Below are 144,179 nucleotides of genomic sequence, written 5' to 3'. Positions count from 1 at the left end.
TTGTATAGTACACAAATAAAGGTTATCTGTGTATGCATACCTGTGTGTCGTGTCATGTCCTTTGAATTGTGGGTGGGTATATGTTTAATGTCAGTATTCTCATTTGTGGGAATGGTTGCTATACTACACACTTCACAGGTGCCAGTTGAAGGGATTGTGGCTGAGGGATATACTTTGCACCCAGTACTTCCACACTACTTCTACATATGTATGGCTACTGATACCTTTTGTGTGTGTGTCTATGTGTGTGTAGCTATATAAATCTCATATGGCTATATCTATATATATATATATATCTATAGATATATACATCTGTATACATATATATATATATATATATATATATATATATATATATATACACATATATACAGCCTCATCCTAACTAGTGTGAATGGTGCCCCATCTCTGATGGTTTATATACGTGCCCTAGCAGCCTAACTGAACCCACCCCACAAGCGGCTTGGGAATAAAGGGTATCCTGTGTACTGCCACCTACCTCCCTGCAGTCAACACCATATAATAAGATAGACTGTTAATACCAAATACAGCAGCAGGGTTTATATACCTGCCCTAGCCACCTAACTGAACCCACCCCACAAGTGGCTTGGGAATAAAGGGTATCCTGTGTACTGCCACTTACCTCCCTGCAGTCAACACCATATAATAAGACAGCAGCAAGGTTAATATTTCTTCTACATTGTTGCAATTTAAGAATATCTAGTAGCAAAGTGGTCTATCCAGATGCTTGCAGCACTAGTAGTAGTGGAGTACCCCCCCCCCATTGGCAACATTTTGTTTTGAATTAGCTAAAGGGAAGCAGTCAGTAAGAGCTTACCCCACTCCTGGCTGGTTTTTACCTGCTCTCCCTAGTTTAGAACTCACTGATTGACTCTGGAGGATATCTCTCTAAGTCTCGTGGTGGCTGGTAATGCCATGTGGAGACACCATCCAGCAATCAGATTACAGTATCTATAGTATCTCCTGGTAAACAGAAGCAAGGTTTCTTAAACCCCCACCTCGCACCATTTCTCATTCTGCCTCATCCTAACTACTAGTGCGAGCGGTGCCCCATCTGTGGCGGTAAGCTGCTAAACATGCAATACTTATATTTCATGTATAAACTGAACTAGAGAAATGTTAGTTTATATACTTAATGTCATTTGATGCCTGCTACGGAATACCTGCATATTAATTGTGACAGTATATGTGGTTAGAATAACTATTTTGCCTGCAAGTAGCGGGTTGTATTGGAGAACCTATGCACAAGGTAGGGACTCTTTAGCTCATGATTGTATTGTGTACAGATGTAAATGGTTTAGCTGAACTGCATGGTGATCTGCTACGTGTTGTTACTTAATCAGATTGTACTAGGACTATGCTGACCAGCTAGTCTTTTAAATTAATTCTGTTGTTGTCCTATTGTATGTTTCTGTGCTCTTCACATCATGGTGAATGCCAATGGATGTTATTCTTATGTTTCGCTTTAAATGTTAATGCTTTTTATGAAACAAAATTCATTTGTACTAAAGGGAAACAAGTGTCTCCTCACTCTGAACACTACTGTTAGTGTATATAGTCAATGAGTACTACAGAGATATAGATACTCAACTGTGTGCTGATAATAATTAATGCTACTCCAGATCTGTTTTGTGGAGCAATACATGCCTTGTTAAAGTTAGACCCCCCTCTACCCACCCAAACTCGGGAATAATTATTGCTTCTCCAGCTCTATTTTGTGGAGCATTACATGTCTGGTTAAGCTAGACTTCCTCTACCCACCCAAACGTGGGAAGGTGACATTCTACTGACTATATAATAAGGTGTTGTTCCCATCTACATGCCCTGTAGCCTGAGTGAGGCACAGGGTAGGATTCAAGCAATGGCATGCTTTCTAAGTAATCTAACGTGCCTCCACTAATATACATGGTTGCAACGGACGTTGTTAGCCCACATCTCTAAGCACAACAAGCAGTATAGCGTCTCATCCGGGATTAGCTACATAGGTCAGAAGTTATCTGCTCTAAAGAGCAACATAAGACTAAGGCTGTGTAAGTCTCACACATATTTTCAGTGGCATAGCACTACTGGAGCCTTTGAAAGCACATGCCTACACCATCTTAGAATGCCAGAACGTATTGTAGGCTTTAGAAGAAATTAAGGCGACATGCTAAACAGTTCCCTTAATGCTGGGCCTGTTGTCAGTAAATTTGGCAAATATAGAATCCAACATTTAAAGGTGGAGTCTACCTTCCCAGGGAATATTTACTGGTGCTTGTCTCTTTGTAATAGGCATATAAGCTGTCGCTCTAACACCTATAGAGTGTGCAGCCTACACAGGGGAGAGACGTTGTCACCTTACTTTGTGTACCTATATCTCAGTACATTGGTTTGTTTGTTTTTAAAAACTGGTAGGCGACTGCTTGCAGAACTTTACTGCATGTTACAGGAACTTTTCAGAAACTTTTGTACTGATCTTTATCCCTGTTGCATATGCCTGTATATAAAATGTTACTTCACTAGACTCATTTTTAAAGTGGATATTTTTACTTTTTATCTTACCCTAGGTTTATACACCTGCCCTAGCCACATAACTGAACCCACCCCACAAGCAGCTTGGGAATAAAGGGTATCCTGTGTACTGCACCTACCTCCCTGCAGTCAACACTATATAACAAGATATATTGTTAATACTAAAGACAGCAGCAAGGTTAATATTTCTTCTACATTCTTGCAATTTAAGAATATCTAGTAGCAACCCAGGTGCTTACAGTACTAGTAGTAATGGAATGATCCCCCCCCCATTGGCAACATTTTGTTTGTAAGCTCTTTTTGGAATTAGCTAAAGGGAAGCAGTCAGTGAGAACTTACCCCACTTCTGGTTGGTTTTTACCTGCTCTCCCCAGTTTAGAACTCACTGAATGACTCTGTAGAATATCTCTCTAAGTCTCGTGGCTGCTGAGCCCCGCACTGTTCGCCTCGCTATACTCTGCTCACTCCGCTCCCCTACCCTGTCCCCATTCTCCACCCACCCCACTACATATATATTTATTCTAACCCTAAGTCACCTGACCACTCCCCACAACCATTCAACATCATCATCCCATAACACACCCCTAGAATTTCTTTACTACATAATAACACCACTTGCATCCACTTACAAACAAAAACAAACCATGCTAACCTTATTTTCATCTCTACTACTGGCCCTCTCAACCCTAACCTATATTACATCCTTGCACACATGCACACCCCTACCACATAGCACTTATCATACTACACTTACCTTCACACCTGCCCCTGCACACATAACCTTCCTTATCACCCCATTATTATTTAGTAACAACACTATACTATTTTTACAAACCAACTATCTAACAATAGAAAAACATCATGTAAACTCCATATAGACATTCAACTAACTATCAAGCTTCAACTTTTTCTTAAGAAATACCTCCTTACCTCTGGTGACATTCATCCACACCCAGGCCCAAACAACATTATACCCCCAAACAAACACCCTGCTGATCTCATCATAAACCTTAACTCTTGTAGTATATCTAACAAACTTTCTCACTTACATGCACTCATAACCCACTACTCCCCTGATATTCTCACTATAACAGAAACCTGGCTAAAACCTAATACACAAAATGAAGAGATCCTCCCTCCAGGTTATAATATCCCATGTCTAGATAGAACAGGAAAAAAGGCAGGGGCATTGCAATTGTTTACAAAAATCTATCTCTCTCCAACCTCTTTTAACCCCACAACCAATATTTAATAATGCTGAGACCATTGGTTCTGTGTTACTCATAAATAACAAGAAGAGTATCATTATTTTATGTGCATATATCCCTCCAGGCAAAAACTCTCAAACAATTGAAGATATTCTACAATGGTCTAAAGATAATATCCCACAGGAGACTATTATACTAGGAGATCTAAACATGGACTGGCAATCCTGTAACTCAAAAAACCCCACTAACCACATAAACTTGTATGGCTTCACCCAACTCATTGAAGAACCTACTAGGGTTGGCAAACAATCCCATAAAGAATCAATAGTGGATTGGACATTAGTTAGCTACCCTGCAAATAATTATCAAGTAGGTAATCTACCAGACGGATTTAGCGATCATCTTCCTACCTTTCTCCTAAGGAAATGGACTAATACTCCAAAACCTACAGTCTACATACAAGTGCAAAATGATCATAATGTCAATCCACTAGAACTTAACACTTTGTTAAAAAATGTAATTAGGAACCACTTTGTAGCCTTGATCTTGACCATGCAGTTGAGTATTTTAACAATACTCTGATTAACATCCTCAGTTCTATTGCTCCAGTAAGGAAAATAGGAACCAAGCAAAGCCATGCCCCATGGCTCACCAAGTCCACTAGAGATCTAATGAAAACCAGAGACAAGGCATGGAAAACTTAGAAAAAAGATAACACTACTCTAGCTAAACAAAACTATCAATACCTTAGAGACCAATTAAAAATACAAACAAAGCATGATAAAAAAATACTTCTTAGATATGCAGAATAAACACTCCAATAACCCCCCAAAATGTTGTCATACTATAAGCTCCCTATTAAAATCAGGCAAAACCTCCACACCAGCACCCTCCTCCACCACTACAAAATCAAATAGTGAAATAGCCTCCCATTTTAATCACCACTTTACTGAATCGATTATATCACTATCAACCCAACTTTCAAAAAGTACCTTCCCATGTATACCAAAACCTACTAACAACATAACTTTCTTTTCCTTCTTGCCTGTCTCAACCTCCACAACAAAAAAATACCTCTTAAAACTGAAACCCACTTCTCTTGCAGCCGATGGCATACCTGCTCATTTCCTAAAAATGGCTGCCGACTCTCTGTCCAACCCTGTTTCTATCTTAATCAACCGCTCCATTCAAGAATCCCATATACCTCAACTCTGGAAAGTCTCTTACATTATTCCACTCCACAAAGGTGGAAATTCCTATGAGTTCTCTAACTACTGCCCCATAGCGATTCTGTCTCCCTTATCAAAAATACTTGAAAAATGAATACATTCACAGGTGATGCATTTCCTCAACTCAAACAAGATCTTCTCCTCTACACAACATGGTTTTCGTCCACACCACAGCACAACCTCTGCTATCCTATCTTTCATGAATCTAGTTAACCAACACAGAAATAATAACATGTTTGTATCCGCCATATTTCTGGACCTCTCTAAGGCATTCAATATGGTTTCCCACTCCACTCTAATAGATACTCTTATTTATTTTGATTAAACATCTTATGTATTTTTTGCTGTGTGTACATTCTATTGTAAATTTGCATTTGCAGTGATCTTACTATGTATTCTTGCTGTGTGGACATTCTTTTGTATTCTTCTCATGCATTATATTCCTTTGTACTGCCTTTGGAGCTTTTCTCCCCGGGCCTCCACTGAAAATGGGTTATTCTTGGCCCAGTGGACTTCCCCGGTAATCAAACTGAAATAAATAAATAAATAAATACTCTTACCTCTCTATCCTTTGCTCCTAACACTGTTGCATGGTTTAAAAACTATCTAACAGACTGTCAACAGGCTATCCAGTGGCAAGGAGTCTTATCATCCTTATTCCCAACATCAATTGGTGTACCTCAAGGCTCCATACTTGGCCCTCTCCTCTTTTCTATCTTTACTAATAACCTACATACCTCTACTCTACAGGCCTCACTCATACAATATGCAGATAACTCCACATTGATCTGCTCTGCCCCAACCCTTTCTGCCCTTCAACATATTGCCCAAAAATCTTTTAGCGCAGTAGAGAAGTGGATCACAAATATTCTACTTATACTAAATCCTAACAAAACAAAACTACTTCTATTCACCCCAAACAAATCCAAAGCCACCCCACTCTCCTTCTCTATCCTTGCTAATAATGGGACTGTCATCTCTCCTTCTCTTCACACCAAGCTGCTGGGCATTGAAATTGATAACAACTTACACTTTGAAGTCCACATCTCTCAAACTATCAAAAAAGTACATAATAAATGGGGTCCCTTTACAGACAAAAATACTTTCTGTCAGATCAATCTAGGGTCACCTTAGCTCAAACCCATCTTCTCTCCACACTTATGTATGCATTACCAATTCTCACCTATGTCAGAAAATCTTATTTCAGCAAACTAGAATCATGTTATAACAACATTGCTAAATTTGCTAAAGATTCCCCTTTAGAAATCACCATTGTATACCTCTCAGGCAACTTCAGTGGCTTGAACTTCCACAGCTACTAACCTACCACCAACTAGTTATAGCCTATAATATCCAACAATATCCTGGCAGAACTCCAGCCCTTAAAGAACTAGTAAGTAACTACATACCAAATTGGTCACTCTGCTCTGCCAATAAATCACTCCTCTCCATCACTTCAGCTAATAGCACAGCAGGTAAAGCTCTGTTTTCTCATTGTGTAGCAAAGTATTGGGATAACCTCCCTCACTCAGTTATTTCAGCACCAAACACAAAACAATTCAAACACTCCCTTAAGTCTCATCTTATCAGTTCCTGGTTATGTCCATGTGTTACATAATGACAAATAAACTGCCTTTCTTTCTCATCCTAAAACCATGAAACATGGACATAGAAAATAATGGTCGTATGTTAATGTAAGAAACAGTAAATTAATCTCTTGTCTTAAATTTTTTAACTATTAATCTATTGTCTACTTGTAAAGTTTGTTTTGAAAATATTTTAAAAGAATGTCCTTGTACTCTGATCTATTATGTCACTGTTTCACAGTCTCACTAACTGGTTTATAACTGATGTATAAATACCTGTTGTCTCTGTAATTAATTAAGTGGAGCTTTTCTCCCCGGGCCTCCGCTGAAAATGGACCTCGTCCAGTCGGACCATCCCTGTTAACAAATGTAAAATAAAATAAAATAAAATAAATAAATAAATATATACATACATATGAATGTATGTATGTATCTACTATATACAATTGATGTGATATGATTATTTGTGTCATACATTAATATATATATATATATATATATATATATATATATATATATATATATATATGTATACATATAGCTGTCTATCTGTCTACACTTACAGATATATATCTGTCTATATGTCCATGCATGTTTGACTCATATTTTGGCCTGTTCCTCATTCACTTGGCAATTGTCATGGATGATCGCAACATTGAAGTCAGTAACCAGTGGCAACACTTTTGTGTTTCAGACTGCATCTCCTTCTACATATGTGTTCTAATACATATAACTGTGTAACTAGCAACATTTTAAGTGTATCAGAGCATTAGTTGACATATATCCCTATTTGTACCCACAGTGTGGCAGACTTTGTCCAGACTTCTTGCATTAACAGGTTATGTGGTGTGATAATAGTACATTTCCTGTACTGTTGACAGATTGTGCTGCATGATATGTTTGTGAAAACTTCAGGTTATGTATATCTGCCATGGGTAAGTGGTAAATAACTTTGTGTATGGAGTGCAGGGTCCTGGATTCAGACCTTGGAGAGGCAGTTTATTTTGTTGCTGGGCAGAACAAGGGACGTTGGCTACAGAGTGATTAAGGCACTTTTAAGCATTTATAAGTGGGTTTGCGTGAGTTTGCGTGACGGTAAGCACTGCCAACTTCCACTTATGTTTTCTTGTAGTCAGTTAGCTTAGAATTTCTCAACCTGTGTAGGCATAGCTTACCCCCATGCAAACCCAAGCAAACCCGCTTACCACTGCTTAACAGTGCTTACTGCCACTTACACCCGAGCTAATTCCTTTAAAAGAAAAGAAAAAGGGGTTGCTAGGACAGTGGTGAAAAATGGGGCACAAAGAGGGAATGACAGTAGGGGAAAATAGCTAGGCATGTGCAGGAAGAGTATAGGAAAGGTCCATAGCTGTCCATTTCTTCTACAGCAATAGCTGTGCATATACACCATATTTGCAGGTACATTTGGACCCTCAAACCTCTGCAAGAGGGGTGAGGACAACATATATTCATTGTGATGCCAATTAGACCAGATTACATGTGTCCAGTGGACACATGTGCGAAATGGACAGCTATATATGGGGCAAGATTTTTTGGGGGGGAACAGATTGCCCTTTTTTTTTTCAGGTGAGAGTGGAATGTTGGGGAGGGGTAGTAGGCATATTTGGAGAGGTAGGTTGGGTAGGTTAACAGACAAGACACACAAGATGCATACAGGGCCGGCATATGACACATGTGGGGGTTAAACACTTTGGACGGGGAGGGGTGTTTGGAAGCCGCAAGCCCATGAGCTCCCAATTAGAAACAGTGGGACTGAGGTCCCCACCCATGGTCAGTCACCACTGCACCTTCATGGCCCTGAAGGTGGCTGTGCTGGGGGCTGTGTAGGAGGGGCAGGCTCACCCTCTAATAGCACCATTCGGCCCTCAAGCTGGCGTAGCCACACTTGATACTCCAGATCGAGCTCCTTACCACAGCCCATACCTGTTGATGGGTGACAGGTTCCCCTCCACACCTGTTCTAAGGGGAGGGTGAGCCCCATCCCCTGCAGTGGTTCCACCCAAAGGTGGTGCAGGGCCCATGGAGGAGGAGGTCCCAGGTTGGGCCCCAGATGTGCTGGTGCCTTGTGCCATGGCCAACTGAAGTGGGACAGGTGGGTCCGCTGGGACCGGCCTTCCCATACGAGCTGTGTTGTCACAGGTTTATGACAGATATGGGTTAGTAACAGTCAACAGCATTCAGGATTAGTTATAACAGCATGCATAGGTATTCCCATTAACCCAACACACCAGATTTAACACAGTTGCAGAGCAAGCAGAACACATGCATATATGGAACAACAGTGGCCATTACAGGAGCATGCAGGTTTCATTGATGGCAACAGGCCAACAATATGGGTGTATTTTCACATGGCACATGCATAGAAACACATGTGAATATTTATAAACCATTAGGACATATGCCCCAACAAAAGTTTGGAGTGAACACATACCAGTTGAGGAGTGTCATTGGGTTATTATGCACATATGGTAGGGGTGAGAGAGTTCAATTAACAACTAATATAGCCTTGTAGTTTTCACAACAGTCTTAGTCACTGCAGTGGTCTTTCCCTTTCATGTATTATTACACTACACAATGGCATTATATTGTACACTGGTATGTTTATAAATTATTATATATGTGACCTGTGTCTTACATACAAGCGTGACAGGCTGCAGGTGTTAATGCAGCATATGTTGAGAATTGCTGTCATACACTTTGGGTGCGGTCCTAGAATGACAGGTTTGTTTCCATATACATTCTTTGACTATGTACACATTTGAATATCAGTTATATGTCATTAACAGCTGCCTACAATTCTTGGAATATCACACTGGATTTTCAGGAGAACAGGGTACCAAGCTGGTGATATGGGCCATTTATCTGGACATGCTGGACAGATTGGAACAGTTGTGGGATATGAATATGCATTCAACTTACAATTTGAAATTTCTAGCAAATTCTGTACTGTTGTTGGGTGAAAGTATGCATACAGCTTTCTATCTGAACATTGTATCAAAATCTGTACAGTTGTGGGGTATGATTAAGCATACAACTTAGTAGCACTCCCAGGATTCAAATCCCTGCTGTATGTGACAAAATATTATAGCTAATATCACAGTACACTGTGCTATCAGGAAATTGATGTAAAGCTTTCAACTGCTTTCTAAGTCTCCCTAACATGTACAATATAACTGACCTCTTGGCACTTTCAACATTGTTATGCAGGACTTCATGCTAATTTTATCTGCATACCACGGTGTGGGTGACACTGCTTAAGATACAACAGTACTATTTATAGTATGGAACAGATCACCAACATATGAGAGAAGAGTAAACAGAAGCACTCCAGAGAATATACCTTTATTCACAGACCATTACACATTTATTTCTACTGGTACAGCACTTTCTAAGGCTCTTATATTTATTTGTTATGACAGTACATGCAGACTGATTACTAACCTGCCTCGCAATGCAGCCTTTGCAGCCTAGCATCATGGGCTTGCTGGTTCACAGCCCGCTCATCTGCAGCTATCAGAGAAATGCAGTGATATTTAGCCATACCTATCCATAGTATACACAAGCTAGGCAATTATTTACTACTTGGTAGAATGAGTACTTAGTCCTGGGGCATTGGGCATCTGCCAAGACTCTTGGATCCACTGTTCCAGTACATCCCTCCTCCACTGCTTCAGGTCAGCATGGTGGTGCCTGACCTGCTCAGCATTCCGGGGGATACCTGTAGCACTGGTGAGGTCATGGGCGAGACTGTCCCAGGCCTCCGTTTTATTCTGCGAGCCCTGGTACTGGACCTGCAGTAGTCTCTGATCATGGTGTTTTACCAGGAGCCATACCATGATTTTTGACTCCTGGATGCCCCAGCGCTGCGCTCTAAATCAAGTGCCTTCACCCACACCAGCCATTTTGCCTGCAGTAGGAAGCTGCAACCAGTTATGGGTAGTATTCCCACCTGTGGGGTTTAAATACGGCCATTTTCTTGCACTTCCCTGTGATTGGCCAGTTTTGAAAAGGCTAAGCTATGGGCAGACCTGCTTACATGAGGTTGGCACTGCTTAAAGAGGTATACCACTAGGCAGATTGAATTGGCTCCCCTACACATTACTTACACTTACTAACTTGAGCTGTGCTGTAGTTAGCATTGCTTAATAGTTAATTAGCACTATATTTGCCATTTGGCAATGATTTATTCTTCATTACAGGTTATATATGTGTCTGGTATCCGTGATTCATGTGTACATACACTGTATGGGGACCTGGGGGCTTCTATACTTTATTACAATAACACCTCAAATCTATGCTTACTGCAGTACTCCAGTTCACATATTTATGTTCTGTGGCAGGTTCTCCAACATCACACTGTACATAGATTCAGTCCACATGTTTGGTTTGATTTTCTTGTGGTGAGGATTAGTTTGCTGATACCTCATGCACATCTATTGCTATGATGGCTTAGTTGTTAACTACTGTGACTATAGTGTACAGTGTCCTGAGTTTGCGCCTTGCAGAAGCAGTGTATTTTGTTGCTGGGCAGAACATGGGCTGTTGGATCCAAAGTGATTAAAGCACCTTAAAGCAGGTGTAAGCGAGTTTGCATGGATTTGCACAATGGTAAGCACTGCTAACCTCCAGTTAGAGTTTCTTACTCTCAGTTAGCTTTTACTTTGTTTAATCTGTGTAATGCTTACCCCCGTGCAAATGCACTTAGACACGCTTACTACTGCTTATCTGTGCTTAAACCTGCTTACTAGTGCCTTATTCATTATGACACTGGCACTTCACATGTGCATTTCATGCAGTACTCCAGTTCACATTTAAATGTTATTATGTAGGTTATACGGCAAAACCATGTAAATATATGTTCATATACAGTTTTCACATGGAAAATGATATGTACTGCAGTGGGACTCGAACCGGGAATGCCTGTTCATTAGGCAGATGCTCTAACTGCTACACTAGTGCTGTGCTGCTTCATTTGCATATATATTCCTTGCTATCCTCTTCAGCCTTTTCAGCTGCTTTAACCGTAGCTAAGCGATGGGCAAACCTGTGCACTTACGGTTAGCTGTACTCGGGGTTTTAAAAAAAATAAATACAAGGATTTCTTTGTTTTATTTCAATTTACTGTTGCTGTTGAACATGTGGGGATTGTTGGCGGGGATATGCAGACACCTATGAGCGGTCTCACTCATTTATTTACACTTTCTTCTGTTTTACTTTGCAGGGGATGTGTTTATTCTGAGAGCTCTGCTCTCAGACATGCCCCCTGCACTCATCCACGCTCAGTGTAGGATTTGGAGCTCAGGCAGCGCACCTTCATTAATATGCATGGCGTGCTGCCGTCCTCCTCTTAAACTGCTGCTTACGTGTAGGACTAGTTTAGTCCTGCATGGCAGATTAGTAAATCCGGGGGATTGTCTTTTTACCTATGTTCTATATCTTCTTTTACCTGGAGTGTTTTATTAATTTCTTGTTATATTACTATGCTCAGCATACATAATGAAATCTATTTTGTTTAGTATGCTGGATGTACTGTAACTGACATTGTCTTTTACCTATGTTCTATATCTTCTTTTACCTGGAGTGCTTTATTAATTTTTTGTTATATTACTATGCTCAGCATAGATGACGTAACCTGTTTTGTGTATTATGCTGGATGTACTGTATTTGTATAACTTGCTGCAGTTGCTTTTCTCCCCGGGCCTCCGCTGAAAATGGACCTGGTCCAGTCGGAATTTCTCAGTTAACAAATGTAAAATAAAATAAATAAATAAAATAAATGTTATATGATTAGCCTTACTACCTTTAGCATTCACACAGCAGGTATCATTTCCTAAAATAGACGATAAGCTGGAAAAATAGTTTTAATGTCTGAGGGTTTAATGATATCTGCAGTGCAAGTTGATGCACCATTAGGCATTCAGTTATTAGCTCTTGGATTTGCACTGAGTATGACAGTGGAAAGGACACTAGTGAAAGGCACATCTGTAAAGCTGATAATGCAGCTATTAATGAAAGGTTGCTAAACTTGGCCTGGAGAAAAGAATCTGATGGTATAACGGCAAAGGACATGTAGACCATTGTTTACAAGAAAATGTGAAGGTTACTAGATAAGTACACTCTGTGTATAAAGGAAAAAAAAGAAAAGGTGCTAAAATAGGAAACCACCATGGTTAACTATAGAAGCTAAAAAAGTGTTAGAATGAAAAAAATAAAAACTGGAAAATGATGAAGCAAAACCCATTGGTGTTTAGCATCATTAGGTATAGGAATAGTGCTAAAAGGATGAGGTCTTTTATTAGGAGAGAAAAAATAAAATTTGAATATAGGATGTTTAGCTATGTCCACGATAATAAAAAATCTAGTGCTGGAGTAGCGGGAACATATGCTACTGTTGCTAAGCACAGCCCAGGCACAATTTACAGATACTAGCTGCACTTAAGTGCAGCAATTTGAATCTGGGAAAAACTTATGCACTTTAGGCACTAGTGATATGTAAATGATGAATGCCTGCAGTTCTGTGAATATCTTTTGTAAATGAGGCACCTTCCCTGCCTTTGTGTGACTCAGAGTTGCTTTTTATGTGCAGAGATTCTGTATGCACAAGTCTTGTAAAAAGAAGAGTTGAAAAATTTCTATTTACTTTGCTGTCCATGAAGATGCTTGCTGTTGCTGCTAGCCAGGCTGTCTGTCATTGTGAGCTGTTTGTCTCACCAGCAGGCACTGCTGGGCACCTGTGGCTTTGACAAAAATATAGATAAAGACTGACTCATTTTATCTTTGTTGACAAAGAAATGATGTATATTATTTAGGGTGGAAAAGAATATAATATGGGCTTTAGTGAGTTTGAATGGGCTACAGACAAGCAGTGAGGAGATGCATGGTCTTCCTATACCTGTGGGTACCAGGTTGTGTATAGCCCTTACAATGTTGTGGGAATATTCCAGAGACAAACTGGGGATATGGGTATTTTTCAAGCTTCTGCCTCAAGGATACTTCAGCAGTTGCTTAACATACTCTTGGCATATGTGGATTGGTATATTTTTCTGCGAGAATTGCTTCAGAACTGAACCAAAACCATGCATGCCATCTACTGAATAATGTGCTTTCCTGAGGTGCTTGATGTGATTGATCATACCTATGTTGCCATTAGAGCCCAGTCTGGACAATGAGGGAACAGTGCCAGAACAGGAAGGGCTACCATTACATTTTTTTGGCAGATACTGTATAGCATGGTTGTGCATCATTAACATGTCTGCCAGCATCCTGGCAGTGCCCATGATTCTCATATCTGGAACACAAGCTCAACCTTCTGCCTCTTCCCACATGGTAGGGTACTCCGTGGTCACCTTGTTGGTAACTGCAAACTTTTTCTAACTATATTTCAGTAAATATAGATTGGAAAATGTATTATTGAGTAATAATCCACCATCTTTCGGCATGTCTCCCCTCCCTTTTTTGTTTTGCAGGTGACACGGGCTATACATTTAAACCTCGGCTAATGACACCACTCCATAACCTCAGGGGAGCTACTGAGGAGCACTTCAACACTGCCCTATCCCAGGCACAGATTGCCATTGAGTCATACCTCTCAACCTCTTATAGCAAAAAATCTGGGCAAAGTCACAAATAATGGTGGGACAAAGGCCCCATAATAGGGACACTTTTTAAGTATTGCTCTTACAAACTTAGAACGTTGATAGAATAACAGGATTTTGATTATCACAAATTTTTTGAATGTTGTGAAGTCTGAAACTCAAATTTCTGTCATTATTTTCTGACTTCAGTACTCAGTGATTTGCCAGTGATTATCCAGAAAACCATAATTTTATAAGAAACACACCAAAAATATGAGGCAAAAATCTGGACAGATGAATGGTATAGATTGATGAATATTTGTCCTGCTGAAAGCCTGTTTCTGTTACTTAGACAAGCCTAGGGGTATCCTTCAGTATGGCCCCGTGGCAGCATATGGCTTGTTTACCATGTGTTGCATTCTTCATAATATGATCATGCATCAGTCTGGTGTGCATCTCTCCTATGATGGCAGTGCATCTCCCACTATTGTTCCTCATGCTAGTGACTACCTAATGATGCACCAACCTCCATGTCAGATTCCATTTTTGAAATTTGTAAGAAGGGAGATTTTTTGGTGCAGAGAGATCAAATCTATCAAAGTCCAGACAACAGCAGTAGCACAGGAAACCCTGCGGCAGGCTTGTTCATGGTATATGGCTGGCATCTAGTCTACAATTCTGGGCCATGACATTCACTTAGGGAAAGTGAAAGAACAAAAAATCTCATAGATAGTACTGGATGCATGCAGTGTTACCTGTGGGCTATGCTGTGTGGTGCATGGTCAGTAGGCTATGTATATCACATATTTCTTTTCTTTTCATCCAAAAATATTATTTTCAGAAACTTATTTGAATGTTTTATAATTCAGTGTATTGGAGTAAGTGGCAGAAGTGACAGTTCTATTACCAGGCATACCTCAGAACTGACACCTGCATAGTAAGTTACAAAGGCATAAAGAATAATAGTGAAGATCTCAAGTCAGGAACAGATCATTCTACACTGCTTCTATTAACTATTTCTCAAGTAATTTCTAGGTTTAGGTTGTGTGTGTGATAAGTGATGGTCCCATCAATATGAGATGTGTCTGCACTGGGCCAGTAATCAAGGAGCCTGAATCCTCACCACTGACACTGGAGAGGGATATGCACATAGAATACAAATGGATACACTCAGTATTTCCAGATGCAGACCTCCCTGCATCAAGCACAATTTCCCTTAAGAACACACAGTCCAGGGTCTGGATTCCTCTACATTTGTCTCCCTCAGGTCTCCATTAAGACTCCCCACTGATACAGTGTCCAAGCCAAGACCTGCAGCACCCTCTCTGTAAGCCCAGTGCTTGGTGTCTTGGTGTCCCTGTTCCAAGTAGCTGACGCACACACACACACACACACACACACACACACACACACACACACACACACACACACACACACACACACACACACACACACACACGCACGCACGCACACGCACACACACACACACACACACACACACACACACACACACACACACACACACACACACACACACACACACCCTGGGGAAGGCTGGCACAGACTTACCTGATGTGCCCCCTTTTGCCGAGAGTATAAGGTAGTTATTACTGCCACCAGACATTCCACAATCAGATACTCTAAGGCCCTTAACAAAGGGTTTCCACTTATACTGTGTAATATTAATACTAATACAAATGGTAGTAGTTGACCAAGATGGCTAAGCCTTCTGGAGTGGTCCACACAGATAAGCCCTCTCAAAGGTTAAGTAATTTCTGAAAGGACCAAACACCATAAAGGTTTTAAATATATGTAATAATAAATACTAAAAGAGAATGAAAATACTGAATATATATTCACAGTAAACTACAGTGTTCAATTCACAGGAAATATTGAAAACAACACTGACGGACAGATTCAGACAAATAAAGAAAAACAATATCTAAACTAAGCTTTACTATATTTTCCTGACTGAATCTATAGGTTCATAGGTTCATAGGTGTGTACTAGGCTAATGGCTCTGGGGCCTTTGCAAGCCTAGCCATAGGATCACCCTGGCATAGTGCCAGCCAACCTTAGTTCCCAGTGCCTCTGTCAAGTAGAGCCACTGGTGTTATCCCGGGGGTGAATTTTCTGTTTCCCATCCACTCAAGATTTCTCTTGAAGAGGGTCATCAAGGTGCTCTGCTTGACATGTATGGGAAGTCTGTTTCATAGCATGGGCAGTCTCTGGGTTATGAACCTGTCCCTCCAGCATGTTCTGTTAATTGTGGTAATGAGGTTGAGGTCTCTGGAGCATGTGGTGGGGAGGGATGGAGATTTCTTTAGATGTAGCATTTCTAACAGACCTGGGTCAGACATGGCTTTGTAAGTCAAGCAGAGATCACCTTTAAGTAGGCGATATGAGACAGAGAATAGTTGGAGTTTTTTGAATCTGTCCATATAAGACAAGTGTTTAAGGCCTAGGATCCTCTTTGTGAGGTACTTTTGCAGCCTCTCCAGATGTTGCAGGTGTCTAGTGAGGTACATGCCAAATGGAGCATTGTACTCGATGATTGGCCTAAGGATGGAAGAGTAGAGGGAGACAATGACCTCTTTCTTCCTGGATGCAAAATCCTTAGTAATGAGATGTGCCACATAGAAGGACTTTCTGACCACAGTGGCAATGTGGTGGTCAAAAGAGAGGTTGCTGTCAACCTGTGTTCCCAGATCTTTTATAACGTCTTCTGTGTTCAGTGGATTACCATCAATTTGGTAATTCATGGGAACTGGGTTTTTCCCAAAGGGGATGACAACACATTTTTTTGGGATTGAGCTTAAGGCCATGATACTGACACCAGTCGTTGGTCACAGTGAGGCCATTCTGTAGGATGTCAACATCGCTTGGGGAGGTAATAATAGCTCCCAACTTGCAATCGTCTGTGAACTTTGTCAGCCAGAGTCCCTTTGTGTTGGCCTGGACTTCAGAGAAGTAGATACCAAACAGGAGAGGACCCAGGACTGAACTCTGTGGGACTCCACTCTTGACTAATAGTCAGTCTGACTTGGAATCAGCTACTTTCACACTGTGGGTTCTATGAGCCAGTTTGCAACCCACCAAGTGATATAGGGGTTGATGCCAAGCTTAGTGAGTTTTTCTATGATTCCTGAGTGGAGAATGGTACCAAAAGCCTTGGCCATTTCAAGGTAGGCTGTATGAACCACCTTGCTTTCATCAACAGCTCTGGTGACTGACTCAAAGAAGTCAACTAAGTTGAGCAAGCATGATCTACCCTTCACAAAACCAAATTGTGTGGGATTTAGAGTTTGGGGATTCCTTATATTCTTGTTTATTAGGTCCACGATGATGCATTCCATAGCTTTGCATATCAGACTCATCAAGCTAATGGGTGATAGTTCCCAGGGTCTGTAGTCGCTCACCCTTTGTGGAGAGGAATAATTGTAGCAGTGTGGCATTCGGCAGGGACAAAGCCTGAGGTGAGGCTGTGATTGAACAGAGCACACAGATGAGCTGCCAGTTCACTCTGTAGTTCATGTAGAACACAACCAGGGATATTGTCAGGTCCCATAGAAGCTGTATTCTTGGCCTTGGATAATGCTGTTTTAACCCATGCAGCAGTAATACTGGGTGCCTGGCAATCTACTGGTATTGTGATTAGTCCTTTGGGTGGGAAGAGGGGGGTAAAGTTGGCACTGAATCTGTCAGCCAATATACTGGCAATATCTGTCGGCTCGGTATAGGAGGTACCATTGTGCAGTAGCACAGAGCAAATCTGGGTATTACCATGGAGATCTTTTACTATAGAAGGCCTTGTGGTTGTCTTTACTATCTGCTGCAATTCTGTTTTAATACCTAGCTTTAGAGGATTTGATGAAGGATCTCAACTTTTTGTTGAGGCAGATAAGGGAGTTTTTCCAGTGTTGGGACTTCACCTTATTCCACCTCAGTTTCCTCCTTCTGTTGTAGAGTTTGTTTATGGCAGGGGACCACCAGATTGGCTTTTTTTTTTTTTGGATGAGAGTGTTTTGGTTTTATTGGGTATGGCGAGATCCATGCATTTGTGTACATGTTCATACAGTGCATTGGTGTATGATTCTGCAGTCCCACAACTATTCTCCACTTGCTTGGGTGCTGTGAAGTTAGCCACCTCTGTTTTTAGGATCCCAAAGTTAGCTTTGGAGAAGTTTTTCATGGTGGTTACCTTTGCTGGGGGGAGGGTAGTAGGGATGTGGATTTCCAAGGTGATTAGTTTGTGGTCGGATCTAAGCAGGGAGGAGCTGACTATTGGTGTAGAGCAACAGTTGCCCATGTTAGTAATAACCAGGTCAAGGATGTTGCTACCTCTAGTGTGGGTAAGAATGAGCTGGTCCAGGGCATTGGAATTAATGAACTCTAGGAAATGTTTGTCAAGTGTATTGGTACATGAGTAGTTTACCCAGTTAATGGAGAGGTAGTTGAAGTTGCCAAGTAAGAGAGTGTTAAGTTGGACCCTAATATCCTGCTGGGTGCTTAGGAACGTGGAGTGTGAGTCTTTGGACATGGTTGCAGAGCTATAGCAGACTATGACCTGAATCGCTGTCTTACCCAGTCTTAGCTGTACCTGAAGTATCTCTGATGCGTTATGTTGGGCTACCAGTCTGGAGGTGTGCACTTCCTTCATGAATATGGAGACCACCCACCTTTGAAGCTTTGGTCTAAGTTCTGGGGCCGAAAGGTGTGGAATGAGTTATAGCCTGGTAGTGCAGGGGTGCTTTCTGCTGCCTTGAGCCAGGTGTTTGTTACAGCACAAATGTCGATGTTCTCCATTTTAAGGAGTGCCTTGAGTGAGTGCATTTTGAGATTTAGACTTCTAGTATTGAGCAACATGACCCTCATATTGCATTTGTTTGTAGCTGTTATGGTGGTAATTTGGTCTTTGGAATACCACCTAAAAAAAGCACTATAGGGGTGACAAGAGCCTTGCCCAGTATTTGGGAACCCAGGGGAGACAGATGCAGGCCATCCCTGGCAAAGCACCGAGGTCTGTCAACCATGTCATTACAGGCAGACAGATACTGGATCCCCTTAGAATGACACCAGAAACTTAACCAATTGTTGAAGTCAATCATTTTCTGCTTGTACTGTGGTATCATTCTGGGGGATGGTAGGATGCTTCTCAGGGCTAGGGTCATACCCGCCTGGGCTACATAATCTGAGAGCTTCTCTATGTCTCTTTTCATGTAGTCCAGGGAGGTATGTCTCACGTCATTAACACCCACATGTACAATGACAGAGTCATATTTGTACCTGTTGTTGAGTGACCTGAGTGCATGTGTTATGTGTCAGATCCTGGCACCTGACAGGCAGCTGTTACTTTCTCCTTATTCAACCTAGTGAGTGGGACATCAGTGTGCCTCACTATTGAGTCACCTATGACTAGTGTGTTGAGCATGCTGTTTTGCCTTAGGGGGATTGGCTGAGTGGCACACTGTTTAGGAGAGTTATGTGTCTCATGATTAGTGTTGTGTTGTGGTGGCTGAGTGTGTTTCTGCCTTGGAGGGATTTGCTGCTTGGGTAGATTTTTATTGAGAGCCTCTGTGAAGGTGAGTGTGTGGTTTGTGTTTTTATGTGAAGGCAGTGCTGGTGTGTATTCTGGAGGGCTATGTGTTCCATGTGGTGTGGTGCAAGTATTGACCTTCTTCTCTTGACCAGCTATTCTGGTCTTGGCTGAAGAGTGCGTGGCTTCCAATTTGGATTTATAAGTGCATCTCGCAAGTCTGAGTGTTGGAAGGTAAGAGGAGAGATTTGTCAATGTACATGAAGCAGTTGCTACATTTCCTCAGGATGCTGAAGTTCACCAGGTTAATAGGAAAAAGCACAGGGAACTGACCTTTAGACATGCCTGGCAGGGTGGGCATTCATAATAAGTACTAGATCTGTTTATTTGGAGAACATTTAGTGCTGGTAGCAGTTGTGTGCTACAATAATTGCTACAAGAAGTCTGGTAAAGTGCTAGACTAATAAGCTAGTATAAGTGCAGGAGAGGAGAGAACTAGTAAATCTAAGGAAAAAATTTAAGAGCAGGCTCTGGCACCACTCAGAAGCTTTCAAACAGTCCTGGATACAGCAAGTCTGTATCTGGACTAGACTAGTTACAGGAAAGGTGTGAAACATGAGCAAACACAGGCTTTTAAACTGGAAAGTTAAGAGAGATGTAAAAACTGCCCAAACGGCCAATAAGCTACATTTTCTGGGCCAGGAACCTCTCCTCTTGTGGTAGATAGGCTACCTAGTGCTTACCACTCCCAATGATAAGCTAGAAGGCCTCCCTCAAACACAGAAAGGCTTGGGGGGCTCAGAACCTTGCAGTCTTGGACACAGCAAATCTGTATCTGGACTAGACTAGTTACAAGAAAGGGGTAAACAAGTGCAAACACAGGCTTTTGGGCCAAAAAGTTGAAAGAGATGGAAGAAACTGCTCAAAAGGCCAATAAACCACAAATCTGGTCCAGAAACCACTCCTCTTGTGGTAGAGAGGCTACCTAGTGCTTACCACTCCCAGTGATAAGTTAGAAGACTTCCATCCAGCACAGAAAGGCTTGGGAGGGGCTCAGGAGCTTACAAACAGTTCTGGATACAGCAAATCTGTATATGGACTAGACTAGTTACAGGTAAAGGGGGGGATACAAGTGCAAATGTGAGCTTTTGATTAGAATGTTGAGAGAGATGGAAAAACTGCCCAAACGGTCAGTAACTACAATTTCTGGGCCCAGAAACCACTCCTTATGTGGTAGATAAGTTACCTAGTGCTTATCACTCCCACTGATAAGCTAGAAGGCTTTCCTCTAACACAGAAAGGCTTGGTTAGGGGGGTTCAGGAGCTTACAAACAGTCCTGGATACAGCAAATCTGTAGCTGGACTATAGTTACAGGAAAGGGGGGAAACAAGTGCAAATGAGGGCTTTTATATCATAAAGTTGAGAGAGATGGAAAAACTGCCCAAATGGCCAATAACTACAATTTCTTGGCCAGAAACCACTCCTTATGTGGTTGATAGGTTACCTAGTGCTTACCACTCCCACTGATAAGCTAGAAGGCTTCCCTCCAATACAGAAAGGCTTGGGGGCTCAGGAGCTTACAAACAGTCTGGTTACAGCAAATCTGTATCTAGACTAGACACGTTACAGGAAAGGGGGGAAACAAGCTTAGGATTTTTTTTTTTTTTTTTTAGTAAAGTGGAAAAAGAAAAAGCTGGAACAGAAGTTAATTTAAGGTTAAGAATCTAAGTGGGTTAACCTTCACAGATGTTCTCTCTCTCTCTCTCTCTCTGTTAGGCATAATTAACTAATGACACTAGACTGGGAGGAGTGTCCCAGATCAAATATACAGTATGGGCGGGCAACTGCAAAGCCACCAAGTATTACAGCTACTAGCTGTAGCCATTAAATGAAAGTTTTAAACAGATAAAGGAGAAAGAAGACTCCAGAGAATGTTTTTAACTGCAAACAAATCAGGTATATGATACCTGACTAGAACACCTCTAGAACACCTCTGCTGAAGGTGTTGGTTTTCCCATACCCACCCTCCCTATTCCTGTATTGTTGCTTAAATTTGGAGGCTTTTGCAGTTGCCCGCCCCCGCTATAGATTTGATCTGGGACACTACCCCAGTCCCATCTCTTTACCTCTTTCTACCTAATAGTCTGCACTTGTTTTTAGTCATTTTTAATTTAATTGCATTTTTTAAACTGTTTGGTCTAACATTGCTACATACTCAAGTGTGCTAGCTTGCACTGCACTTGAATTGTTTTGACTGTTGTTTTAGCTACTTTTCTGTATATATATTTAAAAAAAAATACCTTTCCTGTAACTAGTGTAGTCCAGATTCAGATTCTTCTGAGCCCCCCTGCCAAGCTTTCTGTGTTGGAGGGAAGCCTTCTAGCTTATCAGTGGGAGTGGTAAGCACTAAGTAACCTATCTACCACATAAGGAGTGGTTCTGGCCCAGAACTTGTAGTTATTGGCCGTTTGGGCAGTTTTTCCATCTCTCTCTCAACTTTCTGATTTAAAATCCTGCATTTGCACTTGTTTCCCCCTTTCCTGTAGCTAGTTTAGTCCAGATACAGATTGTTAGTTTTAGCACTTGAATTTGCTTATTCATGATCAGCACTTGTTCAGAACTTGTTGTAAGCACTAAATAAGCTACTAATTACTACAAGCACTCAACCTTCCTCATTACCTAGAGGAAAACTGTTTTTGCACTTACTTTCCTCACTTGCTTAGAGAAAACAGCTCTTGTACTTACTTTCCTCACTTATCTAGAGGAAAATAGTTTTTTATTCGGGCATGTCCAAGGGTCGACTCCCAGTGTTCTCTCCTGTCTATCTGATGAATCTGGGCATCTTGGGGCAATGTAGCAATTGCCTCATGTACACAGACAACCCTCTCCTCCTACCACCCAACACTACAACCTGTGAGAGATGCACTTATCTAGCCAAACTGGAGGTAAAGCTCTCTCCAACCAAGACTGAACTTGACATTCAAGAGGAGAAGGTAAACACTTGCACCACACCACACTTATCACATAGTCTCACTAAATCTACACCACCATAGAAACATAAAAGCATTCACTGAGGCTCTCAATAATAATCTGCTTAAGCAACAGAGACCTCCAAAGCAGAAATGCAAGCAACCTCCACCCCCCCCAATACAACCCAAATGACACATAGCCCGCAGACTCAGTGTGCCACTCAACCACAGCCAATAAGGCAAAACAACGTACCCAACACACTAGTCATAGGTGACTCTATAGTCAGGCATACTGATGTCCCACTCACCAGGCTAAACAAGAAGAAGATTACTGTCAGCTGCCTGTTGGGTGCCAGGATCCGCCACATAACCCACTCATTCAGGTCACTCCACAACAAGTACAAATATGACTCTGTCATTGTCCATGTTGGTGTGAACGACCTGAGATGTACCTCGCTGGACTACATGAAAAGAGACATGGAAGAGCTCTCCGATCTTGTAGCCCAGGCGGGTATGACCCTAGCCCTGAGTAGCATTTTATCATCACCCAGAATGATGCCGCAGTGCAAGGACAAAATGATTGATTTCAACAATTGGCTAAGCTTCTGGTGCCATTCTAAAGGGATCCAGTATCTGTTTGCCTGGGATGACATGGTCGACAGACCACGATGCTTTGCCAGAGATGGCCTGCACCTATCACCCCTGGGATAATGGATACTGGCTAAGGTTCTTGCCGCCCCTATAGTGCCTTTTTTAGGCAAGGTTCAAATGACAAATTTACCACTGTAACAGGAACAAGCAAGCAAAAATTGAGGATGATGCTACTCAATGCTAGAAGTATAAATCTCAAAATGCACTCAATTGAGGCACTCCTTAAAATGGAGAACATCAATATCTGTGCAGTGACTGAGACCTGGTTCAAGGCTCCAGAGAGCACCCCTGCACTACCAGGCTACAACTCATACCACACTTTTTGGCCATGTAACCTGGACCGGAACACCAAAGGCGGAGGTGTATCCATATTCATTAAGGATATCCACACCTCCAGGCTAGTTGCTCAGCATAATGCAGCCGAGGTTATCCAAGTGCAACTAACTCTGGGCAAAACTGCAATCCAAATTGTAGCTTGGTACAGATCACCCACCATGCCCCAGGATTCCCACTCCTCTTTCTTGATGTACTGGAAAATGTTAGGGTTCAACCAAACACCCTAATAATGGGCGATTTCAACTACCCCACCATTAACTGGGAAAACTACTCATGTACCAACTCCTTCACTCAACGCTTTCTGGAATTCATAAACTCTAATGCCCTGGATCAACTTATCCACACCCCCACCAGGGGCAATAATATCCTAGATCTAGTCATTACCAACATGAGTGACCGGTGTTCCACACCTGAAGTCAATGCCTCATTGGTCCGATCCAACCATAAACTAATTACCCTAGATATCCACATCCTGCCCCACACCCCATTAAGGAAACCATGGTAAAAAATTTCTCCAAAGCCAACTTCATGCTTCTTAAGACAGAAATGGTGAACTTCATGACACCCATGCAGATGGACAATACAGTTATGACTACTGAATCCTGCACAATTGCACTTTATAAGCACTTACATGAGTGCATGGATCGTGCTATCCCAAACAGAACCAAGATGCTATCCTCCAAAAAAAGGAAGCCAATCTCTGGTGGTCCCCTGCCATAAACAAACTGTACAACAGAAGGAAGAAACTGTTGTAAAAGAGAGTAAAATCCCATGAGTGGAGGAGCTCCCTGGTCAGCCGCAATAAGAAACTGCGATCACTGATAAAATCTTCCAAAGCTAGTTACAAAAACAAAATCGCCACTGATTCTAAAGACAATCACAAAGCATTCTATAGCTATGTCAAGAATCTCAGTGGCAACACTCAGATCTGCTCTGAGTTACAGCACAATGGCACTAAATATACAGACCCAATTTATATTGCCAACATCCTGGCAGATAGGTTCACTGCTAACTTTACCCCCATCTCACCTCCTAAAGAGCCCATCTCTATACCAGAAGAATGCAAAGTTCCTGTAATCACGGCTGCACAGGTAAAAACCACACTCTCCAAAGCCAAGAACACAGCATCCATGGGACCAGACAACATCCCAGGCTGCATTCTACATGAACTACAGAAAGAACTGCCACCCCATCTAAGTACCATGTTCAGTCATAGCCTCACCGCAGGCTTTGTGCTTGCTGAATGGCGTACAGCGATGGTTATCCCACTCCACAAGGGGGGGAGCCACCACGGACCCCAGGAACTACCACCCCATTAGCCTAACGAGCCTGGTCTGCAAGGCCATGGGATATATCATCATGAAACTTATAAACATTGACATTGGTAATCTCCAAACTCTGGACCCCACCCAGTTCAGGTTTGTAAAAGGCAGATCATGTCTCCTAAACCTGATAGACTTCTTTGAAGCAGTCATCAAAGTCGGAGACAAAGGTAAGGTGGTTCACACAGCCTATCTAGATCTTGCCAAGGCTTTTGACACCATCCCCCACTCTGGAATTATATATAAACTCACTAAACTAGGTATAAATCCCTATGCCACAAGATGAGTTGCCAATTGGCTCACTGACAGAACACACACTGTGAAAGTAGCAGACTCCAAATCTGACTTCAGACCAGTGACAAGTGGAGTACCACAGAGTTCAGTCCTGGGTTCTCTCCTGTTTGGTATCTACTTTTCTGAAGTACAGGCTAACACAGAAGGTCTTTGGCTAATGAAGTTCACAGATGACTGCAAAGTAGGAGCCATAACTGAAACTCCTAACGATGTGGACATCCTACAAAAGGGCCTCACTGAGACAGATGCCTGGTGTCAAAGCCATGGCCTCAAGCTCAATGCCAAAAAGTGCATTGTCATCCCCTTTGGTAAAAACTCTGTACCCATGAACTACAACATAGGCGCTAGTATACTTAACACCAAAAGTGTGATAAGAGACTTTGGGACACAGGTAGACAGTAGTCTCTCCTTTGATAATCACATTACCACAATAGTCAGGAAATCCTTCTATGTGGCACACCACATCACAAAAGGTTTCTCATCCAGAAAAAAAGAGTTCATTGTTCCCCTCTACTCATCACTCATTAGACCCATTATAGAGTACAATGCCCCTTTTGATATGTACCTCACAAGACATCTACAACAACTGGAAAGGCCACAGAAATACCTCACAAAGAGGATTACCGACCTCAAACAGATGCCCTATGCAGACCGTCTCAAAAAACTCCAGCTTTACTCCGTCGCATATCACATACTCAGAGGTGATCTCTGCCTAACATACAAAGCTATGTCAAACCCAGAGCTGTTGGACATGTTCCAATTAAAGAAATCCCAATCCCTCCGAGCTACATGCTCTAGGGACCTAAACTTTGTCACCACAATAAACAGAACATTCCGGAGGGATAGATTCTTGTCCCAGAGACTTCCCATACTCTGGAATAAACTACCTATCTATATCAAACAAAGCTCCTCATTAGCACTCTTCAAGAAAAATCTTGATGATTGGATGTGAAATAAGAAATTCACCCCGGGGATCACCTCTGTGGCTCTGCTCGACAGTGGCACAGGAAAATAATTTTCTTGGGTGGCAAAAGCCAGGGTACCTTTTTGACTGGGCTTGTATAGGCCCCAGGGCCAATAGCCTAGTACCTACCTATGGACCTATAAACCTATGAACACAGAAACCTCAAAAAATCAAATATGCACAGAAAAGCACGGATAGAGCACTCACAAATGGAAAATACAACTCTCAGTATGAAAAAGCAGTTTACAGTTAAGTAATTCAGTAAACGTGCAATTAGAGTAATGAAACCATATCTAGCAATGAAAATATAATTAAAACAGTATAAAGCAGTACATAAATGCAGTGAAACAGTAAAAAAAGCTTTATAACAGTGCAAAATGTATTAGATTAACTGTATAGCATACTTCTAAGCATTGCAGAAATGCAATTCAATGAAATGAGTGTAAGAAATAACTTTTCTGCTCTTGGAATTTTAAGGAATTTCTGTTTAGTCTCAGTAATGAATCACAATCCACAGCCTGGTAAATACAAGCACAGCCTTTTACAGACAGAGGGTTTATATACCAGACAGGATGGAAGAATCAAGAAGATTGAATTACTACTCAGTCCTACTAGCCCCTGCTATTATCCAATCACTTGTGCTACTATGAGAGTTACTATTCCCTAATAACTTACTTGATAGAGCAAGGCACAATGAAATACATGAGTAGTCTTTTTAGTTAGTTTTCCCAAAACAGAATACTCCCTCCTCAAAGATTACTCCCTGTAAAAATATAATATCCAAGATGGCTTGTAGAATGACCTCATCTGGTCACCTGACTCTAGGTTCTCACAGAAACTTCCTTTGAAGCTGAGACAAGAATTTAGCATAGCTACAATACACATCTTAAATGTTTATGGCAGTGGCTGGGGCATCCCGTCTTTTTGCTGAGCTAATTAACAAAGGCTTCTTCCAGACCTAATGTCACTGGTCCTATTCAGCACTGTTGGGTGTTGTTTTAATGGTTTAACAGCTCATTTATATTTCCCTTAATTTTCTTAAAATAAGCCAGCTGGTTAACCTCTGCTGTCCCAGTATCCTCTATTAAACATATACATTTAATTCAATTACAATAATAGATGTACATTTTTTTCATTCCAGTAGGGTTCATTGTTGATACATTTAACAGAAGCAAACCTCATAAATACATTTTCAGCACAAGCATCTGTACAAATCAGTTTGATATACAAATGACATATAATTATTTAAAAAATTCCAGCTAGCTGTGCTGGCACAAGGCATACATATACTGCCATACTTCTTCTGGCATGACTGGCAGTACCTCCTATTTTCACACCATAGAGCATGATTGGTTACATCTGAGAGGTATTCTGGCAGTATGTCAGGCAAGATCTTTTAAATATGAAGACTTGCAGCATTCATGTCAGTGTATTACATTTTTCAATGCAATTAGTAGAGTACAATATGATTAGTACACTGTTATCAAAGTACTACTGGTTTAAAGGAAAGTGTTTTTCATTTTTTGGGTGGTGTTGTCTCATTACTGTTTTTCAGATACAACAATGAAGAAAGCCATGGTTCTGGAACGTTACTTCAGAGTGAGTACTCAGATCTTCATACTGAACTTTGTTTTGCAAATTATTTGAAATATCCTCTATGCATACTCTTGGCTATGCTACCTGATATGTAGTCAATTGACACTGTTCATCAGACATTTTTTTCTGGTACTCATACTCTTTGCTTCAAAAAGTTACTTCAGTCATCATTCACACAGTACTTAGTGTTGAATGGCAACAACGCAAAGTTTTCTAGCAGGATTACAAAGAAAACATAGTAAGATACACATAGGGATAGTAGGAATGTTCTCCCTCCAGTGATCACAGTAGTTTGGGTACTGTACACAATTTTATTTTGGTATTGTCTTATCAATGCTTTTCAAATGTAATTAAGAATTATGCACAGATATCCATATTGGGAAACTGACTGCTAGTTGAGTGCTGAATTTTACTTAACAGGGTTTGAAATTTGACTTGTATATCGAAGGTGCCATTCACAATGTCCCCTTTGGAGAATGTGGGTGATGGTCCCATAGATCATACGCAAGTGCTACCATGTTAGCTTGATGCTGAGTTGCTGTGATTGTGGAATTTGTTGGAAGCAGGGGAACCTCTAGGCACTGATCTGACAGGACCTACACCTTAAGTAAAAGGTTCTACCACTTCTTGTGAAAGGCTTACAAGACCTTGCAGCCTTCTTTTGGCTTGCATCCCCCAGAATACCAGTAGCACTTTCTTGAGATACATGTGGGGTCCAGTCTAGCTGTCTTTCACATCTGTAGACATGGACACAGTCTCCCATCCATGTCCAGCTGTGGTTCTAATGTATGTCTTTATGGGTGTATGCATAGAGGTGGACATTAATGTTCTGTGTGTATGTGTATTTATGTAACCATACTGAGCATGAGTATCATCATGGCCTTGCCCCTGACCTCCATCATTCCCATGTACTGGTGAAATTCCTCAAGTAAGCCTTGCAATACTGTGTTTCTCTGCCTGAGTCTCAGATACAGTGGCCTGTGCCTCAATTATGTCACAACACACCTGGTGCTGAGCAGCCAAGGCCATTGTGTTTCTCAGGAGGTAACTGTGAAAAATTTCTTCACCTGGCACCCCTTTGGATAGGCATGACAGTGGGTACTGGTACTTAATAAATGGTAGCTTCTTCATCAAGGTATTACTCATCTGATTATAAAGACTAGAGAGTGGAAGGGCCACCATCTGTGTTGCTTTGGGTAGGTGCATTATGCCTAGCTTATGTCCTTGTGCATCACATTACATCATTTGCTCTCCTACACTGTGCAAAGGCACAATTCCTCGCCCCCTACAGCATATGATAATCTGTTATGTCTTACTAGTAAAATAATGCTACTGTTTAACAGATCTCAATGAATTATACAGACTACAGTGTTCTTCCACTAATTTCTGCTTTTGCCTGCTTTTATAAATGTCTTAGCTTGCACTTTTCAAGGACCGTCAATGAAGTGCATAACTCATCACAATTTAAAATGGCAGACAGTGATTGTGGCCAATTAGTTGGGGCTGATTTAGAATCTTAATATACAAGTGAGACACAGCTGCAATTAACTCTGTGAATTGCACTGCTGCACAGATGTGTTTGTGTTCTTACAGGCATAAATCCATTCAGGTAGTTGGGGGGGGGGGGTGAGCTGCGCTGACAGACATGAGCTATTGAAGACACATTATTGGCAAACTCACCTCAGTCACATTCCAGCATGCTATACCTTTTGCATAGTATGTATGTGCTTATAAGACTAACGATGACCAGTTAAACTGTGTCACTGCTTCTACTATACTCAGTTTTTACTTTCATGTGATAATTTCTACCACTGGGTACAAAACCTACCCAAAATCTACCTCAAGGGGGAAAAAATAAATAATGATACACTGTAATGATGAACTAGCGACCAGCCCACTAAAAAGTACTGCATATGTAAAATTCACAATGGCATTAACAACCCTGACCAAATGTTAACCATGGTCCCCCTCTGCCCTCTTTAGTAATGGGTGCTAACCCTAAACCTAATGCTGCCCCTTCACTCAACCCTAACCCTACATCTTACCTCCTTAAAACCTTTCCGTAACACTGCCACTATTCAGACAAATTTAAGGCTATTGTTATGAAGAGTTTTAGTATTAATATCTGGAGGGGAAATAGTTTTCCTTTCTCGATATTATTTAATTTGATATTTTTTGTTTTTGGTATTGTGTATGCTCAAACTTTTTTTGTTTTCAATTTGACATTAAATATATAAAAAATAGTGGGACTAACATTTATCCTACTATTACAATGCAGGATAGTTTTCATTTATTTACCCAGTGATAGAATGGCACTGGAAAAATAATAAACCTGCATGTCAGTGCTCTATTCCTGTTATCACACAAAGCCTTCACACCGCTGTCTTTTCCACAGTTAATAGCGCTATATGACTGTATGGGCTTAGCATAGTGATGTCACAGTTCAGTGTGATTCCTACCCTCTTATCTCTCTGCATCAGACTTACATGTTTTATTCTAGTACTGGCATTTCACAAGGATGAAATATGTTACAGCCCAGAGTCGAACCCCAAGCTGATAGATCAGGAAGCCAAAATCTTCTTCTACCTGCAGCAGGAGTTATACTTGAAAAGTTGGAGCAGGCAACTACAAGCTAGGTGTGAAAAAAATTAGATCTGGCAGGAGGTGGAGATCACCTGTTATCCATGACAGGGATCCCCTTCACTGGGCAGCAGTGCAGGCACAGATATAAAGACCTACAGAGGTAGAGGAGTGACCAGCTGGCTGACTGTGTTTCAGAGTTCCAGGAAATATATATATATTTATATATATATATATATATATATATATATATATATATATATATATATATATATATATATATATATAGATAGATATATATATAGGTCTACTTCATAACATTGAAATTTCATAATGTTGAATTTCTTAACATTGAGACCATAACATCGAAAATTCAAAACACTGAAAACCCAAAACACTTACAACTCAGAACACTGAAAATGTGCTTCATAACATTGAAAACTACATTGCACAAGTAAATAACATCCCCTCCACCTACAACAACACATAACTAACAAACACTTTCTGCTACGTTTCTCACAGTGAGGTTAGGAAATTAACTTTTTTCCACTGTAGTGCAAACTTGGAGTTGGTATATTTAATTTGGGGTGTAGGGGTGCTTGCCCCACTGCAGAATCTTAGTAGAAAGTGTGTTTGTTAGTTTGGTGTTGTTATAAGTGGAGAGGATGTTGTTTACATAAGCACTGTAGTTTTCAATGTTATGAAGCACACTTTCAATGTTCTGAGTTTTCAATGTTTCAGGTTTTCAGTGTTTTGGGATTTAGATGTTTTGGTCTCAATGTTATGAAGTTCAACATTGTGAAATTTCAATGTTATGATGAAGTAGACCTATATATATATATATATATATATATATATATATATATATATATATATATATATATATTATTATGTGTGTGTGTGTGTGTGTGTGTGTGTGTGTGTGTGTGTGTATATGTGTGTATATATATTGTAGTTCTCAGGAAAATGTCGCAGAAAATAATCATAAAATTACACAGGTTGAAGACTACCTTGAAGAGTAAAACAGTTGCACTTAGAGCTACCTACTAAGTGTTCCTTGACTTTTATCCTAAATTCCATGCATTTAGTGGTATATCTTCTGTCTTGGTGTAATGCATTCTAGCTTGCTGGAATGATTTTACATGACTGGCTAGGTTAAAAGAGGGCCTTATTAGCATCACACCTTCATAGTTCCATGAAGAAAGTGCTGCTTGTCTTACCTTTAGTTTATTGGTCATTGGGGGCAATATTATATTTAAATAGTTTGAAGGTTAAAAAAAAAAATAAGGTAAACGTAGCTGTTGTGACAGTTGGCATCCAGATGGATTTAGTTATTGATTTTATTGGCTGGCTATCTGAAGGTAGGTTCTGTACAGGCACACCAGATGCTTGGATTTATTTCCACGTCTGGTACTGTAGTATAGTATATGGGATGCTGCACACTTGTAGTACTATCCTACAGATAAAACATTAAACTGTGGTCCTCTCTTCCTGAGGTGGTGGTAGTGCAGGCTGACATAAAATATGCAATGGTACTTATCATAAAGATTAGAAATTTTCCTTTATTTCCCTCCAAATCATTACCACTTTTTTACAGTCCCACAGTTTATTATATAGCAATGCTCCATATCTTTCTGTTCATAACCTCCTTTTGCACATATTACTATGTCATCTATTTTTCTGAAAGATTTCCTGTCTGTTTATATGACATCAAATCCATATTTAGGCATTAAGTTATACATACATCTTTCCATCGTTTTGCTTTTTTACTACAAACACATTAGTTGAAGGCTGTGCGTCAGGGCTGGCAACTCAGTATGTAAAAATCTGCTGCCAATCATTAGCGCACCGGAGTTCCGCTGTGGCAACCCCTAACCGGGAAAAGCCGAAAGATACAACAACTACAAACACATTCTATAAACAACAACAGCAAAAAATGCTCCATTGTTGCTTCACTATTATTACATTCTTTTATTTCACATTTCTTATCATCCGGAACTTTATATTTTAGGTTTAACAAGGATTTCTTTGCATATAATTGTCTAAAATCTGCTTTTATAATCGCTTTATATAATATATCCCTTTTCATATGGTTTTCTTTATGGCTTTATCCTCTCTTTTATTTTACACTTTACTTTCTGCTTCTGAATAAAAAGTTTTCACAATGTTATTACGCTATTCTTGTATTATTTCCCCTTCTTATTTTGTTCTTTAAATTTAGTTTTAACTCCCTTTTCATTGTCCTCTCTACAAATTATCTTATTTCGCCTAGTCTACTTTCACCTTATTTCAATTTATCATAACAATTTTCCCAACTTTGAATGGTTTCCTTCATTATTTTCCTGAACAAATTCCACCATAATGAAGCTTAAAATATAGCAGGATAAACACTTTCTACACCTGTATTTTCCTTGCTATATATAATATATCCCTTTTCATATGGTTAAACATAGATGTCCCTATAGCTTTAAAGACATTCTCCAGGATTCATGAAGCTCGGTGCAAGGACGGCGTTAGGCTTGCGCCGACCGTGCGGCATAGAGATGGTGCAGTAGCATCATATGCATATTAATGAAGGCTCGCTGCCGTCACATCCACGTGCATAAGAAACGTGCACGAGTGCAGGGGGCGTGGACATGTGGGCTGCTTACGTGCAACCTAAAATGCTGAATAGTACAGCCTGCCGCTAATAGTAATCACACCTGTCAGTGTCCGTTGATACTGAAACATATGCAAAGCATGCAAGACAGTTTTGTGAACACAAAAATAAGAAGCAAACACAAATGCACATAGCTGAATATTGAGTGCCCATCCCTCGAACAAATGACCTTTAAAACCCTGTGCCCATATTCCATTGTAGTGTCGATAGTTATACCAAGTGGAAGCAAAATGCATCGTGTTAGCATGCCGCCGATAGCTAAGCCTAGCCCAATGGTCAGGGTTACCACCTGTCCCACATTGTGAGGGACAGTCCCTGTCTGGGCAGTTGTGTCCATACCAAAACCATTATAAATGTAAAATGTCCTGCGATCGTAGGACATGATTATGTCCCAAATCTTATGTAATAGTCACATACAATACTTATTTCCATATGTAAACTACCTAAATGTTACAAGAAACAGAATAAGCAAGTAAACGAAACAGAAGAACCAGCTAAACTGCTACAACAATAAGCTTACATTTAGGCATAAAACAAAAGTACTATCCGTTGTACTGACCATGGGTATGTCTTGGCCTGTAAAATCTGATGTGTGTCCTGAATATATCCCATCCTGGCCATATGAAAAGGTGGCAACCCTACCAATGGTCAGAGCATTCACCCAAAATCTGCCCATTCGTGGTCCAAGGCGTCCTTGTCAGGATGGGTCAAAGATGAATGGGTATTACCCGGGTCTACCTACCATGTCATGAAAGATAAGTATTTGCGTGTACCTATGTGTGTGATGTACAGCTTGTGGAAGGTGAAAAATGCTAGGGTAGTCCTCACAACCATACAGGTACCAGAGATATGTAGTGTATGCAATGTGTTCCCTTGACCGTGCTATGGGCCATCAAACAGAGAAGGGATGGATGGAGTGCGTGGAATATGGGGGCGGGGGGGATGGGTAATGTAATAATTCGCCAAGGGGAGACTGTGTTGGATGCACAATAGGTGAACTGGAGGTATATGAGGGGAGCAGTGGGTGAATCAGAAAGAAACACAAAGAACAAACATGCACATCCGCAATACAACCTGACAGGCCATACTGCAGAATACAATCCCACAAACATATGAATATTAAAATGTGCGATACACATGTACAGAAACTTCGCTGGCACATACCCACATAATGGTCTGGCCTGAACTGAGCCATCCAACCACAACACACCTGGATGCATAATTGAATACCCATCATCCCCTCTACAGCACACAACCCCCCCATTCCTGAACATCCACCAAATCCAGCCATACTCGGGCTGCTAGCTTGGCACAGCCATATCTGCACATAGTGACCACTACTCATATCTAGTAGGCAGTCACACCCTAAGCAGTCTCAGGATTGCAAACTATGTGTCCCTTGCATGTATAACCCTATCACATTTTCATAAATCCAAAAATATTGAAGGTTATTGGAGATTATTGGTCTGCTCAATTTTTGGACATCCCTCATGGGATAAGTATCCTGTGTAAACATCAGTCTTGGTGTCACGACACGATGTCCAGTTCTGTAGACATCTGGACACAAGTTGTATGTGCAGTAGTGGTTCACGAGACTGCTCAGCCTCCAGCCGGTCATGCAGAACCTACTACCTGGGATTAAACACCTGACCGTGATGCACGGCTCCCCACATGCATTATCGAGAATATATACTTTACACATTCACATAGTGGCAGTTGGATATAGGGTGATTAAGGCACTGACGTAAGCAGGGTACCTCCTGTCCCACTTTGTGAGGGACAGTCCCTGTTTGGGCAGGTGTGTCCTGACCAAAAATAATACAATGGCAAATGTCCTGTGATTGTAGGAAATAATTATGTACCATATTTCATGTAACCGTTGCATAAAACAGTTATTTCTGAATGTAAAATACGTCAATTTTACAAGAAACAGAATAAACAACTAAACTGCTACAAGAACAAGCTCTCATCTAGGAAAATAAGTAAAGTTCTAAACCCTGTACTGACCGTGGGTATGTGTCGACCTGTAAAATCTGATGTGTGCCCCAAAAATGCCCCACTTTGTCCATTAGAAAAGGTGGCAACCCTAGACGTCAATGGGTATGCAAGTGGGTAGGTGGCGGTGATTAAACAGCATATGGAATGTAAAAACGTATGTTGGTGTATATGCATGTGTATGTACAGACCGATATATATGGAGAGAGATATAAAGATACACACATATATCTATATATATATATATCTATATATATATATATATATATATATATATATATATATATATATAGTTATGAAGAATGAACATGGTCACAATATAGGAGTCTCAACAAATGTGAAGTGAAACAGCAGCAGAACCAGCCATAATATTTAGTGCTGTTATATATCAGGATGGCGAGAGGTGAGCACACCTCTGCATCCCCAACCACAGGTAGGATGCTAAAAGTGGAATGAATGATGTCCTCGTACTAAGTCTGACTTTCAACTAGGTACAGGGCAGTCCCGGTCCCCAGTCGGGCAAGCCTAAACCCGGATGACCACATGAATACCCTGACAATCAAACACACGTATGTGCCAGGACTATAGGCTTTGGAGTTTTGAATATCCTTGGAGTGAGTCAACATGCGGAATGGGTCCAGAGCAGTAGGGAATAGGGAATAGCGCATGTGTAACAGTGCGGTTTTCCAAACAGGTAAATGGATGATTGCTGTGTATGTGAAGTGTTGAGGCGTGTGTTTGGGTAACTATGAACCATGGGTATACATATCAATGAAGTAGAACACCAATAGTGTGGTGGTTAGAGCAACCGCCCAACGAAAAGCCATTAACGGTTCAAGTTCAACTATAGCCCATATCATTTTCCTTGTGGAATGATTGTCGCTCTGCTGTAAAGCCAACATTTAAGTATGTCAAAGTGAACGTATGTATCGCATGGGACTATTAACAAGAACCCATCAATCAAAGTGGTACTGTCATAATGAATAAGGCACAAGTAAACACAAATGAGCTGCAGGAAACATATGTAAAGCACAGTAAACATAGGCAATTGCGCCTGATTGGGTGTAAGCAGCTCCCAGCATAGGAAATGTAAGTTTGTATGTACAGATGTAATATATATATATATATATATATATATATATATATATATATATCTACACATATTTTATATATATATATATATATATATATATATATATATATATATATATATATATATATATATAGGTTTACTATTAAAATTTCGAACGGCACTCCGTCGACTGTACTATAGTCGAACACGGAAGTTCGAAAATGATAATTGTAAACTCAAAAAAGCAATCTAGGAATGGGTTTTAACATGAGTAGAGGTAGGGGAGATGTTTGTAGTTCAGAATAATACTGAACACCTACCTCGACCCATGTTAAAACCGTTCTTAGATTGATTTTTTGACTTCGACATTCGACATTTTCGAACTTCCGTTGCCGACTATAGCACAGTTAACGGAGTGCCGTTCGAAATTTTAATAGTAAACCATATATATATATATATATATATATATATATATATATATATATATATATATACACACACACACACACACACACACACACACACACACACACATATATATATATGTGTGTATAGATACATGTCTACATACATTTTATATATATATATATATATATATATATATATATATATATATATATATGTATAGAATGAGCATTGTAACAATACAGCTTACACAAGGGATATAAAGGAAATCGAGAGCAAGTATGGTATTATACAGTGCTGTTAGCGTATGTCATAAAAAGCTGCACAGGTGTGAGTAGAGCACCACCACTCACAATACAGGCATGGTTTTACCAGTGGGAATATCATCGTTGAACTGCTAAGTCTACTTTACACACAGACGGAATGTAGGCCATGCTGGGCTCACCAAAACTTTTTAAGCGCAAATGGCTGTACCCATAACACAATGAAAGGCACGTATGTGGAAATATACATGGCAGGAGACCCTGTGAATACACGAGGTGGGGCAAAATGTGTGTTGGGCCCCAAACGCTCTGGAAAGGGCAATGTGTAAAGGTGTGTTATGGTTGTGATAACAAATGGCTAATGGATGTTATGCGTGTAAATTCAACATGGGTGGGATGGAGGAACTATGGGTATGCAATTATGGGTCCAGGTGTGCCAGTGTTGGCTGGGCTGGTTCTTATGGACCGCCCCGTGAAGGTCAGCTAGTTCGTAATAGGTATATATGCATACACACATGCAGACAACAATATGTTGCAGTACATTCTCTGTAACACACGTATTCCATTTGTTGATATAAATAATATGAATGTGCACATACAAACATCGACAGTAGATGGACTAATAGGCTGTGCAGAAGAGGCATGGGTGGAATCACACAGTATCACATTCAAATTACCATCGGTAATCCATACATGAACAAATTGCGACATCTGTCCGCTGTATAACGTGCTAAATACAGATTACAAGATTACTGGAGTGAAGTGTCAGTGTCACAATGAATAAGGCGCTAGTATTTTCGTGAAGCATATATAAACACCATTATGCATGTGTAAGTGCATATGAGCGGGGAATGTATTGGTCTACAGACACACAGATGTATATATATTCATATATATAGATATAGATACACACACAAATAGATGTATAGATATATATATCTAGACAGCAGGATATGAATATACATGCATGCATACATATGCAGATATATCTGTATATATCAATGTACACACATATATATATATATATATATATATATATATATATATATATATATATATATATATATATATATATATATATATGTTACATTAAATATACACATGTATATGCCTAGGTTATGTTACAGCAGTTATGGGTAACATATGTTCCGACCGAGCATATGTTGGTGGGAGGTCCAATAAACAAACGTCTACCTCCCACCCACCCCCCAGCTAGGCCAGTGAGACATACAGACACACAATAAAGATAAATACACCACTGTTTCCCAGACCACCGGCAGCAAACTACCAGTGGGATAGATCTACAAGGTCTACACTTTAAACATGGACAGTGATGTCCCTTGTGGGACACCAAAAATTCTGTTCTTCTAGGCAAGCCCAGTAATGATTGATGCGACCAGGATGTATCTGTACACGGAACAGTAGGTTGTGCAAGCCTGGTATCACATGGGTTGATACAACATGCGACATGTGCCCCGACACGGGGAGAGTGGGCAGTGTGTAGGGGTGTGTTCATACCCCACCTGCGCTCACAGTAAGGATGAGTGCTGTAGAGGAGTGGCAGGTAGGGGAACTATGGGTATGCGATTATGGACCTAGGTGTGTAGGTGTTGGCTGGCAGAGACGTATTAGGACCGCCCTGTGGATCTACATAATATTCTGATGTGGGTATAGCAGATGCCCATACCTCCCAAACTTTAAGAGCACATCTACTGGATGGTCCGTAAATCATTGGGGGAACACATAGGGACCATATCATTGACCTGTCCCCGATTACCATGGACATCCGTGATTACGAATCATAATGTAACACGGTCCCAACTAAACCCCCCTAGGACTAGTGATATTAGGACAGGTTGCAAAATACATGTAATGAATAATGACAACATGTAAGAGTCATAAACACCATGTACCTCAGGCAATAATGTGTATGTATACATATTCTCTGGCACTGTCAATGTGTCAGGTTAATAGCACCAAACATCAAAATGTGTCCCTGAGGGTGTTATGCAGTGTCCCTGATTCAGTGATCACTCTTCCCCATTCGTATGAGAGGTCTGCTAGTGAGGGAAAGCCCATATTCCGTCGACTAACTTTAAAGATGATAAAATAATAGGTTGGGGTTAACACTTGTCCACCTTTGCAAGGGACACTACCCTTTGGGCCAGTGTGTCCTGCAAAATAAATGGACTTATGGTAAATGTCCTGTGATTTAGGGCAAAGAATTCCTAAATTGTATGTAGTAGTTGCATAAAACAATTACTTTGTATCTGGAACACATAAATGTTATAAGAAACAGTATAAGCAACTATAATGCTATAAGAATACTCTTTTATTTAGGCAAATCAGTAAAGTACTCTCCTTTCTACTGGCTGGGGGTATGTGTTGTCGTGCAAATTCTGACATCTCTACATACAGGTCCTATAGGGTTGCCAACTTTCTAAATGGCCAAAGTGGGAAATGTTCTGTAGAAATGTCAGACTTTCCAGGACAAAACATACCTACAGCTGCGCACAGTACAGAAGTATACTTATTTACACAAATAAAAGTTAGTCTAGTAACATTTTAATTGCTTATGCTACTTCACATAACATATAGAAGTGTCATATACAAAATAACTGTTTAATGTAACTATTAAAGAAACGTAGAATATAATATTGTCCTGTAATCAGGTCATTTGCTATGTCTTGATTATTTCCGCAGGACACAACTGCCTAAAGAGGGACTGTCCCTCACAAAGTGGGACAGGTGTTAACCCTAAAGCCCCACCTTGGACAATTTACATGGTGGCAAACCTACAATAGGTATGCGCTAGCATGACTTGGCAGATGGATGTGGCTCCCAAGAGCCAATTACTTGTCTGTACTGAAGAGTATCAGTACCCATGTATCAGCCAGATGAGAGCAGATTGTATGAGGAACACACAAATAAAATGATTAATTCACTGGACAGGCCGCCGATACCGTACAGTCGAACGCTATTCTGTCGCCTAATGGACAGCCATTCCCGATACTGTAGTCATGTAGTCAGATGTAATAGGTATCACAAGGTAATATTGTGGTCGTCGCTCCCACCCAAGGGTGTGAGTGGCACATGCAAGCAACAATGTTGGTGCATGTGCAAGTGCATGAGCGAGCGGCTGTAAGCATGATTGGCGACCAGTATGCGAGTATTGCACTGGTAAAGCAATGTAGAGGCTAACCGAGTGTAAGAAGCTGTAACCAGAGGTCAGCAGTGCTTAACACCGTGTAAACCAACGCACAACCGCTCTAAACTGCTTTAATGTGCCTTACTCCATCCATATCCAATGGGCATGTTCTGCCCTGTAAGCAAATGAACGTCCGTTGCAAGGGTTGGAACCAGGACCCTTCGCACACATCTAATGTGAATTACCAATACGCCATGGAAGATATATAGACAATGGACAGTAACACAAACATATCATACAGCGCAGTCATTCAACAGTATAGTATATAATGGTGTTTGCAGACCTGGCCTTCATGTGTTTAAGTGTGTGAGCATGGCCAGTATGACCATTCAGTATGTTGTTGACTGACATTGCCATCATACCGTCAAGTGTGTGAGCATGGCCAGTATGGCCAGCTGTATCGCATGTGTTACATGTCTAGGTAGTCTGTAATGTGGTGCTGATCTTTGTGTTGTACACTGACAGGTTGCATGCTGTGTCCGCAGGGTATCCATCGGTCATGTGGCATTGACTGTTGCTACATTTCTGCATAGCGGGGGGGGATGCCCGACTGTATCTACATTCCTACACGGGGGGGGGGGCACACCTGACTGTTGGTATATGTGTACATTGGATGGGGTGCACACCTGACACATGTACACATTTGCTAGTACTGCACTGGTATGTCAGGCACTCCATTTCAGTGTGTATACCTACCTTTTGTGCTGGCTAGAGGCATACCAGTGTACTACAGATCTTAGCCTTAATTACCAACATATTAGTTTCTGACTTCCTAGCCTTCAAAACCTACATCCAACTGCCTGGCCTGCTGTAGTCTGTCTGTGTGGGGTTGTGGGAGGGGTTACTCATAGGGCACATTCAGAGGCCATAGTTCAGCATTTGTTTGTGTCGGTCTACACCTGTCCAGCTGGTTGAGACTTGTGTGGGCTGTATGGACACACATGATGCTCAGCCCATTACCCGCAGTGGGTTATGACACCCTGTGTACTACTGGCTACTATGGTGACCCACGTATGTGCTACAGATGTCATGGTGCCACTATGGACGTCTACTGTCTGCTGCCTTAACATTTGGCCACCAAATTCCCTTGCATGCTCACATCCATACCATAGCTACAGGTACCAACACATTCTAATACAACTGCCAATTAGTAGGTTGATTGACTTACCTTGAGGGTGTGCCAGACCTGAGGATGATGCTGGAGGGTTGCCTATGTCAGATGCACATAGTGCACTCCCTATACATGGCTGAGCACAGGTAGTGTCATGCTTGGCATCCCTTTCACTGTCTGTGTGAGTCAGAGAGGGTGACATTCTCTGGGTCCCTACTGTGTCAGTGCATATGTTATGAGTTGCCTCTTTGCCAAGGCCAGGTCATACTGGGCATGCATCCTTCCGCCTACTGGGTCCGGCTCAGGTTGTTCCTCCTCTGAGTCACTCTGTGCCTGTACAGGACTTGGCATTGGTGGGGGGTTGTGTGGCCCTGCCCCATGCTGTTCCTGCTGCAGCTGTTTCCGCAGGATCATATTGTGTAGCATAGCACATACCATAACAATTTGGGTGCATGTAGCTGGTGAATAATGCAAGGCTCCACTGGATGTGTCCAGACAATGGAACCGTGACCTGAGCATCCCAAACACATGCTCTATTATATGTCTGGCATGTGCGTGTGCCTCATTATGGCATTGTTGTTTAGGTGTGTGTGCGTTTCTGATGGGTGTCATCAGCCACGGCTCCAGTGAGTACCCAGCATCCCCCACTAGGTGACCGTAGGGGATGTCCATATTGGCAAAGCTGTGGTACAGCTGTGTCAGATGCCATATATCGGAATCGTCATAGCTTCCAGGGCAGCCAGCACACACATTCAGTATAATGCCCTGGGCATTGCATACAACCTGGCAGTTGATGGAGGGAATGCCCCTGCGGTTAATGTAGGTCCTACCCTGCTCACCAGGTGGTGCTTTGATGCATACGTGCGTACAAGCTATAGCACCCAGTACCCCAAGGTAGTCTGCCATTTGGTGGAAGAGACGCATATTGCTGGTCAACACCTCATGTGTGTTGAGGAAATGTACGTGCTCACTGGCATGTGGTGACATGGCATCAAGAAATTGGTGGAATACCCTGGATGCAGATGCCTGTGAGATCCCCATGATATCCCCAGTTGTGCTTTGGGAGATACCTGTGGCTAGTATACCTAGGCCTACACATACCTTGGTATCCACTGGGATGGGTTCCCCTCGGCCTGTTCAATGTGTCAGGTGTGGCCGGTACAGCTCAACAATCTGCTGTAGAAGGTCTCTGTCCACCCTATAGTGCTCCACTATCTCCAGCTCATGTAGCCCCTGGTAGGTTACCCTGGGTCTGTACAGTCTTGTCTGTCTCCTCACTGAGGGTTGTTTGGCAGCATTCACATCCTGACCACCCTCATCCTCTTGCATATGTTGGTCTATGTTGCCTGCTGCAGCCCATCTCATTTTGTAGGTTTGTTTGTTAAAATTTCCCCACATGTATACACCGATGGTGTAGAGTGTGGATAAACCTGTATTCAGTGTCCCTTGTTCTTCCCAGCAACAAAACAACCAGCCTCAAAACCAGGACCCTGCACACAACAGACGATGTGCTTTACCACTAAGCCATGGCAGATATACATACATCTGAGGTTATCACATACAGATCATCCAGCACAGGCATTCAACAGTATTGGATATGTATTCCATCATGTAGATTTCTCTGTGCTAATGTCTATATATATATATATATATATATATATATATATATATATATATATATATGCACACACATACGTAGATATAGAATATATATCTCAACAGCGAACCACGTGACACCAAAGCATTAGACAAGAATGAAAAGGAAACCACATGTGCCTCCTACATTGTGTACTGGTGTTAATATCAAGGCAAGTGTGTTTCTGTGCGTCACATGGCTTCAGACTGTATTCAGGGTAAGATTAGGGCTGCTGACATTACTCACCAGACCTATTGCCAAATGTATGGGTATGTCTTGCCAACCCAGTCTCTTGGCTGATTGTGATATTTATGTCCACTATATAGGAAAACAACAAAACACGCTCCTCAACACATCCAGTACCTAGCCACTCACAGACACCAACATGTAGGATATGACTGCCAAACACACACACCTGCCATGCCTTGGAATAGAACACCTACCTGTCTATTCTATCACACTATAGTATTCCACAGTTACAGAATATGCTACCGAGATTACTGGGTCACAGCACTCCCAGAGGTGTACTTCTAGGTGGGTGACATCATCAGCATTGGCAAAGATGGTGGTAGGGATTGTATGGAGTGTGAGCAGTCTAAAAGCATATGTCTGTCCCCAGATGGAGACACACACACACAGTTGGCATGGCTGGGATTATAACACTGACTTATCTATCTTATTACACTACAGAATTACAAAGTTATAGAACGCGCTACCGACATTACTGGGACACAGCATTCCCAGAGGTGTACTTCTAGGTGGTTGACATCATCAGCATTGGCAAAGATGGTGATAGGGATTGTATGGAGTGTGAGCAGTCTAAAAGCATATTTCTATCCCCAGGCAGACGAAGACACACACACAGTTGGCATGGCTGGGATTAGAACACTGCTCTAACTACCTTATCACACTACAGCATTACGCAGTTACAGAACGCACTACCGAGATTACTGAGACACAGCACTCTCAGAGGTGTACTTCTAGGTGGGTGACATCATCAGCATTGGCAAAGACGGTGGTAGGGATTGTATGGAGTGTGAGCAGTCTAAAAGCATATTTCTGACCCCAGGCAGAGAGAGAGAGAGACACACACACACACACACACACACACACACACACACACACACACACACACACACACACACACAGTTGGCATGGCTGGGATTATAACACTGACCTAACTACCTTATTACACTACAGCATTACGCAGTTACAGAACGTCCTACCAAGATTATTGGGACACATCACTCCCAGAGGTGTACTTCTAGGTGGGTGACATCATCAGCATTGGCAAAGATGGCGATAGGGATTGTATGGAGTGTGAGCAGTCTAAAAGCATATTTCTGTCCCCAGGCAGAGACAAACACACACGCCAGTGGTGGGATCAGGACAACTGTCTATCTACATACCACTATTACAATACTATATAGACAGAAGCCACGCCACAGACACTACACCTTTCAAGACTGTCAATATGACCTTCTAGGAATGCGGACATCGATATGAATGCTGGCAGTTACAATGTACATACCTGCGAACCTTTGTGTTCAATGTAGGAATCCATCCTGAAGTGGAGTATGGCCATCTGTTGACTGGACAACTACTATCACTATAAAGGGTTACAATGGCCATGCTCATACACATAGAGGCACATAACCGACACAAGGTGTCACTGGGCATGCCCACACACTTAGTAGCACACGGCCATTTGGAATGCACTATGTGTTCATCTACACAACGTTATACTGGGCATGCTCACACAGTAGCACAGGGCTGTTTTGTATGCACTCTGATTCTAAACACAGAAGGGCACAGTGGCCATGCTATTACAGTTAGATGTGAACAACACATTGTAATGGACTTTGGTGTCAATAGTTGTCATTGTTAGCAGGAACGCTATACTACATATATCTGACACCAGTTTTCTATACAATGTCTGCTGCTGTCCATCACCTTAGATGTACAAATCTATACCTGGCACACTACTACCACCCGTGGTGATGTCCTGCCAGGAGTGGCTACTTCACCCATATAGTGCCATTCATATTCGAATGTCCTGAGACCAGGTTAACATCCTGACACCTAGAGGACAACTGCATTGTATGTGTATGCTAAACAGTGCTAGATCTGTAGCGTTCATAATCACAGCTGCCCAATGTAGATCCAATAATGGGGAATACTGACATCTGTGCAGTGAGGAACACCTGGCTGAAGGCTCAGTTGTGCACAATAGCACTACCACCATATACTTCAGAACCAGACATGTGGGCCATAACACAGGTACGGACCACTCCAAGTGGTGGTGTCCCCACGTACATGAAGGCCACTCACATGTACTGACCAGTACACCCTCAAAAGGCATCACAGATGTGTCAGGTGCAGATCACAGTGTCAAAAGCCGCATTCTAGGATGTAGCCCTCAGACATCACCATGTCCTTGGACCAGCAACACACATCCAGACATGTGGTAGGACATATAATAGTACAACACCATGTGACCCATGACCAGTGGACTGTACCTAGCTCTGCATCAACTGTGCAGAATACCCATGTACTGACACAGTTGCATCAAGTGTTATGCAATGCAATGATACCACTGTTCGTAACCAGGTCGGCTGTACATATGACAGGGGCCCTGGGTCATATACAGCAGTAACAGATGCCTGTTGCTGTACACCAGTAAACACCCTCATGTTTGGATATGACGTACATATACCTGCCATGGATATGTACATGCCACACGCACACTCACAACACATATGTATATAACATAGCTGTTGCTGTCCTTTGTGCAGACAGGTGGCTACAGCAATTACACACATGCACATGGAAGGTAGGTCCATGGCTCTTGAATGCTAACAGTACATAAGGTGTGATATCAATGTTGACTGAGTTAACATTCCCTCTGTACTGGTTACCCATGACAACTATCATATCATACAACAGTCCATGTGTCATGTATGTCATCACACATATCCACCAATTGCAATGCCTGCAAACATGGCAAAATGACAGGAATGTAGGACCTACACACAAGTACATGTGTGTGCAGTAGCTGATGTTTGCAGGTGACGTGTGTCTTACTACAACACGTAGTTGCAATGCAGCCCCATCATTGCCAACTGTATATGGTGATATGCTGACAGTACGGTAAGATGCATATCAGGTATGGATGGATGTGTAGACATAACTAAGTGGTGGGGCATCTTTGCAGATGGATGCTTGCTGAGGACAGCTCACAGGTGTGTCACAAGCAGTCCTACAATAACACGTGCAAACACTAAGCTATGGTTCTGTTAATTGAATGGAATACATACAACCTACACAGCAATCAGGGTGTCACTGACTGTAAATCACTTGACACCTGTAACACTTAAGACCTCCCGTGTGCATATATCAGCACAATTGCCAAAGGTAGCGTCGGTACACATTGTAATGTGGGCAATACTGCTGCATGTCTGTCATACGTATCATAAGATAGCAGGTGTTTGATTCGCAGTACTGCCATGTGTGTTTGCTTGTGTGTCCATATATGTCACGCATGGTGGGGAATACATCCCAATTGTTACTCACTCTCCTGTACACTGTTGTAGAGATCTGTACATACTGCATTGTAGAAAGCAAGACATAGGCAGGGGTTAGGTGTGTATCACACACATGTGTGCTATCTGTATGTGCATGACATAGGTGAATTCAGTTGTGGACTCCACAGTGTGTGTGTGTGTGTGTGTGTGTGTGTGTGTGTGTGTGTGTGTGTGTGTGTGTGTGTATGTATGTATGGCTGTCTGGTCCATGGATTGAGGATGTATGTTACCATAGTGAACAGATAGGATCCCTAACCCCTCCAAGTGATGCAATCTACTACCCTGTTGATGCTGTTGATCCTAGGCATTACTGACTACCTGTACATGTGTATTCTCTGTGTCACGTCATGTAGGTGCACAGTACTTTAATGGTGATTACCACATAGGCAGGGGTCCTCACCTCAATACTATCAAGTGTGTGTGTGTGTGTGTGTGTGTGTGTGTGTTACAGTGTCGTTGACCTCGTGAGTGTGGGCGTGTTGCTGTGTGTCTGAATGCATGTGTGCAAATACGTGTGTGTGTGTGTGTGTGTGTGTGTGTGTGTGTGTGTGTGTGTAGCTGTGGATTTGCATCCTGTAATGTGAATGTGTATTACTACTACACAGTGAGGCCTCATGCTATCAACTGGCCTCTACCCTTGTCATCAGCTAGACTGATATGTAAACTCCCCGCCCCATGTAACTGTACCTGTGATGTCACCCGGTATGGATGTCATGCCTCTAGTCACTGTAGCTTAGTACACAGCTCCCATGCTCCTGCATCAGTAGATGTGTAGACATCTTTGGAATGTCAGCCTTTCTAACACTGAGGTTGAGGCTATGAATAGCATGCTGGTATTGCCATACATACCTGGGAGTAGTCCACATTTTCACATGGGAAACTAACTGCAAACACTGACACTCAATGGCACATGCAATTAGACCTGAAGGAGGGAAGCAGGACATCATGACCAACATGCTGTTACTGTTGTTACCAAGACACATACTGTGAACAGAAAACAATGCATTCTAAACCTGTACTACATGGTATGTCTGCTGTGTGTCAACAGTACACAACAATTGTAATCTACACTTATCTCCCTATACTGTTCACCCTGTGCATCAGACCATATGAGCATGTCCCTGCACCGATGGTGTGGATGACAGGGATGCGGCACAGGCATCATCATATGCACAGGCTGATAATGTTTGCCAGGGGCCTAGGCTGCACCAGTGGATGACATCATGTTTGTGGGTTAGGGCCTGTGATCTAATTGGCCATGTGTGGTTGTTATGCATGTGTGTGTTGCGGTGCCCTACAGATGTTTTTGGTGTGTGCGTGTATGTGTGCACACAGTTCTGCCATGTGTCTGGCCTACACAGGGGTATTATTGACAGTTTCAGACTGTACAGACCAGGATTTACAGCTCACAGTGTCCGGCCACGGCCACGTGACCTGTGCCTGCCAGGGGTTGCATGGGCACTATCAGGCACAGGTGTAGATTGGGTACTGTCCGATGACACATGTCCACTGGAACCGTGTCCCTGTTGGGACCATCCAGGGCCACGTGCACGTGGCCTGCTGTGTCCTGATGTGATCAGCACAGCACCAGTTGCACTGCTGCTGCTACCACCACTATGGGAGTGGCCATGTGAGGTAGCTCATTCACGTAGGCCTGCACCAGGTGACATAGCTGGCCTATGTCCATGTGCCCTATGCCTCACTCCTACCAGATGTTCCAGCGCAGACAGCTCATGCTCGCGGATTGTCATGCCATGGTCAAGGATTCCAACCATGTCACCCAATCGTCTGTCCAAAACCTCAGCAATCTGCTGTTGAGCATTTGCCATTGCCTGGATGTTATTGTTTAAAGAATGGATAGCAGCCCTCTGAAGCCTCTGCCCTTCTCTTTTCTGCCATTCAGCACGTGCCTGTGCTGCCATTACAGCCTGAAACATGTATCTGGTGACACCAGCTGCTGCGCTCTGTCTTGCAGGGGCATGTCAGCCAGAGGTCCTCCTACGAGCAGCACTGGCCACATGCCTGTGTGGGCCATCTCCAGTCATTTGGCTGACACCATGGTGTGAATACACACCTTTCATAGCCACCACACTTTCCTGTTCCAAGCTACCACATGCCAACTGTCCTTCCTCTATGGCCACTGGTGATGGGGTATGTGTTGGCATGAGATCTCTGTGTGGGGATGAGGGGGGTATAGGTGGAATGGCAACCAATGGCACAGATTCAGCCCCTGACAACCCTGCCTGTGCCTCAAGCATATGTTCATCATCACTGCTAGAGTCTGTGGGGACACTAACATCAGATGGACTGTAGGAGGGTGACACACCTACATCACCTATGAGGCCAGACAAAGACTCTACATTACAATACAGATGCACACAGAGACACACAAACACACACAGACTCACACAGACACACAACATGCATGTGATATGACAGAAGGCATGCAACATGCATGTGATATAGCAGACGGCATGCAGCTCTGACAACAATAGTGGTAGTTATCATAAATCCCTAGGTTGCACACAACAGCATGCATGTGTCATAGCAGAAGCCATGCATTTCACACAATCTTGGTAGCAAGCATGCATCCCTGTGTTACACCATGTGGACCAGCACAGGTTAACAGTACACATGGCTGATGTGTGGCATATAACCTTGACATTAACATGTAGTATGAGGTGTAATTTGCTGATGTGTGCATTGACATGCATACATGTTTAGCACAATGGTGTCCTGTCACATATACAGTGGGGTAATGGTGTCACATTGCAATGTTGTCTGTCCGCCCTACAGATAAAATGCACATTTAGCAGATGTGCATGACCATTGCAGGGTATTATGAGGCGTCTATATTACTATACAGTGTGAAGTACAGACACAGTGCATAGCCATGACTGTGTGCATACACAATACATATAAACTGTGGATTGTGACCCACGTCGCTGAGGTGTATACACACTAAACCATGATGTGGAATGTGTGACACAGGTCACCAAAGGCCATACAGATGACACCCCTGCACATCTGCAAACATATTTTGGCTGCCTGGCAACCATGTCCACACATGGCAGACTTGTCAATACACCATGTTCCATATGACATTTGTGTACCACACACACGAGGTGCATGGCTGACAGTGATGTCCAACAGCAGCAAGGGAAATGTACTGTATCTGTGGCCTAATGTGGTTGTCTATGTATGTAAGTGGATGCTGTACAGGTGACTACTGTCATGCTGTAACACAGTCATGATGTTCAACACATCTTATGTGGTCAAAGGATGTTACTCCTCCACAAGCTGTGCACAGGCCTGTAGGATGTCGAGTGTTCCACATCTGCAATATAACCATTCAACAAAGGCTATAGTTGGACCATGTGAAGCCAATATACAACAAGGTGTACACACAAACACATCACATCTACTGTGTGTTGCTACATGTCTCTGGCCATCCTCCATGGCCATGTGTGAACATGTGTTGGCCAAATGGTTGTGATGGCTGTCTATCTCACATGTCAGTGTTGTCCCATATGACATACACCCATAGATGTCATATACTCCACTGTACACAGGGTTATGCAGACAAAGGGTTGTATGTTTGGTATGTGGGGTATGTTTTACGGGATAGTGAGACAATGTTGCAGCAGGCCCACTACATGTCATGGACATGTCAGATGGCACATCACAATGTGTGCACTCATAGCAGGGGCATAATCCATACCGGTGAATCCTGTGGGCTGCCCATACTCCAGCTCATTGTGTAGTACTGTTTGTGTACCCCACAATCATAGTTCTGATGTGTAGTACATGCTCCTACATTGAACAGCACCTCCACCATTGTATGCACAGCTGTTCACACATCTAGCAATGACAGTTTGTGAGGTTTCATGTCAGTGTTTCACATAGCTTGTAAGTATTGCACATGGGTAGCCATTGTGATGGATTGCAGATGTGACCTGTATATTGTGACAGGACCATACATTATGTGTACATGTGTTAAATGGCCACATGGCAAATAGATCTGTGCATTAACATGCCTGATACTTATAACTGTCTCATCTGCAATGGGCTGCTGTCTTAGCGGAATGCCAGAGGTACATATATAGGGGTGACACAGCAGTATGATCATTATCCACGCCTGTATGACAGCTACAGGGTGCAATGTGCATGTTAACACATTCACCAGTACAATAGGATATACTATGGAGTATGCACATGTGTGCACACACAGAGTAGCATACTATAGTATATGACATGTGTGTATACATGCCTTGCATATGATGTTACATTACATATTGTACAGTGACACATGCAACTATATGGGATATAATAGTTATATGTGCAGTAGTGACTTACCAGGCAACTCTGGGCTCAGTTGTTGAGAGACACCCACCTCCACAATGTTAGCTAAGGCTTGTGGATGCTGTTCTGCCGGTGTCCCCAGGTTGGCTAGTAGCTCCTCGGTACATGTGAGTGGGGGCTGGTTTGGTGCCCCACCACCTGTTGCACCTTGTTCCCTAGCGATTGCATTTGCACGCTGTTTTGCCCATCTGATTAGGTCTGTACACTGTCTGTGCACCTGCTGGTATGTGCGGTTATGGCCACCCACATCATTAACCCTCCTGCGTAGTTCCTGCCACAGGTCATCCCACTGCTGTGCATCCTGTGGCACATGGCTAAACAGGACATCATAGTTGTCTTGGAGGTAAGGTATGAGGGCCTCATCCTCCAAGCGTGCATAGGCTGGTAGCCTTGCTTGTGGCATATCTGGAAGACATAATGATGGAGACAGGTCACAGTATCTCAGAGATGCACAGAGATACAGCTGCACATACATGTGTATCACATTTATTACGTATAAATAGTTGTCTTTGCAAATCTTCATGACACTGACAACACTGACATGTTTGTGTCACACACATGTGACACTCAGTGGAGATCGGATATTATCACCATATATGTGTGTGTCACCTGATTACATTGCTCATACTCCATGTGGATGCTGTCTTGATGTGGGCATGTGTATTTGCCTGTACTGGTGTTCTTACCTATCAGCACATGCCTGGATGTGTCCACATTAATGCTGTTGACCTTGATGTTGTGTATATGTCACATATAAACACTTACACTGCCTTAACAGACATGACCTGTGACACTGCAGACATGCACATGGAAGGTTTTACATGCATGTGTTTTGCCATATACATATACACGGCACTGTACAGCAGTTCAACATCCTGCCATGTATTGCCTGTGTTGTACATGTGATACACATGGGACACTGGCTAGCCTGATGGTATTTGCAGGGATAGTTATCAACTATAGCATGTACGGCCAAGGTCATCTAGTAGTCTGTGTGCCCTGGGCTATGTATGAGCCTAGGATGTAAGGTTACCTAGCTGTAGCTGACAGCCGTGTTTCCAGTGCCAGGTGAAGCAGTGCCACATAACTGATCCACATGGTTAATGATACATCTACCATGTGGTCATCACAACATGTCTGACAGAGGTGAAATGTGCAGCTTTGCTGGACAGGGATGCATAGTATGGCAGGAGTATGTAACGTGTATGGCACAAGGATCTGTCCAGCAAGTGGCAATCCTTGTACTAGGAAGGTGGATGTCCATGACGTATGTATTTGTGATCAGGATATGTACATGTAGCATGAAAAACATCACAGTGTTGGACATGACTTTATGCAGGGTAGGCATCATGCTACATAGAGGAGATGAGGATTGTGAAGGCCGGTGTCGGCCATCCAAACATGGCCAATACCCCTTAAAGGTGATAAGTGATCTGATATAAGTCACTTGAGTGATGAGTATGGCTGAACAATGATCTCTAAATTCATGGATGGCACCCTGTCATGACTAGGGTTGCCACTTATGACTACCTAAAAGGCTTGGTGACATCACTATCTCTGGGAGGAAAACTGCACAGCAGCATCCCTTACACACAGTGTCCATTATGTTGACCACTGCTTAGGTGGCAGTTCATGGGTACAGGGTTATTAACCTAGCAGTGACAGTGCAATATGCAGCTGTCAGATTGTGCACATATGTCACACACCTCACCCACAAAGCCTCTTCTGTATGTTGTCCACAACACTGAGTCAGCTATTGCTCCTAGGTCATAGCCATTCACATACTTACATAGGCAGATGCCTCTCATTTGTTTGTGTGGTATGGTCTACAATGAGGGGGAGTACAATGAATTAACCCTGTCTTACTGTAGCTGGCACTGGTGTGATATGCACATATTAATCAGACACCTTCTGTAGTGTTGGTTCTGTCAACAGTCCACTGGCAGAACACTCCTGTGACATATGAATGTACATCTAGTATACTGAGTGTAGGTGGAACACAGTATGGGTGATGATGTCCTATGACCTGACACAGGTATGATATGCAGTATGAAATCATCCTTACTGTCATCTACATCTGTACTGCTGACAACATATACATTGATTAAGGTTCATGGCCTTTCAGACCAGACTCAGCAGGGTAGTAGTGCAGTGCCTCCCATTATGAGTGGTGTCTCCACTTTGTGGGTTGTGATAACTGTTGGTGTGCACCATTCAGTGTTTTCACAGACTGACATGAATCTATGTTTTACATGATGCGTATGTGTAGAGCAAACAGTTTTGCCATATGAGTATGATACAACCAGGGATGTGGACAGGTCCCATGCAGCCTGAGTGCACCCTCTACCATCATAGTTATGGTTACAGGGGCTCTTTAGTGTACATGGATATATGATTGTGTACCTGTTGGGGGGGCAGTGTGTCTATGTTATCCGACACCCTATCTGTATTGCTTATTCATGCTCAGCACTTGTTCAGAACATGTAAGCACTACATGAGCTACTAATTACTATAGCACTCAATCCTCCTCATTACCTACAGGTAAACACTGTTTGTACTTACATTTCCTGCTTGCTTAGAGTAAAACAGCTCTTGTACACACTTTCCTCACTTATCTAGAGGGAAATAGTTATATATTCAGGTATGTCCAAGTGTCAATTCCCAGTGTTCTCGCCTGTCTATATGATGAATATGGGCATCTTGAGGCAATATAGAAATTGTCTCGTGTATACAGTCAATACTTCCCTCCTAACATCCAACACTACAACCTGTGGGAGATGCACATATCTAGCCATGCTGGAGGTAAAGCTCTCTCCAACCCAGACTGAACTTGACAATCATGTGGGGAAGTTAAACATTTGCACCACACCACACTCATCACATAGTCTCACTAAATCTCCACCACCACAGGCCACATATAGTAAAACAACCACATTTGCGGAGCATCTCAATACTAGTCTGTCTAGGCAACAGACAACTCCAAAGCAGAAACGCAGGCAGCCCCCATCCCCCAACAAAACACCAATGACTTATAGCCCACAGACTCAGTGTGTCCATCAACCACAGCCAATAGGGAAAAATAACGTACCCAACACACTAGTCATAGGTGACTCTATAGGTGGTCACACTGATGTCCCATTCACCAGGCTATACAAGGAGATAGTTACTGTCAGCTGCCTGTCGGGTAACAGGATCCGCAACATAACCTATGCACTCAGGTCACTCCTCAACAGGTACAATATGACTGTGTCATTGTCCATGTTAGTGTGAATGCCCTGAGATGTACCTTCCTGGACTACATGTAAAGAGACATGGAATAGCTCTTCAATCTTGTAGCCCAGGCAGGTATCGCCCTAGCCCTGAGTAGCATTCTGCCATCATCCAGACTGATAACACAGTACAAGGACAAAATGATTTACTTCAACAACTGGCAATGCTTCTGGTGTCATTCCAAGGGTATCCAGTATCTGTCTGCTTTGAATGACATGGTCGACAGAACACGATGCTTTGACACAGATGGCCTGCACCTGTCGGCCCTGGGATTCTGGATAATGGCTAAGGCTCTTGCTGCTCCTATAGTGCCTGTTTTAGGCATGGTTCAAATAACATATTCACCACCATGACAGTAACAGGCAAGCAAAACCTGAGGGTAATGCTACTCAATGCTTGACGTCTTAATCTCAAACGCACTCACCCGAGGCACTCCTTGTAATGTACCACTTCGCTATCTGTGCAGTAACTGGGACCTGCTTCTAGGCTCCTGAGAGCACCCCTGCACTACCAGGCTATTACTCATACCACACCTTTCAGTCATGTAACCAGGACCGGAATACCCACGGTGGAGGTGTGTCCATATTTCCTAAGGATATCCACACCTCCAGGCTAGTTGCTTAGCGCAATGCATCAGAGGTTATCCAAGTGCAACTAACTCTGGCCATAACTGCTTTACAAATTGTAGCTTGCTACAGATCCCCCACCATACCCCATGGTTAATGGTCCTCTCTTCTTGGTGTACTGGAAATTAGGGTTCAACCAGACACACTACTAATGTGCGACTGACACTACCCCACCATTAACTGGGATACCTACTCATGTACCGACACATTAGACCAACGCTTTCTGGGATTTATAAACTCCAATCACCTGGATCAACCTATCCACACCACCACCAGGGGCAACAATATCCTATACCTGGTCATTACCAACATGGGTGTCTGGTGTTCCACACCTGGGGTTATCTCCTCGTTGGTCAGATCCGAACGTACGCTAATCACCCTTGTTATCCACATCCCAGCACCACACCCTTTATGGAAACCACAGTATAATATTTCTACAAAGCCAACTTCAGGCTTCTTATGACAGCAGTAGTAAACATCATGACACCCATGCAGATGGACAATACAGTTACAACCGCTGAATCATACACAACTGCACTTAATTAGCACTTACACGACTGCATGGATCATGCTATCCCAAACAGAACCATAACGCTACCCTCCAGAAAAAGGAAGCCACTCTGGTGGTCCACTGCCATGGACGTAATGTACAACAGAAGGAGGAGACTGTTGCAAATTAGAGTACAATCCCCTGAGTGGAGGAGCTCCCTGGTCAGCCTCAGTAAGAATCTGAGATCCCTTATCACATCCTCCAAAGCTAGCTACGTACACATAACCACGACTAATTCCAAGGACTATCACAAAGCGTTCTAGAGGTATGTCACTACTCTCGATGGCGATACCCACATCTATTCTGACATACAGCAGTAAGGCATGAACATTACAGAACCGACTGATATTGGCAACATCCTGGCAGATAGGTTCAGTGCTAACTTTACACCCCTCTCACACCCTAAAGGGCCCATATCTATACAGGAACAATGCAGAGTCCCGGTGATCACAACTACGCAGTTCAAAGCTGCACTCTCTAAAGCCAGGAACACAGCATCCATGTGACCATACAACATCCCAGGCTGCGATTTCCACGAATTTCAGAACGAACTGGCTCCTCACCTAGGCATCATATTCAATAATAGCCTTGCATCAGGCATTGTGGCCCCTGAATGGCACACAGCAACAGTTATCCCACTCCACAAAGGTGGTGCAACAATGAACCAGGGGAACTATTGCCCTATACGCCTGATTAGACTGTTCTGCAAGGCTATGGAGTACATCATCATGGATCTCATTCACAGAGACATTGGTGTCCTCCAAACCTTTGATCCCACCCAGTTTGGATTTGTTAGGGCCAGACCATGCCTCCTAAACCTGGTGGAATCCTTTGAGACAGTTACCAAGGCATTAGATGAGGGTAAGGAGGTCCACACAGCCTACCTTGACCTCTCAAAGGCTTTCAACATTGGTTCCCCATTCTGGTATTATCAACATACACATCCACCTGCACATTAACCCCTACGTCATGAGATGTTATGCAAAGTGGCTCATGGACAGAACTCACACAGTGAAGGTAGCATACCCTAGGTCCTACTGTAAATCAGTTACAATTGGCGTCCCCAAGGGCTCGGTCATAGGGCCCCTCATGTTTGGTATATGCTTCTCTGAGATACAGACTAGCACAGGAGGACTTAGGCTGAAAAGGTTTGCAGATGACTGCAATCTAGGGACCATGATTGATTCCCCAGCTGATACAGACACCCTCCATAAGGGTGTCACTGGGACAGATACCTGGTGTCAATAACATGGCCTCAAGCTGCATGCCACAAGGTGCATAGACATCCCCTTTGGATTACACCAATCACCCACAGACTATCACATAGGTGGTAGTCCCCTACATACATAAGACATAATAAGGGATCTTAGAACCCAAGTAGATAGCATTCTCTCCTTTGATAACCATATTGGCAAGGTGGTGTGGATATCCTTCTACGTGGCCCCCCTAATCTTTAATGGGTTTGTAGCCAGGACAAAAGCAGCCATTGTGCCTCTCTACTCATGACTTATGAAACACATTAAAGGGTACAACACCCCATTTGGGATGTACCTTATGAGACAACAGCAACGGCTTGAAACACCACAACATTACCACACCAAGAGGAAAACTGACCTCCGAAGGATGACGTATGCAGCCCAACTACAGAAACTCCAACTGTACTCGTTTGCATACCGCATACTCAGAGGTGATCTCTGCTGGACATACAAGGCCCATGTCCAAAACAGTATTGATGGATATGCTCTACATAAGCAAAAGCCCCTGAGAGCCACATGCTCTGGGATATGTACCTAAACGCAACGATGACTAGGACGTGCTGGAGGGATAGATTCCTGACCCGGACACTCCCCATGCTTTAGAACATGATTCCTATGTACATCAGGCAGGGACCCTCACTAGCACTCTTCAAGTGATACCTCAATGGGTGGATGGGAGACAGACATGTACACCAGGGATCACTGCAGTGGCTCTGCTGTACAGAGGCGCAGGAAACTAATAGCTCTGCTGTTCACAGACACAGGAAACTAACCTAGGGAGGTGACGCAAGCCAATACACTGTAGCTAGGCTTATGAATGGCCTTGGCCAGATAGCATAGTACCTACCTATGAACCTATAAACCTATTACATGTTCTTTGTGCATGGATAATTAACTAGCTCTTCCATTTCAATTAGCTATCATGCTGATACACTGTCTGGTGACTACAAGTCATAAGTATCCTGTTATTGTGTATTGTACATGCCAAGAGACATACCTGATGTTTGCATAACATAACAGTAATGCTATTTAAAATGTTAGACATATCTACCTACAATACTGTACATTACACATTTTTTGGCAAAATATCCCACAATGCAAATCATAATTGCACAGCAGGACCTCCTTAGACATGTTATTCTCAGTTATACAGCCATACATATGCCTACTGTTACAGTATATCAACATATACTATCCCCTGTTATGGCACGTACTTCTTGGACCAACCCTGCCACTGACAGAGGCTGGAGTGGAATAGTTGTATTCAAAGTCCTTATATAGCATCCCTTGTGGTGTATGAGGTGTTTACCTTGTGGCCTACAGCAGTACACACAATTTCTACGAGAGTTACTATACTCAACAATACATCACTACATAATACCTTTTCCCACTATATGCATTGCATACACTTTAATTATTACAGAACAGGTACTACATACACTGACATAGTGAGTGTTCTACATACCTTATTAGTAACCTGAGTTGTTGTTGACAGTAATTTAAATCCTATTCAGTTTGCATTGCAATCCTCGTTGTAACATTTTGCTGGTATATACAGACGGTTTGAATGTATGACAAGCCATCCTTTTATACTTAGATATCAGTAACATGTGGTATCCTGCCACCAATTGGTGTTCCGGAGTAGATGATTACATGCACATCAGCTGTGCAGCTACTCCATTAGCCATTGACATGGCAACAGTGGTGTATAATTGAATACTCCACTTGGGCGTTGTCCCTTTGCCCTACCTTCGAGGAAGATGGCCTGGATGTGTTGTTTGTGATGAATTTCAACAGCTATATGGAGACACACAGAGCTATATTACCTTCATGTCCCCCATGGATTGTGTGTAACGGCTAGTGGATGTAGTTCTACATGTGAGTCTAGCTGTTATATTTCTGAACATTGCTACTTCTGCAGGGTTTGTACATTGCTACATCTGCAAATGTTTAGGTCTGGCAAAGATCTTTGGGCAGCTCAAGGCTGTGTGGCTATGCATAGAACATTAGGTGTTTTGAACTGTGCTCACCTGACATATTTGGTATACTGTACATGTGTATCATACTGTGCTGTTAATCAGTAATTGGTAACAATTCCTGGTGTACGCACAGCCATCTGATACGGGATTATTGCAACCAAACCCTGTAACATTGGCGGCTGTTCCATTGTACAAAAGCAACTATTTCACATAAGGCCATTTTAGTGTGTCTCTAACAAGGTATTTTAAGGCTTCTGCAGATGTCATAGAGTGGGTGGATGTTTGTGATGTTATTACAGTATATATTGCAATTGTTTCGGGTGTGGGGGGAGATGTAGGTGGGTGTACATAGCAGATGCAGGTGTGTAGGAACTGCATTTATACATATTCGATATGTGTGTTAGGGCTCCTTCCCTATTTGAAGACCTTTCCTTTAGTGGACTAATGCTATGGTAATTGCAGGCTGATTCATTAAGCCATTGGTAATTGGTTCCTGTATAGCATGCACGTGATGTTGGTCCTTCAAAACCTTTGGAAATACATTGGTATGTAATGAAATGTTGCTACATGAAAGCTGTCTTGTGTATTTCTGTCACAGATATTTGCACTAATTGGAGTTGTGTTGGTGACTGAATCTCTTTGGCTAGGGTTGCCACCTTTTCAAATGGCCATAGTGGGAAATTTGCAGGACACACATCGGATTTTAGAGGCCGACACATACCCACGGTCAGTACAAAGTATAGAAATTTACATATATGCCTATGTAAAAGCTTATTCTTGTAGCAGTTTACTTGCTTATCCTGTTTCTTGTTACATGTAGGTATTTTAGATACAGACATGACTATTTTATGCAACAATTGCATTAAATATGGAACATGCCAAATGTCTCGAGATTGTAGGACATTAGTATTTGTACTCATTTTGGTCAGGACACTACCGCACATAGAGGGACTGTCCCTCACAAGGTGGGACAGGTGGTAACCCTATCTTTGGCTCATGTCCATAGCACATATTTGTAATAGTGTATAGGTATATACTTTCCATATCCTTTGTTCATAACGGACGGTCGTGGTGGAATGTGTGATTGCTATGGTCCATGTTATACACATATTTGAAGACTTCAACTGCTGTATATGGCATACCCATGGATTCAGGAATGCACACACTTCCAGCGACCACATTACCATTCCCAGACTCTCAAACCCCGCAATACCGAGCACTCAAACTCGCGACAGTCAAACTCCTGAAAGTAACACAAACACAGAACACACACAGGCACACACAGACACACTGCTACCCATCACATCCAAACAAACCATCCTACACTACAAATGGGCAGGTGGCCATGCCCCATACACCCCACACCACACCTACTTTAGTAATCTACCTGCGAGATAGCACAGACACATGAAGCAAACCCACACACACACACACACACATTACAATCCCCTGGAAACACACACCACACTCAGAACACACACTTACACACACTACAGCAATCAGAAACACACTTGCACACAGTACCTACCTGAACCGCAGCACCAGAAGCACTAACTAAATGTCCCTTAACATCGTGATAGTAGTACTCGCGGTTCTGGTGTTTTGGTACTGTGGTCTTTCGGTCTTTAAGCCTTGTGATTACATGCATCGGTATGTAAAGCATTCAGTATTTGGTAGTTATCCTATTTATATGTACCTCCATGGTTGTGTAGATGTTGTTAACCTATCTATATATTTTCATATATATGTATATCCATATATATTGACATATATCTCTCTATCACCCTTTCTCTCTCTATATTATATATATATATATATATATATATATATATATATATATATATGTAGAGAGAGAGAGAATACACCTTTCATTGGGTACATGGCGGTTTATACTATTTCCCGAAGTCCGCCCTTTTGTGTTTTAACCTGTCACAATACAAAACTGCTGTTGGTACAGCTCAGGTAGGTTAGTGGTAGGTTATTGTGAACATTGTGTACATGGTTGCGTGTTCTACTCCTGGCAGTGGTCATTTTACCTCTCAGAGCAGACACTATTAGTACAAGGGTGAAGAGCGCACATTTCAGCGGTTCTGGGCAGCTTTGCCTGTGATCTGCGCGATATTCAGCAAAGGTTAGACCTGTGTTGCGCATATCCATGTAGTCATGTTTAAACACCACTTACCAGCACAAAAACCCACTAACAAGTGCTTAAACGTGCTTTAATGACCTGCATCCAACATCCCTTATTCGGGACATCAGAATTACGTAACAGCCCTTGCAGGTCGTGGAACCGGGACCATGAACAACACAGTCACTGGCTTTACCATTGAGGCATCTGGGATATATACAAGTGTTATGGTGTTTAGTATGTAGAGTGTACTAAGGCTGTTCCTCAATACTGCAAACAAATGTGTAACTCAGTTGGTGTACATATGGATGATACCTGTTAATAGCATATCCAAGTGAGGCTTAATGGATATGCTCCAGCTATGGGAATCCATGTCACAGTGAGCCACACACTGTAATGAGCTATACCTTGCCACAACCATAACTGGAGAATGCTGGGGTGACAGATACCTGTCATGGGTACTCCCCATGCTTTGGAACTACATCCCTGATTACATTATATAGAGTCCCTCAATAACACACCAGGGAATCCTTGCAGAGTGGGTGGGGAACAGTGGTTACACCCCAGGGATCCCACAATTGGCTCTGCTCCACAGAGGGACAGTTAGTTAATCAATGGGATATTGACTGCAGACACATTTTGGCTAGGCTTATGAATGGCCTCTGACAGTTAGGCATGTACCTACCAATGTACCTAGGAACCTATACATACAGTATCAACACATGCTGATAGCTTAATTTACTGTTCAGGTATTGACTTACCTTGTGCCAATGGCAGTTGTGTGTGCAATAGTTGAGGGCTGCCTATGTAGGATGCACACAGTAGACCACCTATACATGACAATTTACAGGTGGTCATGTGTGTGTGCCATTCATGTTTACTGTGTGTGCAGGTGGAGAAGTTTGTCAGTCCATAGGGGCCTACACTGTCAGTGTATGTGTTATACGTTCCCTCTTTGCCAAGGCATGGGCATACTGGGCATGCCTCCGTCTACCTACTGGGGCTGGCACAGGGTGTTCGTGGTCTGAATCCCTCTGTGCCTGTGGTGCCCTTGGCAATTGTGGTGGGCTGTGAGGGCCTTCACCATTATGTCCCTGCTGCAGCTGTTTCCGCAGGATCATATTATGTAGCATGACACATACTATGAAGATGTGGGCACACGTGCCTGGAGAATACTGCAAGGCTCCACCAGATATGTCCAAGCAACAGAACCATGATTTCAGCATCCCAAACACACGCTCTATGATGATTCTGGTTTGTGCGTATACCTCATTATGGCATTCTTGCATGGGTGTGTGTGCATTTCTGATGGGAGTCATCATCCACGGTTCCAGTACATAGCCAGCATCCCCCACAAATTGGCCATATGGGATGTACCCCCTGGCAAATACATGGTACAGCTGTGAGGCATGCCAGATGTGGTAGTTGTGGTAGCTTCCAGGGCTGCTGGCACACATACCCATGATAATGCCCTGGGCATTGCACACAACCTGGCAGTTGATGGAGTGGCATCCCTTGCAGTTTATGTAGCGCATACCATGCTCACCGGGTGGTGACTTGATGTGTATGTGCATGCAGTCTATTGCAACCAGTACCTCCTGGTAGTCTGCCACAGGGTGGAAGAGGCGCATATTGCTGGCCACTCCTCCTGCATTTGGGGGAAGTATATATGCTCATTGGCATGTGGTAACATGGCATCCAAGAACTGGTGGGGTACATGGATGCTGATGCCTGTGAGATCCCCATGATATCCCCAGTTGGCCTTTGAAAGGTACTTGTGGCTAGTACTCTCAAGCTTACACATACCTTTATGTCCACTGGGATAGGTTCCCCTCTGTTATTCCTGGCTCTGAGGTGTGGCCGGCACAGCTCAACGATTTGCTGTATGGTGTCCCTGTCCACTCTGTAATGCTCTACTATCTCCAGATCATTTAGCCTCTGGTAGGTTACCCTTGGTCTGAACACTCTTCTCCTCCTCCGGTTCCTGAGGTGGTTGTCAGCTTCATCCTCCACACCACCTTCAGTCTCCAACACATACTGATGAATCAAAGCTATGGCGGCCCCTACCATGTACATTTTAAAAGTTCCCTGTCTGTTTACACTGATGGTGCAGAGTGTTTGGGAATACACAAGTGTGTGTGCGGTGCTTTCACACTTTATACTATTGTGCTTTGGAAGTTGCTGATGTCATTGTGTGTGTATGTGCAATTCCAGCTCCAGGGTATCTTAATTGTGGGTTTCACAGCACATACTGCTATTGTGATGCCTGTGGTGTTGAATTACACTTGGCTGCCGTGATTTATCTATTGCCCTTTACTTCACTTTTCAACCTGATTCCCCTCCCATTGTCAGGCACACATCCAGCTGCCTGCTTTCATGTTTTGTAATTTCCCAACCCAGGAATGTGTTGTGAAATGTGTTATGTAGCTGATCTACTGCAGGTTTGCTTTGTTCTGATGTGACAGTCCTCTTTTCTTAGCAGTACGGCAACTCCCCTTTCCTATTCTGCAGATAGCTGCTGGCAGCCTTGTTAGCTGTTGTCAATGGCCCACTGTGAGTTCCTAGGTGTTAATTACTCATTTATTCTCATATTACCATGCTGCAACATTTCCTTATTGTCTTCCCATAACCTTCCTGTTTCACCTAAGTTGCGCGTCGCGCACGCCCGGTTTCTGGATTTTGAGTGCGTTTTCATCCACATTCACATGCACTTTCGGTCACCTTGTGTGCTCTCAGCTAAGCATAGCTATGGCTAGGTACACACCCCTATCCTGCGGCTTTGCTTAGCAACAGGCAACCTGGATTACCCATGCTCCAATATGCTTACAGCTACGGTGGCGCACACCTCTCATGATGTCATGTTTACCTCCAGGCCACTCCCTGGTGTTGTACCGCTGCACCGTGTGTTACATCCTTACACCGGCAGGACGTTTGTGATTCAGTATTACTTGACTCATTTGCATGGCATTGACTACTAATTCCTAGTTATCGTGTGGAACACTGTCACAGACCCTTAGCAACCCTTGCGCCTTGGTTGTGGTGTAGCATGCGTACCATTGACTATTATGGCAAAATCATGATTTGTATTACATTGCAGTTTTATGACATCTAAATATATTTTCCTTGTGTTCCCGTTTGTGCACCCATGCACTGCGGTTGTACTTTGCATTAGTGTGGCCATGACATTAAATGTTATTTTTTATGTGTTGTGCTGTTTTTTTTATGCCATTGGCTGTATATTTAGCCATTGGCATATGTTAACATTGTAATACGTAAGTTTGGTCTGCTTTCATGGCTCCGATGTTCTGTTTGAAAAAATGCAAACTGTTTTTTTTTGGTTTACATTTCTGCATGCTTACGCTATGCCTGCACCACTTCATGAATTGCTATATATCTTCATTTGCATGCTATACTGCTGTACATGGGGTAATTAGCATACAAGCGCCATGAGCTGTGCAGCTCTGGCGTACGCTGGTAGTGTACATGGAAACAGCTCGTACCTGGATCGGTCGGTGGCCATATTAGGCATTAAAACACCAACGCTAGGTCTGCGCCTGGCGCAAGCTTCATGAATCCCGGGGATTTTCTGAAACCTCTTTTGTCAGAGACTTGTATGATACATACATTTGCCTAACTTGCTTAACCTAAAATGCACATCTTGACCAATTTTGTCCTCTTTTATAATAGCATATTGCAGATGGTGTATAAATTCACAAAACCTTGTCTTTTTTTCTAATTCTCTTCTGCTCTTCATCATTCTCATTCCTCCTGTACCCCATTCATAGTATCTGTATTTTCTCATTCTCAACGAACTACAGTTTTCTCCATCTGTTTTTTTTCTGTGATCCCCTAGTTTTCAGAGAAATAAGCCTTAAACACATCTTGCTACTTTCTTCTTAAAATAATATCTTATTGTTTTTGTCATTTCCTTTCACCGCCTATCTGTCTCTCTTGATGTATCATCTGTATATTTTAAATCATGGGATGGACTTTTATACTTGCCAGTTAGATCCTACTAACTAAATTAAAAAGTGTACAGCAAGAGATCTTTGCTTAATTTCCTTCTTTATCTGATATCTATTTCCCATATCTTACAAATGAAGTTTCAGGCACTTCCACCATAAATTCCCTATATACTTCCTTCTATGCCTAAGTTCTGTAACATGTCAAGGGTTCCCATGACCCACCAAATCAAACCTTTATCCATGTTCAGATCTTTTGCAAATACATGAGTCCTGACTGCTCGAAGACAGCAGTCTCTCAGACAGGCACTCAAGTTCATGTTGAAATCAAGAGTGCAGGTAAGGTGTGGCAGCCATGAAGAGATACTGGAGCTGCCATACCTTGCCAGAACACATTATCTGAGTTTGAGGGAGGGGAAGTACAAAAGGGTTGGGAGTTTACATTTGATTTTTAAGCAGTGATTGGGAGTTTAGGGAACAGGAGGAGGGTGATCACGGACTTTAGGTTTAGGGAATGGGAGGGGAGTTTAGGTTTAGAGACTGGGAAGGTAGCCTGAGGGTTTTGAAATGAGCAGGGACTTTAGTTTTAGTGAGGGGGAAATACATTTTATGATTAGAGAATTTAGGTTTAAAGTGGACAGGGGGAGTTTTAGGGTTAGTGAGAGGGAAGGGAGTTTTAGGGTTAGGCAGCTGTTGAAGAATTTAGGTTTAGGGAGAAGGAAAGGTGATTTAGAGTTAGGAAACAATAATTAAAGTTGGGATTATAGACCATGTGTGAGGTAATTCAGCAGGACTTGCTTAGTGGTAGTTAGAGCACTTAGTGTTTAGCGCAAGTGGCAGTGAACACAATGGATTCAAGCTAATGACATGCAAAGACATTTAATAGACCCTTTTTATGTTTATTCATATGCTCCCCCTCCCCACCACAGTATAGGTATCAGATCATATTTATTTCACACATCATCATATCATAGTCAGTATGGATACCACAAAGTGTAAATTAATACATATATTTCATTCCCAAACCTACTTGTGAAGGTCTCTATCAGTTTTGTGTTATATTTATAAATAACTTGTAGCCTGTATCTATTACAGTTACCAGTGTTCAGTTCTTTAGTCTTATGTTTCCTTTGCAGAAATTGTATATATCCTTCTTGCAACCTCCTCTTCCTCTTGTTTCATTCCTACCCATTTTTTAAATACCTTTTATAGTACTTACAACCAGTTTTCCTCCATATTACAATAAAAATATATATCCTAGATCATCTGATCATGGCATTCTCTTCTTTTTAGACTTCTGAACAATTAAACATTTTTTCATTTCTTCCAGTATACTTTTAAAACCAGTTATGTACATTATTTCTTTCTCCACTTCTGTTACACCTACAATTTCTATAACCTTCTGTAATATTGATTCTGTAATTTATATTAATTTCTTACTTTTTAAACTTCTAAGTCTCCCTGATTAATCAGTCTGTTTTTTTCAGTTTCTAAGCCTTCATCATTAATTGAATGCTTCATAAACCGAGTTACATTTTTTTTCTTTTTATATAATAAAGCAGTTCTTTGTTTCTTCTTCTTCATACATTTAGACTTTTGCTTTCTATATAACTCACACAATCTTTTATGTCTCAGTTTTATCGATTCTCTTGTTTACCCCAGTCCTTATACTAAAGTTATCCTCTTGTTCTGACTTTCATTAAATCTTTTAAATCTCTTCTTCTTTTTCATGACACTTTTCCTTATCATTGCCTTATATTTTATATTCTCTCTTATTGCTGTATTTTAGTGCACCCACCTTTAAACCCAACAATCATGAAATACTCTCATATCTAAGTAGTCACCCCACAGCCTGTTAATGTACTTCCTGCCTTCCTATGGAAACAGTACAGGATCTGTATTTTAAGTTACCCCTTCACATGTTAATCATACATGTCCTTATTTCACACAAAATAGATTTATGGACTGTAAAACCTAGATCTGTATTATCATTCCTCTTCAAACCTAAACCATTAGTCTCTGACATAAAATTAGTTTCTGTATTAAAATTTTCATTATAATATATTTTCCCTGCCTCACTCCCCACCTTCATTTGCTAACATTTAAGATATATCTTATAATGTGTACAGCTCTTTGTTTAATTTCTCTTAAGTGTTTTGGGTTTCTAATGCCATGATTGAAATGGACCCAATTCCTAAGTCAGGGTACAGATAGGGATCATAAAATTAGCATTGTGTTAGTCTTTGATGTTAAGTGAAGTAATGCACAAAAAACCAAAGACAAGCAAAGAATAATCCACGACCTTGAAGAAAGGAACCGGAACTCTGCTAAAGTCCACAAGGCTGTATTTTTATTTCTGAAGTATTCCAAAAGTCACAGATAAAATCACACAAGCGCTTTCGCTCAGGCAATCCTGAGCTTTATCAAGTGAAAACAAATTGCAGTGTGCAGTAACCTCGATTAAATAGCCTGGCAATTATACAATTAATTAATTAGTAAATCTAGTACTAAGGTGTGGTGCTTTAGAGTTGGGTGTTAAAAAAGTTAGTCATTATATCAACTCAAAAAATGAAATGTTTGCAATAACATATGCACTTAAATAAAAATGACTAACCATAAAAAACATTTTAAAATGCCAGTTTCCTAGGTTTCAGAACATAAAAGTCTGAAGTCTGATTGGGGTTGTAGATTGTTAAAGAATATGCTTAAAGATGTGTTTAGATTGTCAGTGCATTGTTAAAATTTTTTTTTTTTTTTTTTTTTCCTTATTACTTTACACTGATAAAAACATGCAATAAAATATGCGTGAGATATTTTTGATGCCCATCCATATAACATTTCATATAGAATTTGATTTATTAGTCAGAATCCTATAACCGTGGATGTTCAATAATTTAATATGCTGTGTGGGGATGCTGTGGTATGAAGGGGGTCAAGTGTGAGAGTTATAACCTAGCCCTCCTAAGCTTGAGGACCGGTTTAATGCTGATCATCCAATTCAGACCTGGTGGCTTCCCTGCATTCAGTCTCAACTGCCATAATAGTTCACGGTAGCCCAAGGTGGATTCCCAGTCACCACCTCTTGCATCTGGCTCAACCTGTTCCAGAACTAGAAACTGGATTTTACACTAACAGTTTTGCACACACATACTCATCAAATTCCCATGAATTGGAAGAAACAATCTTACATCACTGGCCGGTTTTAACCCTCTTTGAAGAACTAAAGGACTACATACCACCTAAACCCAGTTTTATTCGTAAAAGAGGGGCTAATTTAAAGGAATTATTTGAAAGAAATCAAAGAAAAAAGATGAAGGTAAAACAACCAAGGCTGGGCACATTCAAATGTGGTGCCTGTGCCCAATGTCATGCCATATCCAAAGAAACAGCACCATACCTCCCGTCTAGGAACTACAAGATACACCCCACTGGATTTTACACCTGTGCCTCTAGAGGGGTTGTATACTTGGGGATGTGCACCAACTGTCAAAGTTTCTATGTGGGCAAAACTGAGAGGGAATTAAGAAAACGTATCTACGAGCATCTTTATGACATGACCAGGAAGAAGGAAACCAACGCCTTCTACAAACACTCACTCTCCTGCCCTGAACCCAAAATCCAGTTTCTAGTTCTGGAACAGGTTGAGCCAGATGCAAGAGGTGGTGACTGGGAATCCACCTTGGGCTACCGTGAACTATTATGGCAGTTGAGACTGAATGCAGGGAAGCCACCAGGTCTGAATGGGATGATCAGCATTAAACCGGTCCTCAAGCTTAGGAGGGCTAGGTTATAACTCTCACACTTGACCCCCCTTCATACCACAGCATCCCCACACAGCATATTAAATTATTGAACATCCACGGTTATAGGATTCCGACTAATAAATCAAATTCTATATGAAATGTTATATGGATGGGCATCAAAAATATCTCACGCATATTTTATTGCATGTTTTTATCAGTGTAAAGTAATAAGGAAAAAAAAAAAAAAAAAAAAATTTTAACAATTCACTGACAATCTAAACACATCTTTAAGCATATTCTTTAACAATCTACAACCCCAATCAGACTTCAGACTTTTATGTTCTGAAACCTAGGAAACTGGCATTTTAAAATGTTTTTTATGGTTAGTCATTTTTATTTAATGCATATGTTATTGCAAACATTTCATTTTTTGAGTTGATATAATGACTAACTTTTTTTAACACCCAACTCTAAAGCACCACACCTTAGTACTAGATTTACTAATTAATTAATTGTATAATTGCCAGGCTATTTAATCGAGGTTACTGCACACTGCAATTTGTTTTCACTTGATAAAGCTCAGGATTGCCTGAGTGAAAGCGCTTGTGTGATTTTATCTGTGAATTTTGGAATACTTCAGAAATAAAAATACAGCCTTGTGGACTTTAGCAGAGTTCCGGTTCCTTTCTTCAAGGTCGTGGATTATTCTTTGCTTGCCTTTGTTTTTTTGTGCATTACTTCACTTGATCTTGTCTGCCATGGCCAACGGAGAAGAAACCTTTAACCCAGGAGAAACTCCTGAAATGCTGAAAAACACTACAAACGATCTTCCGGTGAGCAGAGCGGAGTTCAACCAAGTACTGGTTGCACTCAAGGAGCTCACTAACTTGCTGAAACCCACTACGGCTGCTTCACCAGGGCTAGCTTGCAACCAGCAGCAAGCACTACAAAATAACTTTGGATTACCGGTAATTGCGGACCCGGAAGAGGGTACAAGCTCCACTATATCCTCCACGGACATGTCTGGCGGATCCAAAAGAAACAACTTTACTCGTCGCCATGAAGCTACCAGAGCTCCTGAAACTAACGTACAACTAGTGACCAATGGAACTAGTAATCCTGCTTTGAAACATAGAAACAAGGATGTAAACTTTACAAAATGGGCTGGACAACGCTTCACCTTTTCTAAAGGTAGTAACAATTCTAACAATTTCTCTAACTTTGATCAGAGCATGGACTTGTTCAAGGACAAATTATACTCCTTAAGGAGTACACAGCTAGAGATAGACTACTTGAATGAATGTCTGAGAGTAAAACATGTCCCGAAAGGGCTACGCTTTTTTAAATTTCCAAACAATGTCCAGTATGGTACTGATTATTATTTTAACTTGTGTGAGATTTTTGATAAAGCTGGATTGGAAATGTTGCATGTAATGGTAGGGGAATATGAACTGAAAGCACAAACATTAATGAATGAGCTAGACACTTTAAACAATGAGTTAACATCTAGTACTAATTTTAGTGCTTTTAAACCAAACTATGACAAGGTTTTTGATAATGTTGATTTTTTTGTGATAAGATTCTTAACAGAAAACTAAGAAAATTAGAACGTGATCTCATCGAATACAGGGATGGCCTTGCCTACCCTAGCCCCAATGGTTACAATAAAACTTCTTCCAAAAACAACACCACAAACACAGATAGGGCTAGTGACACATATGACAGACAAGAGGAACCCCTTAGAAGAAGTGAAAGGCTAGCAGAGAAGAACAGAAGGGGTACTAACAACCAGGATTTTCAACAGAACCCGCCAGACCGGGTTTGGGGACAGAGACAAAGACAGGCACCGAGGTCTTGGAATTTTGTTCACTAACAAACCACCATACACCAACTACCCTAACATCCCTGGATGATCCTATAACTGACCAAGCCCCAAATCTGGGTTTACACAATCAAAACCCTACTAATATTGAGGGTAACTGCACTATTTTAAGGAGAAACAACTTTGCCATATACAATTACACGGACATGAACCTTCCTACAAATGCTTTTGATATTTTCACCCGAGGGCTACATTTTGTCCCAACTAAACCCATGAATTTAACACAAGCTTTGATAGATTTAAAAATGTTTACCAGAGCTTTAAACTTAAATTTGATTTTTAAAGGGCAAACACTTAATGCAGCAGGCCCAACGCATACAAGTCTCTTTAACCCCCCACTACACCCAATAATCCTCTTTTTTGAAAAGTTAGTGGAGAATGACTTCAGGAAAGTATATAATAATCAAGAAATTCTACTTCATCCAAATTTTTCTGAACAAGAAATGAATTTTATTGAACACTTGCATGAAGAAAAAATCAGGGTCATGAAACCTGATAAAGGAGGGGGAATTGTCCTTATGTTCTCAGAGGACTACGAAGCCCACATGCACACTATGTTGCAGAATGACGAACAATACGAGACGGTTTCACAAAACGAGATCAATATAGCCTTTGCTGAGATTAAGTACTATCTTAGTGACCTTCTATTACAACAGGCCATCAATGAAAAGGTCTACAACTACTTACATGTGGAAAAGCCCAGAATACCAGTCATCTTTGGGATACCTAAAACCCACAAAGGAATAAATCCACTACAATTCCGGCCGATTGTATCAGGAGCAGGTGGAGTGACTGAGCCCCTGGGAAAATTTATTGATTACATGACCAAAGAATACACGTCTTTATTGTCCCACGTCTGCAAGGATTCTTGGCACTTCCTCCGGGACATTCCCACCTCTTGCTACTCCCCAGACACCTTAATGGTCACAGTGGACATCAAAGATTTGTTTTCCAGCATCCCTCATCAAAAGGTTTGGAATGGTTTGCCCAATTTCTAGGCCAGAAGACAACCCTTAGTAACAAAATGTCCAACTTGCTTACCGAAATGATGGAGATGGTTTTGTCCAACAACTTCATCTTTTTTAATGGTGTATTATACCGGCAACGCAAGGGTTGCCATGGGGGCATCTTGTGCATCCTTCTACGCAAATGTAGTATTGCACATGTGGGAGCATACATTCGTTTTAATACCCCCATGGAAAGATCACATTCTGTTCTACAGACGTTATTTGGATGACATCTGTATTTTATGGTCTGGCTCTGAAGGGAACCTATCTGAATTCCTTACACACATCAATTCAACAACGAATTTCCTACAATTCACACACACAGTGGATCAGCACGAACTTCATTATCTGGACATTACTCTTTACAAGGACTACAATCAGAAAACTTTCCATTCCAAACTACATCGCAAGGCAACATTTTCTAACTCCTTGCTACACTTTGAAAGTGCCCACCCACCATATCAAAAGAGGGGGATCATTAAGGGGCAGCTCATCAGAGCAAGTAGAATATGCAGTACGGAGAAAGATTTTGATTCTGAGGTGGAATTTTTGAAAAACCTTTTCTTGGAGAGAGGTTACCCTCTGGAACTATTTCTAACTCTAGCAGCAGAGGTAAAATCTGCACGACATTCCCTCTACAAACCAATACTAGGGGGGGAGGTTTGTACCAGTGACCAACAATATACAAAACAAGGATACTGTTTACACTAACAGTTTTGCACACACATACTCATCAAATTCCTGTGAATTGGAAGAAACAATCTTACATCACTGGCCGGTTTTAACCCTCTTTGAAGAACTAAAGGACTACATACCACCTAAACCCAGTTTTGTTCGTAAAAGAGGGGCTAATTTAAAGGAATTATTTGAAAGAAATCAAAGAAAAAAGATGAAGGTAAAACAACCAAGGCTGGGCACATTCAAATGTGGTGCCTGTGCCCAATGTCATGCCATATCCAAAGAAACAGCACCATACCTCCCGTCTAGGAACTACAAGATACACCCCACTGGATTTTACACCTGTGCCTCTAGAGGGGTCGTATACTTGGGGATGTGCACCAACTGTCAAAGTTTCTATGTGGGCAAAACTGAGAGGAATTAAGAAAACGTATCTACGAGCATCTTTATGACATGACCAGGAAGAAGGAAACCAACGCCTTCTACAAACACTCACTCTCCTGCCCAGAACCCAAAATCCAGTTTCTAGTTCTGGAACAGGTTGAGTCAGATGCAAGAGGTGGTGACTGGGAATCCACCTTGGGCTACCGTGAACTATTATGGCAGTTGAGACTGAATGCAGGGAAGCCACCAGGTCTGAATGGGATGATCAGCATTAAACCGGTCCTCAAGCTTAGGAGGGCTAGGTTATAACTCTCACACTTGACCCCCTTCATACCACAGCATCCCCACACAACATATTAAATTATTGAACATCCACGGTTATAGGATTCCGACTAATAAATCAAATTCTATATGAAATGTTATATGGATGGGCATCAAAAATATCTCACGCATATTTTATTGCATGTTTTTATCAGTGTAAAGTAATAATGAAAAAAAAAAAAATTTTAACAATTCACTGACAATCTAAACACATCTTTAAGCATATTCTTTAACAATCTACAACCCCAATCAGACTTCAGACTTTTATGTTCTGAAACCTAGGAAACTGGCATTTTAAAATGTTTTTTATGGTTAGTCATTTTTATTTAAGTGCATATGTTATTGCAAACATTTCATTTTTTGAGTTGATATAATGACTAACTTTTTTTAACACCCAACTCTAAAGCACCACACCTTAGTACTAGATTTACTAATTAATTAATTGTATAATTGCCAGGCTATTTAATGGAGGTTACTGCACACTGCAATTTGTTTTCACTTGATAAAGCTCAGGATTGCCTGAGCGAAAGCGCTTGTGTGATTTTATCTGTGACTTTTGGAATACTTCAGAAATAAAAATACAGCCTTGTGGACTTTAGCAGAGTTCCGGTTCCTTTCTTCAAGGTCGTGGATTATTCTTTGCTAGTCTTTGATGTTAACCAAAAGTGCTTTTCTCGGCACACACAATGTGCCCAGAATTGTCTCCTTCTGTAGTTCATGCAGGGTTACTTATATTGGTAGTATATTAAAGTATGATTGTAAATTCCTTTTTATTAGACCTGTTGCTGCTAATGCTGTTGGAACTGCTTGGGCATCTGTCTTGCACATTGCTGTCATTTCTGTTTGCAAATTCTGGTATTTTATAACTTTGTGTCTCTCTGTACACAAGACACTGTATTCACTGTGTGAAGAAATTTCAGTGATTAATGATTGTTTATCCAACATTCTCAATGTACTTTCTAAACAAATGTGTACATAGTTAATGACCCTGGGTTGCCATTATTAGCCTTTAATATTTTGGTTTCAGTTCACCTCTCCTTAACCATTCCTGTGTCAATTTTTGATTAGATTGTTCCAGGAGATCTCAGTACTTGTGACTATATTTGTGGATTTCCCATTTTTTTTCTTTTCATCTGATCCTTTTCCTTATAATGTTTCTTTTATTCTTGGGCACATTCAGTTGCTGTCTGATTTTTCTTCTTCTTCTGGTTTGATTTCCATTCCCACTTTATTCCAAAATGCTTCTCTTAAACTAAACAATGATGACATCTTAGATGTTTTCTCTTCATGTTTTGAAACTTTCACTGTGTTTGGAACGGATAAGGTCACCAGATAAGTATGCAGTCCCACAATTGCAGTTATATCAATGTAGTCAATTTCATGGAGGCCTATACCTCCTTCAGAGTGTGGAATATATAATGTTGGTATACACAGATTTTTTTTATATGTCATTTGATAAGCATAGAGCATTTTTCTTGTTTTTGTATCCAGTTAATCCAATACTTTTTGGGGCAAATCAATAGGCCCAAAGCTGTAAGGTAGAAAAGGGAGAGGAACTTGATTTGTAGCTTGAACTTTATTCCTAGATTTTAAGGCAGTTTTCAATATTAGTTTTAATCTTCTGAAGTATTCCTCATGGAGATTTATTCTCATTTGTTCATGTTTTACTGCTAACCCTTAATCAATTCCCTAGTATTTATACTTTCTCCTGCTCAAGTTCCTTTATATCACATTACTGTCCTGCACTGATATTTCCTTGATGCTGCAGGTTTCCTTTTTTAAATGTTGCTTTTGCACATTTATCAAGACCAAATGTCATTCTTTTCTCATCTGAAAAAGTTTTAATCGTTTGTAGTTGTGCATTCAACTCCTTACCCAATGAACTATACAATTTTAATTTATCCACAAAATGTAGATGAGAAGTCTTTAAAAAAGGTTGGTTTCTAGGAGTCAAATTGTACGCATCTTCCCCCTGATCCTGGCCTAACCACGTGGTAGGAATGTTTCTGTGTCCTGAGGATTGTCCACTACTTTTTTTTTTCATTCAGAGCACCAGTGCACAGAGAGAACTGGGCACATTTTTTATCAAGGGACCTGTACAACCAGGCTTCTTATTTTAGTTTTTGACCTATCTTTCTCCATGAGAAACAAAATACAAGTTTGCTATCAAAATTTTGGATGGCAGTTACACAAACTGGCGTGGTTGAAAGGCTGTTTTCAAATTCATGGAACACTGATCTGGAAATGTTTGAATCCACAACAGGGCATGCAAGAGTGCATTCTCTGTTGTGAGGTCGATGTTCTGATTCAAGATTGCACTACAGTGGGGATCGAGAAATTTACCTTTTTCCTGAATGTAGTGCGATCTCGGAGTTGGAATATATAATTAGCAGGGGACTTGGGGGTGCAAGGGTGCTTGCCTCCCTGCAAAACATTTATAGAAAATCACCAGGTGTCAAGGTAAGTTGGGTAATGTCGATAATGTTGAATCTGAATTGTCTACATTACTGCCTTCTTTGTTTTGAGTGAACAAGGTTTTCATTTCTGACTTTTTTTTCGAGTAAGTCATTTCTCAAACAACTGTGTTTCAGCGTTTTGATAGTAAACCCAAAGTGCAGTCTATATATCAGTATTGCCTTGGAAATGTTTTGTAAAAACAGGGACCACTACATGAAGATACTCACCAAATTTGAGGATGAAATAATTTCCAGCAATACTGCAGTAGTGCCCTCCTTTTATTGCTAATTCATCTCCCCTTTCAGATGCTCTTTTCCTTCTGCTTCCCCTAATGTTGCAGTTAGTATCCCGTACATCATCTTCATGTCCTCTTTCTTCTGACTCAGATTCTGATCCAGAATGTTCATTGCTTTGTGATATTTGATATGTATTATTTATCTTAACATCTTGTTCCATTTTCAGACGTTCTATCAGATTTTCAGTTAAATTAATTTAGCACCTACTCCTTCTTCGTCCTTGTTATCTCCCCTGGCGCCAGAGTTTCCCAACCTTCCGTCTTAAATTCAGTTTCCCTATATTACTCTAGCATCTCCAAAGGTCAGTCAATGGTTTCCTCTCCAGTCCAGCTGGTGAATCTGGGAAGTTTGAGGCAATGTTACAACTGTCTCATGTACACGGACAACCCTCTCCTCCAAACAGGTTCAAATATATGTGAGAGATGCAGCTATTTAGCCAAACTGGAGGCTGAGCTCTCTCATCTCAAAACTGGTGTAACCAGTCAGGAGGAGAAGGTAACCTCACACAACACAATTCCAGTATCACATAGTCCCACCACATCAGCGAACCAAACACATAAATACACAAAAACATACTCGGAGGCTCTAAATAAAAATCTACCTAAGCAACAGAGACCTCCAAAGCAGACATCCAAGCAAATGCTACCTCAAAACAAAACACGCACAACACATAGCCCACAAAGTCAGTGTGCCAAGCAGCCACAGCCCTTAAGGCTGAATAACACACCTGATACTCTTGTAATAGGTGACTCTATTGTCAGACACACTGACGTCTCGCTCACCAGGCTGAATAAAGAGAAGGTCATGGTGAGCTGCCTGTCGGGTGCTAGGATCTGCCACATAACGCAAGCACTCAGGTCACTCCAAAGCAAATACAAATATGACTCAGTCATTGTACATGCTGGTGTGAATGACCTGAGATGTACCTCCCTGGACTACATGAAAAGAGACATAGAGGAGCTCTCTGATCATGTAGCCCAGGCTGGTATGACCCTGACCTTGAGCAGTATCTTACCCTCACCTAGAATGATGCCACAGTACAAAGACAAAATGATCGATTTTAACAATTGGCTAAAATTTTGGTGTCATTCAAAGGGGATCCAGTGTCTGTCAGCCTGGGATGACATGCTCGACAAGCCACGTTGCTTCACTAGGGACGGCTTGCACCTGCCACCACTGGGCTTTTGGATATTGGCAAAGGCTCTTGCCACCCCCATAGTGCCTTTTTTAGGCAAGGCTCAAAAGTCAAACCCCCCCCCATAGACAGCACAAGGAACAATAAACTAAGGGTAATGCTGCTTAACGCCAGAAGTCTTATCCTCAAGATGCATGCACTCGAAGCTCTCCTCAGTATGGAGAACATCGATATTTGTGCAGTGACAGAAACCTAGTTTAAGGCTCCAGAGAGCACCCCAGCACTACCAGGCTATACCTCATATCATGCTTTTCAGCCCCAAAACCCGGACCGAACCACAAAAGGCGGGGGAGTTTCCATATTTATCAAGGATATCCACACCTCCAGGTTAGTGGCATTGCACGAAGTATCGGAGACCATCCATGTGCAACTAACAGTGGGCAAGACTGCTTTTCAGTTTATAGCATCCTACAGACCACCCTCTCAAAGTCAGGAATCCCACTCGGCTTTCCTGAAAACATTGGAGAACATGAAGATCTCTCCGAACACCATTATATTGGGCGACTTCAACTACCCAAACATTGACTGGGAGCACTACTCAAGCCCCAGCACCTTAGCCCAAAGGTTCCTGGAAATTATAAACTCAAATGCTATGGAACAACTAGTCACCACTCCCACAAGAGGGGACAACATACTAGACCTGATCATTACCAACATGGGGACTCTATGCTCCACACCAGAAGTATATCCCTCATTGGTAAGATCAGACCATGAATTAATTTCACTGGATGTCCACATCCCGACCCCACCCCCAGCCCAGAAAACCACAGTGAAAAACTTCTCAAAAGCGAACTTCTCACTTCTCAAAACTGAAGTGGAATCCTTCAAGGCCCCAGGGCCAGTGAAAACTAAGGCCCAAACTGCAGAATCCTATATAAACACATTCTACGGACATCTCCAGGAATGCATGGATCATGCTATCCCAAACAAAACCAAGGCCCAATCATCCAAAGGCAGGCATCCAGTCTGGTGGACCCCTGCCATAAATAAAATGTACAACAGAAGGAGGAAGCTACTACATGATAGAGCAAAATCCCTAACAGGGAAGGCATCTCTGATCAGTACTAGCAAAAAATTACGATCCCTCATAAAATCCTTCAAGGCCAGCTTCGAGAGAAAAATTGCACAGGACACCAAAGACAATCATAAGGCTTTTTTCAGTTATGTTAGGAACCTAGGATGCAACTCCCAGACTTGTTCTGAGTTGATTCTAAACGACAAAAAATACACTGAACCCACAGACATCGCCAATATCCTGGCAGACAGGTTCAGTGCAAACTTCTCCCCAAAAGAGCAAGTATCTATTCCGGCAGAGGGCTGCCTCCCAAACATCTCTGATGCTCAGGTGAAGGCTGCCCTCTCCAAAGCAAAAACACTGCTTCCATGGGACCAGATGGCGTCCCAGGTTGCATCCTACATGAACTCCAAGAGGAACTAATCCCTCAAATAAAACAGCTATACAATCTCAGCCTCACTACAGGATATGTGCCCACAGAATGGCGTACAGCAACAGTGGTCCCACTCCACAAAGGTGGAGCCTCTACGGACCCTGGAAACTATCACCCCATAAGCCTGACTAGCTTAGTCTGCAAGGCTATGGAGAGGATCATCATGGAGCTCATAAACAAAGACACTGGGGACCTACAGACACTAGATCCTACCCAGTTCGGCTTTGTCAAGGGCAGATCCTGCCTTTTGAACCTGGTTGACTTCTTCGAAACAGTCACCAAAGCCATAGATGAAGGAGTGGTAGTCCACGCAGCCTATCTGGACCTTGCAAAGGCATTTGACACAATACCCCACTCGGGCATCATAGATAAGCTATCCAGCTTAAATATAAACCCCTATGTCACAAGATGGGTCACAAACTGGCTCAAAGACAGAACCCACAGAGTGAGAGTTGCTGGAGCCATGTCAGACTCGAAACTGGTCACAAGTGTCATCCCACAGGGTTCTGTCCTGGGACCACTCTTGTTCGGTATATACTTTTCCGAGGTACAAGCAAACGTGGGAGGACTATGGCTCACCAAGTTCGCAGACGACTGCAAACTGGGCGCCATAATCGACTCTCCAGCTGACACAAACATCCTTCAAAAAGGTCTCACAGAGACAGATAACTGGTGCCAGTGCCATGGTTTAAAGCTAAATGCCAAAAAATGTATAGTCATACCCTTTGGCAAAAACAATGTGCCCACAAATTACCACATAGGCGGAAACCCATTAAGTACAGAGAAAGTTATTAGGGACCTGTGGACCCAAGTTGATAGCAATCTCTCCTTTGAAAACCACATTGCCAAAGTGGTTAGAAAGACCTTCTACATAGCCCACCTCATCACGAAGGGTTTCACATCTAGATCAAGAGAGGTAATCGTGCCCCTTTATTCATCCCTCATCAGGCCCATCATAGAATACAATGCTCCTTTTGGGATGTACCTTACCCGACACCTGCAGCAATTAGAAAGACTGCAAAAGTATCTCACCAAGAGGATCAAGGGTCTCAAACAGATGCCATATGCTGCTCGGTTAAAAAAACTCCAGCTCTACTCAGTTGCATACCGCCTACTTTGAGGCGATCTATGCCTGACATACAAAGCTATGTCAAATCCAGAATTAATGGACATGCTCCACCTCAGTAAATCTAAATCCCTTAGAGCCACACGCTCGAGGGACTTGAACCTCAGCACAAAAATAAAAAGAACTTGCTGGAGGGACAGGTTCATAACCCAGAGGCTCCCTTCGCTCTGGAATAAAATTCCAGTTCATGTGAGGCAGAGCACCTCACTGAATCTCTTCAAGAAGAATCTTGATAGGTGGATGGGGGATCGTAGGTTTGTCCCAGGGATTACTCCCGTGTCACTATTAGACAGAGGCACAGTAAACTAAACCTTAAAAAGGGCACAGTATACTCAAATCAAGGGGTGGCATGAGCCATACAAAATCGGGCTAGGCTTATAATTGCCCCAGGGCAGATAGCCTAGTATGAACCTATGAACCTATGAATCTGTTTGTCCTTACCCTCTTCCTCCCCTGTGTTTGAACAGTTTTATTTTTGGTTTCACATTTCCTACTTGTTGCACTCCTCTTAGTGTACTACAGTTTTTTTTATAAACATCTTGTGTGAACATACCTCTCAACCTTTTAGAACAAGAAATCTGGACAAAGCCGAACAAAATGGGGGGCAAAGGCCTACAAATAGGGACATGTTTTAAATATTTCTCTTATCAACTTAGAAAGTTGCTAGAGTGACAGGGTTTGTTTTAACATACATTTTCTGAAGGGTATGAAGTCTGAAACTCAAATGTATGTAATTATTTACTGACTTCACTCTGCATATCATCCCAGTGATTTGCCAGAAAACACAACTTTTATGAGGAACAGACCAAAAATATGAGCCAAAAATCTGGACAGACAGTTGAGAGGTGTGTGTGAACATTTCATTTCAATTCATATTTCTATTCCTTTTGACCATATAAATTCTCCCTATCTTTTGTTAGTGAAATTCTCTCTCTCTCTCTCTGTCTTACCTGCTTTCATAACCGTGTGTATACAAACTTACATAATATTTTCACAATAATTAAAAAGAAAACAAAGCAGTTTGATGCGCAAAGCATAATAATCCGTTAAATAGCAGCAGCAACCCTTTCTGCTGTTACCTCTGCAATTCACTGTAATTTACTTCAGTAGCTCTGCATATTTCCTCTTGTTGTACTTGTTCTTTTTCTGTATGTTAAATGATTTCTGTGAGTCTGTTGCCTATATTTACTATATGAGCACACAAGGTGCTTATGTTGTTTCCTTTTTAAAAACATTTGCAGTGTATTTTCAGAAGAAAACACAACCAAGTATATTTTCTGTTACTTTTTCTCACTCAAGAGTTAAATTCTCATTTAAATAAACCCTTTCCACAGTGCCAGCTGGTGACTAAGGTTCATAGGTTCATTGGTGAGCACTAGGCAATCAGTTTGCAGACCATTGCAAGCCTAGCCAGAAACCCTAATTATAAAATTCCCTCCAGCCTCAAGCAAGTAGGAAAAGATAGACTGAGGAGAATTTGAGGTAACACACCCAGAGCTCCAGGTTTATCTTGAAGGTGCCAAAGGTGGTACTCTGCTTGACATCTATTGCAAGTTTGTTCCGAAGGTGGGGCGATACGTTGGAATATGAATCTATCATGCCAACATGTCTTATTTATCTGCTGATGAAGATTTATTTCCTTTAGCTGCCTATTTGAAGTACCATTTGCTCTGTGACAGAATAGGAGATCAAGGGGTATTAGATATGTTATGGCCTGTAAAGCTAGACACATATAGGTTCATAGGTAAGTACTAGGCTAGCTGCTGTTGTTGGTCATTTTACGCCTATCCAATTTCCTTTTTTGTGCTCGGATTAACGTATCCCATTTGGTGAGTTAATGGCATTGAACATTCTTTAATCGACTAAGTACAAAGAAAGGCTTGCTATTTTTTTCCTGATACTAGCATTTATGAGGTCACTCATCTGTTACCTATGAATCTCTGAGGTCTGTCCAGGTGAGTGATATGTTTAGAGAAATAAGCGTCGAAGGGCACATTATATTCAATAATGGGTCTGGCGAGATACACGTAAAGGGGAATTAAGGTTTCCAGTGGAGATGATCTGGAATTAGATGAGCAAGATAGATGGCTTTCTGAACTACTGCAGAGACAGGATGGTCAAACTATAAGGAATTATCAGTATGAGTGCCTAGATCCCATATGTTATTGTTGTTCTTCCTTCATATGCAAATCAATAAACATTATATTGGAAAAAAATGTGTTGTTTACCAAAATTAATTATGTTACATATTTTCACATTTAATTTCAGGACTAATTGGTCCCCTACATACAGGTGTGCAGTAATCTATGCCTAAAGTACAAGGCACCCTCTGATCCCACCATGATGGATTTGTAGCACATCTGCAAAACAAATAGCATCAGAAATAGTCATTCTAAAAACCTAAACCTTGTTTATGACATAAAAGGACATGTTGGAGAGACAAGTATGTGTCTGAAAACATACCCCTTCTCTAGAACAGTCTTCCCACCCCCATGTGAAGCAAAGCTCATCCCTAACCCTATTCTAATGTAACTTGGACTAATGGATGGGAAATTACAATTTTACTCCTGGTTAGGCACGTATGTCACTAATGGACAGGGGAAACCTGTGAATGCTTGATGTGCAGAAGCCTATATCATAACCATATAATTCACTGGGGTATTGGCACATGTCTGCAATATTTTGGTAAATTTGTGGTAAGCTTGTCTAGGCATAAAATAGCTCTTGGGCCAATAGCCTAGTAACTACCTATGTACCTATAAGTAAGGGTTCAAATAATCCATATTTGGTGCCGATAATCAAGTAAAAGGAAGGACAAGCTTATAGGAAACACCTAAATGGGTGGAGCTAACCAGTTTGGGGAATGGGCTATACTACAACAGTCAGTTCTGAGCATGCTTACAAAATTTATAAATATAATTGGTTATACTCTATTACACATAATATATAGTCTTCCAAAAGAAGTCTTTTTCTTTAGAATACATGACAGCACTAGTTGTAAAGTGGTTTGATAGGTTTGGTACCACAAAGTTTAACATCTCTAAAAAGAGGAGTGTTTAACTTTGCTTATAAAAAAACTACTTACTTGAGCATAGCTCTCAACATTCCATCTCGAAAATGAAGAACACTGCCTCATAATGTGGAACAAATGGGCAAAATATGGAACACTTACTAACAGCTTAACAACTTCAGCTGCAAAGCTCATAGAATGGTTAAAATGTGATATTTTTGATTATAGAATGCCTCTTTTAATGAATTAATATGATTCAAGTCTATTTACCATGGATATCAGTTAAAGAATTGTTAACACTGAATCTGTGACAGACCTTTTCAGTGTGAATCTTTGAGGAACATGAACTTTTTAACACCCCAAATGAGGAACATTCCTGGTAATGAGGTGCAGTATGTTTGAGAGGTATGTACTTGAGTACACTTGTGATGAAAGCATGTGTACTGTTTTCACATACGAGGATTTCATATAATGACATCATGTGAAAACTTAAGAAGGTAAGTGATTGCTCCCATTCCACACCTTCACACTTTCCTATTCTAATGTCAAGGATGCCCAGCTCTCACAGACAGTCACACTTTGTAACAGTGAGATCTCTAAGTCAATGCTATTTTACTATTAAATACTACAATGTGTGTCAACACCAAATGCTGCAGCTTTAGATTAGTTTCAGATTTTCAGAGCATCACATGTGTCATCTAGTCCTACTGTTTAAAGATATTACAAGAGAAACATAAGGAAAAATGCTAATGTTTATTGAGCTTCATATTCTGTAGTGTCTGAAGATGCTGCTGCTTCAATAAAACTTTTTAGCTACAGCTCTGTATTATACTCAAAGAAACACTATTTAATACTGGCTTTGAAAACATTTTTTCGCGGGCGCTATCCTTAATGGACTATTCAAGTTTATAGATGAAAGCATTACAATAACAATCTCTGCAGTAGTATGGAACCATATAAATCCCTTTATGCCCCTAATCCTCTGAGGATTTTTTTTTTTGCATTTTCTTACTTAAATAAAAAGTCAATTTGTCTGTTCTTTAGTTGTGTAAACAAATCAATAACTTGCTGTTCATTATATTCCATATCATCTACTTTTCTACAGAGATCATGAACAATGCATTCAGTCTTTCTTGCCCTATAGCACTAAGAAAAAATGTTTAAATATTTTTCAGTCTTGAAAAGCATCTTTTACCCTCAGCAGTTAATACTTGGTGTACTGGTTGCAGTGAACAACAAAGTGAAAGTCTTTCAATTACTCAGTAGTTAATGAATTGTTAAGCAATAATTTTAGTATCTAAACAGCACTGTAATTTTTTCCAAAGTTTTATCACAATGATACAGCACTCCAAGATCAGTTCTGAATTTTTCCTTTAAAAATAATAGATAAGCTTCCACAGCTAAGATGTTTCCTGGGGACTATTTTGTATATTGTGAAAAGTTTTCAGTCAGTAGCAGATGAGATGATTGGATAAGCCCAGTTTGCTGAAACTGTGAGTTTGACTGGAACTTTATCACATGACAAGTTTAATTTGCAGCAGCAAAGTCTAGTGCAGTGGATAGTATTCTGGCGGTCTCTATCTATACTTTGTCAAAATCACCTACTTTTGAAGATGCACTTTTGCACTTGTGTCAGTATTTGATCTGACATTGTCTATTGCATTTAACAATCTGTATGTGTTCTTTCGGAATTTGGTTACATCAGTAATGTGGTGTTGAATTGCCTGTATAGATTGTTGACAGGAGCATTATACAATGGAAAATAATCAGGTAAAATAAAAACTCTTCATTTTGAAGCCGTCTCTTTAGTCTGTTTGTTTCTCTTACAGTTATTACTGGGGGTGTAGGATATGGTGACAAATGATAGGATCATTTAATGAATCCCAGATACTTTTACCATGCACTGTGCTACTATATTATCCAGAGCAGTTTGTCACAGTACTGTTCACAAGAAAAATGCTGGAATTCCACAAAGACTTAAAATAAATGTCCTCGCTTTAGGAATCTGTGATGCTCTTCTTTCCCTCACCAAATGAAGTCAATTTGCAAAGCAATGTCCATACTAAGTATATTTAAAAACCTGGCTTATGATTGTTTGGTCATCATGCTCCACTCTACTCATGACAGATGCACCATTATAACCCCAGTTATTTTCATTCAGGGATCCAATTCCTTCCTGTAGCAATGTCAGTAATATTTATTGGAACTAGTACCTCGGGTTCAACATCTCTTTAAAGAGTTGTTGAACACAAGGCGCTGAATAAAGCCTTTTTGGCCTTATTCCATCTCCTCTGTTTCTTTGTAGATTTGAGATAGCACCCTCATTTTGGGTTAGTGATTTGAAACTGTTATTCTGAAACTGTTTTAATAACTGTTTTTAATGGCAATTTGTCAATTAGAGTTAATTAATTGTAAGTGTATTTAAAGAATTGTGGGTAGGTTATTTGATAACTGATGAAGTCTTGTATATGGATACGAAAACACGGTGAGTCAGTTAATGGGTTAAAGGATTGTATTGGAATAAACAGTTTATTTTTGCCTTTACTTCTGGTTGCGTTCTGGACCTCTTATAGTGCATGTTGCAGTTTCTTTTTTGAGTTGTCACCTTTTAGATGTTGTTTGGCACTGAGTTTCTTCCTTTGATTTTTGACTCTGACACCCTTCCCATGGGGCCCTGCCTGAAGTGTTGATGGCAGGGGCAAGCAGAGATCTGACTCTATCAGCTGCAAGAGGAGCCTTTCCAGACAGCAGATGCAGGCTTCCATCAGTGGTATAACATTCCCCCCATCATCTCCAGCATCTCACTGCAGGTTATGAAATCAGCACTCCTGGGAAAAATAAACAAATGCAGGTTCTGTAAAACAGAACTGGAAACAGTCGCACATCTTGTTGGTGGACGTGATAGATTAATGGCAGAGGGCCTATATACTGAAAAGCATAATAATTTGGCAAGACTTGCATTAGGGATTGTGAAACATTACAATACTGAAGTAGCTGAGAGAAGCACAAGCCACAAAGCATTATAGAGAATGATGACGTTTATATCACCTAGGATCACCCATTACCAACAGTTGAAACAATAGATGCAAGAAAACCAGATATAGCAGTCCATGAAAAGAAGACAAAGCAGCATTGATCATTGAAATTGCTACACCCAGTAATTACAGTGTCTTATGTACAGAGAGACATAAAGTAATAAAATACCAGAATTTGCAGGCAGAAATGAGGGCAATGTGGAAGATGGATACCCAAACTGTTTCAGTAGTAGTAGGAGCAATGGGTCTAATAAAAAAAGAATCTACAGTCATATTCAGATATACTACAGATATGTGTATCTCCATGTGAATTGCAGAAGGAGTCAGTTCTGGGCACATTGTGGGTGCTGCAAAGAGCACTTTTGGCTAACATCAAAGATTAAAGCAATACTAATTTCATAAACTTTAATCACAGTTTGACTTAGGAAAGGGATCCATTCCTGTCATGGCATTACAAACCCAAAAGACTTGGAAAAATTAAACCATGTGACAAAACCAGTACCGAGGGCAGTGCCACTGGGGGGAAGAGTGGTGTTCCCAGCTAATGAAGCATTTCCAGGGGCAGGAGAGGTGAACACTCCAGCTACAGGGAAGGCTGCCCAAGATGCAGGTTGAGGAGATCCAATGGACCCACCTTGGCCTTGTCACTGACATTCGTGAACAACTGAAAAATGAATGGAAAGAAATAAAACATCAAACATAAAATAATTTTAAAAGAAAGGATAGTGATGATGGGAAGAGAGGGGAGAGAAGAAAAAAATCAAATCTGCATAACATCAGTATAGTTAATCGATGAAATGTTTAATGAATGCATCATAGAAATATATACGTACTGCTGTATAAAGCTACAATCTGATTAACTGCATGAGTATATGATATAAAATGTTACTATGTGTTATCTTAACATGCCTGACTAGCTTGGTCTGCAAAGCTATGGAAAGGATCATCATGGACCTCATAAATAAAGATATTGGGGACCTACAGACACTGGATCCTACCCAGTTTGGCTTTGTTAAGGGCAGATCCTGCCTCTTAAACCTGGTCGATTTCTTTGAAACAGTCACCAAGGCCATTGACGAGGGGAAGGTGGTCCACACAGCCTACCTGGACCTTGCAAAAGCCTTCGATACAATACCCCACTTGGGCATTATAGATAAGCTCACCAGCTTAAATATAAACCCCTATGTCACTAGATGGGTTGCAAACTGGCTCAAGGACAGAACTCATATGGTTAGAATTGCTGGAGCCATGTCAGACTCCAAACCAGTTACAAGTGGTGTCCCACAAGGCTCAGTCCTGGGACCTCTCTTGTTCGGTATATATTTCTCTGAGGTACAGGCCAACATGGAATAACTGTGGCTGACCAAGTTCGCAGATGACTGCAAACTGGGCACCATAATTGACTCTCCAGCTGACACAAGCATCCTCCAAAAGGGCCTCATAGAAACAGACAACTGGTGCCAGAGCCATGGCCTCAAGCTAAACACCAAAAAGTGTATAGTCATCCCCTTTGGCAAAAACAAAGTGCCCACAAATTACCACATAGGTGGTAATCCATTAAGTACAGAAGAAGTAATTAGGGACCTGGGGACCCAAGTTGATAGCAATCTCTCATTTGACAACCACGTGGCCAAAGTGGTTAGAAAAACATTTTATATAGCCCACCTAATCATGAAGGGATTCACATCTAGATCAGGGGAGGTCATTGTGCCTCTTTACTCATCCCTCATCAGGCCCATAATTGAGTACAATGCCCCTTTTGGAATGTACCTTACCAGACACCTGCAGCAACTGGAAAGACCCCAAAAGTACCTCACCAAGAGGATCAAAGGGCTCAAACAGATGCCATATGCTGCCGGTTAAAGAAAGTCCAGCTCTACTCAGTGGCATACCACCTGCTCAGAGGCGATCTGTGCCTGACGTATAAAGCAATGTCCAACCCGGAATTAATGGACATGCTGCACCTGAGAAAATCCAAATCCCATCGAGCCACGTGCTCGAGAGACTTGAACCTCAGCACTGAAATAAATAGGACATGCTGGAGGGACAGATTCATAACCCAGAGGCTCCCTTCACTCTGGAATAAAATCCCAGTCCAGGTTAGGCAGAGTCCCTCATTGACTCTCTTCAAGAGGAATCTTGATGAGTGGATGGGAGATCGTAGGTTTACCCCAGGTATCACTTCTTTGTCACTGTTAGACAGAGGCACAGTATACTAACCTCGAAAAAGGGCATAGCAAAATTAATTTAAAATGGGTGGTGAAAACCAAACACTCTTTGGCTAGGCTTATAAATGCCCTAGGGTAGATAGCCTAGTATGAACCTATGAACCTATGAACCTATGCTGGACACAGGTAGCAGTTCTAGCATGTGTAGCTGTGCCTGTGATGGTTGTGGTTAGAAATAATAATCTGTCTTGTCTATATAATCTGTCTATAAAGTGCTGGGACAAAACTGTGAGTCAGTGACCACCTGTCATTCTATCTCTATTTGGTTTTCTAACAAAAGCAGGTATACAGGAATCAAACTGCAAAGGCCACAGTAACTGTATTGTTCATACCCTGTATAGTATCCAAACTGCACTATAAATACTTGCACATTTAAATATACCTGCATTTAACATTATTTCTTTACTTATTTATTTGTACTTGTTTTCTACGGTAGAGCACTAATCTTCACAGACCATTTTCAGACTCAGTCTGGGAGTGGTGTCTGATTAAGTCACTTGCTCAAAGTCACACAATTAGGCAATGGAGGCTGAGGCAGTTGAAGATTGAACCATCCAGGGTGACACCCATGCATACTGCTGTTACATATCTAATGTAATAGCAAACATTTTTAACACACACATAATCACAGACAGAAAGAAAATAATATGCACCCATGTACCAAGAAAGCCTTTCCATCTTCCTCAGATACAGAAGACAATTCTCCTGTATTGTTTCCGAAGCTGTACAATAAAGTATACTACCCAATAGACTGGACAGATCCTTACAATACATAGCAAGTGCCCCTACTCTAACTTCTATCCATTGGCTAAGAAGGTCAGGCTGGGCCCCCAAGAATCACTGTATTGGTGCTTGCACTGTTCACCAAGTTAGGGTATGCCAGTGACATCAGATACCATTCTGGTAAGACAGTGCCAGGCATTCACTTTATGCTACAGACCTTCATAGGTGCTCACAAGTAGGTTCCTGTTGGTGCCTTATGTAGCAGATATAGGTAGAGCTTTGAGTCTTTGTTACTACCAACAATGTGTCCTGTCATGCACGGTGCCATTAGAAGTCATGGCCACTCAGTAGGTCTCATACCAGGCAGCTGTCTCAGATATCTTGCACATTAATGCCTGCTAATTTTTTTTGGCAAGTGTCACACAACATAGTGCATCTTAGCAGTGTGAGTAGAGGCAGGATACCCAAACTAAAGCACAGAAAATGTTGGCATTTAAGGGAGTTATACAGATGTGAAAAATGTTATTAAATGTGTGTACTATTTATGTCATGCTTAACTATGAGAGTAGATTTGGTTTTCAGCATCTCCATCAGCTACAAAAGTAACATATTCCAGGACATCTTGTTGGGTTGATTGACCTGCCAATGCATTTTCAGTGTCCTCTGCAGATGCTAATGCAAATGCATGAGAAAGACAGAGCCTCTTAGAAAGTGTAATTCAGTAATACAGTGTTTCATTTGCATAACTAACTTGCTCATCGGCCAGAATTTGCATTATATAAAGCCTACCTGTTCCATAAGTCTAATCTCACTATAAAAGATTACTGATGGGGAGTTTAACAATTTGCAATCCCAGGTGCACAAGCTATGTGTACCAGGACCTACATTTTTTCTTTGTGAGATAAGTTTGAACTTTCTAATGTTGCACTTAGCTGCTCTGCTCCAAACAGATGCTGCTTTATTAAACTGCTTAGGGAATGTACTGTATGAAAGTGTGTGGTAATACTTGTAAGCTACAGCTGTATTCAAGTACAGTTACATCAGGTATGCTAATCAAACGTGGATATCTTAGGGACAAATAGATGGATGTAAATGAGCAATTCAGCAGTAAAGTTTCACACATGCATTTTGAGAGTCAGTTGTACTATAAAATGCAAAACTTAAATTAAAGTTTTACTGGTGTCAGATGTGTCTGCTGAAGTTGAAGTTATGAATAAGTTGTTATAACTGCTGTCCTGCACTTATTCTCATATGTATACTCTACATGCAGTATGTGAGTAAAGTTACCTTAAGGGATAGACACTTCACAAAATTTAAAAGTGCTACATTCAGCAGCATTATGTGCCACAGGTGTAGGTATACTGTGGTAGAGGTGATGTTAAGGCTTAGATATATGTAGCTTGACTGCTTGCCACTAGCTGCAATACACATTGCTATGTAATCCACACACAGACTACATAATGCTACTGCTTTGGGCAATGACACCCCTGTTGGGCAAAAACCTAGAATATATGTTTGCCACAACATGTAGCTGAAAAGCACAGCTGTCTGTCACTGGATGAGGTACCTGTATTGTGCCTGCAGGCAGTCTGCTCTTAAATGGGTCATGCTCCTTTCATTTCCCATTATCTGTGCTCCTATTTATACTTATTTATTGCTGCTTATGCATACAAGCCTATGAAGTCAAAGGCATGCCATGTGCAAGGTCAGCCACAGTCAGTGGTGTTTTGTGGTAGACCATTATCTGCTTTTGTCAACTGCAGCCTTGACATACCAGGTATACTGACCATCTTTTCACCTTGGAGTGAGGCTGGGCACAATGTACCAAAGATGTATGAATAGTGGGTATTAATATTTACCTTTGTGTGTGTTACAATATATATATATATATATATATATATATATATATATATATATATATATATATGGGTCTATATTATAACATCGAAGTCTTAAAACTTTGAATGCTATAATATTGAACCATTTAGACTGAAAGACTATAACATCGAACACTCAGAAAAGCAAATTTTTTCCCAGGGAAAAAATTTGCTGTTCCGACAAACATACACACAACACAAGCACACCAAAATAAATAATCCACACACATACACTTCACAAAACCCTACACTAAACCATACATACACCACTAGCTATCCACTTACCTTAACCCAACCCTAACCCTAAGGTCCCTAACTATCACACACTCACCTTACCTGCTCCCTAACCCTAAAGTCCCTATCGCACACTCACCTTACCCACTCCCTAACCCTAAAGTCCCTATCGCACACTCACCTTACCTGCTCCCTAACTCTAAGGTCCCTATCGCACACTCACCTTACCCGCACCCTAACCCTAAGGTCCCTATCGCGCACTCACCTTACCCGCTCCCTAACCGTAAGGTCCCTAGCTATCACGCACTCACCTTAACCCAATCTGTTTGCACATTTACCTTAACACAGTCCATAACCTTCACTCCGCAGTCGAGGAAATAGTGAAGCTGCAGAAATGGCCCACCAAATACTTTCCCTAGGAAAGTATTCAATATTCTGCAGGTTTGCTATTTTCAGCGTTCGGTGCATAGGGTTTGATATTATAACATTCAAAGTTTTAAGACTTCAATATTATAATATAGACCCAGAGAGAGAGAGAGTGAGAGAGTGTACAAACCAGTAACACACAGACCAGCACAGTGCTTTAAGTTGTATGTATCAAATATACTGACATGCATATTGTCTTATAAGTTACTATTTCCTCAGACAGCATTATCCTTGCCTAATGCAAGTCACAAAATTGCAAGTGCTCCCTTACAGAGAATGAGATCTTTTTGCAGACCCTCTGACTCCTTGATCCATGGTTATGCCTCTCAGCTCTCCAAAATTTCACAGAATATCCAGATTTTTGCCTCATTTCTTGATCTGTTCCTCAAAAGATTTGTAGTTTTCTGGCAAATCACTGAAGACTGAAGTCACTAAATAATGACAGATATCTGAGTTTCAGAAATCATCCATCCATCCATCCATCCATCCATCCATCCATCCATCCATCCATCCATCTATCCATCCATCAATTCTCCACCCCTTTTGCCATTCATATAATTCAGAAAAGAAACATGATAATGCAAGAACTGTTCTTTAATCAACTTTCTACATTTATAATAGCACTATTTTAAATTTGTCTCTGATTTTGGCTATTTGACCCCCTTTCCTTTGTTCAGAATTCTTGTGATAAGTGGTTGAGAGGTATATCAGTAGATGATAAATCTCACAGGCCAAACTGCGATCATTCTTGGCAAGATGTGATTAATGATATAAATGCTGCTGGTGGTCAGAGCAAAGATGCAATCAGGTCAGATGCCAGGCTATCAACATAAAACATTCTCCTAAAGAGCATGCTGCCAATCTGATGCAGGAGATTATGGTAATGGGAGGTGGTCTGTTAGCTGAAACACTGTTAACTGAGACAAAGAAGTTACTTGTTGCTGTTCATAAGGGTGCCAGAGTCATTCTTAGGCCACAGTGAGGTGCTGGATATTGGACCTGAGCTCAAGCTGTCTCTGAGAATCTCCATTCGAGATGCCCCAGTGTGTGTCACTGCATGTTTTAGGTGACGTCTTACTGGGTAAATTGAGTCTGCACTGCTTATCATTACATGTTACATCTATTTTTTATATACAAGCATCTGGACTTCAAACTTGAAGACTAGTAGGACTAGGTAAAATCTTTTTATATTCTGCCACTTTATGTACTAGCTAGTACTCATCCATTCACTGAGATTCAAGTACTGGTGAAGGACCTTATTTATTGTGGGTATTTTCATTTGGTGTCTTCACATGTGAATTGTGTCAGGCTCCTCACTATGGATAAAAATTGTCATTGTCTGAGTCATTTATAAACAAAGATATGGCATCTAGATCCAAAGAAGTCATTGTTCCACTGTATTTGGCATTCATCAGAGCAATCATTGAGTACAATGCCCCCTTTGGTATGTACTTAACTAGGCCTGTCTAATAACTGGAACATCCACAGAGGTTTTTCATTAAAAGAATACAAAAGAATAAGTAAAATGTCCTATGCAGACTGCCTCAAGACTCTATTCCTGTATTCTGTCTCCTACAGTCTGTTGAGGAGAAATCTATGCCTGGCATACAGGACATTGTCAGAGTCCACTCTAATGGACCTCCTGCATATCCACAAAACAAACAGCAACCCCCATTCTAAAGACTTACACCTTGCCCAGGACCTGCTGGAGATACAGGTACATATCCCAGAGACTACCCCATCTACGGAACAGGCTCCCTATCCATGTGAAGCAGAGTTCCTCCCTAAACCAATTCAAGTGTAACTTGGACAACTGGATGAGAACAGGAAATTCACCCTTGGATTGGCACCTATGTCTCTAATTGACACAGGCAACCTGTAAATGGTTCAACTCCCAGGCCCCTGCTTGTAAATGTTTCATCTTCCAAACCCTACTTACACTTATCAAGGGTACCAGAACTTGCTGGAGTTTTGGGATGCATTACTAGGCTTAAAAAGGCTAGTATGGTCATTAGCCTAGTAAACACCTATGAACCTATGAAGGACAAAGATTCACAGACAGGTCTAGCTGGGAAGGGATGTGTCCTCCTACAACACAGTCTCACAGCATTGCTGCCAGCTCTACTGAGCACGAGGAAGACAGAGGCAGTCAGCATGGTGGTGGTGGCTGTAGATGTCATGGATACTGGACATCCAGAAAACTGGCTGCCTCTTTGTCCATGACCCAGCGAATGTGCAGGGTGAACACAGAGGCATAAGCTATCAACAACTTGCTAAGATGATATGCATTTTACATTGTGTACAAGATGTCCTGAGAGACTGCATGCCCCTTATGTGTAATGGACGCACTCTGTAGGCAACTTGTACAACCCATGTCCCCTTGTGTACAAAGGATGCATGCCAGACACATGTCCCATGACCACTGCACCTCTGTCTGCAGTCTTGAGGAGCATTTTGGGAGGGAGACATAGGCCAGACACATGCAGTGACACCACTTCCACCCCATCATGCAGTGTGGAGGTGAGTAGGTTCAGATGTGGATGTCCATGAGGTTGTGGAACTTATATCACAGAAATGTCTGATATGGAGAATCACTCCTGTTTCTGCAGCACATCTTCCTCGAGGCAGGGGCTGGAGATTACCTGTGTCATCCCCAAGAGAAAGTGGTCACAGCATGTATGCACATCTTGTGTGGATTCCCCGGACCTATCTGGACAAGCTCACTGGAGACACTCACACACACACACACACACACACACACACACACACACACACACACACACACACACACATGCATACCACATATATACACACACACACGCACACACACACACACACACACACACACACACACACACACACACACACACACACACACACACACACACACACACACACATCTCCAATACCCACTGTGAAGAAATTAGACAATGTTATTTGTGCTACCATGCGTGGCTGATTTTTTATACATAGTTTCAGATTAACCTGCATATTATATGCCAGCATGACTAGCTATGATATTGTAAATAGGCTCTTTCATGTTGATTTATGATCTGCTTGTACAGAATGCTTTAAAAACTTGAACAGTGTCCTTTTACATTTCTAACTGCATATGTTTGTGAAGAAAGATTCTAAAGACAAACTGTCTCTGATACAGCTAATTCACAGAGGATGTCATTAAAATGTTGACAGTTGCTATGTGTTACTGTCAGAAGCTGAAAGACAGGAAGGAACTTTAGTAAACAGCTGTTGGTTGATTTTCAAAATATGAAATGAAAATTAGAACTGGAACAGTTGAGACAGTTAGGCTGTTCTATAAAAGACCCCTGCTGAAGTCAGTTGACAGTTGTCAGTTACAGTTATCAGTTGCCAGTTAAGAGCCAATTGTGAGTTTTTCACAGATGTATTGTGCAGTGGATACCCAAATGGACTCACCAAGAACTGTAAGCTTGCCTTTGCTCTGTTGTAATAATTTAGTTTAGATCAGGGACAGAGTTCTTTAGTCAGATAGGAAATTATAATGAATCAGTTAGATCAGTTAGAGTTTTTTCTGAATGTTGGATTTCTTTCCTACAGTATTGATTTCATTTTCATGGTGATTGAGTTCTGTTTGCTTATTGGAAATTCTCTTCAACAAGATAACTGGTACAAATGACAAAACTTGTAAAAAAGCCAGACCAGGTTTGACGTCATACAGAGACTTAATTGGTACACGAACAAACAGCAATCCACTAACAAAGGTCCTAAGTGCTTTCACCCATCAATACATAGGGCATCATCAGAGTGCTTATTGGAAATGACTGTTCATTTTTTAATCATTTTCCTCATTATTAAATATTATTATTAACTTACATTGTGGCTGGTCAATCATTGTTTTTCTTTAGTGATTTGAGAGTGCTTATATTTGCCTTGATAACTCCTGGGCCACTCCAAAAGCCTGGCTGCTTAGGTCATATGCTATAATTTGTTTTAATATCTATTTTTTATAATTGGACACTCCTTTAAAAAGGCATGAAGACACTGATTGGTGGCAGCATTACCATATTATTTTTGGGGAAGGGACACAGCTGGAAATGTGTGTCAGGCTTTCCTAGAAGTGTTTGGATGTGAGAATTAATTTATTTAAGTGTCAGGAGTCTTAAACTGAAACACATTGCTCTGAAGTGTGTAATAAGGAGTTACATTAGGGGTGGAAAGAAGTATACAGTCCAGTCCCAGGCTATAGAGTGTGTTTCTGTTGTGCTCTTAGGGGAAATGTGAAATATTACTTATGTTTAAGTGACAGTCTCATATTGGAATCAGTAGAGAGGATTGAAGGTCTTTAGTTACTGACCCAGGATAGTAAGGGGCATCACATTATTTGGTGACAGTTCAGTGGGATATTTTCTGGATGTCACATTAATTGGTGACAGTGGTGTGGGATTTTTAATTGGACTTCAGTAGCTTTTGGGTAGTTGTCATTAAGATATGCACTCTCAACAGCCTCAGAGTAAATATACAGGATCTCAGCTGACTGCAGTTTTATTTATTTTTAATTAGTTAGTCAGGGACAGCAGGCAAATATGTCAGCAGAAGACTACAGTAAGGTGGCAAAGAACCAGTTGGCCAAGGAGTGTGAAGCCAGAAGACTGGTGCATGCCAGCTTGACTAAGAAAGTAATGATTTCAGCCTTAGTTGCAGCGTCAGCTCAGGCTACTGGTTTAGAGGATATCCAGTTTGGTATTGGGGATTTGCAGCCTACCAAGACAGAATAGTCCACATTTACTTCAGAGGACCTGAGAATTCATCTAGAGTTAAGGAAACTGGAATTGGAGGCTGAAGAAAAGGAGAGAATGCAATGTCTGGAGGCTGAGGAAATGGAGAAGCAGTGCTGATATGAACTGGAGGCTGAGGAGAAGCAGCATCAGTATGAACTGGAAGTCAAATGACTGGAGACTGAAGAGGTACTGCACCTGGAAGCCCAATGACTGCAGGTTAAATGTTTAGAAGCTGAGGAAAACAAGAGACAGTGTCAGCATGAAGTGGAGCTTCTTACCCATTGAGAGGGTCATAGAGGTGATGGTGAAGAGAATAACCAGACACCAGAAGCTGTAAAAGTCAGTAAAGATTTTCCTCAGTACAGGGATGGGGATGACTTTGATAGTTTTATTCATATATTTTAAAGGGTATGTAGACAGTATGATGTTGACTGTGTATTCTGGGTTCGGCTTCTGACTTCCTTACTCCATGGTAAAGCTATTCAGGCCATGTCAAAATTGTCTGATGTAGATTACTTGAATTATGTTAAAGTTAAGAACTGCCTTCTAGAGTGTATTAAACTAACAACTGAAGTTTATAGAAAAAAGTTTTGTGAACATAGACACAAGGCAGATGAAAGTGTACGTAATTATTTTGCTGATTTAAGTACTTACTTTCACAGATGGGTGAGTGGATGTCAGATCACCAATTCTGAAGGACTGGCAGACCTTTTGGTGAGGGAACAAGCCCTTAGTACTTTTCCTGATGATATGAGAATCTGGTTAGCAGACAGAGAGTGTAACTCTGAAGAGGTATTGGGGAGAAAAGGGGATCTCCATGTAGCAAGCAGAGCACCAGTGCATAAGAAAGGATACCCAGTGCTGCATATGGACATAAAGGAATCCATGGCTGGCAGACTAAACCACTCCAACAGGGGAAACTACTAGTCCAAGTACATGGTTAAGGATCAGATGTTTTAAATGTAACCAGAGGGGCCACATAGCAGTTAAATATCCATTGAGACAAGGTAAGAAACAAAAGGTGAGGGAGCCAACAGGGATGACAAACTGCCAGTGGTAAGTTGTTTAGAAGCAACAGGGGTGCCAGTCTATCACCAAAATTTATAACCTATCTTAGTAGAAGGGAAACAGGTTACTGCTAAGAGAGGCACAGCTTCTGATATAACCATCGTGAGGCCTGCAGTTGTTAGAGAAGAGCAGTACCTGCTTGGACAGTCCACTTCAGTCAGAGCTTTGGGAGGGACCCTATTCCAAATACCTTTGGCTAGGGTTTATCTTGACTGTGAGGGTGGAAGAGAAAGCAAACAGGTAGGTCTGTCTGAGGATATTCCTGTAGATGTCCTGATAGGGCATGACTTTGATGATGCAGTACCTTGTGTGCATGCAGTGACATACAGTCAAGCTTGGAAACAGGTGTGTAGGTCCAGTAGCCTGGGGGAGGCCCAGACAGATATCATACCTGAAGCTAGGACTGGCATGGTGGCTGCTTCAGAGAAGGAGCTATCCTGTAGCAGTACATCTGAAAGTGAGCCACAGCTGCTGGTAGGTACTGATAGTCCCTTGGACACTGTGACAGCAAAGATGGAGGTGAGTGGTAGTACCCAGACTGACAGTGAGGCAAAACTGTCGGAAGTTATTTAGCTTCCTGTGGAAAGGGAGCTTGTGTTTGACAATTTTCCTGCAGATGTCCTGATAGGGAATTACTTTGATGATGCAGTACCTTGTCTGCATGCAGTGACATGCAGTCAAGCTTGGAGACAGGCATGTAGGTCTGGTAGCCTGGGGGAGACCCAGACAGATCTCATACCTGAAGCTGGGACTAATGTGGTGACTGTTTCAGAGAAGGAGCTATCCTGTAGCAGTACATCTGAAAGTGAGCCACAGCTGCTGGTAGGTACTGGTATTCCCTTGGACATGGTGACTGCAAGGATTGAGATGAATGATAGCACTCAGAGTGACAGTGAAGTAGAGCTGTCAGATGTTACCACTCTTCCTGTGGAAGGGGAGCTTGGGAGTGTCACAAATGTAGAGTTGAGACAGGCTCAATTTACAGACCCTACATTACAAACCTTGAGGGAAATGGCTAAGGAAGCACCTGAGGTTCAAGGAAGAGGGGCTTCTGTATACAGGAACAAAGGTTTGTTATATAGAGTGGACTCCTAAGAGAGTTCTGGTAGGTGAGGTAGTACGGCAGTTGGTAGAGCCTAGAGCCTATCATCTGCCACTTCTAGCTATAATCCCTAATATTCCTTTTGCAGGTGATATTGATATAGAAAAGGTGGCAAATACTTTGCTAGAAATTTTCAGCAGGCTATGTTTTCAGAAGGAGATATTGACTGACCAAGGTGCCAACTTCATGTCAGAACTGCTGACTTGTTTGTGGAAGGGTTGTGGGGTGATTCATCTAAAGAACACTCCATACTATTCCCAGACTAATGGTCTTATGGAGAGGTTAAACTGTACATTAAAGACTATTCTCCAGACATTTTTAGACTTGTTTAAAAGGGCAAAGTTAACCATTAAACCCATTGAGTGTCTGATGAGTATGGCAAAGGTCACTTACTTAGGACACAGAGTGAGGAGTAGTGAGATTAGGCCAGAACTTGTCAAAGTGGAAGCTATTCAAGTGTGTCCAGTTCCTGTTACTAAAATGCAAGTGAGAGCATTTCTAGGGACAGTGGGTCACTGTGGAAAATGAGTGCCCAGTTGTAGTGCAATGGCTACACCCCTTACTGACCTAAGGAGGAAAAATAAACTGGATAGGGTCGTGTGGATCACAGATTGAAATAAGCATTCCAAAAACTTAAAGAGATTTTGGGAGGATCCCCTGTGTTAGCCAACCCAAATGATAGTAAATAATTTGTTGTGTAAGTAGATGCATCAAATTGTGGGGTGGAGGCTGTGCTCAGCCAGGTTTCCTCAGAAGGAGAAGAAGACTGCAGTGGGGTTAATAATGCTAATACAAATGGATTGCCTAGGAGAGGAGCGGGTTGAAATTCCCAGACAGACCCATGTTTTTAAAGCATCATTTTTTCAAGTGTCACTTGAAAACCATGCTTGAGTCCTGGGGGGGGGGGGTGTGTGTGTGAAGAAATTAGACACTTGTTTATGCTAGCATGTCTGGCTGATGTTTTTGTACATAATTTCAGATTAACCTGTGTATAATATGCCATCATGACCAGCTATGATATTGTAAATAGGTTCTTACATGTTGATTTATGATCTGTTTGTACAGAATGTTTTAAAGACCTGAACAGTGTCCTTTTACATTTCTAACTGTGTATCTTTGTGAAGAAAGATTCTAAAGGCAGACTGTCTCAGATTCATCTGCACATGATGTCATTGGAATGTTGACAGATACTGCATGTTACTATCACAAGCTGAAAGGCAGGAAGGAATATTAGTAAACAGCTGTTGGTTGATTTTCAAAATATTAAATGAAAATTAGAACTGGAACAGTTGTGACAGTTAGGCTAGTCTATGAAAAAAGAGCCTGCTGAATCAGTTGACAGTAGTTAGTTACAATTGTCAGTTGTCAGTTAACAGCCAGTTGTGAGTTCTTCACAGATGTACTGTGCAATGGATACCCAAAAGGACTAACCAAAAACTGTAAGCCTGCCTTTGCTCTGTTGTAATAATTTAGTTTAGATGAGGGGCAGAGTTCTTTAGCCAGATAAGAAATTATAGCTAATCAGTTAGATTTTTTTCTGAATGTTGGATTTCTTTCCTATAGTATTGATTTCATTTTCCTGATGTCTGAGTTCTGTTTATTTATTGGAAATTGCAGTTCTTTATTTTTTAATCATTTTGCTCATTATTAAATATTTTTATTAACTTACATTTTGGCTGCTCAATTGGTGTTTTCCTATAGTGATTTCAGAGTGCTTATATTTGCCTTGATAACTCCCAGGTCATAATTTTCATAACTGGACACCCCTTTAAAAGTGCATGAAGGCAGTCTGATTGATGGCAGCATTACTGTATTATTTTTGGGAAGGGGCACATCTGGAAATGTGTGTCACTCTTTCTCAGAAGTGTTTAGATGTGTGAGATTTAATTTATTTAAGTATGAGTGTATCAGAGGTCTTAAACATGGACACATTACTCTAAAGTGTGTAATAAAGAGTTACATTAGGGGTGGACAGAAGTATACAGTCCAGTCCCAGGCTATAGAGTGTATTCCTGTTGTGCTCTTAGGGGAAAATTGTGAAATATTACTGCTGTTTAAGCGACAGTCTCACACTGGAGTCAGTAGTGAGGATTGAAGCTCTGTAATACAGACACATACACACACAAACACACACACACACACACACACACACACACACACACACACACACACACACACACACACACGAAAATACACAGTAACATCACCCTCCCAGCCCTGTATTCTTTAGGCCATATGCTTCCCGGATCTAACACACACACAGCATAAAGTTGATATCAGTTATATTGTCACATTCCTGGGGATGACTCTAGGCAATATCAGCATGTGTAAATGATGATAACTGTGCTCTGCATTCTGTATTTTATCTTGGGTAGCCTATGTCTGATACACAGTGTGGTCAGACTATGAATCTTTGTGCACAACCTGCAGGTTTGCATGCATCAATTTTAATGTTCTGCATGCATTTTAATTGGACCCATGAACAACCACTGCCATGGTTTAATTGTGCCTGCCTTCATCTGGCATTGTCCTCCCCTGCTGGCAGCCAATTAACAGCCTCCTCATCAGGCACATTCGCCACTATGCAGTGTGCTAGGACTTTCTGTTCCTGCATGTATGCTTCCTGCTGCAACCAATTTCTCAGCATTGTTATTACAGCACAGACAGTATGTTAGTACATGTGGCACTGGATACATTCAGGCACCATGTTCAGTGATGACCCAGGCCATTATTATAGCCTTTGTCTTCCACAGTCTGTCAATGTCTAATGTGTGTTATCAATTATGGCTCCAGGGCATATCTGGCACCCCAGTAACATATCCTTGGGAAAAACTGCCCCACACAAACCATTGATTTGTGTTTTATATATGAAAGTTTTGGGCTCTCCTGTGTGACAAGCAGACACAGTATAGATTATACTCTGTACATTAAAGATCACATGACATTTGATGAAGTGGTAACCTATATATCTTCTTTCCAACTGACCAGGTGGAGTCCTTATTTCAATGTGGGTGTGATCTATGGCCCACGGTACCTCAAGGAAACAGGCTATGCCATAAAATTGCCATATGGTGTTGTCTTTCTCTCTTTCTTCTGAGGCACAAGGAAACTGCATATACCCCCCTCGTGCTGTAGCATAGCATCAAGGAATTGATGGAGTATTCTTGAGGCAGATGCCTGGCATATACCTACTGTGTTACCCATTTGGTCACTGAAAAGTACTGGTAACTAGTAGCTAGGGATGGTAGGACAAAGGCACAAATACCTTGGTAGCCACAGGACTAGATACTCCACTCATCCTATGGGTCTACAAATGATGGTGCTCCTGCATAGTTACTCTGTCCACACAGTGGCACTCCAAAGTTTCAGTGTTATGGAGGGCATGATAGGTTAGGCACAGATGGATGACGTGGTGCATCCAAATGTGACAATGTGCAATACAATGAATACAAGTGGTAAGTACAGCCTGTTGCATGTAAAAGTATGTTAATGCTGTGGCTACTCCTATACAACATTCTGTGATTCCCTTCCTGTAATGCCATGATTTTACTGTGGTCAGTTGTTCTGAAGCTAGCACATGCAGTCACAGAGTCTATATGTTTCTAAATTGCTCTGCCATATTGTTTACCCACATTTCCATCTTCTGATTCCCTCATTTTAATAATGCTCATTAGTATGTAATTATACCACAATTAGCATACAATGTTAGGATGCTAGGCTTCCTCCTCTTGCACTCAGTATGAGGCTAAAATTGCATACACCCTATATGAAGTAACTTATCAAAGACAGTTTTCTATTGTGACACAGTGAATGTTTTTAAATCCCAGCCTTACAGTTTCTTCCCCTAATAGTGATCATTTACAGGAAATGAGCATAATTAAAGGAATAAGAACATTGATTGCAATGTGTCACCCTCAATAGCAAAGTATGAGCTCATTCATATAACTGGTTGTGGATTTCACATTCATAATAACATTTTAAAACTGTAAACACCTTTCAAAACTAATAGGGTAGACTATTTCTTCTAAATATGCAACGCTCTCAGGACATTCTTATACCTGGAGTTCCCCGTGCTCCTTCTTAATCAAGCAAGGTTTTATCAAAGACATTTGTTAGGGCATTCTTAAATTATGCAATACTTGTGCAATTCTTATTGGAGATTTTAGCATCATAATAAATCCTAAATTTGGTACATTGAATATTATTAGGTCAACCAACGTAAGATCTCATTTAAAATATCTTAACCATTTTTTTTTTTTAATTTTCACTCTTTGATATTTGGTCCTCTTTAAGTCTTGAGACTTCTGGTTACACTCACTTCAGTCTTAAAGCTAAATGCTTTTCAAGAATTGTTTTTTTTTTTAGAAGTATTTTTAAGTGGACCTCTAATGCTATAGTACTCACCAAGGTTCTTTTGGACCGCTCCCTATCTTTTATAAATCTACACAGGGAATAAGTAAGGAGGCCATATGAACTGACATACTTAAACCATTACATTAATTTGTACAGTGTTTGGCTAGGGATGGTAGGTTGGAGAATGGTCCAAAGTTAGTAGGTTTAGTAGGTTTAATGGACTTTGAGATAAGGATGGCTATATTTTCCATTGTGCTGCAGTATACCATATAGTCTATGAAAGACTAGAAAGAAGTCAGTAGTTTAGCAATTTATGGCTAGCCAGGTTTAGAAATGTTGAGTGAACTTTAGCTTAAGTGCAGCATGTCTACACTGAAAACCGTAAGAATGTGTTTGGAAAAAATTTTGCTCTAATGTGTTTTCTGGGACCTTTGTTGGGAGGTGCATAGCAGCTATAGAACTGAAATCAGAGTGGTATTACTGGATGAAGGGTTTCCAAAATAACAGTTAACAATTTTATACTGTCACATTGATTTAAACTGGGTTCTAACAAGTAGGAAAGGCCTGTATGTTTAGAAAAGCATATGATTTGCTTAACCTCTTTCCATTTTATCACAAGGTAGCTGAAGAGTAATCCTGATTTAGCATTGTAATAGTCTGAGACTGCAAACATGATTGCTATTCTGTCCAACATTCTAAAGTCAATGTATTTTAAAGTGAAGAGCTGAGTGGTGGCTTTCAAGATGCTTTAGCTATTAGCTATCTCACCTTTAACTTGTGTTTGAGGTGTTAAGTTCCTTAGAGAGCAAGGATACCTAGTACTATGGACTGTAAGCTTGGTTGTGGGAATAGTGCATCCTGTATTGAAGAGGTTTTCTTATGTAGAATTCAAGGACAGTGTCCCAGGTGAACATTTGTGTAATGGTGGCTGCATTCTGTTGTAGTGAGTTTTAGTAGTAAACCAGACACTTCTGAAGTTGGGAATAGGTGATAGCTTATGCAAATGGCCTTACGTCTGGGGGCCTTGAGGGACTAGAAGGAGTGTTTCAGAAAGTTTTTTTTGCACATGTTTTTCTTTTTACCATGCCTGCAGTCATTTGTTCTTTATCTGGTTTGCCATTCATTTCCGACTTTATACACTGGTACATAAGACTGTTTCCACTATTTCCTTCCCTCCAAGACATGCAGGAGGTGAGAGCCATCAATGTGAATATATTACCCAGGTTGCTACAGGTGACATTTTTGTTATATGTTTTAACTCCTGTAGCTGCTGTGCCTACCATTCCTTTATAGTGAAAGTCACAATGATGGACCCACTAGTGTGTGCATGATTTTACTGACACGTCATACAAGTTTTAACATTAATCATTGTTTAGTTGTCCTAGTGTTGGTCTATTCCATTACTTCCTGGTGCATCCTACTTAGCCTTCAGTAGGGTCCATCAGTGTCGTGGGTCAAGAAGCCTTCTCCTTTCCCTGGCAGGCTGAGTTAGAATTGGCTACTCACTTTCACCCTCCCTCGCCAGCTCATCCAGTGTCCAGGTCTCTGTTTATTCCCAGGTCATTGAGGTTTTGGTCATGGCTTCATCACTCTATGTCACAAAGAGGGTTGCCAGCACAGAAGACTGGTCACTGACAGAGCTGGGTAAAACTTACAACTGGAGAAACTGAATGGGTTTGTTTGTAAGGATGATTTCAAGAAGGGAGTCATTTTGAATAACTGTGTTGAATCTTATGGGAGAGGCTATAAGCTGAGTAAGATAAAAAACATCAGGACAGTGAGATAATATATAGGATTATGATGAGATTGCTGATCATAACCCAGTTATTATGTGGTTGACACATGGGTGTCAAGAAATTCACTTGAGAGGTGAATCTTGTCATCCATGTTGAGAACACATAATTTAAAGTTATGATTGGCAAGCCATTCATGTCTTCATAGTGCATGGATCATTATCTATTCCATGTAGTACTAGTTACAGGGGAGAAAACAGATAAGTGTTTATCTAGCTTTGTAAGCTATAAAACACTTAGCAGGCAGTGTCAAGAAAGGCAGAGTAACACAGCTCGTTACATTTGCACTTACCTCATTACCCCTAAGCTAGATTTTTGTAGGACATCAGTTAGCATTGCTTCATATTTTTGATCTATTCCTCATAAAATATGTGGTTTTCAGACAAATCACTGAGGAATGAAGACACTAAATAATGGCATGCATTTGAGTTTCAGAGTTCATATTCTTCAGGAAATGGATGCTAACACAATCTGTTGGAGACACATTACTGGTAAGGACAGCAGATAGAAACAAATCTTTTATTTCTGCTGTTGTCATTTGCTGGACAGTACAGACAGATTTTACACATATGTGTGTGTGTGTGTATGTATATATATATATATATATATATATATATATATTTATACATATATATATATATACATATATATATATATTATATATATATATATATATATATATATATATATATATATCTATTTCAGCATGTCGACCATTCAGAATGCCAACTTTCATATGGCCGAAACCATATGATCGACATTCTGAAAGACCTACCTCCTGAAATATCACCATTTACCTACCTGTAAACACAGTAAAACTGTATTATGGAGGGGGAAAGCCCCACTGCACCCCTCACATCCCCTGCTACTTAAATATTCTCACTCCGAGATCACACTACAGTGCAGGAAAGGGGAATCTCCCTGTCCCACACTGTAGCGGGATCTCTGCTATCATTTGTCGGCTTTTCAAACATTCGCTCATATGGTGTCGGCCATATGAGTTTCGGACATTTGAAAGTTTGAACAAATTAAGGGCTCCCATATATATATATATATATATATATATACACACAGTGGATATAAAAAATGTACACGCCCCTGTTAAAATGCCAGGTTTTTGTGATATAAATCATTTAAAAACTTTTCCCACCTTTAATGTGATCTATAACCTGTACAATTGAATTGAAAAACAAACAAATCTATTAGGGGAAAAATATAAAAAATAAAAAATGTACAATAAGCTGGTTGTATAAGTGTGCACACCCTTAAACTAAGACACATATAAAACAATCATGTCCAGATTGCTGTGTATTTTACACTAGGTCTAGAAATACGACCTGATTGTGTAACATAAAAGGCCGAATTGGATCTAACAATGGGGACTGTCTTCAAGCAATGTTTAACTTTGGGGACAACTGGGACATCATCAGGAATGGGAATGAATACTGAGACATGTTTTTTGATATGAACATTGTCAGTGTTGCTCTGTGATCTAGAGTCTGTATCACACGTACGATGCTGCAATATCATTTCTGATACAGGAAGAAGATGTCTGCAGTTTCTCCTGTATTCTAGAGCCTTAGATTCCACTAAGTAGGGTCCTGGCTTGGTACATACACCTCTCACTTGTCCAGTTCAATCAAAGCCTTTTGCCATTTGCATCCTCACTGTCTCTCCTTCTTTTAACGGACAAGGAAGTCTGCTCAATTTATCATAGCTGGACTTCTGAGAAGAACACTTCTTAAAAAATTGGGCTTTGATTGCTCTGTTGTTCTTAGCATTAGGCACTAACAAGCTAGAACTAATAGGCAAGGTTGTTCTGGTATGCCTGGATAGAAATGTTTGAGCAGGCAAGCCAAGTGTATTGTCATGGGGTATATTTCTGAGATTAATTAAATTCAAGAAGATATTGGTATTGTCATGTTTTGACTTCCCTAGTAATTGCTTTTCACTCTGTACTGCATGTTCAGCAAGGCCATTTGACTGTGGGTATTCAGGAATACTAGTAACATGGATAAAGTCCCACTCTTTTGCAAATGTCTGAAACAATTATCTGGTAAACTACCATTGTCAGAAATAACTTTATGTGGAGTACCATGGATTGAGAAATGATGTTTCATCTTGGTAATAACAGCACTGGACGTTAGGTTAGGTAGAAAATCGATATCAAACCAGTTTGAATAAGAGTCTACCAACACTAAATAATGCTGCTTGTTCGAATCAAATATGTCAGTTGCTACTGTTGACGAAGGCAGTTCAGGAATTTGGCTTAGATGAAGTGTCTCTTTTTGCAAATGTGGTATCGTACTGTTGCATACTGAACAAGAAGAAAGCACTTTATCAATGTCTTTTGATAGAGAAAGCCAAAATACTAGTCCACTCACCCTTCTTTTGGTAGAATCAGAACCTGGGTGGCCACAATGCAAAACCTGAATGTATTCACATTGTAAGGAAGTTGGAACAATAACTTTTGGGCCTTTAAAATGATACCATCTTCCATCAGCATCTCATCTCTGTATGGAAAATAAGGTTACACTTCTGGTGGTACACAGGATTGTTTTGACAGCCATCCTACATTGATGAAGTGGTTGAGCTTTTGCAAAATAGGATCAGTCTTTGTATGTTCTATCAGCTCATCAAGTCTTGCGGTAGAAAAATTACGCACTTCCATTACATCAAAGTCAAACTTCTCTGCATCAAGCTGTTCCATGATATTTTTGGGTGATCTGGATAAGATATTAGCCAGATAAAGAAGTTTGTCTTTTGTATAGATCATTTTGAAATTATACTTTTGCAATTTGAACATCATTCTTTGCAGTCTTGCTGGTGCTGAATGCATAGGCTTTTTTTAAAATAGTGACTAGAGGTTGATGGTCACTTTCTATCTGGTAGCTCAGCCATAAATATAATCATGAAACTTCAAGCATGCGAACACAATTGCCAAAAGTTCCTTCTCAATTTCAGCATACGGCATCTCAGTTTGGGTAAGATTTCTAGATGCATAGGCAACAGGTCTGCCCTCTTGAAAAATAACTGCACCAAAAACAAACTTTGAAGCATCACAGGAAAGAATTACTGGTTTGTGGACATCATAGTACCTTAATGTAGGCGGGTTGGCACTTTGCTGTTTGAGGTTATCAAATGTTCTCTGGTGTTGTTCCAACCATGACCAAAAAACATGTTTGCATATCATTTCTCTTAAAGGCACTGACAACTCACTAAAGACATGGATAAAATTGCCCAAATAGTTAACCGTACTAAAAAAAAAAAAGTTGTAGAGCTTGGACATTAGAGCTGTCATCTCAACAATGGCTCCTTTGCTTAACATTAAATGAATATCACAAAGCAAAATATTTCTCACTGCAGCACTATTAACACCACACACAAGCGTGTCCTTTATTAACTCATCTTTCAAGTTACCAAATCTGCAAGTTTTAGCCTTATTTCTCAAGTCAGTAATATAAGCTGAAATAGTTTTGTCTAGGTTTTGGTCTCTTGTATAAAACAAGTGTCTCTCTAATGTAAATTTATGTTTTAAGCACTCAGAATCCTGTCTTGATTCAGTCGGTACCACAATATGGCAGTTTTCCCCATCTCCTACATATACTGCTGGTGCATACACAAATGAACGTTCTCTTTCAATAACCTCTTACCCAGCTAAGTTTAGCAAAATGAATGCCCTCGTTTGTGCATCTTTGTCAGCAAAAGCTGCTTGTATGAAAATATCAGACTCCTGTTCAAATACTCTCCAATGCTTTGCTATATTATGATCAAGCACAAGCGGACTGGGTCTGTGAAATGCCTCTGCCATATCAATACACAGTAGTGAAGGTGCCTGAAATTATGTACAAAAGTACAGACATATAAATATATGTCAGAACTTTATGCCAGTACTTGTAAGTATGCCCGATAGCACAACAAACTCTCTGAAATAGCTGCACTTTGCCAAATAAATCTCAATAGCACAAGAACACTTTAAAATCACTGCACTTTGTGAAATCACTCCTTATCATTGTAAGAAATATTTTGAAATTACTGTACTTTGCAAATAAACTGTACACAGCAGAAAAAGCTCAGAGTAAGAAACATTTTGAGATGAATGCACTTTGCAAATAAACTGTATACAGCACAGAAACTCTTCAAAATGGCTGTACTTTTGCAAAATAACTCTGTAGAGTGTAAGAAATGCTTTGAAATGGCGGCACTCTGTGAATAAATGTACAAAGCATAAGAAACTTTTTGAAATGGCTGTACATTGACTGCACTTCACAATATAACTGTACTTTTCACACAGCAAACTCTTTGAGATAATTCCACCATATTAAAGGGCACACACTGCAAACATTTTACACACTCTGAGATACAACAACTCTAGTTATGCTTTGAATGACTTCAATCAATGCAAAATAGTAGTTTGTGCCCAAACATGGTCTTTTACTAAAAAACATGCTTGTCTTACATTTTAAGCTTAATTTGCCCTTTGTTGTAGTTGTTATGTCTTTTTAATCTCTTGATGCTCATTATACTTTTCTTGTGCCTGTTTTACTTTAAACATGCTTGTTATGTAAACCAAATGTAATTCTGACCCCCATATGAATATCTCTGCTAGTTTTATCAAATATCATGGTTTTGAACATTTTGTTTAATTAATAATGTATTTTGTGCCTTTCATTTAATTCATAATATGTTTTGTGCTACTTGTTTGATTAATAATGCATTTTGGGCCTTACAAATGCTCCATTTCATTTTCTTTGCCAAATAAATAATTTGTCCAAGTTTTTGTTACCTTAAGTTTGTTTTAGCCTTTTTTGTTTATCTGAACTCTGTTTCACTTAACCTGCCTTCACCTTCAACTCTGCACCTCATGGCTTGAAGAAGTTGCTTTCTTAATCCCAGTTCTGACACCATGTCACTTGTCTGGTCAGGATAAAACAGACAGATATTTATCGGTTCAGTTTTAAGCAGCTTTATTACACACAAACTCATCAGGAATGATGCTTTGTAACTTAAACTTAAATAAACTTATAAACAGACTGACTACTGCACTCATACAAGTTAACACTCTGGCTGTTCTCTCAAAATGGCACTGCTGCCTACACATCCTCACTATTGATATGCATGTGCTTACACCTAGAAATGCTTCTGAAAGATACATGCACACACTCTGTTCTACAGATATGAAAAATAAAATTTAAAGAAATGTAATTTTAATCCTTCTTTAAACTCTACTCTAGATGCTTTTGTAAAAACATGTGCTAAAGATAATTGTTTATTGTTAAACCATGAAAGTGAACATTAATGGTTCAATATGTCATCCAGTGAAAAATGTGTTTTAAACAATTTAAATAAAAATAGGAATATTAGGATTATGAAGACTGATACAGGCATAGGTGTTGTCATTATGGATCAGGAGAAATATGTTAAATCTTGAAAGAACATTTAGCAAATTAAATTTGTTACAAAGATATAGCAAAAATGAATTAGTTTTAATATTCAAAGAAATTGACTGTTGCCTTTTAGACTTGTCAGAACTTGGTTTCTTGTCTTTTGAAGAGTAAAAATTTATAGCTGTCAAACATCCGCGTATTGGTAAAATGTTTGGGATTCCAAAACAGCACAAAAATTAAAGAGATTCTTCCTTTTGTCCAATTGTATATTTGCATTGGACTGAAACTGAATATATTTCAGAACATCTGCATAGTATATTGAATCCAGTTATTCAAAAAACAAAGTTTTATATAAAAGATTCTTGGATGTTTTTAAAAGATTTGTATTTATATAAAGTAACTTAAATAAGATAATTTTTAGTGACTTTAGACATTGAGTCATGATACACTGGTATTGTAAGGATTGATTTTATTAGACAATATTTTAGTAAATATACTGATTATAATAAGAAGAAATTTAAAACTGTCTGCATTTTGATAAAATAGTTTTAAATAATATTTTTTGTCTTCAATGAAAAATATATCAACCACAACAAGGTGTTACAATGGGGCAAAAAATGTCACCAGCTTATGCCAGTTTAGTTCTCATTTTCTGGGAAAGGGAGTTTTAAAGGAAATTAAAGCATTTTAAGAATATGTCTTTTAATAAAAGATCTATTGGTGACATTTTTATTTGGAGAGGTACAGAAAATTAATTGGATTTATTTATTTCAGAAGTGGGAAATAGTATTGATTTTTTTAAAATTTACTATTGGAAACAAAGAGAAAATTATTCAATGTTTATATTTCTTATATTTAGAAATTACTTTGGCCAAAGATAGACTTTGTCTCTAATATCTTTAGGAAGAAAACATTTACCAATAACTGTTTAGATTATTTACACCAACATCCAACATTTATGAAAATTAATATTGTCAGAGGGCAATTTATCAGATTTGTCTAGAATTATTAGTAACGATTTCAATTTTAGAACAGAACGTAACAAATTAAAATGAATGTTTTTATACATAAACTATCCAGGTGATGTTATTAATCATTGATGATGAAGTATCTTTTAATAGATACCATCATTTTTTCCTATTTTACATTATGGCTTTGAACCTAAAATCAAAAATGAAAAATCATCTTCAGATTTTTTTTTTGTAATTTTCCTTTACCAATTAGTAGGGATATGGTTACTATTAAGAAAGATATTAATAACAATACCTGAAAAATAATAAAAAAAAGTGTCAAGAATTGTACAAAATTGTAGGGACAAAACCTATGTTTTGTTATAAAAATATAATACTTTATTTTTTTTTGAGAAAAATGGATACGAGTACTTTTAGATAGAAGATTCTGGGACTGGTAATGGCATGTTTAAGTGTGGCAAATGTAAAATTTGTAGGTTCATATATGAATGTAACAATTTTTGTTTAAACATAAAGATTTTGAGGTAGCAATTAAAAATAGATTGCACTTCAGTTCTACAAGTATAGTTTGTCTTGCTAATTGTGCATCATGCTAGGCATTTTATGTTGTTAAAACCACAAGTCCCTTGTCTAAAAGAATAAGGGAAACATACCATGGCTATTAAGAATAAAACAAATGCATTAGCAAAACATAGTTTAAAATGTTTAGATGTAAATAATTTATTGGAAGTTAAAGAACTTAAGTGACAATTAATGTTAGCAGCAGATGTTTTTTTTAGGCATAAATGATAATTTAAATATTAAATGTATACTGAATTTGGTTTAAGAGGAAGTGATGTCAGGTTGTGTAATTGTTTATTTGATTAATTTTTTTAAGTGTAAGATTATTTAAATGGTAAGTTCATCAGGTTTGGTTGTTTCCTATGAAGTTCTAAAAATAAAGAGAATGAAAGTGCTCATTGTTCATTCCCATTTTGCAGAAGTGATTTTGTATATATATATATATATATATATATATATATATATATATATATATAATTTCAGTTTTTCGAGACCATGAAATCAAATCCACACAACACTGAAACACCAAAACAACGAAGCCCAAAAATGCGAAATTCAAAACACCTAAAACACAGCACACACCAGAGCATACATATACCACAACACCCACATCACAACATAAGCAAACAAAACAACAGACATCCACAAACCTACAGCACAAATAAGCAGGGGCCAAGCCCCCCTGTACCCCCTTCTTATATATACTAACTCCAAGATCGCACAAACAGTAAACAAAAGCAAATGCACACACATTCTACAGTCCTTCACACACATATCAGCACACTCACATACACTCAAACTCCCACCCAAAATTATAGCTATATTGAAAATAGCTAATATATATATATATATATATATATATATATATATATATATATATATATATATTGAAGTTGTGTTAGCAACAATTGTTACTTGGAGTTTTACTTGAACAGGATAATGGTTATGCAGCCTATTTTGGAGTGGAGTTAATCATCAATTTTTTTCACAAATTTAGAACTCTGTTTGGAAGTTTTGGAAGAAAGTGAATCTTTAATAAAATAAATAAATAAATAAATAAATAAATAAATAATAAATAAATATTATCACTGTAAGAGGACAATAGTACTTCAGTGTCATACTTGGCCCAAATGTGCATTGCCATGACATAAGTGATACTGTGAAAAAAATGCATCAGTAAATTAACTGCCATTTGGCCATTTTTGTGCATAATAAATTATAAAACTGCATTGACCACCTATCATAACTCTCATCCTCTTACAGCAAGAAATCTGGACAAAGCCATAAGTAAAAGTGGGAGAAAAAGTCCAAAAATAGGGACATTTTTTTAAAATATTGCTCTTACAAGCTTGGAAGGTTGATAGATTAACAGACTCTGCATTAGCATGAATTTTCTGAAGGATATGAAGTCTGAAATTCAAATATCTGTTATTATTTTCTAAGTTCAATCTTTAATGATTTGCTACTAATTTGCTAGACAACCTCAATTTTACAAAAAAATGGACCAAAAATATGAGACAAAAATCTGTACATTTTGCAAAAATCTGGACAGTAGAGAGGTATGCCACCTACAGTGATACAGATAGGTTAGTAGAGTATAAAAGTCTATCTATAATCAAATACATATATTTATTTTTTAATGATCTCATCAGAGCTGCCATTAAAAAAAGCTGAAATTCTATTTTCATGACTTGAATATTAGACACTTTTTGATTCTCCTGAGTAAAACTTCCATTTTTTTCATGATCTTAATATCTTTCATTTTTTATGCAGATTATGTACTTTTTTCTTTTGGTGTGCTGCCAGGCATAACAAAAATAGTATAAAATATGGTGTGTGTGTGTGTGTGTGTGTGTGTGTGTGTGTGCGTGTGTGTATGTGTGCGTGCGTGTGGCTTGCATGGCAGCCTGAAAGCAGCAAAAACTTTCTGCTCTGCAGCAATATATTTCTAATGACATGAATTATTTACCTAATTCACTAACAATAACTTCAAAGTGGTTAATCTACAATGTAGACATCTTAAGCTCTCTATTGGTGTATATTTCAACCTATAAGTTTTATATTTTTCTGTCACATTTATAAGAAGAAAGAGAAGAGAACTACAAATGAAGAAAGATAAGTCTTCTTAAGTCTACTCAGCAAGAAAACTGTGAAGAAAAACTACATACAATTTTCACAAATATTCATGATTTAATGGTAAAAATGAACAAACTAGACCTTAAAGTTGACAAAATTAAAGAGGATTTAATCAGTTTGAATTACTAAGTGATATTTTAAAGCAACAAAAAATCCAAATAACAGCACTAGAAGAGTCAGTGTCTGATATAGGCTATAGCTTAATAGAGGGAAAAAAAATGAATCTCCTTCTACAACAAAACAATAATCTTATTAACAAAGTTGATGATCTGGAAAACTGGTCCCGAAAGAATAATATCAGAATTTATGGTATACCAGAAGGATTGGAAGGAGAGACATGGTGAATTTTTTTAACTACATGGCTCCCTACAACTTTAAATCTACAGGAAGCTCTTTCCTTCACTACTGATAGATTTCAATTTACAGTTTCTTCCAACAGCAAAAACATTTACCCAAGATCCATCATGGTGAAATTTATATCCAGCCAAGACAAAGATCTCATTTTAAAATCTGCCTGGCCTCTCTCTCCTCTGAAAAGAGGTGACCGCATAGTTAGATTTGATAATGATTAATCCTCTGCTGTCATTTCAAAAGCAAAGACTTTTATTCCCCTTATTAAACTACTAAAAAAGCAAGTATTAAAGCACAACTGATATATCCTGCTAAAATAAGGCTCTGCTTACCAGAAAGAAAAATAGTTTTGAGACTCTTGAAGAAGCCAGCACGTTTATACAGAAGAAAAATTTAATAAATACAGATGAACAATGGATACTACTTCCACATTAAAGAGACAAGCATAAAAATGATTGGTCTGTAAAAGAAAAAGACGCCAGTGACAAATAAACTTTTGCTTAATTTATTATTCTTTTTTAAACAGCTTTATTGAATTGAAATAGATAAAACAAACATCATCTTGATATATGTACATTTTTGAATATTCTTACTAATGTCAATGAAGAAAAAAAACAAACACATTTAAACTATATACAATGACACTTTCCACAAATGCATATTAGCAAATTAAAATTGTTATAAATATAGATACATTACTATTAAATTATTTATTTAACAAATCATAAACTTTCTTCCACATATTATTTACAATAGTATTCCTAGGGGATCTTGCCTTTTGGTCAATATCTCTAAATTGCATACTTCAAAAAGTAGATTTTTGAATTCATTTACTGAGGGAGAAGATTTAGATTCGTGTAACCATTTTCCTGGCTACTGATAAAATGGACCAGAGCAGAGGCTGATTAGTTTCTGAAATACAATTAGGAACAGGAATGTTAAACAAAACTAAATATTTTGAGAGTAAAAAATTATCTGTGAAAATTGCTTGTAAAAAGTGATTACTGTCCTTTCAGAAATTATTTAATTCTGTACAATCAAATGCCATATGAGCCCAATCAGCGTTAACTGCATTATTACACCTCCAGCAGTTAACATTTTTCTTATTAAATTTGCTTAAACAGAATGAAAAGATCTATGTAAATATCTCCATGTGAAATTTTTCCATCTTAGTGAAGAAGTGGTTATACTAGCAGATTGTAATATATGTGTTTTGTCTTTCTCTGTTGGGGGATGATTATTAATTAAGGAGAAATAATTCCAATAATTATCTGATATGCTATCTAGATCTAGCTTAATTGCCTTATATAAGTGGGATAAAATCTTTTTAGCCGGTGAATTATGATTTATAGACAGCACCATATACTGAATTAATTTAGGAACTGAGCTTTTAGTTGATAAAGTCATAGAGTCAAGTTTTTTAAATACATATTTTCTACGTTCGTGTAGATCCAACCAGGATGCTGTGTCAAAATCATGTTAATTCTTCAGTAAGTTAATGGATTTCAAGTTATTATTAGATATCATTTGTGACCAAAAACTGTAATTTTTTTGTCTAAAAGAATACATTTTCATAAAATCAAAAGAAAATATAGCACCTTGCATGCAATTTATTATTCTTAACAGCATGTTGTCTTTAGCTATCCTTTGTATCATTTACATGGAAAAAAAAGAAAACAGAAAAAAAGGAGAAGAAAGAGGGAGGGAAGAAAAAGGAGAAAAAGAAGGAACAAAAAAGGAGAGAAAAATAATATAAAAGGTAATGTGTTTTGTCCTTTTGTTGCTTAGTAAATATCAATGATTTACAATATAAGTTACTGAATATACTATAAATAACTTTCAATTAAAAATGAGGAACTACATAGATTACTCTTATGATAAGACAGACTTCAAAATAGCTTATAATTATATAGCCAGTATAACATAGCAGCTATTTTTGGTGGTACTTCATATCTCTTTTTAATGTTTGAAAGGTTAGGATGGAGGAAAGGAAAACATTGAAATTGGTTCTTCATAGGTAACTGAAATGTGGTTTTATCTCTGTGTTGGATGATCCACTTACAGGATGTTAATGTCACTATTTACTTTGCTGAAATGTGAGATAATCTCTTTTAATTTTCTGCTATTGCTGTTTTAAATGTATTCTATGAGAGATTATCCACTCCTTTAATTTAACAATATCTGCTTTACTTAAACAGTAATACAGCTTCATTTTGGTTGGAGATATTTGTTTGCATCTGTTTGTGATAATTGAAAATGTTGGTGTAGGTTTTTTGCCTGGGGACAGCTGTCTTTAATCAATCATGGCATGTAAATCATGTCTGCAAGTGTTTTGGACTTAAATCTTCACTTCAAAATTAATTTTCCTGCTTACATACCTTGGATCTTCTTTATATAGTTTCTGAAGCTGCCTTGAGCTGATAGAAGTACTGTGAAGCTCAATTTTCACACAGTTACCTTTGCAACGGTCTTCAGGAAACAGCATCTGACCTTTAAACTCTCTCCTTGGTTTGAAACCTAGTGGACCAAACGGAAAACAGCTAAAAATTATAACTTGTTGCACTGAATGTTTCTACTTCCAAAAGCAAATGTAAGCAAACTGCTTTTACTTTATTGACAAACTCATAGTAACTTAGATATACTTGTGATATTATAAACACAATTTAAAGCTTGTAATATGAAGCCTATAAAGATATATATAAACCTTTACCTGAACTCTGACTCCTGAATGTACACCATTATATATAATATTTTATGATATAGCCAAGATACTATAGTACATATTTTTCTGATTATTCATTGTAATTAAGATAATTTACAAATATAATTTGCATATATATTATCATTGTTTATGTATGTGTGTGTGTGTGTGTGTGTGTGTGTGTGTGTGTGTGTGTGTGTGTGTATGTGTGTGTGCAGCTGTGCTACTTCACCTTAATAATTCCCCACCCCACTTGTCATATGCAAATTGCAACATATACAAGTAAAAATGCTTATTACAATATTATCTGAAATCTGAAGCCTTCCCTGGTCAGCCAAAACTGTACACACATATCTATTGTGGCTTTTGTCTTATACTCAATTAACTGTCAACATCTAAACACATAATAGACTGATCTTCACTCATAATACTTATTACCTATTTCTGAAACAAATAGCTGTGATTCATTCTTAAAGGAGAGCATGTCTGTTCATAATACTAGATTTTATATTGCAATATTCTTTTGGTCTTACACAGATTATGGTTGTTCATTCTAATATTATTTTTCTTTAATTAACTTTTGTTCTTATTAATTTCAGGCATAATGTTTGTAAATTTAGCTTTTTCTTTCTATATTTTACACACAGCAGAGATGGTTGAAATATATCATCTGGTCAGCTATATTTATGACTTCTCATTCATACATTTCCTTTGTAATATATACAAATATATGTAAAAATAGATGTGCAGTCTTATATGCTTGCACATAAACACCTTAGAAGGAATATGTTATGATGGCTGGTAATAAAATGTGCTGTAGTAGTAAACCTTATATCAACTGACAGACACATACCACCATATGATACTCAGCTTGTCAGTTGTTCAGTTTGTCCTCCTCTGCTTGTCTTTTAGACTTTAACTTCCTTCATCTATGACAACTAGAACAAACTGAAAGTTAAGCCATTCCTAAGCCAGAGTTAAATTATAATTTGCCATAAGGGCCAAATTGTGTGTTATTGGTGTAAGCTACTGATATATGAAAAGTGAACTGTTTCTTTCTATTTGATGTTCATTGCAACTTTCATGTATAACGTGGCTTTATGCAGGAATATTATTCCCCACTGGTTCTAAGTATGTCCATGAGTACAATTATTCAATTATATTAACTGTAAATTTCAGCCACTGAGAAACTAGAGCTGATTTTGATATACATTCCAGATAAGAACTATAAGCTGTCTTTAATCAGTAATTAGATATTGAATATTTGCTATTGCTATTTCAGATCTTCACCATTCACATCCCTTATATTATATGAAAGACTAATGCATGAAACAACGGAATATTAAACACAATAAATGGGCTATAGTAGAAGGTGTACCAAACTCTCTGGTCATTATGAAAATGTCATTTCTAATAAAAATGATGGTACTTTTGCTTTCAGTATATTCACCTGATTTTATAGCTCATTTCACTTCTCTCACTAAATTGTTTGAGAAAGTGAACATTTTGTATAGATGGTAAACACATTATTGACATTTACTACTAATTAAATACTTTACTTAAAGTTACATAATTAAAATTGAAGCTATGAGATTGTACTACCTGAAAGAAATATATAATAAGTAATGGAAATGACTGTTTTGTGCCTTGATTAGCTGTTTATTTTATCTTGTAGATTATTTTTCTTGCTTCTTCCTCTCTTCTCTTAGTAATTATTTTATCTGCAGTAGTACAGAAATACTACAAAATGATATGAGTTGGCAGATCTGTGGCTTATATGCAAAACATAGTTTCCATGAGAAGGGTTTTTAATGTACATATTGTTGAATATTTTTTGTTGGTTATAGAATTCTTGCCCATAACAAATGTTGCTTCAACTTGTCTTAGAATTATTATAGGAAATCATTATGGAAATTTTATTTATTTATTTATTTATTTATTTATTTTACATTTGTTGACCGGGAAGGTCCGACTGGATACATGTCCATTTTCAGCGGAGGCCCGGGGAGAAAAGCTCCAACATTGGCAAATAGGTATACAATATGTTGATAGAATACAGATTGTTCTCCTTAGGTAGTTTACACAAAAAAGAGGAGACATTTTAAAGTATTTCAATACATTACTCCAAGATATATAAAAAAGATACAATACACATAGTATAACAGACTTTTTCTCCTTTTAGATTGACCCTTAGGATAGTTATATCTGGTATTAGTATAGGAAGCAAAGACTAGAGATTTACATGGAAGAGGAGATAAGAGGGAAACAGATGCGAGAGAGGTAGAGGTTACATAGGTTAGACCTGGTAAGGAAGAGGAAAATCTGGTTTAGGTGGAGTCAGTCTGGGCTTATGCATTGGCAAAGCCAGTGTGTCTGGAGGTGGTGATTTAACCTCTTTTTGAAGAGTTTTATGGAGGAAATGATGGTGAGGCTGGGTGGATGGGAGTTCCATATTTTTCCGATTGCATTGGCAAAGAGAGCTTCACCCCCTGAATTGTTGGATTTTTACCGTTTGAGCTAGTAGCTTGTTTGAGGAGCGTAAACTATTGAGATTGTTGTAAGGTTTGATTAAGTTTTTCAGTGCAGGGGTTTTGTCAGATTGTTTAAGAATTTTAAATGCTACTATGAGTTGGCTCTGCAGGAGAAGTTTAGGGAATTCGATCCAACCCAGGTTTTGTAGGTTGCTACAATGATGGGTTCTGTAGGGCATGCCAGTTGCAAATCTGGCAATATGATTATAACAACGTGTTAGTTTGTTTACTTCAGTTATGTTAAGATTTGTAAGAATAGGGGAGGCGTATAGGAGGGTAGAGAGGAGATGGGAGCGGGCAGTGGCCATTTTTGCTATTGGGGCAAGAAAGGATTTTATTCGATAGAGCGACCCGAGTTTTTTATTAACAGTTTTAATAGTCTGATTGATATGGATATCATATCTAAGTTTATTGTTAATGTTAACTCCCAGTAGTTTAGTGTAGGAGTCTGGGGAGATGTTTGTCCCATTTTTGGATTGAATAGAAAAGGGTGTGGGTATGACCTTATGAGTGGGGTAGAAGATTAACAGTTTGGTTTTGTTTGGATTAAGAATAAGTTGACGTCCCAGTAACCAATTCTCTACTGCCGTAAAGCAGGATTGTGTTTTTGATAATAAATTAACTGGAGATGAGTCAGAACAAACTAATGTCGAGTCATCAGCATATTGAATACAGGTGGCATCTGGGATGGCTTTGTAGAGTTCATTTATGAAGATAGAAAAGAGAAGAGGTCCCAATATGGAACCTTGAGGAACCCCTATGGTATTAGATAGGAGGCTAGAGAGCCTGTTCTGCCAGAGTACAGCTTGCTGTCTCTCTGAGAGATAGGCTTGAAACCACTCTAGAGTTTGGTTGTCTAAATGGAGATTTTTTAGGGTATTGTGAAGTAATTGATGGTTCACCATATCAAAGGCCTTTGATAGGTCCAGAAAGAGAGCTGACGATATTTTTTTGTTATTCCGGTTGTGGTTAATTGTGTCAGTAAAAGAGAGAAGAGCAGTGGTTGTACTATGGTGTGGTCTAAAGCCATGTTGAGAACTGGAGAGTAAGTTGTTCTGGATAAGATAGTAAAGAAGCTGTCTGTGTACACATTTCTCCATGATTTTTGCCAATGGTGACAATATAGCTATGGGCCTGTAATTTGACAGTTCCGTCGATGAGCCTCCTTTATGGAGTGGTATTACATAGGATATTTTCCATATTGAGGGGATTTTGGCTTTGGCCAAGGTACGATTGATGAGTATCGAGATGGGGTAAGCTATGATGACATCAGCAGCTTTTTGTAAATATTCGGCTGGGAGAAGGTCAGCAGAGAGAGTAGTTGGTTTTAGTTTCTTCAGTAGTGTGCATATATAGGCAGTGGGGACAGGTTGAAATTTAAAGGTGGGTATGGACTTTAGGGTGATATCTGTTAACTGGGGGCAAGTAGTTGATAGCTGGTTGGCTAGGGATTGTATAGTGTCCGTGAAGAAGGTATTAAAGGAATTGGCTACTTCCTCTGGGATTTTATCTGATAGTTTTTCTGGGGTAGGAGTTGAGCTTTTACCTGGGTGGAGTAGATTGTTTAAACTGGCCCAGAATTTTTGGGGATTGTTTTGGTGTTTGTATTGTAGTTGACAATAGTAGGTTTTTTTGTCTAGGGTTATAGATTTTTTGGTCAGATTTCTTTGCTGTTGAAATTTAATGTGGTCGAGGGGGGACTTGGTTGTGCGCCATATATCCCAGGTTTTGTTTCTTAGTTTAATTAGGGATTTAGTGTCCTTTGTTAGCCAGGGTGCTATATTTGTTTTAATTCTAATTTGTCTTTTTGGGACGTTAGACTCAAGTATTGTTAGAAATGTGGTATTAAAATTTAATACTGCCTCCTCTAAGGGGAGAAGCTTGAGGGATGCCCAGTTGTAGGATTTAAGTTCTGTCTGAAATTTTGTGAGGTCAAAGTGTTGCCTGTTTCTAACCGACCTGTACATGGGCTGATTCGAGTATGTTATCTTATTTTTCTTTAGGTAGGTGATGAGGTGATCGCTAAGGTCATTTGGTAGGGTCCCTGATGCATAGTTATGATTTTGACTGTTTATAAGGATCCAGTCTAGGATGCTCTCTTTTTGTTTTTTGCAAGCGGAGTGGGGTTTTTACATAGCACCAGACTAAGGCACCAGAGAAAAGGTAGGAAAATAAGGTAACTTATGTCACCAGTGATGTACAACTCACTAAATTATACTTGTTTGTAAATATTAATTCTGGGAAGATTAAGAAGTTGTAGTTTTGGAGGGGTAGTTTACTGCCATGTACTGAACCCAGTACACTAGTCTTAACAGTATTAGTTAGACTATATTCTGTGTAGTGCTGTAACAGAGGTATTAACCTTATTAGTTATGTTACAATTGTTGTCCTGCTGGTGGGTACAGCTTAACTGTGCGTGCCTTTTTGGTACAGTGACAATTCTTTAGGAGAGGGTCTTGAATTCTATCGCCTTTGGGGCAAGGTGGTCAGTACCTAAAAGGAGATATAACATATATATACAATGCTAGGTTAGAAGTCTTCTTCTCTAATATCCATGCTATATAGATCTAGCACGACACTTGTTATGTTAAGCACAGACTGGAAATTTCACTATTGAATTATTATGATGCTTCAAGTTTAGAGTACGTAAATTAGAATATTACATGAATAAACAAACTGCCACTCCAACAAATAGTCGCTAATGTAAAACAATACAGGGAAGTAGTAACAACCCTCGCTAAACCAGTACAGTTCTTACCCAAAGTGAAATTCCCTAATTTTAGGGAAAAGAGTAACCATTTGCAATCAAACAGCTCTGTTTTTAGTTCACAGTACTCAGTAATAGCTCGTTTATAACCTAGTGCATTTAGCAGACGCTATCAGAAAAATAACCAAGAAACTAGTGCAACATTTAGCAGACGCCATATAACAATAATTTGACCAACAAACTAGTAAAATGCCTCGCAGAGAACTTCAGTGCTCAGAGGTAGAGCGTGCATATGATAGTGCATTTAGCGTACTATCACAATTAAACTTAGGTGACCACACTGAAATGGTTAAAATACATAAGCGTAACAGCTACAGAGTCATAGTTTAGGCACCAAGTTTTGACTACAGCTATATGCAGTAAAAAACGCTATAATTTGTTTAACTAGCACAGCGTATTTAGCGCTACCAAGCTGAGGTAGATAGACTACACAAATCAAATAGTTATCAGTCCTTTTGTTTATCTATAGGAGATATTTACAGAGATATGCTTTGAAAGAAATGCTGAAATTACATACCCTGTTAGACTACCGACTAGGTTCTGGTACACAGCAGTAAATCAAGCATGGCAGTGCAAGCATGGAGGATTAATAACCTCGCATGCGTCAGCAGTTAGGGGAGGAGTAGAATTTACATAGAGCGGAGCGGGGTTTTTACATAGCACCAGACTAAGGCACCAGAGAAAAGGTAGGAAAATAAGGTAACTTATGTCACCAGTGATGTACAACTCACTAAATTATACTTGTTTGTAAATATTAATTCTGGGAAGATTAAGAAGTTGTAGCTTTGGAGGGGTAGTTTACTGCCATGTACTGAACCCAGTACGCTAGTCTTAACAGTATTAGTTAGACTATATTCTGTGTGGTGCTGTAACAGAGGTATTAACCTTATTAGTTCTGTTACAATTGTTGTCCTGCTGGTGGGTACAGCTTAACTGTGCCTGCCTTTTTGGTACAGTGACAATTCTTTAGGAGCGGGTCTTGAATTCTATCCCCTTTGGGGCAAGGTGGTCAGTACCTAAAAGGAGATACAACATATATATACAGTGCTAGGTTAGGAGTCTTCTTCTCTAATATTCATGCTATATAGATCTAGCATGACACTTGTTATGTTAAGCACAGACTGGAAATTTCACTATTGAATTATTCTATGATGCTTCAAGTTTAGAGTACGTAAATTAGAATATTACATGAATAAACAAACTGCCACTCCAACAAATAGTCGCTAATGTAAAACAATACAGCGAAGTAGTAACAACCCTCGCTAAACCAGTACAGTTCTTATCCAAAGTGAAATTCCCTAATTTTAGGGAAAAGAGTAACCCTTTGTAATCAAACAGCTCTGTTTTTAGTTTACAGTACTCAGTAATAGCTCGTTTATAACCTAGTGCATTTAGCAGACGCTATCAGAAAAATAACCAAGAAACTAGTGTAACATTTAGCAGACGCCATATAACAATAATTTGACCAACAAACTAGTAAAACGCCTCGCAGAGAACTTCAGTGCTCAGAGGTAGAGCGTGCATATGATAGTGCATTTAGCGTACTATCACAATTAAACTTAGGCGACCACACTGAAATGGTTAAAATACATAAGCGTAACAGCTACAGAGTCATAGTTTAGGCGCCAAGTTTTGACTACAGCTATATGCAGTAAAAAATGCTATAATTTGTTTAACTAGCACAGCATATTTAGCGCTACCAAGCTGAGGTAGATAGACTACACAAATCAAATAGTTATCAGTCCTTTTGATTATCTATAGGAGATATTTACAGAGATATGCTTTGAAAGAAATGCTGAAATTACATACCCTGTTAGACTACCGACTAGGTTCTGGTACACAGCAGTAAATCAAGCATGGCGGTGCAAGCATGGAGGATTAATAACCTCGCATGCGTCAGCAGTTAGGGGAGGAGTAGAATTTACATAGAGCGGAGCAGGGTTTTTACATAGCACCAGACTAAGGCACCAGAGAAAAAGTAGGAAAATAAGGTAACTTATGTCACCAGTGATGTACAACTCACTAAATTATACTTGTTTGTAAATATTAATTCTGGGAAGATTAAGAAGTTATAGTTTTGGAGGGGTAGTTTACTGCCATGTACTGAACCCAGTACGCTAGTCTTAACAGTATTAGTTAGACTATATTCTGTGTGGTGCTGTAACAGAGGTATTAACCTTATTAGTTCTGTTACAATTGTTGTCCTGCTGGTGGGTACAGCTTAACTGTGCCTGCCTTTTTGGTACAGCGACAATTCTTTAGGAGAGGGTCTTGAATTCTATCGCCTTTGGGGCAAGGTGGTCAGTACCTAAAAGGAGATACAACATATATATATATATATACAATGCTAGGTTAGGAGTCTTCTTCTCTAATATCCATGCTATAGAGATCTAGCACGACACTTGTTATGTTAAGCACAGACTGGAAATTTCACTATTGAATTATTCTATGATGCTTCAAGTTTAGAGTACGTAAATTAGAATATTACATGAATAAACAAACTGCCACTCCAACAAATAGTCGCTAATGTAAAACAATACAGGGAAGTAGTAACAACCCTCGCTAAACCAGTACAGTTCTTATGCAAAGTGAAATTCCCTAATTTTATGGAAAAGAGTAACCCTTTGCAATCAAACAGCTCTGTTTTTAGTTCACAGTACTCAGTAATAGCTCGTTTATAACCTAGTGCGTTTAGCAGACGCTATCAGAAAAATAACCAAGAAACTAGTGTAACATTTAGCAGACACCATATAACAATAATTTGACCAACAAACTAGTAAAACGCCTCACAGAGAACTTCAGTGCTCAGAGGTAGAGTGTGCATATGATAGTGCATTTAGCGTACTATCACAATTAAACTTAGGCGACCACACTGAAATGGTTAAAATACATAAGCGTAACAGCTACAGAGTCATAGTTTAGGCGCCAAGTTTTGACTACAGCTATATGCAGTAAAAAACGGTATAATTTGTTTAACTAGCACAGTGTATTTAGCGCTACCAAGCTGAGGTAGATAGACTACACAAATCAAATAGTTATCAGTCCTTTTGTTTATCTATAGGAGATATTTACAGAGATATGCTTTGAAAGAAATGCTGAAATTACATACCCTGTTAGACTACCGACTAGGTTCTGGTACACAGCAGTAAATCAAGCATGGTGGTGCAAGCATGGAGGATTAATAACCTCGCATGCGTCAGCAGTTAGGGGAGGAGTAGAATTTACATAGAGCGGAGCGGGGTTTTTACATAGCACCAGACTAAGGCACCAGAGAAAAGGTAGGAAAATAAGGTAACTTATGTCACCAGTGATGTACAACTCACTAAATTATACTTGTTTGTAAATATTAATTCTGGGAAGATTAAGAAGTTGTAGTTTTGGAGGGGTAGTTTACTGCCATGTACTGAACCCAGTACGCTAGTCTTAACAGTATTAGTTAGACTATATTCTGTGTGGTGCTGTAACAGAGGTATTAACCTTATTAGTTCTGTTACAATTGTTGTCCTGCTGGTGGGTACAGCTTAACTGTGCCTGCCTTTTTGGTACAGCGACAATTCTTTAGGAGACAGTCTTGAATTCTATCGCCTTTGGGGCAAATTGGTCAGTACCTAAAAGGAGATATAACATATATATACAATGCTAGGTTAGGAGTCTTCTTCTCTAATATCCATGCTATATAGATCTAGCACAACACTTGTTATGTTAAGCACAGACTGGAAATTTCACTATTGAATTATTCTATGATGCTTCAAGTTTAGAGTACGTAAATTAGAATATTACATGAATAAACAAACTGCCACTCCAACAAATAGTCGCTAATGTAAAACAATACAGGGGAAGTAGTAACAACCCTCGCTAAACCAGTACAGTTCTTATCCAAAGTGAAATTCCCTAATTTTAGGGAAAAGAGTAACCCTTTGCAATCAAACAGCTCTGTTTTTAGTTCACAGTACTCAGTAATAGCTCGTTTATAACCTAGTGCGTTTAGCAGACGCTATCAGAAAAATAACCAAGAAACTAGTGTAACATTTAGCAGACGCCATATAACAATAATTTGACCAACAGACTAGTAAAACACCTCACAGAGAACTTCACTGCTCAGAGGTAGAGCGTGCATATGATAGTGCATTTAGCGTACTATCACAATTAAACTTAGGCGACCACACTGAAATGGTTAAAATACATAAGCGTAACAACTACAGAGTCATAGTTTAGGTGCCAAGTTTTGACTACAGCTATATGCAGTAAAAAATGCTATAATTTGTTTAACTAGCACAGCATATTTAGCGCTACCAAGCTGAGGTAGATAGACTACACAAATCAAATAGTTATCAGTCCTTTTTTTTATCTATAGGAGATATTTACAGAGATATGCTTTGAAAGAAATGCTGAAATTACATACCCTGTTAGACTACCGACTAGGTTCTGGTACACAGCAGTAAATCAAGCATGGCGGTGCAAGCATGGAGGATTAATAACCTCGCATGCATCAGCAGTTAGGGGAGGAGTAGAATTTACATAGAGCGGAGCGGGGTTTTTACATAGCACCAGACTAAGGCACCAGAAAAAAGGTAGGAAAATAAGGTAACTTATGTCACCAGTGATGTACAACTCACTAAATTATACTTGTTTGTAAATATTAATTCTGGGAAGATTAAGAAGTTGTAGTTTTGGAGGGGTAGTTTACTGCCATGCACTGAACCCAGTATGCTAGTCTTAACAGTATTAGTTAGACTATATTCTGTGTGATGCTGTAACAGAGGTATTAACCTTATTAGTTCTGTAACAATTGTTGTCCTGCTGGTGGGTACAGCTTAACTGTGCTGCCTTTTTGGTACAGCGACAATTCTTTAGGAGAGGGTCTTGAATTCTATCGCCTTTGGGGCAAGGTGGTCAGTACCTTATTAGTTCTGTTACAATTGTTGTCCTGCTGGTGGGTACAGCTTAACTGTGCCTGCCTTTTTGGTACAGCGACAATTCTTTAGGAGAGGGTCTTGAATTCTATCGCCTTTGGGGCAAGGTGGTTGGTACCTTATTAGTTCTGTTACAATTGTTGTCTGCTGGTGGGTACAGCTTAACTGTGCCTGCCTTTTTGGTACAGCGACAATTCTTTAGGAGAGGGTCTTGAATTCTATCTATTATTAATTCTATTAATAAAATTTTATTAATATACACTGTGTTAAATGATGTCAGCATATATATTTCTGTCATTAAATGTAAATAGACTAAATAATATCATAAAGAGAGCAAGTATTAATAAATATCTTTCCTTGCATAAGGCAAATATAGTATTTATTCAAGAGACACACCCAGTATCATAGGATTTAAATAAACTTTTATTAAAGAATTACATTATGGTGGTTGGTTCTCAATTCAAACACAAAAGAAGAGGTGTGTTAATTCTTTGGAAAAAAGGTTTGCAAATTCCTGAGATCATAGACTCTTATATAGATAATGATGGAATGTTAGTGTTAGTGGTAATTAAGCTTGAGAAGAAGTATTACACTCTCATAAACTCTTATTGGATTCCCAGAATTGGTGCAAAAATGGTAAGGAAGTACCTAGATATTATGATTTTACTTTCTAGAGGAGAGGTGATATTAGCAGAGGACTTTAACTGTGTTCTTTCTACCAAAGAAACTCAAAACTCTAAATTCTCTAAACTTTATTTTGTAGCAAAACACTTAAATAATTATATCAATTCAAGGAATTTGAAAGATACATATGACATAAAATTACCCAGTTCCCTAAAATTTTCCCATTATTCATATAGGTTTGGGACACAAACTAATATCGATAAAGTATTAATAACTAGTTCCTTATTATCAAAATAGAGTCTTATTATCAAAAAATAGAGAATGTATCAATAATATCCTGCCCCCTATCTGATCACAATGCTATTATCTTTAATATAACTTTTCATACTGAGATCCTAAATTTTTCGCAGAGAATTACAGTGTTTATTACAAAAATAAAAGGCTTTCAAGACTGGATTTTGAGTGAAACAAGATCAGTTTATGGCAACAAATAACAATGGAGATGTATCAGATATGATTTTATGAGATACCTTAAAGGTTGTCATATATGGGAAAATTAAGAACTGGTACATGTTAAAAAGAAAAAATGGGACAAAAGGCTAACTGGTATTCAAAATGGAATTGATAACCTAAAACAAAATCTTATATCCAATGATAAGAACATTTTAGACAATATAAATAAATTAAATAAGGAATATCAAGACATTCAACAACAAAAACATTCTATAAACTTAGAAAAATTAAGTTGCACTCATACTCTATTAACCCTAAAAGTTTACATAAAATTGCAATAAGATCAAAATACTTGAGTGAGAAAAATAATATAAAGGAAATCATATATATAGAAAATAAGAGAAAATAAAAGTTTTAGACATGAAAAATATATTACATTATTTTAAGAAATATTATGAAAATATAGTCTTAATCCTGTTACAAATAATAACATTTTAGATACATTTTTAAAAGAGATCATTCCAGAGAAACTGTCCTCTGAAAGCATTGCCAAATTGATAAACCCTTTACTTTCAAAGAATTAAAGGATCAAATAAATAATTTAAAGACTAATAAAGTGTCAGAGCTAGATGGCCTGATTCCTGAAATATATAAAATAGTACCAGATAATATATTAAAAATCTTGTTAAATGCATTCCACAAAGTAAAAAATTCATCTAATATTCCACCATCATGGAGTTACTCTTTAGTTTCCCCTATATTAAAACCTGACAAATAACACACTTCTTTTTTTCTATAGACCCATCTCCCTCCTAAATATAGACTATAATATCTTTATGGCTATTCTAGTGAATAGACTCAACTCTATTCTCTCTGACTTGATAGTTAATAACCAGACAGGTTTTATAAAAAAATAGAAAAGTTCAGGATAGCATAGTAAGACTTTTTTCTCTAATAGCTATAGCAAACAAAAAGAAAAAGGAATTGATTATAATGAGTTTTGATATAGATAAAGCTTTTGATTCTCTTAGTTGGCCTTACTTATTTAAAGCATTACAAGAATACATTTTTTTCTCAAGATTTTGTGAACTTAATCAGAAGGCTTTATGAAAACTCTATTTCCTTTGTAAAAATTGGTTCTTTTTTATCTTCCCCTTTTAACGTATTGAAAGGCACAAAGCAAGGTTGCCCATTACCTCCTTTAATTTTTGCCCTTGCTGTAGAACCTTTTGCTAACTATATCAGAAATAACATAAACATCAAAGGTTATGATCTTAATAAGGATTTATCACCCAAGATCCAACTATTTGCTGATGATTTACTATTAACCAGTGGTGATATTAAAACATCTATAGACTACTTAGTTAGTACTTTGGACTTATTTGAAAGCCTTTCAGGTCTAAAATTTAATCATAATAAAACCCAAATGCTCTTAATAAATAAGAAAGCCACTACTAAAATGAAAATATATGAGCATTTTAACTGGGACACTACACATATTAAATGCTTAAGTGTTTCTATTAAGCCCAATCTTAAAGAAACAATCTCAATAAATTATCAATATCTAATTACTTCAGTTACTAATCTAATAGATAATTGGAACAAACTTTTTGTTTTACTTTTGAAGATAGACTAATATTAATTAAAATTATATTATTATCCAAAATTCTTTTCATTAGTCAGGCTTTGATTATTACCCCCACTTAAAAAATACCAAAAAGATCAATGATAGTTTACTAAAATTTCTCTGGCACCCAAAAAGCCAATAATATCCTTACAAAGACATGCAGCAAGATGGGAAGAAGGGGGTATTGGATTCCTTAATGTTGATTTATATATAAATGCTGCCATCATCACTACAATATTCATATGGCTTAATATCTCACACATATCATACTGGTAACTAATACATGAAAATCCATATTAAATAATAACAAAATGTCACTTGAACCTCTCACTAAAATAAATAGGAATATTTTTATATGATCATTAAAAACATATATATATATATATATATATATATATATATATATATATATATATATAGGATAAACAGAAATTAAATTCCTGTACTCTCATCAGTCTGATACTATTGAATTTTAAAAGACTTAGTCATTCCAACCACCTAACTAAAAGCCTATTAATCTCCATCTTTCCAATTGCTTTCACTAATGAATGTTTAATCACTTTTGATGTTAACAAAAATATTAAAATTTAAAGAAAGTAATTTGTTATACTGGAACTAATTCCTATCCAAAAACAAAATTTATTCAGCTTACTTTTTAATTGATCGGTACAGTTTACATAATAGCAACTGATTAGACATACAAACTTGTAGGGAATTCTTTTATAACAAAATTACATTTTCATTACAAATGCATGGTGATAATACACCTAAAATCCTGGACTTAATGTCTAATGTTATTAATGGTTCTCTAAGGGGCACCTCATTTATATCTTTGATTTATAAAACCATTAGATCTGATCTCAGCTTTACAGATGCCTCTTATTGGAACTACTCTACTAAAATAAACAAAGAAGAATTTACTACTAATAATAAAAAACTCTGTTTAAAATCAGCAGGAAGTACAACAATTTCTCTCTATTGGAAAATATATACTTGGAAGTTCCTTCATAGATGCTTTTTGACACCACATACAATTGCAAAAATACATAAAAAGAATGATATGAAATAGTGGGGATGTAATTTAGTAGATGCTGATTGGTTTCTCATGATTGTTGCTTGTAAAATACTATCCTCATTTTGGAGCAAATTTAGACATTTCTGTAAAGCCTTATGGAATGATAATTGTATAATTTCCAAATCTCTTATTCTATTTAATGTACTGATTCTAGAAGTTGTACTTAAAACCCAAGTTCATATACTATGGTCAATCCTAGCAACTGCAAGGAATATTGTAACAAAAAATTAGAAAATTGAATCTTCTCTCTCTTTTAATAATGAATTTATTTATTTAGCCAAATCATTATGTGATAAAGAAATTTCTACCATAAATGTGAATACAAAAAATCTAACACATAAATTAATTGGTTGGGAAAATCGCATTTACTATTGGAGAAATATTAGATGGTTTCCTGACTGTATATAAATGTATGATTTTGTTATGGACTTTGTATATAGTTTACTTTAGTTATGAGTGTAATTATCTCTTTGTTTAGTGTTCTTGTTAAAAATAAAAACATTAAAAAAATAGTATAAAATGCATTAAGGATAGGCCAGGAATAATACAAAAGATATAATTGCTCTAAGAAGAAGGGTGGCTTAAAACTATTTTTCATTAGTGGCCAAGCAGTGTAAGTATTCAAACTTTGCTGAATGTTCCTGCAACAGAACTGAAAATACTATTCTATGTATTATTACATATCTTCTTTCCCAAGATTAGCATATGATGAAGCATGCATTATAAAGGATTTTGGCAAAACCAGAATGGGACCTTAAATGCTTAATAATGCTTCTTATTGCCTTCTCTTTTATTTTTGACAGTGAAAATTTGCTTGTTCAGAAGGTGTTGCATTTTTTTTCTAAATGTATTTTACAGTTATCTTTTCAAAGCATGTGTTTTGTGTGCGTGTGCATGTGTGTGTGTGTGTGTGGGGGGGGGGGGTCATGTGTGAGCATGTGATGTGTGGGTGTAATTATATAAAAACGTACTGCAGCACTTTTCAAGTGTAAATAACAAACTCCTAGAAAAGGGTATTCACTCCTTACTGTATACAATACTGATTTGTGCATTTTTTTTAATTATTATTTTGTTCCTAGGCATGGTTCACTGAAATAGTTATTGAAGGAAAACTGAACTCACAATGCCTCACTTCTCTAAATTATTACATAAGTTACCATATTTCCATGGCAGTTAAAGCAATAGGAGAGATGTATGTCTTTGAAAAACAGACTGCCAGCATATCTTGAAGGTGAAACAATTTACATTTGATTATTAACACATCAGTGACTACAATATAATTGTGTAACTACTCTACTAGAAAACATAATGTGTAGTTAACTACCCAGAATGCTTTGCTGGGTCAAGTAAATTATTATCCAGTACTGAGAATGACATAATTTTGTGGATGAACTCATAGAGAAAAACAGTACAAGCACTGTAGGGAAATTTAAAAGTCCTACTTCATATGGATATGTAACAATTCATGGCTAGGCAGTGTCTTTCAACTAGCCATGAAACCCATGTACAAAAGAGTGTAGTTTCAGCAAACTAACTGTCCTGAGACTACACACATTTTGAGGGTGATAGGTATGTTAGAGACAAGTGACACAACTCCATATTTTTAAATTTTCTATATGAGATTGCAGGCTTGTTATAGAAGACTTGTTTATCAGGGTCCAGAATGTATGAAACAATGTCATTTGGTAGTGGTGGGGAGGTATTTGTCTTTAAAGAAGGAGTTTAATATGATTATGTTTTATGTGGAAATGTTTTAAGGAAAACATCTTCTTGAAACTAAAGTAAAAATTGCTGCATTTATCAGAGACAGGTGATAAATGTTGTGTAAAAAGAAATCTCACACTACATATTTGTAGTTTTATTATTCTGAACATTATTATGTGAAGTAATATATGTCTCTTGTAATTTAAAGTTTTGCCATTCTGATCTGGGTGCTTGGACCATGAAATGAAGATTGTCATCTCTGTCAGATTAAACCATGATAAATTAACTGTCTTTGTGCACATCATTTGCTGATGCTTAAAGCAGCCAAACTGGCTTTTTTTAAAACAATACACGAGCAGCAGTAATTAAAACATGTAGAGGTGATTTACTCTGTTTAGACCAGCAGAGCTTTACCTTGGAACAGGAAGACAAGGAAAAAAATAAAAATGGAATAAATGCTGACATGAAACTGCTTGAGGCGTGCCTTTCAGAAAGTAAAGTGAATGAGAATCAGTACTAGAATATTAGCAGTGAGGTAGCCATTACTCTAGGCAGTCAAAATAAAATAAAACTAATTTATTTGCATTATTTAAGTTAAAGTCTGTCCAATAAAATAATTTAGACTAGGTTGTTGTTGGCCCAGACTTCTGCTGAAAAGACACAACAGTTCTTAGTTTCCAGTTACGTACTACAGGTAATATAAATGGTGGTAGGATGCTAGGAATAACATGACATAAAGAAGATACTCTATCAGGCTTCACTGAATAGGCCACCATATGCTGTATTTTTTTCTCTCATGGGACATTGCCTGATGACTCCTCTACCTTTTCTAAATTGCCCCATTCATTCTGGGAGAATGGCATCTGAGTATTCCTGGCCAGGCAAGAGATGTGCAGACTATTCACTACTGGTCATGAATCTCCATCAACCATCCATTCCCCAGTGAAAGAGTCAAGTGGTACAGAGTGGGCCAGATTGCTGGACTTCTGAGGTAGCCTACCATCTTGCTGTAGGAAAACCTTCCTCTGTGGCTCATGAAAGCCAGCCTGCAGTCACTAGTCCCAAAAAGAAGCATACTAATTTCCCCTCATCTGCTTAGTGCAAATGCATTGTGGTAGTACACAGTCAGTCAACTCAGACTGCAGTGGAAGAACACATGGAGCTCCTGCTAGGTGTCACCAGTGTGGCAAGCGAAAGCAGCTTCCCTCTTTCCAAGATGTGTGAGCCAGCAGTGACTGCTTATGCTTATCCCCTCCAGGCAGCTCCTACAGGTTTGTGAGAACTTTGGTTGCCTGCAGCAAAGTCAAGGCTTTATTTCTCTATGTGACTGGATTGTGTAGGTTAGTGCATGATCTTAGTCAAAAAGCAATTTTGTTATGAGCAAGTAAATGGTCCTAACTGTCTGCTGATGACTCACAACCTGGTATTCTGTCTTGCCTACAAATGCAAGGGAGCATTATAACAAATATTAATGAGAGAGTTCAAGCTAAATTGAATTTGCGTGTTATTCAAAAACATTTTTTTTTCCTTTAACTTAGTAAGTATACACTAAATCATGAACCGTCATCAATCAAATAAGGCAGATGGCATACCACACACTGAGTATAGAAATTAATAAACTATAGCAAGAAACAGTAAAGACCATAACATTTGTGAAAATACACAATCAAAAATATACCCAAATGAAAAATAAAATGACAGATATCCTACAAAAACTAACCTTCTAGAGTTAAAAAGACTCATAAAATGGTGTAACACTGTGCTCTGTCATACTTAGCTATCAAGTATGAGTGCAAATCCTTCCCCCAAATGAGTTCCCAGCATATTCAGGAGGGAAACTAGAATCAAAGCTCTAATGCAAATAATGCAGCTGCAAACTGTGTGTCCTACATCCATACACATAACAAATAGCTTGACATGGAAAGCAGCCGCACTGCCGTTAATAGATAATAATGATGTTTGCACAGACATCTAGAGGCTGGGCGTAAATAACAGCAGCCCGTCAATAATTATGACATTCTCTCTAAAAATAAATTGTGTGTACATTGGCAGACTGCAAAGTGCTATTCACTGTTTAGAAAAAGAGCACTGGTTTTGTAATGAAGTCCTCCAACCAAAACAAAATAATGAAGAATAAAGTTGTCACTCTCAGAGCTAACCGATTTAATCACTTGTGAGACCTAACTGCTACTTTTTTGGCCATGCGAATGATACAAGGAACTAAAGAACCAATTAAACTTCTAATCTAATTGAATCACATAATGAGAGATCAGAACAGTGACTCAAAGTGCACACATTTGGACTTATTTATTTATCAGTTAATAAATAAATAAGCAAATATGTGTTCACATTATGACTGTTCAGTGACTCAAAGTGTACACATTTTCAGTCTTGGCTTACTTTCACAACCTAATGGTGTGCAGTAAGGTATAGCTATTTTTTCACAAAACTTGCAATTGTCTCCTGTTATCAGCCTTCTTTAACACATTACATAAACAGCAATACATGGAAGTTATGCAAGCATTATTTTATTATTCCTAGTACTGACAAGGCCACATCAAACAGTATGTTTAACACAGATGTCTTTGTTTTTTTAACTGAAATATTAATTTATGAATAACTGATCCAGTCCCTATGCCTTTTTAATTATTACAGTTGTGCATTCACCAACTAGAAGTCTTTATGGATGACAAGTTGCAAATAAAGAGGTTATCTTTCCTTGCAATTCTTTGGTTATTTAAATCATCAAATAACAACTTGAAGGCTAACAAGACTAATAACTTTATATATTTACCAATTACCATTTGGATGTTTGGTCGAGAATGTCATCGCAAATCCAATTATATTACACCATTTATATCAGAAACCCATTTACCTTACTGTAGGTACATAGATAAAGCAGAAAAAATAATGGTTAAAACAGTATTGTATAAGACTTCCTACCTGGCTGACAAGGATACAAACAAGCAACTCACAAACTGACTGCCTGATTGACTGACTGACTGACTGACTGACTGACTGACTGACTGACTGACTGACTAATAAAGCCACATTTGGCATCAGCGAGAGATATGTGCCATTATGAAAAGTGTGAGTTAGTAAAATAAAAACAAATCAATGCACTTTATGGTTGTACAGCCTTGCCTTTGAATCTTCACTTTGCATATAATAGAAAAATATTTGAAAGACAAGCATGTTTAAGTAACCACAACACAGAAGGTGTACATAGAAATGAATAGTGGCAAAAACATGCAGTCATTTTATTTGCAAATAGTTGTAGGTGATAGATGCAGTGTCACAACAAATAACTCCTGCAAACCTGAAGGTCACTATCACTTATGGGTGGCATATGCAACTAGCAAGGGGCACAGTAAATTACTTGTCCAAAATATATACTAAAAGAGGGCTCAACAGTGCAAGAAATGGGATATCAATATACACAAATGAAGCACAGTGTGCATTGTGTAATGCATACAAGTAGTTGGTGTAATACATGAATTCAGACAGCAGCTCACTTTGTTGGCAGCAGATGTCAGACACCAGGCAGCAGCAGTTATATAGTATGTAAGAGAATGTGGTAATGCTGATAGGAATTTCGGCACATCACATAGTTTTTGAATTGTAGGATGTTTGTAATCCTGCCATGACATGCCTTTGTACTTCTGGAGATTGAAGAAGGTGACAGTCTACACATAACATCCAATCTCAAGCATGATTATCACATGCTGATCTACATCTTAAAGGTATAGATCCTATCCAGCTGACACATGAGACTCATAGACTTTTGTGGTGATTATGGGACTGCTGTATTTTGCTTTGAGTGGGACATAATGCAGCAGTTGCCTAGTCTATAATACACCAGAAAGAAGACTGATAGAAATGTTTATACTTAGTGTTGGCCCACATCTTCCAGAGGAACTGTGTCTTGTCATCAAAATTTTGTTTTTTCCCCCCAAAACATTTAGCTAAAGAATGCATGCACATAGAAGTGTACTCAGCGACACCTCTGTGGAAAGATGGTGTCAGATACAACATGGCAGGTAGTTTGCAAAGAACATTGCAATCAATTACATCAGAGCCATATCGACATGCAAGGCCTGGCCCACCGTGTACATTACCAAATAATCTGCCCAAGGCGAAATCTGTCCCTCTTAAGGAGAGCCATTGGGAACTATTGCTTGCTGCATTCATAGATAACCTCTCATGACTTTTCTGTAGTCTTATATTCCACTTCTGTCTTCCTAGTCATAATGGTTTATTATGATAGACTTCATCCTATAAGTGCTTTTACCTGTAACAACTGCATGAGTGGTTAAAACTGAAGGTGACTGAGACATATAGTGTGAAATGTTCTATCCTACGTCTGTATCAGAGGTCTAAAATGTTGCCTGTACTGGAGAATTTATAGCCTCAGTATATAAATCACAAATGACAACTATCTTTACTTTTTGACCAAGGCCCACTGGTTGTATTGACAGGTTATCTGTATAATCACTGAGAGTTACTCCCTTCTTTGATGGCTTGACTCACTAGTTTTGGAGAGGACAGACCTACTGCCTGATCTGTAGGGAGAGGAACAGTATGTACCATAATAATATCATCTGTTGAGCACCTTTAAGTAGATGCTGTTGTTGTGGCAATGAGTGCAATGCAGAGGTCAGTGGGTGGTCATGAGGTGTCTTAATTAGCGAATAGCTGTCTACTACATGCTGGAAAGCCACAGTGCACCCCTCATGATATATTGTAGATTTATGGATACTATACCAGTATAACATGTACTTTGTGTTTCATTTTCTCTGCAGTAGCAGTAACTGCAGGTATATTACTGCAGCTCACTTTATCTTGTAGAAAAAGTAGAATGTTTGCAGTTCATTTAGGACCAAGACTATACTGCAATATTGGGAAAAAGATAAAGTTGTTAACAGCTGCCCTAGCATGAGACCCAATTGTAACAGCGCATGGTGAACCCCTCCCTCAATCACTGCTACGATCATGTCTCATGCTAGAGACTAACAGTGGACAAAGAACAGAAGAAGAAGATAAACAGCTTTGCTTATAAATACTGATCATGTTCTTGAACTGTCCCTGATTTTGTCTCATATTTTTGTTGAGGATAACAATCAGGCATTATAGTTTCATATTTCTTATTACTCAAAAGATATATATTGATGCAAAGCCTGTTATTGTATTAGTTAACTACTTAAGTGGATAAGAGCAATATGTAAAAAAAACGTCCCTGATTTTGATCCTTTGCCCCCTCATTATTTTTGAATTTGTTGAGAATATTTAAGCAAATAAAATGAGAGGTATGTTACTATCTGGTTGACTGCACTAAGTGCTTTACCAGCTTTCAAATCTGGAAAAACACTTCATGGTCTTGCACTTTTTTTTTCTCTGTAAGTGGTAACATATGCAGCAGGTAAAGCTACGCAGTCTACAAAGAATTCTGATCAGGTCACCAATCACAACCTTTCCTTTTGTGTTCTGAATGCCTAGATTCACCTATTGATCTTTACTCATGAAGTGAATTTCTTGGCATCCACATCTTGAACAGATAATAAACTAGTTACAATTGGGGACCTGATCATAATTATTTATAGCTTAGAGCGCCTGTGGCCATACTGATTTGACTTTGCACAAAGTGGTCTCCTTTTCTGTCTACTTTATGTTGTTGAAATTGCTTTCCTGTTTGGCTGTTGTACCTGTCTGGCTTCCTAGACCAGCCATCATAATGCTATTCCAAACAGTTGAGTAAAGCATAGCTGGCCTGGCATTACATCTATTTGATAGCTGAAGGAAACAATAATCCTGTTTAGTCTGGCCTTTAAGTGTATTTAACATTCTACCCATCCCTGACTTCCCTACCCTTTTTTCACCCATCACATGCCCCTACATGCCTCTATGGGTTCTCCCTTCACCAGCCTTTCTGTTAGCCCATTACATGAGGTTAAAGGAATAGTTATTCCCTATAATTTGATGCCTGTGTCTCCTTCCCTCACTGCTCCTCATTTTCAGAATGATCCCTTCTCATCTCCATTACACAATTTTGTACATGAATATCATATCCATCACCCTTGTTTTTCTGGTCTCAAGTGAGAAGAGTTCTAGTTCCTCTAGTCTCTGGTCATTTTCATTGCCCTCCATCCCATAGATTTTCGGATGAAAGTCTTCTTGGTTCTCCAGCAGCTGGATGCCTGTTTTCTTGTATAACTTCCAGAACTACATACAGTACTCAGTGTCTGGCCTGGCCAGGGCCTGTAGAGTACAAACATTACTTCACTGTTTTTTTTTTAATCTATCACCTTGGGGTTATATCCTAACATTCTGTTTGCTACTGCTAGCACCCTTCCACTCTGCTTTTGGTGGTCTAATCCAGGCATGATTAACAATCCATAGATTTGTGCTGGCTCTGCTGCCATCAGCTCCTTTATCATCCAAATGATAATTCCCACAAGGATTGTTGTGACCTAAGTGTATTAGTTTGCATTTATTTGTATTGAACCACATCTGTTGCTTTTCTGCTTACTTGTTCACTTTTTCTAAATCCAGCTTTAGACCCTTCCCACTATCCTCTTTTTTTAACCTATACTTTTGTCATCGGGGAAGAGGTGGTTCCAGTTCTTTTCTCTTAGATATGTCTACGACAACCATATTAGATGGCACTGTGTCCAGGACAGATCCCTGCAATATTCCACTTGTCACGTTTCTAATTTCTGAAATAATTTCTTTCATCACAATATTTGGTGTTCTAGCATTATACCATTCAGATCTCCGGCTCCTCAGTGTTGGTTTTATCTTTAACCCCTCCAGTTTTCCTATCAGTCTTTTGTGGGGGACATGCTAAAATTCAGGGAAACCACATTTTCTAGTACTCCCCTATCAAGTTATCATCTAATCACATCATAAAATTGAATCAATTCTGAGTAACACCTCCTTCTGGTCATAATCCCATTTTAACTGTTGTAATGAAGATTGTACTCTAGAAAGACTAATAGCCTTCCTTTTCAAACTTCTGTTCATGACTTTCCCTGCAACTGCTGTAAAATAAACAGATTTGTAGTTCCTCAGATTTTCCCCTTGACCTTCCTTGTTCAGGGGTACCCCAATTACTGTCTTCCATTTCTCTGGCACATCTGTACTAGCCATTGATATGTTAAAGATCTCCATTAGGGGATCTATCTAGACACTGTCAAGATTTCTATGGACTCTGGGAGTCTGCAGATATGGTCCTTTTGCTTTATCCTTCCTAAGGCCCAATAATTCCTTGTCTGCCTCCTCTCTTTTAATCATGGTATCTGCCTATTGTTGCCACCATTCTGTCCTGCCTCCATTCCAACTTAGCAGCTAACATTTTCTTTATTTTGTGAACATAGAAGCAAAGTATTCATTTGGAGGTACTGAATGAATACTTTGTTTTATTTTGTGAAGATGGACGCAACATATTCATTCAGTATTTCTGTTTTTCTTTTATCATGTTTTCATTGGTCATCCTTCCATTTTTTCTCAGCCTGGCCTGGTCTATTCCTCCTTTCTTCATTTCTGCGGTGTACCTAAAAACTCCCTGCTTCCCTTATTGATCACTTCTACTAACTCCATTTCAACTTTAGCCTTTGCTGTCCATCACTATCTTTGTTGCTTTCTCCTATCATTGTACTGTCTCTCCTTTGCCTCCCAACGCTTTCCTTTCCATTTCTTGCAGACTCTATATATGTCCATATTGCTGGCCTCCCATTTCAGCATCACATTTCTTTGAAGCCACATCGGACTTCTTTTTTGCTTTTTTTACTTCTTCTCTGCTAAGCTCTCTTAACAAGATTTCCTTCAGTGACCCATTCGCATAGCTTCTTTGTTCTCTTAATTTGTTCTAATTTGTCATTATTGTAACTTTTTACCTGATAACATATTCCTGTCACTTCTATTTTAGACTTGTCTTAAATTATTTTTTAACCTACTGAGGTAGGCAACTTATATTTTTCCAGTATTTTTTTAATTCCTGTCTTTCTTGTAATTATGTTTGTTCTTTCCATCATCTTTTTTTCAAAGAAATCTTATGATGTTATGGCCATTGAGGTGCTGCTGTTGTTTCATTATTTGTTATAAATGTTCATATGATGTAATTATTGGAATTTTTCTTCAGGTGCTCACCTGAAAAGGGGTTTTGTCCATATGCACTTTTCTGGTAAAAAATGCAAAATAAAAGAAAAAAAAATAGTTTTACTAATTCATCTTTAACCCTCTAAACCTGCATAACACAATCTAATTCAGTAAAATAACCATACCATAATCTATATGTTTACATGCTTATCTCCTCTAAATTACACAGTGACATGACCAGTGTTGACTAGACTGTATTTAATCTGGACTTCCACAACACCCTCTGAACTGGTTAGAACCAGATCTAGAATTTTATACGTTTTAGCACTTTGACTAAACTCCTCATGGTATACGACCTAAATCAATTACTCTTTATCCAGGAATTTGGAATCTCTCAGTTTTTCATGGCAGATTTAGATCATCCATGATAGCACCCATTTTTTATTCTTCATTTGCTTATAGGAATCAAGGTAAACATGATATGGCTAAGAATAAGACAACAAGAATAATCATTAACATTTTGGGAATTACTGAACAAAAGTGGACTAAAACAGGTTATTTCACATCAGATGATCATCGGATATTCAAGTGTGGACAATAATCTTGCAGGCAAAATGAAGTATCACTTATATTTAATAAGATTGTGTCAAAAGTAGTATTCAGATACAATACAAACAATGATAGAATGATCTCAATCAGACTTCAAGGCAACGATTCATCATTACGATTATACGAGTTTGTGCTCCAACTACAGGTTCTGAAGAGAAGTAAGTTAACTGGTCTTATGAGAATCTTCTAAGAATAAGACATACAAAGAAAAGAAAAAAATATTCCTATGGATTCACTAAATGCCCATTACCTGCAATGAAGAAAGACCTCATGATCTGCTTACTTGCATATTTCTGAGTCTCTGAATCACAATTAACTACTATGAACTGCAGATCATATCCAGCACTCTGGTAGCTGCATTGTGTAAGCACAGGTACCCTTTTCCCACAGCACCCCCCACCCCCCACAAGCACATGATAAAATACATAGACACACACACACACACACACACACACACACACACACATGCACACACACATTACATACCCCATACCTATCCCTGTTGTCAGAACATTCATTCATTATTTATTATTCATTATTTCTTCTTTTCCCTTGCATAGATGATTACATTCAGTCATTAATGGTGGACATTCAGGTTTCACACTACATATCTTTCAATAAATACATACTAGGGTGAAAGTCATCTGCTAGGTGGAGAGGTATGCTTATCATTTCTTGTACCTTCCCCACATATGACATGCCATGTTGCAGGCAGTACATAATGCCCAAGATCTTCAAAATATATATAAGTAAAAACACAAATGTTGCACTAAAGTATGAGTTAGTGCAGCAGACTGATGCAGATATCAAGGTGCATGGTTCAAGTCTCTTTGCCCCTATGATTTAAAAAAAATGCACTTTATATTATTAATTCCTGTGTTTAGTATCCCCCTCCAAAAAATCAAATTGTTCCCCCGACCCCCAATCTCTATACTGTTTTAAGTGCCATTATGGCACAAGAGCAGTATCCCTAGTGTCTAGTGGCCCCATCCCCAATGTTGCAGGCTCTGCTCATTAGTGTAGGGATGTGTGGAAGTATGACAGTCACCCCATCCAAACACACACACACACACACACACACACACACACACACACACACACACACATATACACATGCACACACACACACACACACACACACACACACACACACACACACACACACACACACACACACACACACATTCAATGGCATTCACTTTCACACTCAACCATTCATCTATATACACATATACACCCACACACCTAACATAACCCTTCTCCCTACTGCTACCGCTCAGGCAGACACACACTCACACATACACTCACACATGTAGCCCTTGGCATATGTGCATGCATACACTTCCTAACCCTACCTTACCACTAAACTCTCTGGTACTTAGCTCGACTGTGATGACTGAATATATTCTTTTGGCTATATTCACTACTGTAATGTGTTAGAAGTGGCCATGCTAATCAAATGCCTTTCTGGAGGTGGTTCCAGAGACAGAGAGGGAGAGAAAGAAATCATGGCTAATTAGTATATGCCTTCCCCCAGACTGCCTCATTACCATATATCTTGGCTACAGAGACACTTCGATGTGGTGCTACATGCCTTCATGCAAAAGTACCACACTAAAGCTGGCTTTGAATTAAAAAATTCAGCTCACAGGGGGAGTGGCCAATATGGTGAACAGCTAGCAGCATAAAAGTGTTGCTCTGCTTCCGTTTCAGTTATTCTGACAAGAATATGTTTGTTACAGTTTGGAGAAACTATTTCCATGATTAATTTTGTCTATCAAAATTAATTATGTGATAATATCCAGAAGAAAAATCAAGTTTTTGTGATTTTTTTTCTAAATCGTAGTCTTGTCAGACGTGTTTTAGACAGATCAAGCTATGAACCACTCTAAAGTTTCTTCTCAGGAGAGTTTGATGAAGAAGGAATTACAATCTATTCTTACAAGTATCCAAGATTTAAGTTAAAATGGATAAGCTTGAAAGCAAAATGGATAGTATAAAAGAAGACTGCAAGAAACAACTGAATTTATTAAATGAAGCTATTAAGAAACAATCAGTTCAGATTTCAACTACAGAAGAAGCAGTAAATGACTTAGATGGAAGGCTGCCTGAAAATGAAAACCATGGAGAATTTATCCTAAAATAAAATACTTTACTTTTGGAAAAGGTAGAAGCTCTGTAAAGTAGATCTATGAGGAATTATATCAAAATGTATTGTATACCAGCAAAAGAAGAAGGAGACAACATGGTACAATTTCTAAATAACTGGTTATCAAAAACTTTAACTCTACCAGAATCACTCTCTTTTGGTATAATGAGAGTCCATAGGTGTCTTTGAAATTCTTTTTCAAAAAAATAATCCATCCACTCCCAGATCTATAACTGTTAAATTCCTTTCCACTCAGGACAAAGCTTTGGTATTAAAGACAGGCTGGTGAAATTCTCCAATAAAAATGAAGGGAAACAACATTAGATTTAACAATGACTATTATTCATCTGTGATTTAAAAAAAAAAAAACATGCTTCCCTTTAATTAAGAGTTTTCAAGAAGTCAAGCATCAAATCTCAATTTATTTTCCCATCAAAAATTAAGATATTTCTTCCTGAAGGGCAAAAAACCTTTAACACACTTGAAAAAGCTTTGGACTTTACTCAGAAGAATATATTTTTGGACAAACCTGAAGAAAGGCACTGGTCCTTAACTAGTTTAAAGAGACAAGCAACTAGAAATTGATGGACAGCTAAAGAAAAAAAAACAGTAAAAGGTTTAAAGAAAAATGATGACTCCGTTTGTTTTCTGTTTCTATTGTTGTTTTGTTGTTCTGAAATACTACTTTAATCTTTTTCTGAGGAATAACACAAAGCACACGATAAAACCTTTTCATTTTTCTGACTGTACCGTTTAACAATAATAATAGGGATTTGTTTTCTTGAATTTTATATTCTTATGTTGAATTCCATTAAATTGTCCAGTAGTAGTGACTAGAGTACTATAAAACAAATTTGTTTTAGCTTCAGTAATAGTCTTTCTCTTTCTTATTTTGCTTTCAACACAAAAGTATAGTCTGTCCTCGCTTTATTTAAATACTTTAAGTACATATATTTATCATAAACACTAGGAAGGTTACTACTTTAATGAGATGTTTCACTATGTTAGCCTTTTGTTTTTCTACAGCAGTCTTTAAATTATAGTTGTCATTATGAATTATATCAGATTCTTAGAAATCTGCATTTTTTGTAGGAAACCTGTAAATGTCACTAACTTATTTAGTATCTAATTGTTATAGCTGGTGGGTTGTAGTATGTTTACATTTTCAGCCAAATTCAATAAAACCTACACAGCATGATGTGCACATAGTAGCACAGAGTTTTAGATTCAGTCAGCACCGTATAGAAGCACGCACCTCCACACAAACAAGGCTAACACCATGGCATGCTAATTACAGCATAAGCAGCTGAATTGTATGCTAATCAACCAATCCAACATGGAGGAGCTATTCAACAAGCTATAAAGCAACCATGTAGACTCAGTGCAGGTTTTCCCTGTGAATTTCAAAACCTATTGGAATACAGCCATGGAAAAGAGTCTACATGGAAAGAATGTTAGGGGCTGCTATTGCTGCTTTAATTCATTTGTATGTGCAACAGGCTGAAAATTATGCTGCTGCCAATAGATCTAGGCCAAGAAGGAAAAGAGCATTATGGCCCCATTTAACATATCACAACCTACATGACTCTAGAAATGTTAGAGCTCTACAGGGTGGATAGAGAAACACTAGAGGAACTCTGCAGCATCTGTCATCCTCAACTCAGAGCCAGGGCCAACCAAATGGAACACATCCCAGTGGAGACAAAGTTATGTGTAGCACTTAGAGTCTTAGCTACAGGTACCTTTCAGAGACCAAGAGGGGACATGCTGGGGGTGTCAGAGGCATCAGCATCTAAGATCCTGCATTGATTCCTGAATGCAATACTCCAACATGCCAGTGACCACATATAATTTCCATGTACTCCTGAGTAGAGGGCCAGAAAATATGCAGGAGTTCTACCCTGTAGCATGCTACCCT

Source organism: Protopterus annectens, chromosome 1.part0, assembly GCF_019279795.1.
Source record: "Protopterus annectens isolate FY-2018-M chromosome 1.part0, PAN1.0, whole genome shotgun sequence".
Classification (NCBI taxonomy): domain Eukaryota; kingdom Metazoa; phylum Chordata; order Ceratodontiformes; family Protopteridae; genus Protopterus; species Protopterus annectens.
The sequence above is the reverse complement of the archived record's forward strand: the minus strand, read 5'-3'. Positions refer to the sequence as shown.